Source organism: Manis javanica, chromosome 8, assembly GCF_040802235.1.
Source record: "Manis javanica isolate MJ-LG chromosome 8, MJ_LKY, whole genome shotgun sequence".
In the NCBI taxonomy this organism is placed as follows: Eukaryota; Metazoa; Chordata; class Mammalia; order Pholidota; family Manidae; genus Manis; species Manis javanica.
Genome location: NC_133163.1, coordinates 121,726,353 through 121,850,737, shown reverse-complemented (window position 1 = coordinate 121,850,737; position 124,385 = coordinate 121,726,353). Strand labels below are relative to the sequence as shown.

General features: G+C 49.0%; 3 protein-coding genes across 14 annotated transcripts; 1 reads left to right on the top strand and 2 right to left on the bottom strand.

Moving 5' to 3' along the window:
* Positions 1 to 24,068: 24,068 nt before the first annotated feature.
* Positions 24,069 to 32,240, bottom strand: ISLR2 (immunoglobulin superfamily containing leucine rich repeat 2). 3 transcript variants are annotated; one of them, XM_037010244.2, is made up of 3 exons: positions 31,870 to 32,235; positions 28,900 to 29,007; positions 24,069 to 27,527 (listed from the first exon to the last, which is right to left on the bottom strand). In XM_037010244.2, the coding sequence occupies exon 3, from the start codon at positions 27,517 to 27,519 to the stop codon at positions 25,285 to 25,287; it is 2,235 nt and encodes a 744-aa protein (XP_036866139.2). In that variant the 5' UTR covers positions 27,520 to 27,527; positions 28,900 to 29,007; positions 31,870 to 32,235; the 3' UTR covers positions 24,069 to 25,284. The 3 variants fall into 3 exon arrangements, with proteins under 3 accessions (XP_036866139.2, XP_036866138.2, XP_036866140.2); XM_037010243.2 differs by lacking the exon at positions 31,870 to 32,235 and adding an exon at positions 29,595 to 29,983; XM_037010245.2 differs by lacking the exon at positions 28,900 to 29,007 and having other exon boundaries at positions 31,870 to 32,240.
* Positions 32,241 to 42,105: 9,865 nt separating this feature from the next.
* On the bottom strand, positions 42,106 to 87,246 carry PML (PML nuclear body scaffold). 9 transcript variants are annotated; one of them, XM_073212167.1, is made up of 9 exons: positions 87,011 to 87,245; positions 84,986 to 85,452; positions 62,659 to 63,239; positions 61,082 to 61,152; positions 55,726 to 55,863; positions 55,065 to 55,323; positions 54,409 to 54,461; positions 46,796 to 46,946; positions 42,112 to 45,728 (listed from the first exon to the last, which is right to left on the bottom strand). In XM_073212167.1, the coding sequence occupies exons 1-9, from the start codon at positions 87,206 to 87,208 to the stop codon at positions 44,935 to 44,937; spliced, it is 2,712 nt and encodes a 903-aa protein (XP_073068268.1). In that variant the 5' UTR covers positions 87,209 to 87,245; the 3' UTR covers positions 42,112 to 44,934. The 9 variants fall into 9 exon arrangements, with proteins under 9 accessions (XP_073068274.1, XP_073068270.1, XP_073068269.1 ...); XM_073212166.1 differs by having other exon boundaries at positions 42,113 to 45,728; positions 54,334 to 54,461; XM_073212173.1 differs by lacking the exons at positions 84,986 to 85,452; positions 87,011 to 87,245 and adding an exon at positions 75,937 to 78,463 and having other exon boundaries at positions 42,106 to 45,728; positions 54,334 to 54,461.
* A 1,674-nt stretch (positions 87,247 to 88,920) lies between these two features.
* On the top strand, positions 88,921 to 98,099 carry STOML1 (stomatin like 1). Of its 2 annotated transcripts, none has more exons than XM_017649623.3 (7): positions 88,921 to 89,615; positions 91,170 to 91,276; positions 92,343 to 92,492; positions 92,811 to 93,014; positions 95,921 to 96,119; positions 96,514 to 96,726; positions 97,255 to 98,099. In XM_017649623.3, exons 1-7 carry the CDS (start codon positions 89,483 to 89,485, stop codon positions 97,446 to 97,448), a joined length of 1,200 nt encoding a protein of 399 aa, XP_017505112.3. In that variant the 5' UTR covers positions 88,921 to 89,482; the 3' UTR covers positions 97,449 to 98,099. The 2 variants fall into 2 exon arrangements, with proteins under 2 accessions (XP_017505112.3, XP_017505113.3); XM_017649624.3 differs by having other exon boundaries at positions 88,924 to 89,615; positions 96,517 to 96,726.
* Positions 98,100 to 124,385: the final 26,286 nt, after the last annotated feature.

The window sequence follows — 124,385 nt, the reverse complement described above, 5'->3', positions numbered from 1 at the left end:
CTTTTCCTTTTGTCTGTGTATCAGGCTGAATTCTGCTCAGGACTCAACTTACCCTTTTGGCAGGGCAAAGGACAAACAGGTGTTGTCTCTGGCTGAAACTATCCCAGAGGTGTCCCCCTCCCAGCTTGTCCCATTCTCACCTCTCTGTCACCAAGCCAGGCTGCAGAAATCCAGGGAAGCCCAGTGTGTTTCCTGCACTACACCCCCATCTGATGCTGAGGATATTCTTATAATCTGAGTTCTCTCCCACTGCAGGTGAAGCCCTGTCTGGCATCATTATTATTGTGCTGGAGAATTTTAGGGAAGTCCTGAATTTGGTGGGTCAACCAGAGGCTGGAAGGCCGCACATCCAGAATTCAAAAAACCAGAGGGGAGAATTTGTGACCTCAATGCCAGTCAAGGAGGGCTTCCTGGTAGAGGGGGCTTCACTGTGCTTTTGTACACCATACACCACCTCACACACACAAGGGCCATACCACCTCCAAGTTGCTCTGAGGAGCTCACTGTCTCTACCCTGTCCTCCTCCTCCAAGTCACACAAGGGTCAGAGAGCACAGATCCTCCCCAGCCCTCAGACCCTCCTGCTGTGGCTGGGTCCTTCTGCCGTTTCAGGCTTCCATTAACCATCACCTCATCAAAGAAGCTTCTGAGATGACCAAGGCTAACGTAGGTTCCCCTGTTAACTGCCCTCACAGGCCTCCCTATTTTCCCTTCAGAGTTCTTACTATTGTGTTTCTTGACAACTTTTGTTTTTCCTGCAGTTAATAATGACCTTTTTCTTGGTGTCAGGGAGAGGAGCATAGGTTTTCATTTTTGTTTTTAATGTTATCAATAATTTAATTCCCAACTCTCCCCAAGTTGGGTAAATTTCCTCTCTTCGTAAGTAAACATATAAAGTACTTGATCAATTTTCTCTTCCTGAAGAAATCTCTCCCTGAGCCTTCTGACCTGCTCCAACTCTGTATTTAGATGCCTTCTTTGTCGCAGGCACATGGAGATGGGCCACCTCTGTTATGTGGAGTCCCCTTTCACCGCTCTTGTGTTGAGTCTCTTGCTTTCTGGACCCCACATGTTTTCCTTCTCGGTTTACACTCTTATTTTGGCAGAACCCATCCTGCCATCGCTTCCAGAAAAGGTGCATGGGAGGCACCTGTTTTGAGACTTTGCATGTTTGAAAACTTCATGCTGTCGCTAATCTTGATTGATAGTCTGACTGGGTATAGAATTCCAGATGCAAATCTTTTTCCCTCAATTTTGAAGGGGGCCTTCCCTTTAAAGTTGTTGCTTTAATGTTGCTTACAATGCTGGTGTTAAGGGTCTGCAGTTGTTCTGACATCAATTCTAGGCATGCTACTTGGGATTTTTCTCTCTGAAAGCCTATATGACCTTCTCTTTCCATGTTTTGCTAATTCACTATGCTGTGCCTTGGTGAGGGTCTGTCCTTTCATATCAGAAATTCATGTTCTTCGGCTTTGGAGAACTTTTGATTTACTCCTTTATGATTTCCTGACCTTCATTTTCTCTGTTCTTTCTGGAACCACAGTTAACCAGATATTATGCATCCTGGAGGCACCCTAACTTCCATTCCTTTTTCCTCCTTTGCCACATCTCTTTAACTCTCCCTATTTTTCTAGGTGATCTCCCTATTGTTATCATCCTATACTTCTAATAGAGTCCTGATTTCTGCTTTATACATTTTAAAGTTTAAAGATTCCTTTTTAATTTGCTGAATGTTCTCTTCAAAATATATTGCCTAGTCCCAGGAGCTCTCCGGGCCACTGTCTGCCCTCTCCTGGCCTCCTCTGAACCGGGTTCTGGCCTGGAGATGGGGGTCCTTGGTGAGTATGTGAATTCCCTGACTGTGCCCATATCACAGAGGCCCAGGACTAGAGAGCCCTTCTCAGAACCTCAAACCTCTCTCCTATCCCTGACTCCTCAGCAGCCCCAAAACCATGGAAGTGGAAGGGTGATGGGGAGCAGAGGGAAAGGGGCCAGGCTTGGGAGCCCCTCCTGCCAGCTCCAGCCTGGCTCCTGTGGGCCTCAGGGTAGCTCGGTTTGCCTAGAATCTAACGGTTTTCCAGGACAAGAGACTTTCAGCGCTAAAGTCCGGACAGTCCCAGGCAAACCGAGGTGGCTGGCCACCCCAGGAGGGAAGGTGGCGCCCCTGCTTCCCACAGCGTTTTTCTTTCCTGCTGCCTCCTCCCAGCCTTCCTACAGAGGCCAGCCCTTTCTCCTCCCTTTCCTCCCACCTCCCCCGTGGGCACCATCCCTCCGCAGCTGCGGCTGCTCAGCTGAGACTCCCACAGCCCAGAGAGGCCTCACTCCCGCGGACTAGGGGGCTGCTGGCAAAGCCATGTCAGCTTTTCCCGGAAAGCAGGAAAAAAAAAATCCCAGAGAGAGAGAGAGAGAGAGAGAGAGAGAGAGAGAGAGAGAGAGAAAAGAGTGGGAGGGACAAAACCCAGCAGAAATAGAAAGACAAAGAAATAGGAGAGAGAGATGGGGAGAGAAAGAAGCCAGAGAATCGCCCACAGCAGGACAAGACGTGAAGGCAGAGAAAGGACAGGAGAGATGGAGAAAGAGGGGCCCCTGGATCCTGAGATGGGCTCTGAGAGGAAAGAGGCGGGGTGCTCAGATGTGAGGCCCGCCGTGCCCGTGGGGCTGTGGCCTACACGCAGAGAAGGGCAGGCCTGTCTGGGCCCCGGCCCCACCTTCTGTCCACACGATTTGTTGGAATATCCAGGCGAAAGCCCAGTCGCTCTCCCTGGGACTTGTTTAAGCCTGTGGGTTTCCCAGGAGGGAGAGGCCAGCTGGGGCCCTGGAGAAGATGGGGCCATGGAAGCGACCCTGTGCTGGTGCTTGTGAGCCCCTGTGTGTGTGTGCGTGTGCACCTGGGGGGTGGGTCCTGAGATCTGCCCGGACCACCAAGTCATGGGGTTCTCAGTTTCTCTATCCCGTGTGGGAGCTGGATGAGGTGGTCTAATGTCCTTCCGCCCTGCTGTTCTGCCGTTTCAGCATTTCTGATGCAGGTCCACTGGGAGGAGCAGCCTGCACGCATGCATGAGTCCACATGCCACCATTGCCACTTGTTTGCACAGGAGACTGTGCTGGTGTTCCATGGGTTTGTGGGTGTGTGCACACCTGGGTGTATGTGGGGTGGTGAGAGCGTGAGCTCACAGTGTGTGCGCCTGAGGCTGTGGGTGGGGCACAGGGCAGGCCCCAGGCCTCCCTGCATCAGCCTCACCTGCCAGCCCCCCAGGCTGACCCACGGCAGGTGCCTGCACTCCCAGTCCTTTCCCGCTGCCCACCTTCCTCTCCACACACCCCTCCTGTCACCCAGAGTCTGGGTTCCTGGGTGATCTGCCCCTGCCCCTCCTCTGGGCTCGTCCCCACCCTGCTCTACCTGTGTCAGCTGTACACGTCGCCAGCTCCCACCTTAAGGGCACTGCCTGCCCTTTTCTCAAACTGTGCTCTGTCCCCTGTATTTGCAGGGCTTGGTTCCTCTTGGCTTTGGAGACTTTGTTCAAATGCCAGCTCCACAGAAGGGCCCTCCTAGACCACCTTGAAGAAATGGCCTTTGGCACGCTCTCTCCTCACACCGCTTTACTTGTCCCTCTTCCTAAACTTGCCCAGACACACCTGTCAGTCTCCCCAGGCTGACTGTGAGCCCCACACCAGCAGGCTCAGGGTTCTGTCACTGCTTGACCTGCATGGTGCCTGCCAGAGGGCAGCCATTTAGCAGGTACTAGACAAAGAGTTGTTGAACTAATGAATGAAAAGCTGCCTCTGGGCTTCCAGCAGGAAGCCTCTGCCCCCTCCCGCCTCTGCTGCCTCCTTCTGTGTGGCATGGCCTCCCTCCCACTGGCCTCTCTCAGGCCAGCATTTCTGGTGCCCCCCCAACCCCCGACCCCACCACCGACCCCCAGCAACACCATTCTTGCTGCCAGTCTTCTTAGCTTCTCTTTAGTCTGCAGGGCCATTGTCAGCAGCAGGACTAACTGGGGCAGATTTCATGGGAATGATTTTTCTCCTTCCCCAGGCTGATCCCACAGCTTCCAGGAACCTAGCCTTGGCCACACACCCAGGGCACATAGCAGGTCCCTAGTTTTCAGCCCCAGCCCCCCACCCCGGCCCCACCAAAGGCTGAGGGTGGGACTGGGGAGTATTCTGAATGAGACTGAGTGTTAGAAGTAAGATTCTAGACTGGGGCAGAGTTACATGGTCAGGATCTAAGGCTCTGTGTTAGCTGTGGGCACTAGGCACCGGCCAAAGGCCATTTGCTGGGATCAGCTTAAGAGGCCAGGCCTAGATGTAGGTGCAGGTTGAGGGGGTCAAAGCAGGTGTGGTTTAACCCTGCGGGTGAAGCAAGGTCCGGGGTCTGGGATGGGACAGAAGCAACGGTCCCCCCTGGAGGGAAGGTGGGATGGAGGCGATCTGCCGAGGACTACGAGTAATGCAAAGAGAGACAGAAGGAGAACTGAGCTGGGGCTGAGAGAGGAGCAGGCAGAGACTGGGGCAGGAGGGCCGGTGATAGGAAAGGCCGGGGACAGCCAGGAGGAAGGGGGCACATTGGCTGACAGCACAAAGTCACGTGGCATGGCAGACACCTGCCTTCCCCTGCAGGTGAGACCGCAGTGCAGATTCCATGCAGCGCTGCTCCACACCAACCCCCAGACGGGGCCTTCCCAGACCACCTTAAAGAAATGGCCTGCAGACAGGGCGCCTGGCTTCTCCCCACCCAAGGGGTGGAAAGAGTAGATGTGGGAACATCCTCTGGAGATGGAGGGAGGAGAAGAGTTCCAGCAGAGGCCGCGGACCAGGGGGAGCAGGGCACCAGGAGGAGGGCAGGGCACTGGGCAGGGCTGTCGTCAGCCCAAGGCAACCTTTCTGGGAGACCAGAAGAGGAGACCCAGGCCACACCAGTCTGCCAGGGGGGGTGGCCCTGGCTCGGAGGCCTCTGGGAGAGTGGTCTCCAGCAGGATGGAACGCTCACAGCCACTGAGGGTTGGAGAAGCTCCAAGAAGGGAAGTGAGAGCTGGGGATCAGGAAGATGGGGGAGGGGCTGGGAACTTGAATACTTCTCATAACAAAGTAAAGAATGCAAATAGTGAAAGAGAAAATCAAATGCACAGAGAGGTTTCTAACAAAGTGCCCCAGGTCTGTCTGAGTTTTTCCCTTCCCTCATCCATTCTCCAATGGCAGCAACTTGGGATGGTTTGTTTTTAGTTCTGCTGTGATTACATACATCAAGCCTCCTGGTAACATGTGTGGGCCTGGGGCAAGGGGACATGGAGGCACGCATACCATATGGCTGAATACTTTAAAGTTATAAATCCTACAAACTACATAATATGTTCTATTCTCCTACCTTGACAAATGTACCTTTATAATCACCTGAAGGCCAAGTTCAAATTTAGAATTCTTGGGCTCTTCAGAGTCCCTCATCAGAACTAGACAGGCATATAGAACCAGCCCGCAGCCCCTGGCCCCCAGCCTGCAGCTGTCCTAGTTTTCTTCCCATTCCCAGGCTCCATGCGGCCCCACGAGAGGCCTGTGTATGCTTGGGCAGACACCCCAGCTCTCACATCCAGGCTCTGTCCACACCCCCACCTCACCCAAGCTGACTCTGGCATAGTTCTCCCTGGAGAAGAGAGGGCAAGGAGAAAAGCCTTGCACAGGCCCTGGGAGCCGACTTCAGCCATTTCCTTTGGGCAGAGGATTCCAGGGTCCTCAGGTCCTCAAAGCTTGGCCCAGAAGTGGGGGTGCAGCTCAAGGTGGGAAGATCCCCTTGGAAAGGCGTGGCCAGGGTAGGATTAACAGATAAGATACAGGACATCCAGTTAAATTTTAATTTCAGATAAACAACAAAGTATTTTTTAGTGTAAATATGTCTGCTAAAAAAAAAAAAGACCGATTCATTATTTATCTGAAATTCTACTAAATTTGGCAACTCTAGGCCAGAGGAGGGTCAGAGCAGAGCCCCCTAAAGCATGGGACTCAGGGCAGGGGCCCCTCACTGTGCTGGAGTGATCCTTGTGCGTTTAAGTCTAAATTACACGCACAGAACACCACGTCTTAATATAGAAGCATCAGACAGTATCTAACGACTCTCTGTTATGGGTTGAATTGTATTCCTTCTAAAAAGGTAAATTGGAGTCTTAATCCCCAGTATTTCAGAAAGTGACCGCATTTGGAAATAGAGCCTTAAAGAGGTAATTTAGTTAAGATGAACTCTTAGGCTCGCAATGACTCTACAGCATCTTACTACGCTGATGGGCAGTGACTGCAATGGGGTTGGGGAGGGACTTGATAATATGGGTGAATGTTGTAACCGCAATGTTGCTCATGTGAAACCTTCATAAGATTATATATCAATGATACCTTAATTTTAAAACATGAAGTCTTAGGGCGTGCCCTAATCCAGTATCATTGGTGTCTTTACAAAAAAGGAACACAGAGGAAACAGAAGGTAAAGACACAGGGGAGGACAGTTTGTGAAGATGCAGACAGACACAGGAGTGATGAATCTACAAGCCCAGAAACACCAGAGATTGGCAGCAAACCACCAGGAACTAGGAGAGACATGAAACAGACTCTCCCACAGAAGGAGCTATCCCTGCTGACGCCTTGATTTCATACTTTAGCCTCCACAAATGTGAATAAATTTTTGTGTAAGCCACCCAGTTTCTTGGCAGTTCATTATGGCAGCCCTAGGAAATGAATATCCTCTTCTTTAAAGTAAGGTTTTAGCTCACTTATTTTCTCCTGTTCTTCCCTCCCCTACTCCTGGTTTTTGCTAGTTAAAATATTCCAGGTTTTCTACTGGTTTCTTTTGTGCTCTAAACAATGCGCCTTCCCCTACCGCAGAGTGGAGACCCAGCCGAATGGCTTCCCCCTGTGTAAACTGGGAAACTTACCCTTCTTGTCTCTCCTCTTCCCCTCCTTCTTGCTCTCAGCATGTCTGAAACAGTCTTACTTGTACATTGTACAAGATGATATTTAAATACTGTTTTGAAGCCATAATGACAACAGTTGCATTTTGTCCACAGATTGACTTTAAAGGTTAAAAAACACAACACTCACCCCCACCACCCCTCCCCCGCCAATATTACATTCTCCTGCCTGTGTGAGTGTAGTTCACTACTGGGCCAAGGAATATGTACCCAAAGATGACATTTCCTCCCCTTCCTGATGCCCTGGCCACTTGGAAGGTGACTAAGAATGCACCAAGGTCAAATGTATTCAGTTTTCTTATGCTCCATCAGTCACTCAAAAGCATGCCCATTTTGTTTGCTTTATGTTTGGATGATGGCTTCTTTGTACAGCTGTTGATTTTCCTGGCGTTTCTAATTGCTTTCTTTGTTCTTTTTGTCAAAAGAATAATGTGCCTTCACCAAATACTAAAAACGACCCAGCTTGGCATACACCTCCTGGTGGCTGACATTGCCTGCTATTAAAAGCCCTTACTTTCCTTAATTATGTGCTTTATTGACATATGAGCATTTTCTATTTTTGCTTTTGAGGCAGCTTGAAGCCCTTTGAAACCCCGAAGGCTCCTCAGTTGTAGGGCCCAGAATGAGGCCAGGCTTCGGAGGACACGTCGTCAAAGAGCCCACTGGGAATGTCTTGCTCCTCCCCAGCCCGTGATCATAACGTCCCTTCTAGAATACCGGCAATGCTGGGGGGCTTTCTACTTCAAGGAGGCCCATTGCTTTGGAGAAGTTTCGAAGGCCCCTTTTTGGAAGAACTCCTTGGGCCCAGTCCTGGCCTAGTGCCTGCCCTCAGGGTGCTCCCCCCATGGGCACCGTACCCTGCGGTTTGTCTTTCTCTGCTTCCTACGGGAGGTCCCAGTGCAGTGACCCTCCTGGGTCACCCTAGGGGATGGCAGTCCCCACGTGACCGCTCACCCTACTGCTTCCCACTTGCACTTGGTCTTTCAGTCCATGCGGCCTTACCCTGGGGGGACGGCTGGCTGGGGGTAGAGAAGGGGTAGAGGAGAGTTGGGGGAGCACCTTGACTGGCTTCTCCAGGATGTGTGAGCCATTACGCTAGGGGACCCCAAACGCTAGGGGGAGGGCAGCCGCAGGGCCTGCACCTGAAACCCTTTCTCTTCCAAGTGGTTCCTCTGATGTTTTAAGGCCATGTTTTGGCTAGGAGGAGGGGATTAGAAAAAAAGAATTAATTATATTCCTATATTTTTTCTTTTTTACTCAAGGCAGGAATTACCAAAAATCACACCTACCGTTCTTTCAATACCTACCATTGCCAGACCCTTTATACATATCATCTCCTTCAACCACGTGAAAGGTAGATCTTTTTATTGCCCATTCTAGAGAAGGGAACAGTAAAGCTCAGGATAAGGAACTTGTCAAACACCCCCTTCATTAGGACATCAGGGGACCAGAGTTCAAACCCATATATGAGTCTGAAGCCCTAGTTCTTCCGTTCATTGAGGAGCCTTGCGGGCTGGATAGGATATGGCTCTGGCAGGAGAGGGCAGGGTAAAAGACTGGAAGGGGGGATTTGACCAATAGCCGGAGGACATTGGGAGGGCCAGTGGGAACTGTGACCCAGAGACGGTGCCAGGGGCAGGCTGCCCATTGGCTTTTCTCTTGTGGGCACCTGGGCACCAGTGCAGGGGCCTGGACGTGAGTGCCGTGGGATCAGAGCTACGCTTCAGAGATCCAGCATCTGAGACAAGTAAGATAGACTAGAAGGCAGGGAGAGAAGGGGGCTGGGGGCACACGGAGGGTTTTAGGAGGCTGTGTCAGTCGCCCAGAGGAGAAGCAGTGGGGGGACAGTGGGATGGGTGTGAGGATCTGGACCAGGCCACAAACTGGGCGTGTGGGGATGAAAGGGGCTGGCCCAGGCTGGCGGAAAGAGTGCCACGGCCGCTGCTGGGCGGTGCTCACCCAGGGAAGGTGAGAGGGGGCAGCTCCAGCAGCCTGGAGGCGCTTGCTCATTCATTTCGCAGAATGTCGGGGGCTCCTTCAGGCGACAGGCAGTGAGCCAGGTTCTGGGGATGGAGCAGGGGACAAGATTGACAGCAGACTGACAGTTCCCGGACAGCACAGGGGTGTCAACCTGAGAATGAACCTTTGAGCAAGAGTTCTCCCTTCCCCTCGCCCATCCTTCTTTCCTCTTGGGAACTTTCTGGGCTCCGAGTGGGGACTCTGGGGGAGGAGAGAGTGTGGCTGAGCCCCCTGCTCCTACACTTCCTCAGCCTAAAGCTGATTCTTTACTAGGAATGTGCTCAGTATCACACACATTCCCCAGGAGCCTTCCCACACCTGCCCCATTCTCCAGTTTCACGGGAGGAATTTTCTTTCTTTGTTTTCTTTTTGTCCCAGTTCCATTTGAGGCAGTTGCGGATGTCCATCAAAATAGCTGCTGTGAAATTCTAAAATAAAGCAATACTACTAAAGGTCTATTGGAATGGCTGAAAAAGAGAAAAAATTAAAACTCTGAAAATATCAAATACTTGCTAGAATGCAGAGCAACTCATACATTGCTAAGGAAGGAGAGAGGATACAACATGGTCCAGCTGCCCTGGAAAATGATCTGGGAGTTTCTCACAAGTGAAACACACATTTACCATATACTCAATTGCACTCTTACTCAGTTACTCAAGAAAAATTACAGTGTATGTTCATACAAAAACCTGTAGGCACGTGTTTTAATAGCATTGTTCAAAATCACCAAAAACTGGAAACAACACAAATATACATCAGCCAGTGAACAGATTAAAATAACAACAGTGGTATATCCGTACTGTGGAATACTGCTTAACAATTAAAGGATTGATCTGATCTGCTGATACACACAACGTGGATGGATCTCAGAAGCATTATAGTGCGTGACAAATAGGACGACCAGCTTTTAAAAAGAGAACCCAAAATACAGCCATGTCATGCTAGACCAAAAAAAAAAAAATCCATAAAAATAGGTGTTTATTTGAAATTATGTATTGTGCAGTATTATTTTCTTTCTGCGACATAAATTCTATTCTTTAAACAAAACAATAATTAATGGTGACAATTAGTACTAATTAAGAGCAGGACTAATTAAATATGTAATATGTGTGAGGAAAATATAACAATATTTTTATGCTCTTTTCTGTCCTCCAGTACAGCAATTTCTTTTAATTATTTAAACTTTATTGGAAATTTAAATTTTATACACCGATATTGTATATTCTTAGGATACACGAATGTGAGACTTCTAAAAAGGAAAATGTAAATATAATAGAATAAATTAGACAGACAATACCTATACTTAATAAGAAATGACAATGACATCCTCTGTCCCATGCCACAGTAGGGTATTTACACTCTTTGAGCCTCCTTTTCCAGTAAGGCCCCTGGGAGTTGCCTACGGTCTTCGGAACATCTTTCTTCTCTTTTATGTAGTGGTGAAACTGAGTCAAGACAAACGTAAAATTCACTTTGACTTGCAGCTAGCTCTCTTCCAGTCAAGCCCACATGCCACTGGTTCCTAGAGTCAGGAACCCGTGATGACACCGCCACACTAAATACCCTTGTGACACAAGTATTTGGCATAGAATAGTAAGAATTTTACTCACCAGCAGTAGTAGGTTTTTAAACTTCCTAGGAATTAATTTCCACCTCTCCAAAAACGTCCATCCTCTTTGTACCGACAGGCTTGTTTGGGTAGGTCAACTATTTACACACATCAATCAGGTCCTTTACATCCATAAGCTCCTCATAGAAGCTATCCGTGTCTAAAATGTCCATCATTTAAAAACATCCTGAAGCACATGGAACGTCGTCAAAAGTTACGTCTCTTTTCTGAGGAAAAAGCAGAGAGGTAATTCCAACTTGTGAAATTGAAGTTGGATTTCCAGTAAGTCGCTGCTTTAAGTAGGGTAATTCAGAAGGTCCTGTTGAACTTGGCCGTCGCTTACTGCTGATAATGTTGTGGAGCTTTGAAGCAGTCTTCTTTCAAAGAAGTGAGTCATTTTTTCACCGAGTGAGTTGTTGTCACAACCTAAACCGAAATGGAGTAATTCAGGAGCGCTTGGCTCATCCTCTCCTATGGCCTCCAAAGATCACGTGCGTTTGGAGAATCAGCACACACACATCCATTTTATCATAGCCCTTTTCCCCATTCTCATCCTCAATGTATTTCCAGATCAGAGAAATATCCACACTTTGAAATATGATTTTATAGTTTTCATGGCTCTCTGCAAGACACCGTGCCGGCATTTACCTAAGGAGGCTATTTCTTTTTGCTTCTATAAATAAAAAAAATCTCACTGAGTGCTTCCGCCTGCTTTGAGGAAAAGTGACCCAAAATTTCATTATGAAAGTCTCACTATCACAGGGATGCAAATCACACCTCTTCCCAGCGGTGTATGTAGAAGGTGTGCAGGACATTCAGCAGGTAAGATTTAAAATTTTTTCTTTGTTAAGAAGTTCACAGACAGAATGTAATTTTCCCAAAACTTACGTTTGTGCCGTTTGCCCAATGTGCAGTATAGGAGTGAAGTCTAGTTTGCATTTGGACGAGAGAGCGACAGTCTTTTGCTTCTTACATTCTACAATTTCCTTAAGATCTTCATAGAAATCAGGAAAACAATTTGAAACTCCATTTTTCAAATCAAAATCCCTGAGAGTTAGGGAGACCATGTTTCTGTTGCCACGTTCACCACACTGCTTGATAAGCTGTAGAGCATATGCTTGCGGGAGTAGCTCACACAGTCAGCTCTGCACTGTAAAGTACTCGTCTCTTAGCAAAATGTCCCCTTTTGTTCCCCGAGAGGCTGTATTAGTTACAACCTCTGAATCAAGAAACATAACTTCACTTAGTTTCATAAAGAAGTCAAGGCAACAATACAATAATAAGAGTTTGTTTGTGGGATATGCTCAGGACAATTCCGTGGCTGCTGTGTCCAACTGTGCCTGTGGGGGAGCATTAGTGCCTTTTGGGGAGAGGAAACATTTTGATTGACTTGGAAGTAGCTATCTCATCCCAGACTGTGAGATTCAGCCTCCATATGCGGTGAGCAGATTCCTCCCTCCCCAGCCAGGCTGCTGCACACAGCCCGGGGGTACCCCCCTGACTGCAAAGAAGAGAGCCAAAGAAGAGTGTGTCACCCCTCCAAGCTAGAGCTGGTTTTCAGGGCGACTTTTCTAGTCTAATGCCTGGCTCTTCAACTGTGTAGACAGAAAGGCAGGAGGTGACGCTGATTATCATCCTGATTGTTTCTAGGCCTCATCTGTGACTGAGAGAAGTGGGGGGTGTTCAGCAGTGTGAACGATGGGAGAATCTCACTGACATGATATCCCCAGTTCTCTGTGTTGGGGAAGGGCAGGGACAGAGAGCTATGGCCCCATGGGTGAGGAAGCTCAGTGGGTCCACAGATCAAATGGACCTTTGCCACCAGTTATCTGTGGCCGGGACTCTGCTCCATTCAGCCCCCAGGAACGAGAAGGTGCTCTGGCAGGATGGGATGAACCAAGCAGGGGTCAGCTGGTGGAAAGAGTCCTGGAAGACAGACTAGGCCACCAGTCTACAAGTTAGCCACGGGAGAGGCCAGGGTGGGGAGGTCAGGTGGGCGGGGCCTGCAGCCTGAGCACGGAGTGCGCTCTCCACGGGGGTGGGCAGTGCCTCTTACAATTGGACAGTTGTTCTGTTTCTAGCTTGCCACTATTAGGAACGAACAGCTACAAATGGATTGACATTATTATTTTTTAAGTAAAGAAGAGAAAGAAGAATTGGCCACAGTTAAAATGAAGCCATAAAAATTCTTAAAATATTTGCAAAATCTCTCCATGGGGAAAACCAGTGATTAGGGATGTTGGGTGACAGAGGACATCCATGTGTGCCCGAGTCGCTTTTGACCAGTCTATTTTTTGCTGCAGTAGGACGCTGGTTCTGTTGGATAATATCATTTTCCCATGCCTCTCAGAGTCATAAGAAGCTGGCGATTTGTCCGAGGACAGATATGGGGTCCAAAAATAGCCCAGAGCCTGTCAAGAGTGAAAAGATAAACAAGGCCTGGCAAAGTCACCAGAAGGTGGGGACGGAGCTTAGCAGCAGCTTCAGAGGAAAGCGACCAGATCTGAGTGGACCAGCTTTGGCAAGAGCACCCAGGACTAACAGATCGAATTCCAGCCTGTCACCAGGGAGGGCCCGGCTGCTGCTGAGCCACATGTGTACATCCAGTTACAAGATGCTGGAGAAAGTAGATGCGGAGAAAGCAAGGCAAGGGCTGGCAGGGAACTCCAGTGACTGGCAAAAACTTTTGTCTTTACAACCAGCTTTATCTTCATATGAGACTGTCATAGTTAACCACGTGAATTCCATTATTTATTGTCACCCTGTCACTGATTCCTGCAGGAGCAGGGCTTTTAGAGATCTGCTTCTAAATGATACAACTCTTTTAGAAAAGTAACTTTAAATTTCCCACTCTGTGACTGCACCTATTTCCAAAGCAGAAAGATAAGTTTCCAGAATCCCTGGAAGCTAGGGCTGTGAATGGGAGAACCTAGCTCCTGGGCAAAGAGGGGCCAGGCACCACGTCTCCCAGCTTCTTTCTCTTTCTCCTGAGTTGAGTAACTGGTCATTCATTCATTTATTCAGAAAACACATATTTAGCACCTGTTATGCTTCAAGAACAGTCTAAATTCTAGGAAAGAGAGTCAGTCTTCCTCTAGCCTATAAGGAGTCAGCTCTCTGGGTTTCTGATGTTATCCAAGTTTTCATTCCCAGCAAGTGATGACTACATCTTGTCAAATAAACACAAATCCAGACTTAGGGAGAGACTTGAGTTAGAAAGGAAAACAAAAAAAATGTTTTCTTTTAGGGAGTAAAGGAGAAATAAATAGACTCTTTGGCGGGAAAGTTGAACACACAGGGGGAAATACCAGTGAGGTCTGACAGGATCAGTGAGCCACGTGCTCAGCCAATTCCCAACAGAGGCTGAAAAGGGGACACGTTCCGCTTCTTTGTGTTACTTGGGCTTGGGGGAGAGCAGAGTTTAGGGGCCCGTAGGAAAGACAGAAATCTGCCTGAAGTGTGGTCAAGGCAAAGCAGAGACTAAGCAATTGGCAATTGTAGACACTAGGTCAACCTCCAGAAACTGATGCGTCTGATAAGTGTCAGATGGGTGGCCGGAAAGTATGAGAGCACTGCTGATGAGTTGTATTCCTCAGCCATTTTCCAATAAACATTCACTCACATGCCTGCATATAGACAGACCCATAGGGTTCCTGTCCTGTGGTGATTTTGATTGCTTTATTCTATATTTTATATGTTTCCAGGACACAAGCAGTAGCTTCCCTTCTGATGGGTAAAATCCAACCTAATTACACCCAAAGCACACCCTATAGCCAAAGAAAAATGAGGAAACAGGTTTAGATATATCTCTTTATTTCCTGAATAGAAAAGCCAGACGAATGTGTAACTTCCAGACTGTGAGAGGAAAAATACAATAAGTAAGACTTGACATATATAACAAAAGGCAATAAATAGGAGGGGGAACAAAAATTAAAAAAGCATGGTAGGTAGGAAACTCAAAATAAGGTGTTAGGAAGAGATCTGAACATATCCTTAAATGCAATAAACTGTAAATAAGTTATCAATGAAAAGAAAAGCATTCAGACTGGGTTTTTGAAAATCCAGTAATATGTAATGTACAAGTGTTCAGTTATCTTTTGTTCCATGACAAACCACTCCAAAATGTAAAGAAAAAAAATGATTTATTGCTTCTCACAGCCTTGTGGGTTGATGAGCTGAGCGGCTCTGCCGGTCTTACCTTGGATCACTCATGTGGTTGCTGTCAGCTGATGGCTTGACTGGGGCTGGAGTGTCCAGGATGTCCTCAATACTTGCTTAGCAGTTGGTAATGGCTATTGGCTGGGGCTCCTCTGTTCCCTTCCGTGTGGCCTCTCATCCTATAGGAGGCTAGATGGGGCTTCTTCAAAGTATGATGATCGGGGGGGGTTCTGAGAAGGTGGAAGAGGGAGCTGCAAGGCCTGTTAAGACTCATTTCAGACGTCACATGTCATTTTTGCCACATTCTATTCATCAAAGCAGTTACCGTCTAGCTCAGGTGGTAGTAGAGGAACTGCAGGCATATTTGGGGTCAGAATAAGAATATAGTGAGCTGGGGATACATTTAGTTTGCGTTCAGTAATATGTTTATGTGGCTTTCAGTCACCTCCTTACATAGTTGTCATTACTAGTCACCTGATTATAAAAATGGCATTTGGGGACTCCCCCATTGCCCCCTGGGTTGACTTACCTGGCACTCTGATTCAAAGAGGCAAGGCCAAATGTTGTTTCATAATATGAATTTGTTCTATGGTATCTCACAATTACATATGAGCATCGTGGGGGAAAAAACCAAGGTTTGAGATGTAAGGAGTCAACACATAGTCTGTGGAAAACTCTTCCTATTATCAGGTGTACAAAATTGTAAGAAGTGCTCAGTTCTCACTGAAGCTTGGTCAATGTCAACAGTCTCTTCCATCAGGAATATATTCAATGTTGCAAAATGCTTTTAAATTCCAAGGGAAAATAGTCTCAAACCTAGAATTCTATACCCAGCCAAATTATTAGTTAAATGTGAAGGCACATTTATTTTTCTGAGTGGGAATCACATGAAATAGATTTATCAGAATCACTGTGTCTGTGGGACACAAAACTATAATAGCATCATAAGCATCAAGTCCACTTGTGTGAATTACATGACTCAACATAGTAAAAATGTTTATTAAGTTCAATGCAATTCCTATAAAAATCCCAGCAAGGTTTTTGTAAACATAGACAAGCTTATTCTAAAATTTGTGGGAAGAAACAGCCCAGAGAATAGCTAAAACAGTCTTGAGAAGGAAAGGTAAACTGGGAGAGGTCACTCTGCTTGACTTAAGTCCTACTAATGTTGCAATAATCCATACAGTGTGGTATTGGTGGAGGGATAGATACATAGATCAATGGAAGAGAATGGAGAACCTGGAAACAGACCCATTCAAATGTGCCCAACTGATTTTTAACAAAGGTGCAAAGGCAATTCAATGGAGGAAGAACAGCCTTTCAACAAAAGATGTTGGAGCAATTTCACATCCACAGGCAATGGGTTCTTGACCCCACCTTGAATCATGACCCCACCTTACTTCATAGAAAAAAATAACTTACAGGTGTCTTATAGATCTAAATGTAATGTAAAAGGTAAAATAATAATGCTTTTAGAAGAAAATATAAGACAATATTTTCATGATCTTGAGATAGGCAAAGATTTCTTAAACATTCTAAAAATGTTTTAACCACAGAGAAAAAAGTCAGTAAATTGGAATGCATTAAAATTAAGAGCAGATTTTCATGAAAGAGTGAAAAGAGAAGCCATAGAGAAGGAGAAGACATTTTAAATACAAAGAACCCATATCCACTATATATAAAGAACCCCTGCAAATTAAAAAGAAAAGGACAGACAACCCAATAGAATAATGAATAAAAGACACATTAAAGAGGATATCCAAATATACAATAAACCACAGTGCTCATATTAATTATCAGTGAAATGACAATTATAATCACAGTGCAATGCTGCTACATACCCAACAGAATGTCTAAAACCTAAAGCAGATAATTCTGAGCGTTGGTGAAGACTACTGAGGTATTGATGAGCATGTGCAAGAATCAACTGATATATATAGAAAAACTGTTGGTATTTACCATTGTTAAGCGCATGCATACTGTTTTGTTGCAATTCCATTCCAACAAAAATGTGTAAATTCCCTAAAAGACATATATGGGAATGTTTATAACAGCATTATTTCTAACAGTCCCAAACTAGAAACAGCGTACATGTCTGTCAGTAGTAGTATGAGTAAATGAATTGTGGTATATTCACACAATGGAACATTATACAACAGTGAGAATTAGCAAACTATGTGCAATAACATGGATGAGTCTCACAAACATAATCTCAGTACAGGCAAAGCTGATCTTGGATGTTAGAAGTCCGGAGAGTTAGGACAGGGGAGTGACTGGACCAGAGCATAAGAAGGTGCTGGGGGCTCCACATTTTCTTTTTGTTGGTCTGAGTACTGGTTACACAGGTTTTCTCTTAGTGAAAATATTTTTCTGTATATATGTTATGCTTCAATAAAAATGTAACTGAAAAAGAATATACCTTATGACATTGCCTCAAAAATATACAATGCAAAATGAGCAAAATTACAAGGAAAAATGAGTAAATCTCCAGTCATGGAAGGAGAACTTAACACGCCATTGTCAGAAATGAATACAGCAAGTAGACCAAAACTTGATGAGAAAATAGAAGATACAAACAATAAAACTAACAAACTTCAGCTAATGAGCATATAATCACCAACACAACACTTTAAGAATGCACTTTCTTTTCAAACATATATAAGCATTCACAAAAATTAATTATATATGATTCCTCCAAACAAGTTTTAATAGTCAAATAGCCCTCATCACACAGTCCGTATTCTCTGCAACTGAATTAGTATCAAAACTAAAACCAAAGTTGCAGGAAAAAACACATTTAGAAATTTAAAAGCACATGTCTAAATAATTCATGAGTTGAAGAACAAATCTCATGGAAATAAAATATTTAAAAGTAAATGACAATGCAAACACTAGCTATCAAAACTTGGGACATGCTATTAAAGTGGTTCTTAGGAGGACATTAATAGCTATAAAGGCATATATGAAAATGAAGAAAGTTGAAAAATTAATGAATTAGGAACTTAACTCAAAAAGTAAATACTGACAGTTACATAGGTTTCAGTTAGAGGGAGCCTGTGCCATATGTCCCTGCAGGGCTACTCAGAGAGAGAAAATAATTATGCTATACCAACAGGATCCTGGACAGCCTCACGAAAGAATCCGTGCTCCGCTGTGGCGTGAAAGCAGCCAGAGACCTTTGTGAGAGGCCCCAGTTAGTGCTGAGTCATGCCTGCAGACCTGCCAGACTTCACCCACCAAGTACGGCCACTGGGGCTGGCTCTGGCCACAGGCCAGTCCTTCACATAGTCAGTACAGAGCCACGAGTCCACTGACTGACAGTTAAAATCTTGCTCCGGCAACACTGAGACTGTGCTTAGTCCTTCATCTGACTGCCCCAGGTGACATTTATTCTTACATTATCCCAGGATCACAGTAGTTCAAGATGAGGAGGGGGTAGAGCCCTAGGTCCCTGGCGTGTGGATGGTGGAGATAACACCCTTGCGACGCACTGGGGGAATGAACTGAACAGATGGGAGTTCCCTGAGCTGGGGTGGTATTAATGACACTGCTTATATTTCCATACAGATACATGCATTTCTAGAAATGCATGCAAAAAATGGTCTGAAAAGATACATGTTGCTCTGGAAAGAGTGGTTTCCACTGGGGAGAGCTCTGGGTAGATGGTCAAGGGGAATTTCAGTGAATCAGTATTTAATTATTTTAGGATAAGAATGCATTTATATGTTACTCATGCAATTTAATCAAAATTCTTTTAGAAAGAGACTGGAGGAAATGTAACATGTGAAGTATGGCTTTCATTGGATGGAGGTATTATAAGTAAGAAATTATTTTTTCTATACTTCCATATTTTTCAATTTCCTGTAAGAGCTCTACCAATAGAACTTTCCCTAATGATGGAAATGTTCTTTATCTCTGCTTCCCAATATACAGTAGCCACTAGCAATGTGTGGCTATTGAGCACTTGAAATGTGGCTAGTGTGATTAAGGAAATACATTTTTTATTTTATTTTATTTTAATTACTCTAAATGTAAATATAAATAACCATGTGTGGCTAGTGGCTACAGTATGAAAGAGTGCTGTTCTATAACGAGTACATACCATTTTGTCACCTTATTTCCAAGGGTTATTTTTCCATTTTTAAAAATCAAGGTATAATAAATACAACAAACTGCACAAATGTCAAGTATATAGCTTGATGGCTTTTTACATACGTACACACTCGTGCCGTGAAAACACTACCCAGGTCAAGATACAGAACATTTCCAGCATCTCAGGACACTCCGTTGAGCTCCCTCCCAATCCTAGTCAGTATCTTCCAACATTATTCTGACTTGTATCACCAAAAAAAGTTAGTTGTGCCTATGTTTGAACTTCATATAATTGAAATCATGCGTTACATGTTCTTTAGTGTCTGGCTTCCTTCACTCAACATTGTGACATCCATGCTATGAATATGTAGTTGCAATATGTTCTTTTCCATTGTCGTGTGGTATTCCATTGTATGACTATACCGCGGTGTTTTCTCCCATTCTACTTTTGGTGAATATTTGGTTTATTTCCAGTTTGGGTTTATCACAAATAAAGTCACTATGAACATTCTGGTGCTTGTGTCCTCTGAAAGACATTTGCCTTTTGGTGGACATAAGTGCTCATTTTCATTGGGTATATGCTCCAAAATGAAATTGCTGAATCATAAGCCATATGTATCTTTAACCTTAGTATATGGTTAAAGATTGTTCCAATATAGCTATACCCATTTACATTTAAGCATGCGTAACTTTTATAATCAGGGAAAACAGGCCACTTTGAGAAGCAAGAAAGACAGTGAGAGAAACCTTTTTTCTAGACAAACTCCACAATTAGCAGCAAAATGAACAATGTATAAAATATAGTATCCTTCACTTAAAAACTGATTTATAGAGATGTCAGGAGGAGGTTTGGCTTGGTGGCCAAGAACCCTGTGTCAGTCAGACAACAAAAATTCAAATCTCAATCCTGCAAATCACTGGCTGTGTGACCTTTGGCAAATTACTAATCTTCTCTGCTCTTTGGTTTCTCTGCCTATAAATTGAAATAACAATATTAACCCCTCACAGGATTATTGTAAGGATTAATAAAATAACGCTTATAAATTCCACAAAATATGTGCCTGGAATATGGTAAGAGTTCAGTGAACATGAACTACTTTTTCATTTAATTATTTTTAGTCTTTTGTTTAATTAGTTTTAATTAAATGTTTATTATTAATATTTATTAGGTGACCATTAGCATTTTTATCCAACCTAACACATATAAGCCATTTTTATTAAAAAGCATTGATAATTAATTCTCCATTTCCATTCTTTTCCCATTTCAACATTGAGCAATTCTTGTGAAGTTCCTCTCTGATCTCTGTGATGCTGGCAGTTTTTCTCTCAAATGGCTCAATGCTTTGAATGGCTTTTAGACTCAATTTAAGGACCAGCTTGCTAGAGTGTTGCTAAGAGAAAATGCATGTAACTCGCCAAAACCAAATTAACTCCTAATACACAAGGGGACATGTTCAAACAGTTGATAAAAATATAAACACTTTTATTCTCCTTATTCCATGTGGGCTTAAATTTAATTATTAAACCTACATTCACATGTCCAGACAAAGCATATGCAATTAGCACAATTTAAAAAATCATGCCTTCTTCAAATTACCTAAATTACTTATTCAACCAAAGGATGATACAAAGGTTTTCCAACTAATTTAACTCAACAAGTTAGCTTTATTTTCTACCGATCATGGGGTCTTTGAATGGCTTTTTAAAAAAGTCCATATCAAGTTTCATTAGAAACACTGACCATATTTTGAATCAAACACTGATGTTGCAAGACATTTTGTAATTCAATCTCTTTTCTATGTCCGTCACAACAGATCTTTCATTTTCAATGTAATGTTACTCTCTATTGAGTCCTGAGGCAAAATCTTTTCAACGAACACATACGTGTAGATTGGTAAGTTGCAAATGCAATCAATTAATTGACATATTACAATCAAAATGGCTCTGCTTGCTCCATCCCCATTTTTCCAGCAGAATTGCTCTTGTCAATATTTTATTATGGAGATTTACAAGGTAAAAGGTATTTGTTAGGCCAGATGTGGCATTTTATGGCTTCTAAAAGGGCCTTTCTTGTGTCCTAGTACCTGGGCTTGGCTTTGGGACAGAGAAAGCACCGTGTACCTGACAAGCTCCCCCAGTTTCTCGCGCTCAGATCTCGCGCAGCCGTGCTTTTTTTCTCTACAGGCGATGCCTCCTGTTGTGCAGACAGAAGGCCCCTCTTTTCCTCTGAAGTGTCTCATGACCCGGGACTTGATATTAACAAATCTGGGGCAAGGCAGTCATTATCAAGACTTCTTCCTCCCACTTTCCTTTACCTACCAAAATGGATTTATGGTCAACCAAGAGTAGTATCACCACCAGGGAGTGACAGTCGGGACATTTACTGACTCAAGTGTTCTTTAGAGATGTGAACTTTAGCGTGGTTGTTATTCAGCGTAATGGGGGGAGAGCTACAGTCCGATACAAGACCAAGAGGCAGAGGACCCTGCACCAGCTGCTTCTTTCTCAAAGAAGCCCTGCGTCCCTTTGTCCTTTCATATTAACGGACTTTCTCTAATGACCTAAACATGGCTCTCATTCTAGCTCATCTTTAGGAGACACTGTGGGATTGGGGGGCATTCCTTTCAAATCACCTTTCTGCAGGAAGGTTTCCAATCTGATTCAAGGCCACATCCTGGGTATCTGGTTTCTACTGCTGTCATACTGCATTCTCCGACCATTTTCCAGGTCCTCCCAATACACACACGTACACACATTCTTTCTCTCTCTCCCCTCAACCTATCAGACTCCATTCCCATGTAACATCCAAGTAAGTTTTATAACAAAATACACTGCTAAGCTAGTTCATTTCAGCACCTGAAGCACATAGTAGATGCTCAAACAGAGGCGGGGGGTTGGCATTGAATGAAAAGCTTTGGACCCCTGGAATGAGAGATAGAGGTGGGCATTACACCTCCAAATCTCTGCAGCGTCTCACAGAGCACATGCCAGTGGCAGTCAGGCCTGAGGGAGTCAAGTGAGGGAGAGAGACACTTGAAACTGCTCAATAATTGGTTTCTTGGGACAGGGAATGAGTAGTGAGCTCCCCATCTCTGGGTAAGTACAAGCTGAGGCTGTACAACACCTGATGGAGACTTTAGAAAAGTATTAAACCTCAAATGGGTAGTTGATTTAGCGAATCTTTACAGTCCATTCTAAGCCTGAGATTTCTTAAAGAATAAAAAAGGGAGAGGCAGAAAGAAAGAGAAAAAAAAAGTAAAGATGGGTAGTTAATGACAGAATAAGATTTAGAAGGAGACTGGAAGGAAGGCCAGAGGCTGGGAACCATTCTGTGCATATGCCAAATACTTGGCCAGAAGCTGTAGAGTCCCTGAGGGGCCTGGTGTCTCGGTGGGCAGGCAGGGGAGCGTTGCAGCGCCCTCCTGTCCCTGTCCTGTGGGCAGAACCTTTGGGCCTGCCCTGACCACAGAACATGAGGCCTGGCTGAGTGGTGTGTGCTCATCTGGTGGGAAGCTTGGCTCAGAGACTGAACTCTCATTGACTCTGCACATTCCCCTGGGGGCACTCAGGACCCAGGGGGGCCCCAGGAGGGCCCCTAATCCTTAGGACAGGGAGATCAGGAAGTATCTCTTCTTCTCCTCTCCCGCCATATATGTTACCAGAGGACTGGGTTAGACTGAAACCACTAAGCCCTCATGGGCCCAGCCAGGCCTGTGCCCAAATGCAATCAAGTGGGTGGATTCCTGAGCCAGTTTTGGGAACTGGGCCAGTCTCTGTCCCCTGCTCAAAGGCTATGTTTGCAGGTAGAACAAAGCTTTTATAATAAGAGATTATATTTCTGAGTTGTGTCTCTGACAGTGGAGTGGGCTGCTGTGGCTGGGCACAGGCCGCAACTCTCAGAGGGCTTTTTACTCTAAGACAGCTTTGCTGGTCTGGGCAGGGAAACTGGGCTCTGGCCCTGGGCAGCGTCCCAGCCACTGCTCCTGCCAGTAGACAGGCTAGGATAGGATGCTGGGTGTCTGGTCCCCAGCCTGGCTGGCCCAACTGGGCAAACCTGATATCCACAGAGAAGGGGAGGGATGAGAAGAGATTAGAAGCAGGAAGAAGGGAGAGTAGGGATGGAATCTTAATCTGCTCCCCTGATTTCTATTCCCTTCCTCTGCCACCTCCCTTCCTGGTCACTCCCTGTCCAGTGAGGAATTCAGCTGAGGCTTGACGCTGGTCAGGAGCACAGCAGCCCCTCTCTTGTCCTCTCTGCCTTTCCTGCTGCCTACCCAAGAAGCCCTATTTCTAAGACTATTAAATCAGTATGCTTTGAACCCTGATCCCGTATGTGCACCCACCTTAGCCTACCCCAACAGTTGCCCTGTCAGTTGCCCATGTATCACTCAATGAGCACCCTTCTCCCCCTCCCACACACACCTGGCTCCTGATCCAAGGCACCAGCTTGCTCTGTGGAATCATCCCAGCCAGGTGTCCTCTTCTCTGCTTTCGATCATTTGCTTTCTCTGCGGTTTGTGTTATTTGTGACTTTGTTGTGCAATCCACAGCAGACTTGCCCCTAATGAACCCCCCCACTGGCTTTTCAGGGAACTCAGAGGCAGTCCCCACACACACACAACCATACCCCATCATAGGGACAGTGTCAGCCAAAGAGGATTGTGCACGCACAACACACTCCCACACCCAACACCCAACACCAGAGGTCCCATGTTCGGTCAGCAGCGTCCCACCTCTCCCTCCCTGCAGGCCCTCCTGACTCTCGCTCTGGCCTCCCCATCACACATGGGTTCACCCCTCCATCCAGGAGTTGGAGGCACCAAGAGCAGGCATTGCTTGTAAACACCTGGCAAAATCACAGGCAAAAACAAACACAAAATCACACAAAGGATCCCAGTGGGAAGATCCTAGGGGCTCCTTTCTTCTGTGGTTTCCTCCTGCATCCCCTACAAATTCCTTCTGTACCCCTACAAAGAGTCACCAAGCCCAGTTCAAATCCATTGTTTTATTGACTGTTTACATACAGACGCCTTGAGAAAAGGGCGCGGGCTCCGAGGGCCTCCTCTGCCCGGCCCGCCCGCATTTGTGCTGCGCTTCTCAGACAGGGCTTGTCCCGACGTCGGAAAACGCCCACCCCAACCCCGACCCTTTCCTTCAAGACGAGGAAAGGACCCCCGCCCGAGCAGCCCACCTCTCCCTGCCCTCCCCCCCGGCCCACCTGCCTGCCCGCCCGCCCCCCTACACTACACGGTCATACTTTACAGGACACAGACTTTTCTCCTACAGAGCACGCTAGTCTAGGACTTCGCGCCAGGCAAATATTATTCTGACGGAAGGAGGGGCGGGGCTGGGCGGGGCGGGGAGCCCCGAGGACTCGGGGGCGTCCGGATCCCGCCGCTGGGTCACACTCAGGCTTTGTGCGAACTAGGGCGCAAGCCTCCACGAGAGACTGGGCCTGGGAGGCCGCAGCTGGCTTCCTGCGCCCCGGGCGCCTTCCCAGCCGAGGTCTGGGTCATTTGCAGCAGCGGAAGCGGAGCTGCCAGGTGCACGGATCTCCGGAAACCCCAACTCATCCGCAGCGAAATTGGCCGGGGACCAAGTCCGCACCCTCGGCAGAAAAAGGGCGCGCGGTTCCGCGGCGCCTTAAGTTAGGAGAGAGGGAAAGAGAAAATGGATTCGCCTCGCCTCTTCCCGCCACACCCAGTTTTCCCAGAGGCTGGGAAGGGTGTGTTAGCACCAGACCCAGAGTGTCGCTGCCTTTGAAAACAACGAAAATATGAAAACCGGAGCGCGGGGCGGCTGACCGGAGCCGCAGGCACCGGGCTCTGCTCCAGCGGGTCAGAGCGGAGCAGGGGGGTGGGGGTCGGGGGACAAAAGGGCTTTGGTTCCCAGTGGTAAGGAGGCTGTGAAACTAAAAACTAGACAGTTGCTGCTGATTCCTGGCTTTGGGGACTTGCACCCAGGAAAAGGCGGAGTAGGGGTCGAAGCGGAACCCCAGGGCTCTCCACGGTAGGGACACCTGCTGCAGGTCCCGGGCTGACCCCCGAGCCACAGCATTACCACCGTATGTTTACAACGTCCCCCATTTGCTTTGGCTCCAGAGCCTGTGGCGGGCTGTGGGGCGGATTTTGCAAACAACAATAAAGATGGGATGCAGATGGGAGGGGAGCCGCAAGGATTCCGATTCACGGTCCGCGCGAGGTGTCTTATAGGGAAGGGAGAAGCGGTAACTGTGCTTTCCGTGGAGGGGGACTCAGAACAATAGCCGTCGTGGGTGGCAGGGGAACTGGTGAAACCGTCCCACTCGCACTAGAAACCCCCGGTAGTCAGATTGCGGTGTGATAAGGAGGCGGAGTGAGCGGCAGTTGGGAGGGGCGTGAGTCCTGCCAGCCCTGGGCTTCTGGTCCCTGGCACCCAAGGTGGGGGATGGGAAGGGGCGGGCCGAGCCGCCCCGGGCTCAGCCGGCCGTCTGCCTGTAGTTGCCGTTAATCTCCTGCGCGATGTTGACCGCCTCGGCGCCCAGGGGCAGCCGGTCACTGTACTCGGAGCCCGCCTCGAACTCCTCTTGGTTGGCCTTGGACTGGGACTCCACCAGCGAGCAGGCCGCCAGGCTCTCCTCCCTCTGCAGGCCCCCGCTTGGGTCACCCTGCTCTGCGTCTTCGTCAGGGTCCTCCCCGGGGGTCTCCTCTGGCCCCTCGCCGCCCGCCTCGCCGCCTGCGGGGTAGCTTTTCTCTGACTCTAGGTAGGAGGCTCGCGGGTCGAAGTCGGCGGCGATGCGTTTCTCCATGGGGTCGGGAGCCTGCGGCCGCAGGATAAGACGATAGGGCTTGCCCGGGTGCTTGGCCAGCAGGTGGCAGCAGGCGGCGCCCAGCAGGGGCACGGTGGCGAGCAACAGGAGGAACACGCTGACAGCCACGATAACCAGCAGCGAGGGCAGCTCCTTCTTGGTGGCGAACACCACTTGCACGTGGCAGGCCTCGCCGGCCAGCGCCAGGCACACGGAGTAATTAGTGCCGGGCCGCAGGCCGCGAAACCAGTAGGCGTTAACGCCCTCCTCCACGCGGGACCACTGCACCGCTGCGCCGCCCCCCGCCGGGCAAAGATAGAGCAGGCGGAGCGGCCGCCGCCGCCCGCCCCCCCCAGCCCCGTCCGGCGCCGAGCCCCAGCGCGCCGCCAGCGGCGTCAGCTGCACCCGCGCCTCGCGCTCCGCGACGTCCAGGGCGATGACCCCCAGCTCGAAGGCGTGCGGCTTAAGCTCCGCGCTCTGGTTGAACGCGTGGTTGGACACGTACCGCGCGGGGTCCCCGTGGCCACAGCGCTTCTCCGCCACGGGATCCTCTGTGACCTGGTCTTCCACCACCTCTGCCTCACCTGCCTCCTCCTCCTCCTCGGGCACTTCCTCCGTCTCCCCGAGGATGCTAACCCGGGCCAGCCCTTGGCCTTTTATTTTGCCCTGGGGCTTGGAGGGTAGGACGCTGTTGCCGCGGCCTTTGGCAGTGGACTTGCGGTCGGAGGTTGGGGCCTGCGCATCGGGGTCTCCCCCTGCTCCTGGAGCATGCTTTGGAGGCCCGGCCGCCGCCACTGCCACCCGTATTGACGTGGAGTTGGCGCCCAGCTCGTTGTGGGCACGGCATGTGTAGACGCCAGCCTCTTTGGCACTCAGGAAGGGCACCAGCAGGGAGCCGTTTGTGAGGGCCAGGAAACGCGGGGTGGCTGGGGGCGCGGGCCAAGCCGGTGCCGGAGTGGGGGTTGGGGCTTCCGTCGGCGTCGGCCCGTCCCCATCTCCTTCCTCCTCTCCTGTCGTATCGTCCCTGTCGTCCTCCCCGCTCAGGACTGGCGGCTCTAAGACTATGGTACCACCCGGAATCTGAAGTTGCCATTGCAGGCGGGGTGTGGGGTGTCCTTCCGCGACGCAGTGTAGCATGAGCGCCAGGCCAGAGGGCAGGGGGCTGCCGGGCGCCTCAGGCGGCGGCTCCACACTCAGACGCACGCTGGGCGGTGCACAGGACAGGGCGGGCAGGCGGTGCACCGGTACCCCCTGCAGCGCGGGAGGCGAGGCGCACGCGATGGAGTCGGGCTCCGGTAAGGAGACCCGGGTGCTCGCGGCCCAGGCCTGCAGCCACAGAAGGCTGCAACCGCAGTGGAAGGGGTTGTGATACAGTTGCAGGTGTGACAGTGCGCTGAGCGCGTCGAAGGTACCGGCAGCCAGTGTGCGCAGCCGATTGTTGTTGATTCGCAGGGAGCGCAGGTCTGGCAGCGCACCGAGTGCGTCCCGGGGCAGCGAGCCCAGGCGGTTGTGGTTCATTTTGAGCAGCTGCAGAGCGCTCAGGTTTCGCAGGTCATTCCATGGGAAGTTGGATATGAGGTTGTGGCTCAGGTCGAGGTTCTTGAGCTGGCTCAGCACAGCTAGCGCGCCCGGCTCCACCGTGCGCACCTCGTTGTGAGCCAGCCACAGCGACGTGACCTGCGTTACATCGGTGAAGGCCCCGCGCCGTAGCACCGTGATCTTGTTGGCCGACAGACTAAGCGTGGTCACGTTGGCCGGCAGCCCTTCCGGCACCTCTCGCAGCTCCTTGTAGGCGCAGTCGGCAAACTGGTGGGCGTACTTGTCCACGCAGGCACACGGCTCTGGGCACGCGCCGGCCACTCCTAGCAGTGCCCAGACCAGCCACAGGGACCGCAAGGGCATCATCGCGGATCCTGCAGATGAAAGCGGGGAGTGGGGGGTGGGGGTGGAGGGAGAAGGTGACTCACGGAGCCTCACTTCTCTTCCCAAGCTCTGCCTCCTCAAACCCGTCTAAGCCAGGCCTCAACATTTCTCCCTGTGCCCTTGAGCCTCTCTTGGGCACGAATGGAGCTCAATAAAACTCTCGGATTCAATGCACTACCCCTTTCAGGGTACTGGCTTCCTTTTCCTGCGGCCTTGTACCTCACTCTTTTTTCCATACCTACATCCTCACCAGGGTCTGGCCACTCCACAGGCTTGGCCTCTCGCCGGTGTGCCCTTGGCTCTCTTTACACGATCTCTGTGTTTCTAAGCCTTTGGTTAACTCCGTGAAAGGTATACACAGAAAGGATATTTTTGTTCCCGACCAGCTGTCCTCCCTCGAACTCTTTGTCCCACTCCCGGCATTCGCACACATGCCCATACAGACGCACAATACAGACACATGCTCTGGCACCGCCATCAAACTGCCAACTTCTGCAGGGGATAAGAGGTTCACAACACATTTCGTAGATACACAAGCACAAAGACACCCAGACACGGATACGATATACCCTGGAGACCTCATTGTTCACACAGCTGAACCCAGTATTTGTTCTGCCTTTTCCACCATGTGCGAAGTGCTTTCCTGTTCATTGTGACAATTGACAGATACAAGGACACAAGTCTTCATAGGAACCGATCCACACAGAGGCACACAGGCGTGCTTTTGCGCGTGCACAAAACCCTCCGCTGAGATTTAAATCCCAGCGGAGCAGCAATGCCGAGAACTTGGGGTGGAAATCAAGAGGTTTGGGACCTGGTGAAACAGATTCGCAGGACCGCCTCCAGAGGCCCCCGGAAGCCTCCTGGTCTGGGCTGCAACTCCCGAGACTGAAGAGCCAGTTAGTCAATCTTCCGTCTGAGGAAGGAGGTCCTCCCCATACATGGACCAGGAGCACTGGGGGGATATCACTAAAGATCCCCCCTCCGCTCCTGATGAGCCCAAGGGACTCCTGGGGGCCAGAGTGGTCCCCAGCCGAGGGGTCATGGGGGCTGCCACTAGCTAAGGAATCAGGAGAAGGTTCAAGATTCCACCCCTTTTCTGCCGCTCCACGATGCTTGAGGGCCCTCCCCCCAATAAAACCTTCTTTTCCTCAGCTGCACAAACGGACGTACACACAGACTGCCCGCTTTTACTAGGGATCCTGGCAGGTTGGCGAGAGCCCCTCCCACATTACAGTCTCCGGGGATGCGGTTCTGCAAGCCGCCTTTGCTCCAGGGAGAGGGCCCTGCGAGCCCCGGCACCCTAGACGGGATCTACCTCAAACTGGGTCGAGGTCTGTGGGGTTGGTCCCAACGGCTTACCCGCTGCTCGCTGGTTCTCGGCGCGCTGCCCTCAGGCTACAACCCCTTCTCCACACTCGCGGAGCCAGGACGACAGCCCAAGGGCCCTTCCCACATCTGTTGGAGCTTCTGTGGGGAAGACGGGGGAGGGGAGAGGGGCAGAGAAGGGGACAGGTAATTCTGGGGACTCCCCTGGCTCTGAGGTCCCACTTCAGGCTTTCCTTTTGCGCCTGTTCTCCTCACTTCTTGCCGGCTGCAGATTGAAGAGTCCCCGCGCGCTCCCGGGCTCGGCAGGGACGCGCACAGCCTCTCCCACCTCCCGCAACGCCGACATTTGTTAAAGCCATAGAGGCTCTTCCCCGGGCCGAGACACATTGGTCTCACGGGGACCCCCATGCCCATTGTCCTCAGTTCAGCCCCTCCCAGGTCACGCACCCCCATAACCCACATACCCCCATATTTACACATCTGCAGACATTGTCACTATCCCCTAATCACGCCGACCTACCACGTTTAAACACATTTGCACACTCACACACGCTCACACCCTCCACACAGTCGACCTTCACATGTTAGAATTACCCATCATCGTGTAATAGTCGCGCCAATGTGTTGAGCTCACGATACGTTTGCACATTTCCAAAAGCACACTTTCACCTGGGACACTCACCTTCTCCCTCTCCCTGCCGCACGCACACACATTCACGCGCACTCACCCTCACGCGTGGGTCCTGCCAGGGCCGGTGAGCTTCGCCGCTAATTGAATGCGAGCCGCTTTTACGTCCCGCAACACGTGAGACAAACCGTCTTTGAGGAATTTGGGGAAGGACAGGCGCACGACGGAAGGGGTGGGGGCGTGTCTTTGCCTTTACACTCTTTTTGCTTCCCCAGACTGTGGCACAGGCAGGCCTGGAGTGGGGCCGGCTGGGCAGCGCGCGGCCCGGCTCCCGCGGACCCTTCCTTCCTGCACACCCTCTACCAGCCGCCTCCTCCCCGAAGCTACGTTCAACACGATGCATAATTGATGGTGTTAGCAGAGCGCCTCACCCTCCCTGCCATTTTTGCCTGGATCTGAGTAGATACAAGCCCTGGTCTCCCCGCCCCTCCCGCCTGTCCAACGCGAAGACAGAACGCTTGGCCCTGCAGGGCGCGCAGGGAAGCGCCCCCTCCCCAGCCCACTGCCGTTCCTGCCTGCCTCTTAAGGCGGATTCTTCATCTCGTCTTTTGTGGGTAAACCAGCGCTTGAAGCCCATAGTCCGGCGCCAGGTGGGGCGGGGCGAACGGGTCTCAGCCTACTCTCCCAGGAATCCGGCCTGAGCGCACCCAGGCGTGCACCCTGAGTTCTTGCCAGCTAGAGCAGAATGGGGCAACTGGGCTGCAGCAGACCGAGGCATCGAAAGGGGTGGTTGCAAATCGGCTGCACCTCTTGCACACTGTGCTGGGAATTTAAATGTAAGAGTCTCTCTCCCTCCCGCACCCCCGGCCAATACATTCACAGCCTCCCAAGCAAACACACCTGTCAACACCACACACTGCCCCCCCAAGCCTCCGCGGCTGCCACCGCCCTACTGTCTCACACCATTATCACACAACAGCCGTCCCCAGCGGACTCGAAACACCCGCTGTTCCCGGCTCTCCCTTTCTGGCTCTGCTGAAACCTCGGTATTTCATTTAAGGACAGGAAGGTGGAGGCGCAGGGATGTCAAGGCATTTGGGCTGAAACTCGATTTCTATCTCCCTGCTCTGCCCACGGCGGTCCTGTGCGTAGACACTGAGCTCTCCGGGCGCACGTGGCCCCGAGACCTCCCACCCGGCCGCAGGGTCCTCGGGCAGTGGGCTGTTGGCGCGGGTTTAGCGTCTCTGAGGAGAACAGTCTCCCGACTTGAGTGTGGAGCATTCTGATGAGCTGGGGAAGTGGGGGAGGGAGGTGGGCCAGGAGCGCTGCGTCTAAAGAGACCACCCGACTCGGATTCTGAAGATCCTTTGTAAACTAAATACGAACAGACTGGTGCGCGCACGCTCCGCATTCCCCGCCCCGCTCCCCTTTCCTGCCCCAGCGGTCTCTGCAGGCACCCCAGCGGGCTGGGACCAGCGTATCTAGTTCGGACCAGAACTCAGAACCCAGAACTTCACTTCTTCTGCTTGGGCCTGTAGTCCCCAAGGCCGGCTCTGGGGGGCGGCTCGGGGGCGTCGGGAGGGAGAGGGTGTCTTCAAGCACGGTGGAGGGGCGGGAGCACCTTGACCCTGAGGTGGGATAGAGGGGAGTGGGTCCCTAGGCCAGGCAGCGAGTCCCTGCGGTTTGGGCCTGGCCGGGCAGGGAATGGCACGGCCGGCCGGCCTGACACAGACTCTTTTAGGAGCAAAGGGTCGTTTTGGAAACGCTGAGGGGGCGGTTTCAAGAGCCTTGGTCCGGGAAGAGGGAAATGGGAGGCGCAGGCCCAGCAGCTAGGATGGAGAGTCCAGTCCGGATGTCGGGTCCAGGAAACTCCTGGGTGGGGGCGCCTGGCGTAGAGGGCGGGACCGAGGCCCCGGCGTGAAGGCGCACAGCCCGTGAACCCCCCACCCAGTATTTAGCTCTTCTCTAGTTCTTTTTGCCCTTTGTCAAGGAGGCCGGTGAGTAGGCTGGCGGTCAGGGGACAATTTGGAAGGGCTGATGGACTGGAGGACAGAGGCTGGGGAGTGGAAGGGAGCATGGGCGCACTCATTTTCTGCGGAGAGCTTCCCTGACCGCGGGGTCTCGCCCCGCCAGCTTCTCTGGAACCTCCAGGGTCCACGCGCCAAGAAAGATCCCTTTTCCTTGCTCTCTTGCCAGGGGTGCAGCAGCTAGGGAATTCAGCAGTAAGACAGCGCTCCAGGCGCCAGGAGGGAGCCTATAGTTAGGTGGCCACCCAGTCGGGGGGCGCAGACTCCCGGGGGCCCCTGCGGCTTCTGCCCACATTGTAACCTGCGCTTTTGTTCCCCGAATCTGCCCTGGGGGAAAGCAACCCTTACCCCCGCCTTCGACCCGGAGAGTCCAGTGCCCGCCTTGGCAGGGCGGAAGCAGGTGTTGCACCGGACAGAGTGCGCCCAGGCTTGGGGTGGGAGCCTCCGAGCTCAGCTAGCAGAAGACAACGCATTTCGCCCGGCGCCGCCAAGCGCGCAGAGGCAGTTCTGATGTCTATAATGTTAATAATGGTACACTTACTGAAGAGCTGGGGAACCGGGAGCGAACACGCCACCCCCGCCGCCGCCTACGTCTTTGATCGTTAAAGAAACAGGCACCTAATCAGGTGCGTGGAAGTGGTGCTGGGAAGAGGGGAGATTCACGGTTCTAAGCAGCCACGGGGGATGGCCCACAGTCAGAATCTGTAGAATCCGGGCCGCGGCTTTTTGACCAGTCTGGGGTCTCCACCCTAGACAGACCCAGGGGACGAGACCTGGAGCTGCAGTAGTTTTTTGCGGGTTGACATCTGATTTAGACCTCGCGGACTGGACAGCCCAGAGGGTGGGGCGGGGCGAAATCCAGTGGATCCCGGCACTGGCTCCTGCCGCTGGTGGGTCTAAGGTCTCGGGCACAGACAGGTCTGGTCCGCGCGCGCCCCCTGCTGGACGCCGTCTGCAGGGCTCAGAGGCCGGGGCAATGGCTGCTGCGGTTAGGGTGCACTGGGCTGTGTCTCGAGCTCCCCACTAAGGCGTGCGCAGCCCTGGGCTCTATACTCCTCCGGCGCAATGCTCCGAGGTGCAGGACGTTTAGCCAAGGCACTGAAGCTTTCTCTCCTTCCCACGCTCATCCAGCCTGCGGCCCAGGAATCTACAACGTCCTCTCATCCTGCACTGGCGCAGCCCCGGCTTCACATCCTTCTGTGTTGCCGGCTCCTGGGCTCCGCAGGCACTCTCTGAATACTCGCTGAACGTATAGTCTTTGGCACCAACCATTGAACTTGGGGCAGAAGCTCCTGGGACAAAAGCTTCCTCCTCCTTCTCCCCCGTGCAACGTGAGCACTTTCTCTTGGAGTCCTGTAAGGACTGTCCTGTTCTTAAAAGGCAGTCCTTAAGTTTTAAGCCTTTGTTGGGAACATAAAATGCCCCGATCTGAAAAAGAAAATCTGTTGTCTCTAAGAGGGGAAAAGAAAACTGCAAAACTGGAACGAACAGATGTTTGATTAAATGTTTAGGACCATAACATTATGCAAGCTATTCCATTGGAACTGCACCCAAAATTGTACATGCCCCTGTTGTCAATGTAGCAGGTGAGTGATTTGCTGGAAGTGGGAAAGGCCAGTAAGAAAGTAAGAAAGCCAGGGCCCAGAAAGGCATCCAGTATCTCCCGAGAGCAACCTGCTCAGGAGAATCTCCCCACAGCTGCTGGCCAGCCAGCTTCTCTTAAACACTCACGGCTTCCCACCTTCCAGCTTCTGCAGTCCTGTCTCCACCCAGCCCCTCGCATGCGGTGTTCCCACCACTACCCCCAAGAAGCTGCTTTCCTTTTTTAATTCCCAGCAGAAAACCCTCCCTCAGTTAGCCAGTCCCCGTTTACAGAGCCCTCTCCCACCTTCCAGCCCCCCCTTCCCCTCATGCACACTCGACCTAGTGGTTAGGAGGAAAAGTCCCAGTAACAGACTCTATCATGTAACTTGGCCAAGTTACTTAACCTCTCTGTGCCTCATAAAAAAGGGTATAGATAAGAATACCTGTTTTATTGGATTAAATGGGTTAATGCATGTAAACCACCTAATTTATTGCTCAGAAATGGGTTATTTTTTTCAACAATAGCTGGAATTAGCCATCCTTCCTGCCTTACACAGCTGGGTACTGGAATGACAAGTTCTGCTGCTCACACCCCTACATGCTGGTGTCCTGCCTCCCTCACAAGCCCTGGCTCTGTCCCCAAATGCCCCTCCTCATCTCCCTCCTGCCCACCACACATACACACACCATCACATAGGTAAAAGAATTACTATCACTGTATGTAAAGACTTCTAGTCTCAGATACTTAAATGAAGATCCTGAGGCTTGTGGCTGTCAGCAGTGCACCTGTTTGGGAAGAGAGACCTGCAGCTGCAGCCTTGGTGAACGGTTTTTAATTAAAACCACAATCTGTTTAAGTATTTATTGGGTCTGTAACTTTAATTATTTCTAGGGAAAAACAAAAAATTCACATTTGCATATGGGAAGATTGATGATTTCAGAGGAGAGTAGCAACCTGTGGCAGTTTGCTGGAGGCAACTGGGAGGAATTTCCTGAATGGCTCAAAGGAAGCTCAACATTATTAATAATCTGGGATCCAGTCCACGACCTCCCTCTTAGTGCTTTCATAAAATTAGTTTAATGTGCTGGCAAGACTGTTTATTACCATCAAAATTAACGACGGCTCTTCCAGCGGCATCTCATGTAATTATCTGGGTCTGTGCTTGTCTCGCTGAAGATGGGGAACTGCTGCCTGGAAGGGGCAGCATTTCTGCCCACAAAGAGCAACACGTTTAGCTGTTCTACTCAGTCCAGGCAAGCCTGGTTCTCCCTGGAGTGGGATTCTCCATAGCCCGCCCCTTTTCAGCAGGGGGAAGCAGGGGAAGAGAGGGCAAGGAATCATTTATGTTGCTTCCATCTGCAGTTTAAAAAATTCTCATCTAAAAGTGTTTTAAACTATTAAGTGTATCATCTTACATGTGGGAAGCATACCTGGCTTCAGGGCTGGTGGATTCAGTGCCTCAGTGACATCGCCAGGTTCTCTCTCTCCTCTGCCACCCTGAAGAGGGCTTCAGCCCGAGACCCCTGTTTCTTGGTGCCTGGACGGCTTCAGCAGCAGCGGGGGTAATATGCTTTTTGCTAATAGATGAGTGAAACTGGATTCCCTTTCCAGAAGCCATAGCCTCTCCTTAAGTTTTAATTGACCATATTGGCTTAGGATCCCCCCTCTTTGAACCATCACTGGCAAAAGGGATGGAATCAATTGGCTTAGAGTAATCATCCAGCCCTGAAATGGATGTTGAGGAGTCAATCCAAGATTCACTGTAAGCAAGAAATCTCCTTTAAGTAGAAGTATTGGGGAATTACATGATCAGAATAATCCAATATTGTGTCAAAATGAATTAAGATGAGACTGACCACAATCACCATGAACCACATTAGACACCCCCTCATCTGAAGATTACATCGGCCTCTGTTCACAGTCTGTGACCAGGATCAGGGAGCACTCTTGGGTGGGAACACATACAGAGTGGACGATTCTCTGCTTTCACAGAATTCTTGAAAGGAAAAGAATTTGTTCTTGGAAATGCCGGTGCTGGGATCCAAAGCTATTTTGGGAGCAGTGGAAGCTTCAGTCTTCAGTTGGATATTTATGAAACGAACAGGAGATGTTTATGAAGTTACAGATGTTCCTGCATGACTTCACATCCTGAACACATCGCCCTGCCACCTGGCAGAGGAGAGAGACACTCGATCGTCGAGGTGAAACATAGGAGGGAGGATTCTACCCAGAACTGTGGAGAATGCAGAGACAGCAAAAAGCTGCCTGCTTCACAAGCAGCTGTGTGATCTCAGGCGGCTCCTTGCTCTTTCTCCTTCTAGACCTCCACCCTTGTGACAGTAAAGGAATGGACTAGGTGTGCTCTGAGACCCTTCCGGTGTTGCTGTTTTCTGACACCCTCGTTCTTGGGTGCTGTGGCTTCAGGAGAAGCCAGTTTGCAGGTTGAGTTGGGCCTCTGCCTGGGCTTCCTGCAGGAGGATGTCTTTGGAAAGTCTGAGGACCACTGCTTGCCCTTCTCTTCATGTCCCCAGGCAGTTTCTTTGTTTTCCCACCATCACCACCTCATCCCTTGAGGTCATGAGCACACACTGGCCAGGGAGCTGACTCCCTTCCCCACACTGCTGCTCATTGCTCTGTGGGCAGGGGGAGGCCTCCCACTACAACACACTTCATGAAGGCCCTTCACTTAGAAGGATTCAGGGGCATCTCAGTTTCTCGCTGTCAACAGGCTCTCCATTTGTTTTTGGAAATGGTTTCCCAGAAGCAGAGATGAGACAAGGATTCATGAGGAAGTGGTTGACTGAGGAAATGTCTCAGCAGAAAGCAGCAAGGGAAAAGGTGAGCAGGAGAGGAGGGGAAGAGGCCAAGCCAGGGTGTGATTTCAGGAGGTCTCAGTCAGCCTCAGTCCCAGGGGCTTTAGGCATAAGTCACACCTCAGAGCCAACCCTTAGGCAGGGAAGCTCAGCATCCATAGATTCAGGGCAGTCAGACCTTGGCTAGGGACCGCCCCTCGGGATGGAAACGTCCAGGCCCTTACCTCTCACTGCCTGTGGGGAATCTGCTCCAGTAGCCCAAAGGCAGGCCTCGGAAGAAAGTCAAAGGTGCGTGCTGTCAGAAGCAAAGCGCTGTCAGAAGCAAAGCATGCAGAACTTGAGGAGTGAGCCCACAGAAGCAGGTCTGCTGTGTCATTCATTCCCAAATAGTAACCGAGTCTCCTCCATGTTGCCAGGTGCTGTGCTTGGCGTGGGTGCATCTGTGAACCAGGCAGACATCATCTCTGCCCTAGAAGATCTTACAAACTCCTGCACCCCCTAGGATGCTCAGGTCTCCTAGGTGTGAACCTTGGGGCTTCTAGAAGGCTAGCATCCAAGGATAGGCTCCAATTGCTCCATCAGGTCACCTGGGGCCCATGCTGGAAAGGTTTGCCTTGGAAGGACAGACTGGGAACTGACCAGAGTCATGGATCATTAGCTCTCAGGGCCTGGAGGTCCCCGATCCCTACTCTTTCTCTTTATTGGCTAGAAGACAGGCCACAGAGCCGGAGGGATCAGAAATGCCCCCACAGTGTAGCTTCTCTGAGAAGTCCTCCCAGGACAGTCTGGTCAAGGACAGGTTGAGCTTGGTGGCCATTGCTTACCTTGCTGGTTAAGGGATCCTTGGCATTCTCGGGGCAGATGTAGCCTCTTTGATTGCTGTTTCTGGGTGGGGCAGGTGCCCCCACTTCAAATCTCCTGTGTTGGCCCCCAGGCCCCCCCTGCAGTGCTCCTGGACACACCAGAAGCACAGTCGTGCCATGTTTGGGGGAGACTGAGGCTGTGCTCTTGACTGGAACAGCTCTAATAACAGCGTGCTGCCCCCCATCCAGTCCCCACAGAGGCATCTGGTTGGGCAGAGATTTGGAAGAAGATGGGTCTTGGCATATTGCAGGGGTAGCTCCAAGTCTGTGCCCAGGGAAGGCCAATTCCAATGGTCACATCTTGGGGACTATCAGGTGCAATTCAGTGTAAGCAGGTCCATAGCAGGAGACTGAGGGTTAGGGAGTGGTACCTCCTTTTCCACTGACTTTCTGTGAACCTGGAAAAGTTTCTCTCCCTTCTTGGCCCCAGTTTCCCTTCGTGTGCCACGGGGCTACATGTCCCTCCCCACCCACCTACCTCAGCTGGGACAGTAGCTTGGATCTGTCACATCCTCACTCTTTAGGCCTGTCCCTACCAAATCCAAAATGGGAAAGTGTCCCTCTGCGCGGCACCCTCCCAGGAGGGGCAGCCCCCAGGTGCGGTTCTCTGCAACACCCTCTTTGAAGTGCCTCAAACAGGCTTTCACAGCCAAGCCAGGGAACGCCCTCAGCTCCTCTCCCTGAGCGCTTATCTCCAGACCCAGCTGGGAACCTGATGTATTTATTTGCTTCTCCCAAGACCTCCTCTATCCAACCCACGTCTCTGCCAGGGCAACGGGAAAGTGACCTTCCTGCAGATGGCTGTCTGGTAGCCAGGCAGGGGCTGAGGAAGGAGGGGTCTGCTGGAAATCCCTGCAGCGGGCAGGGCGGCCCTGTCGGGGTCAAGGAGACTGTCAAGGAGGCTTGGAGAAATGACGACAGAGATACTGGGAGAAACAGCTGGGGACACAGTCACCCAGATCCTAAACCCAGATGCTAAAAGGAAGAGAAGAGAGGGAAGTGAGGGGGAAGGGAGAAGAGGAGAGGGGAGGGGTAGGGAAGGAAAAGCCCACAGTGCTTCGCATGATGCGGCGCAATGCCTTCTCCCTCTAGGGCGCTGGATGTGTAGTTACTCTTTATTGAGCATTTCCAATTCCCAAAGTGTAGTGCTTTATGTACAATTTTTGAAGTACACATTATCGCCCCCAATTTGTGTAGGAGAACCACAGGGTCTAAGTAGTCTGTCCAGGGTCCCCAGCATAGCTGGGATTATGAGTCAGATTCTTCCAAAGCCCATGGTCTGACTACCGCACAGCAGCCTTTCCCACTTCCAGGTAAACTAAGCAAGGGCACCACTGCGGGACCCGCCTTGCACACCCTCTGCCTTTTGTCTGATGCTGTACAGAGGTCCTCCCTGCTGCCAGCCAGGGTTTTCTGGTCGTAGAACTTCAGGAGAGAGTCAGCCTTTGGGCGCATTGTATCCCCAAGCTCTCTGCATGCAGTCTGGTCAAACAACACAGTTTTAGACAATTAGACAAAAGGCACTGGATTTCACATTATCTCCTACCACACTTGTTTGGCTGGCTAGCTTTGTGGAAAATTTCTGTGGTCAACTAGCCGACTGGATTTTGTAATCTGCTTGGTTATCAAGTTTGGGATTTTATACTTACAAACTGACTTTAGCGTAGTCCAGGCAGTTGGTCTTTAAAGAATTCCTCTGGGCTAAGTTTAAGAAAGTTCCTTGAGCCAAGAATGAAGAATTTTCCCTTCACTTGTCATCAAGTGCATTTTGTAAGGAAGGGTGGAGACTTCCAAACTTTTTGTTTTGTTTTCTGAAGAGGGGACTCAGTTGAAATTCTAGACCCTTCTCTCAGTAATCACCCAAGGCATCAATTTTATTCAAATCCAGATGGTCTGGATCTGACAATTGGATTTAAACCCCAAAATAAATGATAGCACGCTCCGGCCCCAGGCTCAGGCCCCAGGATCAGTCCAGGACCAAGGCCACTCCAGGAAAGCGTGTCCTTAGACACCTCTGCCCACGTTCCCATCTATCTCCCTGCAGCCCATTCCCACCTCATCCCCACCTGTGAACTGAGCCACCTGACGCTTCTCACTTGCATTGTAACTGGGGTTGGCACCTTACCCTAAATAATGTATTCTCAGTAGGGTCAATACTACACAACACAGGATGAAAATTGGTTCAGTGGGGGCCACTAACAATCTTAGATTTTCCAGTGGTTTTTGACTCTCCAAAGGACCACAGTACATAAGCAGATACCCAATACGTCTGTGTAAGCAAGAAGTAAAATTATGTCTATTTGCAGATGACATGATCTTGTATGTAGAACATCCTAAGGAATCTACAGTGTGTCTATTGTATTAAAATTTTATTGGGAGGAAACATGACCAGGGAAAAAAGTCTAAAAAGCCTCCTTATGGCTTTTTTCCAGGGAAAAAAGTGGAAAACAAAAAGGTTTGTGAAGTCCTGCTTTAAAAGAAAGAATTAGAATTAGAACAAATTCAAGAGCTGGGACTAGAAGGTTGGGGTGCGAGCTTTCTGGAGCCTGAATTTCACATCTTGTGAGACCAACAGACCAGGAGGGCATGAGAGGAAGAGAGCAGAAAACTAGCTCCCCCTGCAGCCCAGCAATGCATACAGCAGGTGGGCCACAGGGGGCTCCAGTCTGCATGCAGGCTCCTGGCGGGGCAAATCCCAAGGCGCGAATCCCAAGTCTGTCGAATACAAGTTTAATGACCTTGATCTAGGTACTTAACCTTCCTGCCTTACCACCCCCAAACCCCCAGTTCTTTTTTTCAGAGTAAACATAATATATTCAAAAAAGTAAATGTTTTCCAAACAGCCTTCCCCAGCCCCTCCCTGCAACCCCCATCCCTGGTCTCTCTCCTCAGTACCCTCTGTTAGCAGATGCCAGTGGATCCTTCCAGACATTTTCTGAAGATGCGCTTGTCCTTTTATCGCTTTTTATATTTATACAGATAGAGGTGTGCTGTCGGCTATACCCCAGCTTGTTTTTTCACTTGCTAACAGCGCAGCCACCTTTCTGTTTGAGACCAGCTACCTCATTCTGCAGAGCATTTAGAATACACTATAGTTTGACTAATTTTCTGTTGGTGAAATTTTTGGTAGCTGTGTTTGCTCTGTAAACTATGCTGCATTAAATGTCTTTGTAGCCACCTTAATTATCTTTTACGGAGCTGTAAGAATATATCTGTTGTATAAATTCCCAGAAAAGGAATTTCTGAGCCAAAGGGCATGTTGTGTTAAAAGTGCTGATAGATATTGCAACATTGCCCTGCAAAAAGGACGCATCAATTTACATTCCTACCGATGGACACACTGGTCCTCCGTCCCCTCCCTCCCTTCTGTTCTACTTTCTTTCTTCCTTATACCTAACAGAGAACAAAACCTTTACTTTTTCCATAGTAACATAACAGGAGTAAAATTAAAATGTATGTTACAGTTTCTCAGAAATAATAAGCCGGTTCTCTGGCATCCAACTACTGGATATATTCATCATTTTACTTTGTCACATCACCTTGCTACACCAGCATTTTGTATGTTTATATGGCTTAAATAATGTTGGACTGTTTGGGTCTTATGCATGCTTCTTGTCTCGTCAATACTTAGTTAAAAATACATCTTTCATTCTAAGGGTGACTGTTGTGCCCAGGGTATAATTTTGTTTTTGGTTGTAATCACACTTTCTTCATATGATAATTTCCCTGACCTACCCGTTCTTGTGTGGAATGAGGAGGAGGATCTAATCCCACAGGGACGTCAGGAAGAGGACATAAGGTCAGTCGCACTAGGTGAGAAAATAGCGTCCAGCGAAGTCACCTTTCAGTGGTGTCCGCTGGGAGGTTCACCTGGTTGTCCTGGAAGCTCTCACTCCTGGACTCGGTGCATCACTGTGCTCCCTGGGGTTCAGCCAGCTTAGGCGGAATCCCTGCAGGGTGCTTCTAGAAGAGGATGCTCTGGGGGGAGGCCAACTGCCCTTGGGGTGCCCTGTGAGCGTTCCTCCTCAAAACCTCCTGCCTGTCTATCCGGATTCATGGACTTTTCAGTTGCTAAAGTGACAAATACCTGTAACCTAAAGAGTGTCTCTAACTCCATTTCTAATTAAATTCTTAACTCCATTCCTGACCTTAACCACCAAAGGTGACCCTAAATTTGACCTAACTTCAAATTGTAACCTTAGGCCTCACCCTAAATCCTGACCTACCTCATCCTCACCTCAATTTAACCTGGGCCCTAAGCTTAGCTCTCCCCCTCATCTGCAACTCTCACCCTGCTCCCAATGGTATTTCCCCAAAAAAATCACTCACTTCCACAGTCACACATTTTGGATCCCTGTGTTTCTTCTGAGCCCGTGGTTTGTCCTTAAATTAGACCTTTAAGGAATCTCACTTTAGTGTCTCTAACTCTATTCCAGAACTCACTTTTTTGATATGCTGGCTATAATTTTTTCTAATAGATGTTTAAATAAACACAAAAGTTAACATTTAAAAAGTGTTTCTCCATGCACCAGCTATGTAAAGAAACCTCGCATACCGCCGGGAGCATGCGTGGCGCTTTGGAAAAGCCTGGCCTACCTTAGCCTAAGCCCTTCAGGATCATCATTCCGCCCTCAGTGGAGCCACAGGCTCTCCACCAGGCCCAGCGGGGCTGCAGCGCCCTCTGCTGGCCAAGTCTGGGAGCGGCTCTAGCTGAGCTGCACTTCCCTCTGGGCAGGTCTGTAATGCACCACCCTCTCTGGCTTGACATTTGGTGTCGCCAGCTGTGGAGTTCCCTTAATTGTGAGAAGTGAAGAAATGTGAGAAAGGTCTCTAAGCCCCTGGGGTGGCGGGGGTGGTGTTAAGGCTGAGGTCAGAGGAGGAGATAGGAGCAGAGCAGGGGCTGGGCCTGCTGTGGGGTGGAGGGTGGAGGGTAAATACTGAGATGTGGGGAATTGTCAGGGTTGGGACTCATGGTCAGAGTGAGCCAAGGTGTAGGAGTAGAGATGGATGTGGGGCTGGATGAGGGGAGGTGCCATGGGGAAGCACAGCAGGGCAGGCACCAGGGGGCAGCTGGGTGCGGTGCAGGGAGAAGAGCAGGCTGGGGTTAAAGCCGATGCTTAAGTGACCTCCCTGGGGGTGTGAGGAGGCGGCCAGAACTGAGCTGAGCTTTTGCAGGAAGGCTGTTCTCTGCTCCTGGTCTGCGTGGCCATCTCCCATCTGGGTGTGTGGGGGACACAGAGCCCCTTGCTGCTCAGCCTCTCCCAGGTGGACTCCCCCATTCGCCTTCCCAGCTCCTGTAGGCCCCAGAACACCCACAGCAGCCTGCTTTGTCCCAGATCTTGATCTTGTTCTTTATTCCCCTGAAGACAAGCCCATGTGCTTTTTTGCTAAGGTCCAATATCTGTGTTTCTATAGCACTTATAAAACAATAATGCTGTCATCTTGGTTGTCTATAAAATAAGATCTTACATTTGCGATGTTCTTTGTATATTGAAAGGCTTTTTCCACAGACATTTTCTAATTGGTACACACAAGATACTGTGAGGGAAAATGACCCACATTTTCCCAGTTTAGAGAGTCAGTGCCTGGGCATCCACAAATGCGACCCGCTGTGTCAGAGGTTAAGTGAGGGCTGAACTCAGGGTCCTAACTTCTGATGCAGCGAGCTCACTGAGCTTGCTGGGCCAGAGATAAAATTCAAGGATGAATAGAAGGTGACATATTTATGTACTTGCTCTTAGAGACTAAAATTCCAGGACTGGAATTTGGGCATCTGGGACAGGAGGTGGGGTTAAAGCAGTTACACTGATCAAATGACACCAGTGGTCTGTGCACCCAGGCCAGAGGAGGGCTAATTCCTGCACTGCCTGTGCCATGGGAATATTTGCAGGTACCGACGAGAACTCCACCTGTGGCATCCAAGACAGCAGCACATGAATTACACGTTGCTAAGGTCTTGGGCCTCCCCCACTTCCCTCGGTAGGGGCTTAACCCCCTGTGACTCGGGGACAGAGGTACAACATTGCCCAGCAGGGGGCGAGGTAAACCCCTACAGACCCTGGTCTATGGCTCCCGACTCCCTCTAGCAGGCGATTCTTGCAGCTGGTACTTTTGTCCCTAGCGTGGCTCTCCGTTTGGGAGATGGTCCCTGGCAGGCCCACTCTGGGTGTTGGATTAGGGTGTTCACATCTGTGAAGCCCTCAGCATGGGGAAACAAGGGACTGTCAGATCTGCTAAGTCCTGAAAGGTCCCCACAGCAAACAGCTCTCCCAGGCCCAGTGCCCCCTCTTCACCAGCCAAGAAGCTGCTCAGTGGCTCCAGGGGTGGGCCAGGCAGAGTTTGGTACATCAGGCTTTGAAGATTCACATATTTATTAAGGCCATGAAAGTGCAGAGAGGGCAGAACAGCCCTTAATTATAAAACCCGTGATCAGCTACTTCTGAAGATAGCAAGCATTGTGGGGCTGGACTTGGCGCTGGAGGTCAGTGGGTGCTGCTCGGTCCAGGGTGAGGCTGAGGGGAGAAGATCTGGGCCAATCGCTGGCCTCCAGCTGCCAGATGGTCATCACAGCCCCGCCTTCCCTCCACCCGTCAGCCCGTTCACACAGGAGCTTCAGAGCCAGTGCCTGCTTCAAATCAGAACCCTACTAGAAGCACACCGGGGTTCACTGCTAGAGGCAGCACTCGCACCAGGGTGGCAAGTTCATGTAACTCCTTAGTGGATCTTCAGGGAACCCACTGGATGGCACTGAGGTGTGGGCACATGGACTTTACCCCCGTGAGAGCTGAGGCCAGAGAGGCTGGAAACCTGGGCTGCACCCTACTGGTGAGGAGCCAAAGAGGGACGGTGGGGCAGAGGACAGCGCTCTGCTAGTCAGGGGGATGGCCCTGACCTGCTTATGTTCTGGTGATCGCTGCTGTGACCTTAAGGCTGGTGGCCTTGGCTTAGGGCCGGGAGCTAGGGTTCAAGAATAAAAAGCATCTTGTCCACTATCCCAGTGGCCTGCTGCCCATTCCTGAAGCTCAGAATGGCTGAGCTGCATGGGAGCTCTGAGACCATCGGAGCCAAGCAGCCTGCTTTATAGGCGGGGACACTCAGGAGGAGCCCTTCCCCGCATCACACTTGATATGCACAGTCTGGTCAGGGCCAGCAATTTCTCTCCCGCTCCACACTGTCTTTCCTTTGAGGAGCAGTCTGTCAGAGCAACGGTTCTGAAACTAACAGACCTCTGAATTATCTGGAGAATCTGCTAGAAAAGCTTGCTGGGTCCCACCCCAAAGATTTGGATTCTGAGGTCTGGAGTAGAGGCTCCCAGGGGCTGCCAATGCTGTGGGCTGCTGGACTATGTGGTGAGCAGCTGGGTTGGGGGCTTCCTCCATGGGGCTGAGGGGCAGCACAGACAGAGCGACGGGCCAAGCTGAGAGTGTTTGGTGGCCTGAGGACCAAAGATCAAAGTCCCACTAAGGGCAGGGGCTCGTGTGGCCAGAAGGAAGCAAGCAAGCAAGCTTAGAAGGGTCAGACTTTGGAAGCAGGGTTGGCCATGAAGCAGCAGCCCCTGTCTCTGCAGCTATGAGGCCCTTTGGGGATGAAAATGCCCTGAAGGGAAAGCAAACAGGAAGCTGGCCTTCAGACATGCAGGCACTGGGAGAACCCAGACTCTGTGTGTGGGCCAGTTTGGTCTGAAAGGCACTTTGGGTACTGGTGGGGCACAGCAACACTGCAGGCAGTGTCCCTGGGAGCGTCAGCAGGTGCTCTGCGGCAGTGGCTGCGGGTCAGGGAGGGGCAGCAAGGACACCCCTGGAAGTGGTCATCAGGTGGCAAGGGCAAGAAGGGGGCTGCTGAGAGCCTAGAGGCCATGGCTTCTTCACCCCAAACCTCCCCAGTTGGGGCTCCTGGAAGGGAGGAGTCGGAAGTCTGGAGAACTAGCCCACTGGTGCCCCCGGGGTCTACATGCAGCGCTGGTGGCCCTCCAGGGGTAGCTGCTTGGGCTCGGAAATTTCTCTGTGGGAATTTTAGAGAAGGGGAACTTGGTCCCAGAGGAGACCTGATTCTAGAGCAAATGACAACTGAGTCCTGGGACCAGGGTGGGGCTTGGCTCAGAGATCCCATCCCTTTCTGCCCCATGAGATTACCAGGCAGCCAGTGCCTCCTCTCAGCTCTGCTGAGAGGCCGCTTCTGACAAGCTGTGACCAGCGAGAGGGGTAGAGATGTCTTCTGCCTGTGCCAAGGCTGGCCCCTCCAACAGGCCTACGAAGTAGGTGCTCAGGGCCTGCAGGTTGGAAGCAGGCCAGGCAAGGGGCGAGGAGGTGGTCAGCAGGCTCAGGTAGCGGCTGTACTTCTTCAAGCCCTGCTGCGGGTCACGGCGGTGTGCGGTCAGCAGCTCCATGAAGCTCACGTTGTGGAGGGCCAGGAGGCGGGCCAAGGCCCGGGGCAGGATGGCGGCCTGTACCAGGGGCTGTAGGGATGCAAAGCAGTGCAGGCTGCTGAAGGAGTAGACGTGCTGCCCCAGCCTGGGGCCCGGGGAGACTTCCAGAAGGCGGCACAGGTCGCGCATGGCCAGCACAGCAGCCAGGGCGCTGCGGTCACTCATGTTTCTCGCCAGGTAGGTCTTGGCCAGACTCTTGAGTTTGAAGCTGCTGGCCCTGGGCACGCAGTCCCGGATGAGAGGCAGAGCAGCCAGGAAGCCCGAGATGGCCTCCTGGAACTCCCAGAGCCTGTTCATGTCTGCCAGGGCCTGGAAGAAGTTGGGGAGACCGGGCCCCCAGAGCTTATAGCAGACCAAAACGGGGCGGTGCATGGAGCTCAGGAAGCCAAGGAAGTGCTGCAGCCCCGCCTCCAGTGAGACAGCCTCAGCCTTGGAGCAGGAGCCGAAGAGGGCCTGTGGCTGTGTGAGTGCACCGAACTCGCTTTCCTGGTTCACAGCGGCCAGCTGGCTAATCTTCTGGGCTGGGAAGGAGAGAAGGGCAGGGTGAGGTCCCAGGGGCCCAGGAGGCCAGCGCAGGGGCAGGGGACCTCTAGAGCTGCCTACCCACCACCTAGAGACCCCACCTTAGGACCTACTGGCAGGAACCAAACATCGGTCTCCAACACTGCTCTGATCCTGGCGCTGATGGGGACAGGGTCAGAAGGGGAGGTTGGGCTCCCCTCCAAACACCCCTTGCTCGTCTGCTGGGAGTCCAGCTTCCCCTGCCCCAGAGTTCACCAAACCCTTTGGATCCAGGCCCTCCTGTCTTCTATCAAGCTCACCAGCCCATACTTGAGACCCCTTGCTGTGTCCACCAAGCCCTGCACTCCCTGCCCCTGGCCTCGAGATCCATCAGGCACTGGCTAAGGCTCCCAGTCAGTCAGAATCCTGGGACGGACAGCACACCTGCCTCTTCTACTCCACGCAGGTGTGCCCCACAGCCTCCTGTGAGGTCCGCAAGAGACTCCACGTCCTGTGGGAACACCTGCTGCTTCTGGCTGGCCGGGTGAGCTCCGTGCTGCTCCCAGGCCTTCCGGCTCAGAGAAGGGCATGGCAGGGCCAGGGCAAGCACCGCGGGGAGCAGAGGGGCCTCTGGGAGCAGAGGGTCCTCTCTCCGTGTGACCTTGGTTCTGCTGGCCTCCCTGTACGGCCACCTGTGGCGCAGGCCGTGTGCTCAGAACCAAGTGTAGTCGCGGCCTAGGGCCTTACTTGGATTGCTGGTGTCATAGCAGCGACCTGCCACATTGTGCTTTTCTGTTTACAAGCGTGTTCTCGGGCCTCTCTAAGAGCAGTTGCTGGTCAGAGGCCAACTCGAGGACGTGCTTGCCTCGTGCTTTCAGGACTGGCCAAGGCAGAAGTTCTTATTCAATCAAGCAAGTTGTACACCTGGGAGTCCCAGGGGGATGCAGGGCTCTGTCCACTCTCTGGCTACAGTCACTGGTCAGAGCTCAGGGCTCTCCCGGGCCTTGCAGATGGCTCTGCATGCACTTATTCTGGGGACTCAGAGACTAAGCTAGAAAGGGGTGGGGGTAGCTATTGAAGAACCCACTTTCACTGTCAATCTTGAGGTCAAAGAAAACCAGGGGCCTGTCTTCTGCTTGGGGGTCGGCGAGGCTGTTGTCCAGGACCCTGAGGGGTCTGGGGCCCTCCAGCTGGAGGTCACTGGACTCGCTGCTGCTGTCATCCAGCTCTTGGGAAGACTGCAACACAGAAAAACCGACAGGTCAGGGGTCCAGAGGGCGAGAGGGAGTGTATTGGCAATGCGAGCACGTGCCTGTGAGCCGGTGTCTGTGGTTGTGTGTGCATGAATGTGGTGTGTGCGGGGACGGAGCAAGCTGGAATGGCTGGGCATCTGCATGCACATGAGGGAGGGCATGTCATTGAGAAAGGGAAGGTGTGTGTTCAAGTATACAGCGTTAGCGAGTAGGGGTGAGAGAAGGAAGGTCATGCAGGCAAGTGGGTGTGCATGAAAACTCAAGTGCAGGACTGAATGCAAAGGTGTGTGTGTGTGTGTGTGTGTGTGCAGCTGGCTATGTAGGAGGTATGAATTTGTGAACCTGTGGTGACATAAGTGTATGTGAAAGTGTGAGAATATGTGAGTGAGAGTGTGGGGGTGAGCAGTGCTGGGTGAGGAGGCTCAGGGGAGGGACGGATGCTATGGTGGGCTTTGCCTCTCTGAGCAAAGTCAGAAGAAACATCATCAACTTGGAAAAGGAGGAAGGAGCCGCATCTCAAACCCCAGATGCTTCTCTGGAAGGGTCTTCTTGTTCCCAAAGCCTGCCAAGGCCCCAGCGTCCTACACAGAGGGGGAGGATTGTCACCACACCTGGGTGGATGTAGAGCCTGGCAGGGAGGGCAGTGGAGGAGGCGGGTTCAGAGCCTGGAGGTGCTCTGTCCCTCGGCAGCCAGGAGCTGGCTGCTGAGGGAAGCCCGCAGCCCACGCCTCCACCAGGCTGGGCACCTGAGCCTCTCTTCTCTCTGGCACCAAGGCAAAATCACTTGGAGAGGCATCAGGGGTTAGGGAAGGGCTCTGGCTCTGATGGTCTTCCAAGGCACTGTGGCTACAGAGGGAATCGGAGCCTCTTTTAATAAATATACAGTTAACTGCTCATCATGTGCCAAACCCAGACATTCAGTCTTTGGGAGCCTGCTCAGAACCTCCTGTGTCTGCCACCTGCGGACATTGGCCAGAGACCAGGAAAAATGGACATGACTAATGTCACAGGGCCAGCTGGGGACCTGCTGGGACAGAGCCCAGCGTGGGCCTCACCTGGGGCTATCAGAGGTCTCCGTGAACTCTGGCTTCTGGCTAATATCCCTGGCCTGGGAGATCATTAGCAAATTCTCTTAGGCCCTTTGACTCTCCAGGTGAAACATTTGTTCTAACAAAACTGTAGCCAAGAGTGGCGTCGTTACCAACCATGGTGAAATGTGCTAGATTTTCCTAGGAGTGGCTATTTTTACCTTATGTGCATTTCATAACCCTACCCCAGGCCCACCAACTTCCTCCCAGTCACTGATAGAAACAGACATTCACTATGAATCCATCTAGAGCTAGTTTTCCTTAGAGAAGCCTGGGAGTCCTGCACATAAGGCCTAATAAAAGACTTTGTCAGATGCCTTGCGTATTGTATCCTTGATTCACCCACGCAACCAAGGCTGCTTTGCATGTCTAGCTCTGAGTCTCTGTCCCAATGTCCCAGCCCCCTTTGCTCCCTGCAAGGAGCCTTCAACAGGTGTCTTGCTTAAAGTTGCTCTGTCTTCTTCCCTAGTTGGAAAAGCTAGTTGTTTTCATCTCCAGACTTCCAGTGCCTGCTCGCACACACGGGCTGGTGGAAAGGGCTGGACTCCCCCTGCTATGCCCTTTCCCCGGGCCTTGGCTCCCTCTTGCCAGTGGCTGAAGAGCCATCCTTAGGCTGAGTCCTCTTTGTTACCCACCGACAAGGCAACACTGGATTTCTCTTCTCCCACTTTCTTTTTGCTCCCAACATAACCACTAAAGCCCCACAGTGGCTGAGTGCCTCCAACTCTCTCCTTCCTACTAGGACTGTCTCTTCAGGCCTTAGAGCCATGGAATTCTCTTCAGAATCGCTTCCAGGACTTGAGCTCCCTGGAGAGCACACCTTTGGGCCAGCTCCCATCTTTATACCTGGCTCATTTATGTGGCCATCAGAATCTTATTTTTAGGGCCTTCCATTGTCTTGGGGTCATTTTCTCTTTTATAGTCACAGAAATGTCCTTTGTCTTGCTGACACCCTGAATAAAAGGGCACCCCTTCCTGCTGAGCTTGTCAATGGAAGGAAGCCTGGATCACTCAGCCCTCATAGATTCCTCTCACCTTAGGGGGCTTCAAGAAAGTATGGCTACTGCGTGGGGCTGGTCTCTCTGGAATGCCTTCCACTGAACCCAGCCAGCTGTAAACTGGATTCCCCCTCGTAGCCTTAAATCCCAGCAACACAGCTGGGAAGTACCAGCTCACTGAAAAGACAGACTTTTCTAAAGACCCAGGTTTAACGGAAGGGCAGGCAGCACACAGAGGCTCTGAGGCAGGGTGTCTTCCCACCCCCTGCCCCCACCCCCAGCTAAAGGAGATGTCTTGTGCCAACCCCTGTGCTCCCATATTTTGAGTGGGTGGGTAGGGAGCATGGAGAGGGAGGGACAGAGGTAGAGACCAGGCCCAGGCCAAGAAAGGGCCTTTCATTGGAAAGGGAAGGGCAGCACAAGGCAATGGAAGGTGGAAGAGGAGAACCCCCCTGGGAGGAAGGGAAAGGGGAAGGTGGGGGTGGGGAAGGCAGGCACTAAAGGCGAAAGGGAAGAGGGACTTCAGAAGTGGTGCTGTGAGTTAAGAACTGAACCACTTTAATGGTCTTTCAAGGATGCAAGTAACTATGGGAATTTGTTTCTCTTTTATACTTGGCTAATGTACAGGTGTTTTTGACTGCAAAACGAGGCTTGGACTGAGCCACGAGGGACCCAGGATTTTTTCACGATACACATGCAGTCTGATTCATGAGCTTAGCTTTCACTTATCTTCATCACAGGCTAACTTAGCAGGCCAGCCGCATTCCAACTCAACCCAGCAAGTCTAATGGCCGTAGCAAGGGTGCTTCTAGGAAGCAGCTAGGTGGACATTGTAATCACCTTCCAAAAGTCTAGGTTCATCTGGAAAGAGCCAACATCTCTCTACCCTGCTGGGTCATATCCCAGCATGTGCATGTCACCTCTGTTCAAGGATGATCATACACAGATGAGCAGCATTTCTCTGATGGGCATCTGAATCCTCCAATTCAGTGGCTCTCTGCTTTGGCTGTGCATTGAAGCTTAAAAAAAAAGTCCTGATGCCTAGGCTGTCCCCTGACCCCTCCACGTGATTACAGTGTGCAGCCAGAGTTGAGGCTGATCTTCCTAATGACCGAGTCCTTCCATGTTTGGTCGCTGGCCAATCAGGAGGGGCCGCAGCATCCAGCCACCTGAACACATCTATCAAGTGTTTGAAATTAATTTTTATCAAGGGACTCTCAAGCTCCTGAGGAATTTTCTCAGCATTCAAGCTTAAGCAACAGCCGGGATCAGTTTAATAAGACACAAACATTACTATTTTGTGCAGACACAGAACTCCCGGCTCTTGCCGTGTGGAAGACCCCAAACATACCTCACATGGATCTATGAACTGGGCCATCCCATTAGCCAGCCTGTGGCCCTGACTGCCCTCTGCCCACTACCCTGGCCCCTCTGCAAGCTGCTGCTGCCCTCAAGGGACAAGGCTCCCATCTCCTCGGCCGACCGTCTGTTTTGTTTTTTTCTGATACACACACTCATCAGCATCCCGGCCCCTCCCTGGACCAGCTGGACCTCGCGGGCCTCCCTGTCCCTGCCGTTCACCACTGCTGCTCTGGGAGGGGCTGCCCACTTGGCTAGGCCCCCTCCTGCTTCCACTTGGTCCTGTTGCTGCCAGGGACTGGGGCCAGTCATCTGTCAAAGACTAGGGGAGGACAGCCATCTCTGCCTTGGATCCTATGTCCAGGAGACCCACTGCTGACCCACCCTGGTTTTTTAAGCACAGTCCCCTCTCCAGGTTCCACCATCGGGCCCAGCCTTGCCCCTCCACTTGACTACAGCTCTATTGCCCCTTCCTGCAGGGCTGAGGGCGCTTACAGATGGCCCTTCCTGCTCAAGCAGAGCCTCCCTGCCCCTGCCCACCGTGCCAGGCCTGCCCCACAGCCCCCAGACGTGTCTAGCCAGACCCCAGCCACTCACCCAGCTGCGGCCTGAGGAGGGACAGTGGCAGGTGGTGGGAGGGGCCACACGCCCTGGTATCCTGAAAATGTGCTGAGCAGTCCGTGCTCTGTAACTCTCACACATACACACACACACACAAGCCTGATAAAGGCCACGGAGAGGGGTCTCGGGACGTGGGAGCCTGGAGCGCCTGCCCCCTCCCTCTTAAGATGCTGCAGGCACGCTAGCATCCCCAGGAGCCTGGAAGGGGCCATGCAAGATGGGCAAGAAATATATGAGGGGAACCTAATTTCTTTTTAAAAGTTTTCTTCAGTAAGTTTGGAACTCTTATTATGTTTAATTTACAAAACATGTCTGAAGAATCCCTGCATAAAAGCAGAGGGCCTTTGGCTCTCACCTCCAGACCTGGTGTCCAGAGGCGAGCAGCTGCTTCTGTTTAGTTCTTCTTAACCTGAAATGCGCTTCTCCTTCCTTCCTTGATTAACTGCACAGACCACCTAGCAACTCCTTGCTGACAGCTGAGGATCAGACTGACCCCCGCGCCCCCCCACGACCAATGTTGCTGGTTTTAGCTCCTCACTGACTCTCACAACGTCTGGAGAGACCACTGGCATCCCAGTCCTTTCCTCCATCTTTCCTTCCCAGGTTTCTACCTCCACCCAGCGTCAGTTTTGCTTTAATCTTACCAAGATTATGGGGTGGAACGAAGCGCCCAGATCTCAGAGGATTTTAGAACATGGAAAAATAAGCCTCAAAGATTGTTTGGCTGTGAGAATAATAAAAGCGGGGGTGTCCAGGGTGGCTCTGGGGTCTTAGCTTCTGTAGTTGGGAAGATGGATTTGCTGAGAGGAAGAGAGACGAATGTGCAGTATGTACAGGGCATCTAGTTGGAGCTGGATGGCACCGGTCTGGAAGGCGAGAGGGAGCACTGGGCATCAGCAGCTGGTGGGCAGTAACTGAAGTCACGGGTGTCGCCGAGATCGCAGGATAGTACAGACTGAGAGAAGGGGGCCTAGAATGAGGGCCAGAGGGACAGCCCGGGAGAGAACAGGGGGCCCCCAAGGAGAGGGAGGAGCAGCCAGAGCTTTAGGAAGAGCCCGAGGACAGTGGTCCTGGAAGTGACCGACTGAGCGCCCAAGGGGCAGGAGGCTGAGGCCAGTTCCCGGGGACGGTGAGGTCCAGGGGGTGGCCACGGGGCTAGCAGCTGCAGTGGAACGGGGTGAAGACCCCTGAGAGGTGAAGGAGCAGAGAGGCCAGGCCGGTGGATTTTAAAGTCCTCCAGGAACAAGGCGGGGCCTGGGTGGGACGAGGAAGCCAAGGAGGCAGGAGCCGCAGTCTTGCCTAGAAGGGGGAGGCAGGACAATGTCTGAGATGAGCCAGGGGAAGTGGGGTTCACCTGGAGACCTGCAACTTCAAAGGCAAAGGGGATCCAGACGGTAGGACCAAAACCGTCCAGAAAGCACAGAGGGACTGACCACATCCTCCACTTCTGATGCTCATAGGATGTGGGAGAAAGAGAAGACACGGTGAGCCAACAGGAGAACAAGTTCAGCGCAAGGAGGACTGAGCCCCCTGCGGGCAAGAGCCAAGTTCAGCAGGGGATGTGGTGGTCGTGGAAGAAGGGTTTGCGAGGGTGATCTTTCAACAATTATTTATTGAGCAGCCGCATCTGCCAGTCCTGGGATTGACACAGTCCCTGCCCTCACAGGCTTAGATCCTGGCAGAGGCCTGGTGGGAAGGCCTGGCATGGGGGATGCGACAGTGGAAGGTGCAAAGGGCAAGAGACGCTTCCTCTTCTTGGGCAAAGACACCCAGGGATGTGGGGACTGTGGCCTGAATCTTAGCCACGTCCTCTCAGCTGACGAGGACTTAAGTCACTCTGCCAGGGTCCATGTAGCCATTCATGCCTTGGTTCATTCTTCGACCACAATGTACTGCATGCCCACTGTGCGTAGGCTGGGCACACAGTGGGACAGAGGCAGCTCAGGGAGCAGGGCATGGTGTCTGGTGCAAAGGTCGCAAGGACGGTGGCCAGTCACTACAGGGGAGGGAGGCACTAGGGACTCTCAGAGGCTTCTCTGAGGGGTGCTGGCCTGGTGGGGGGCCCCTGGAGATGGGGTGGTCGGAATGCAATTGGAGGGACTCCCAGTGGGACCTGGACTTGGGGATTATCTGTGGGGGCTCTGTCAGAATCCTGGGGGGAGATCCCTGCCCTGAGAGCCAGGGGCGCTCCGCTTCCCCCCACTGCCCCCTGGAGAGAGGGATCAAGCTGGGGAGCCACAGAGGAGAGAGGAAGGGCAAAGAACCTGTTAAGCCACTGGACTACACGGTGGGAGCCCCGGAGGGAAAGGCCATGGGATCGCACTGCCCCTCGTGCCTGGTGGGGTTGGCGGATGGCCCTTTGGAGGTGGGCAGGACAGTCCTGGGGACTGGCAGGGGTGGTGGCTTGGACTGTGGAGGGAGGACAGTCCCACACAGGGGCACCATATGGTTTGAAGGGCAGCTGGAAGATGTGATGGCAAGTGCGTCTTTGTGTTCTGTATGACAGGAAGCTGCGGCCACGGTGGATGGCAGTGTCCTCCTGGTGACCGGCAGGCTGGCTGGGATACTCGGCATCAGTGACGGCAGCGTGCTCGGAGGGATGGTGGGACGGCCAGGCCAGGGGGCGGCATGTGCCGCGGGGCAGACAGGAGGCCTGGCAAGGGTGGGGGGCTCCTCGGGCTCCCAGCAGGGGGTGGGCTGACGCAGACTGTGGCTCTTCCGTCTCCGTGGGCTCCGCAGGCTTTCCAATACAGAACCTCAGACTGAGGGCCGGGAGGGACCTCAGGGGCCACCCCGTCCCACCTTTCACTCGGTTCAGATCCCCTTTTCCCCTGAACAAAGACAGCCCAGCCTCTATTAAATCTCTAGGGACAGAAGGGTCATGACCCACAAGGCACTTGTTTCAGTGTGGGGCGGCTTTAAATAGGTTTTCTTCTCACATGGAGTGGAAATTTGCTTGCCTGGACCCTGTGTGGTGCTGCCCGTGCCCTCACAGCCCTGCACTGGCCCTGGCTGGCCCTCACTGAACCAGGGAAGGGGGTTTTGGATGTGGTCCTCATTGAGGACATAAGAGGCCAGAAAATACATAAGGAAGCTGCAGCAGAGGTGCTGGCTAGTCCAGGAGAGACAGGGCCCCGGCAGGCAGCACCGCCCGCATTTTGGAGGAGTACGTGCGGTTACGGTACAGAAAGCTCCTGCCCTGGTGTGGAGGCCGGCAGCTGGCACTGGGAGACTGTCCTCAGGACAGCTCAGGACTCACTGCCTCGCTGGAAAATCCCCCAGGTGCAAAGCGAGTCTGAGAGTCACCTGCTGTGGCTGTGCCCCCTGGGACCTGGAACCGGGGGAGGCAGGAGTCCTGGGCCGAACTTCTGGGCCACTCACCGAGTCTTCGGCATCAGAGTCTTCTGAGCTGCTGATCACGACAATGCGTTCCTCTGAAACGGGGCAGGAGAGACAGCATTAGGCGCCGCCGGGGATGCCTGCTGGGTGGGGCCTGGGATGTTCCCCCGTGCGCCCTACAATGCGGGGTGGGAACACCCACCACGTGCCAGCGTGGATCTGTTCGTTCAAAGTGGCCTTCCATCACGGCCTGCTGGGCCTTGTCTCTGAGTGCTTAATTTAGCTGCTGGCCCTGAATTCAGAATTTGTTCCCCAGAGAGGAGGCTGGATAACCACCACCTGGATTAGCACCCACCAACAAACAGTTCTTGGGAGACCCTCCCCGTGCAGAGACAGAGGGCTAGCTGGGCACTGTGCGCGAGCCAGAGGCAGGAGCTACGGAACACGGGTTCAGCCCCTCACGTTCCCCATACTGGAGTCCCAGCAAAGCACACGGGGAACCACATCCATTTTCCTCTCCTGGGCCAACAGCAGGCTCTCCCTGCCCCATGTGGTGGCAGCTGAAAGCAGGACACATGGTGAATGATGTTGGCTTTGGGGTCCTGAGTGGGGTCAGGATGAGGAAGAGGGCAGGGCCCCACCAGCACCTGGGGGACAGCGTACAGGCCTCAGCCTCTGCTGCCCATCCACCTCCCTACCTGCCTCCCTGGGGTCACTGGTCGCATGGTTGCTGTTTGGCAGGAAGTCCTCACTCCCTGTGGTGGGGCTCTCAGGGCTGGGACGCCCGTCCAGGTGGGGTGGCGAGACTGCCTTGGAGGTGCTAGGTCTGGGCTGCTCAGGGGACCTCTGGGCCAACCTCGCCTCCTTCTCGTCCTCAGACTCCATCTTGATGGCCTTCCTGGGACCCTCGGTCTGGCAGGACTTTCTCTTCTGTGGTATGACTGTGTCGGAGACCTCCTGCGTAGTGGGGAGTCACAGGACCAGGTCAAGAGCCTCCAGGGGCCCTGGGGTGGTGGGCAGAGGCCCAGACCTGGGAGGCAGGGGCCTGCGGTACCCCCACCTCCCACCTTTGCTCCTGCTGCCCCTCTGCTCTCTGCCATGCAGATCATGCCTCTCTCCACGTAGGCAGCTGCCCAGGCCCCCACGCACACTATGGCCCTGCCTGCAGATTGCCAACCTCTACTTGCCGGGGAGCGGCTCCTGCTTAGAGGGGGACTGCCTGACAGGGCAGCTGGGAGCAAGGCAGAGAACAGAGAAGGTGCTGAGTAAGGACTGGTTGGTTTTTCACCCAGCTCTGCTCCTCCCGCCCGGTGGGATCAGGCCCTTGAGGAAGTGAGGCCAGGGCTGAGAGAGCCTTACCTCTCTAAAGGAGGAGTCTCTGATGGAGTAGGCATATACTGGCACAGGGTGTGCCCCGGGCACCGACTGCACCATAGCCACAGGCTGGGTCTCAGCCAGCCCTGGGACCTGTGCCTGAGCCCTCTGCACCTTCTCTGTCTGCAAAGTCAGGAAACCAGAGAGTCAGAAATGACCAGGAAGTAGGCCCAGGGCTGGGCCCCCAGGCCTGGGGTCAGCCCAGCTCTCAGGACCTCTCCCAGCCACAGGTGCAAGCCGGCTGTGGTCTACAGCCCAGAGCCCAGAACCCACTGGGGGCCAGGAGTCCTGCCCGTACCCTTCATGACTTTACCTCCTTCTCACCCTGAGGTGCTGGCATCCAGGGACCCCTTCAGTTCCTGTCAGTGTGTTCCAACAGGGTCACAAGACGGCCTTGGGATCACACTGCCCAGCAACTCCTCAAGGCCCCCTAGACAGCTAGCCCCAGCCGACACGCCTCCAGGGACAAGCGCTCACTACCGACGGAGAGAGTGCCTCCACCGCGGCGAAGTCTTAGCCGTGAAGACACTGCCCCACTGAGCTGAAACTGGCCGCTCAGTAACCTTCTCTCCGCCCCCTGGGCCTTAATTCCACCTGAGTCAGAACAGATTTACACACTTAGAACTCTCAGCGCCTCACTCATCCTGTATAAAATGGGAATAATAATACAGCTGACCCTGACCAACACAGGTTTGAAGTGCACGGGTCCACTTAGGTGCAGATTTTTTCAATGAATAAATTGGGAAATTACGGAGATTTATGCTAATTTGAAAAAACATTTCTTTCCCTGTAGTTTACTTTATTGTAAGTATACAGTATATCACACATATAACACACAAAATATGTGTTCATTGACTATGTTATCCATAAGGCTTCTGGTCAACAGTAGGCTATCAGTCATTACATTTTTGGGAGTTAGAAGTTAAACACAGATTTTCAACTGCACAGCAGGGGTTGGTGCCCCTAATGCTTGCATTGCTCAAGAGTCAGCTGTACCATCTGCCTTTGAGAGTAAAGTGGATGAAATGTGTCACTACAGGTAAAATGCTTAGAAGAGTATCTGGCACTTTGTAAGCACCACTAATGATGACGATGATAAATACTGTTTTTACTACCACTTCATGCCAGCCACAGTACTGAGTGCTTCACATACCTGCTCCTAAATGAGGCAGGGGCAATTCCTTAAAAAGTTAAATATAGAATTTCCAATACAACAATTCTACTCTTAGGCATACACCCAAAGAACTGAAAACAGATGTTTAAGTAGAACCTTGCACACAAATGTTCACAGCAGCATTATTCACAAAAGCCAAAGGGTGGAAACAACCCAGATGTCTATCAACTGATGAATGAATAAACCACATGTGGGACAGCCATATAGTGGAACATTATTCAGCCGTAAAAAAGAATGAAGTTCTGACACATGCGACACAGATAAACCTTGAACACATTAGGCTAAATGAAAAAAGCCAGCCACAAAAGAACAACTATTGCATGATTCCATTTATATAAAATATCCAGAAAAGCTAAATGCATGTAGACAGAAAGCCAACTGGTGGTTGCCAGGAGGAGAAAATAAAAAGTGAGTTCTTCAAGGGTACCAGATTTCCTTGTGGGGTCATGAAAATATTCTGGAACCAGATAGGTGGGATGGCTGAACAAGATTGTGAGTGTACTACATGTCACTCAATTGTACACTTGAAAATGGTGAATTTTCTTATGTGAATTTTACCACACAAGGAAAATATACTTAGAAAAAAATGTAGGTGCCCTACTATGATTCTTGCCAATCTAGAGAGAAGGAAACCGAGGCACCAGAGACATGAAATGATTTCCTAAGGTCACATACCTAATCAGCCACTGAGAAAAGCTGTACTGGAAGAGCCAGGGCTGGACTGTGAGATCATGAGGCCAGGGATATGCTTCCTTCAGGGGGACAAGCTCTGTCCCACCTGTGTGGCAGAGGGCATGGTCAGGTCCACCCTCACAGGGGAACACCAGGAGCTACCTGGCCAAGCGTTGGGCACATGCTGGGCAACGGAACCCAAGGTAAGGCTCTTCCTGGTATCAGCGCTTTGATGGGGGATGTGGGCTCTGCATGCCTTGCTGTGACAGACTGACTTCCTTCTTTCTGAGCCCCCTTTCCAGGTTTTTTTCCTTCACATCTTTACAAAAAGGGAGGAGAGTTGTCTCTGTGGATCAGAGGGGAGCCTGCCTAGGGGAGGGGAGAGGACAGATGACGTCCCAGGCCTCTAGGAAAGTACACAGTCTCCACTGAGCACTCCACACCAATGGTTTTCAAACTATAGTCCGTGTCCCACTAGTGGACCATGAAAGCAGTCAAGTGGGTATACCAGCATTTCGTTTTTATATTACGTAGAACAGTGCAAAATAGAAAATACTAGAGTTCATTCCATGTAATAAGTGTAATTTGTTTTGCAAAACTTGTTCTGGCTACAGATATGTGTGTGCATTTGTATATACTGGAGACTAGTTGTGAGCTATATTTCTTACAATGGGTGAGGTCAAAAAAGTTTAAACCACCCTATATCCATTAGAATGGCTACTATTGAAAAAAGTGTGGGTGAAAATGTGAGGTAACTGGAATCTCTGTGCACTGTTGGTGGGAATGTAGAATGCTGTAACCGCTATGGAATACTGCATGGCAGTTCCTCAAAAAATTAAAAATAGAAATTAAAAATCAAAAATGATCTAGCAATCCTTCTAGGGAAATCTTATGTTACACGTATTTTAACGCCATTAAAATAAAATAAAAAAATTGAAAGTGCCGTGCTCTATTTGTGTCTGGGTCTACAAACTGCTGGTATGTAACAGACCCTGTTAACTTTAGAAATAAAACTGTAAGTTATTTTACCAGCAAAAATGGGTTTATTAGGGAACAGCAGAGAATTACAATTAACAACAGGCAAGCTATGGTACAAGCTGGATAACAAAGCTGAGGAAAGTTCTTTTACAGAGGAAAAGGTGGGTGGGTTCGGAGAGCTGTTACAAAAAAGTCCATTGGAGTAAACTGAGTTGGAAGTATAGTGGATTTTCATTGGCCGAGTTGTGACAGTTCTCATTGGCTGAGCTGTTGCAGGGGAGGAGAAAAAACTTTCTCCTGCTGGGGTGGTGCAGTAGCAGCCAAAGCAGCAAGGACTTGTAAGGTCTCTCTCTTCCCCTTGGGTCTGCAACTGACTACGAGTGGTAGTAGTCACCCTACGCGGGTGACTCTTTTTTCTTAATTTTCACAACCCTCTTTCCATGTGGGCAGTGAACTCCTGTAATGCAGGGCTGAGCCTCTGCCTCTGCCTCAGTCCTACCCACCCCAGACAACCCCTGCCCCTGGCCATGTTAACAAAGCAGGAGACACACCTGAGAGTAAAGACAAAAAATCATGATGCCTGCCTCACTCTAGCTGCCGCACCTACCTTCTGCATCCACATCCTTCCCCTAGCTCCACCAGCCAGACTGCCAGCCCCTCCTCCAGCCTATTAACAAAGTGAAAGCAAGAGACTTTTGCAAAAAGAGCCTGTTTCTGATGCTTCAAGTTCAAACTGGTTAGCAGATAGTAAGAGGTCACATCAAGACAAAGACCCAGCAAAATACCTAGACCTTACACAATTCAGTACGGGCTCTCTTGCTGTCCATTATTCAGCATCTGGCACCTGGAAGACAGCCAAGATCTGTGGACCAGGGCACTTTCCACTATCATTCATATGATTTCTTTGGGGACATTATTCATTCTAGCATTGTTTGTAATACCAAAACAACCTAAATATGCATCGACAGGGAATTGGCTACATACAGCATGCTCCATCCATTCAACAGAACACCGTGCAGATGCAAAAAGGCACCAGGAAGCTCCCTACCTATTGGTAGGGCAAGAATTTTGGAATACGTGATTGGGTGAAAAAGCCTGGGGCACACTACTATGAATATATGGTATTATGCCACCTTTGTGCAAAAATAGAATAGAAAAAGCAAATATTTATAATCATATCTGCTTATAATTACATAAAAAAATTCTGGAAGGATCTGTACGAAATTGATAAAGATAGGTATATAGAGTGTAAGAAGTGGAAAGATAGAGGAGGTGTGAGGTATTATCACTTTTATGTTTTTATTTCTGAACTATGTGGCTGACTAAAAATAAAATAAAATGTCATTTTTTACTTTTGAAGCTGTGTATATGGGGATGCAGTACCCAAGGCAGTTAGGAATTGGCTTCTAGTCCTGCCCCTAACTTGTGTGGCCTCTAGTTAAGTCACATCCTTTCTCTGGGCCTTAGCTTCAGCCGCTGTAAAAGAGTGGGGTTAGACTACTTATGTTCTCTTAGCTCTAAAACTCTCAGATCCTAAATCCTGCCTCCTCCAGGAAGCCTCTCCTGATTGCCTCAGCCTTCGGCAATCTCTCTCCTAGGAAAGGTTTACCACCTTGACTACCCCCACTAGAAGACCTGCTTTCCATGGAGTCTGATCAGTCCTGGGCCCAGATCCTTGGCAGGCACATGCAAAGCTGGATGACCAGGAAGGGAAAGACACCAGACGCCTGGTCCAGGAAGGAACTGAGGAAGCTTATCCTGGAGGAGAGGAGTCATGCACGCAAGCACCCAAGAGGGCAAGTTAAAGGGACGCCATCACACTTCCACCCAGAGAAGTACTCCAAGAGCAGTCCAGAGACAGGAGTGGCTGCCTCCAGAAAAAGCAAGGTTCCTGTCCTTGGAGGTATGTGTGTTAAAACTGGACAGCCACAGGCGAGGGGCGTTGCAGAGGGAATGTCAATATTAGAGGGGGTATGGGTGCCTTCCAACCCCGAGAAACTATGGTTCTTGGATATACACTGACCCTGAAATCCACTAGTGTAATCCAGGCTTCTGGGATCAGGTCTGACTCCTGGCCCCACTCTCCATTCCTCTCCAAGAACCACAAATGAGGGAAGAGGAGGGGAGGCCTTCGTGTCAACCTCAGGAAAAGGCTCACCCATCTGGGGTGGGGTGCAAGGAAGGTAAAGGTGATCTGCCACATCTCTCAGGGTTCCCTTCTGGAGGACCACCTCCTTCCCCTCCTGTCACCTTCTGGGTCCAAACCCTCCTAAACCCATCAAGAGCTACTTTGGCACGTAGGAGCCCAGAGCCAGCCAGCCAGCCTTCCCTTTACTCCCTGCCACCGAAAGCTCCAGTGCAGCCCCTTGTTGTCCCTCTCAGGCACTCTCCTCCTCTACTGTCTGCACCACAGGGACAACAAGTCTCAGCTGTTTCCTTTCTGACACAAGGGAACCCCAAATCCACTTGACCTGCTAAACCATAGTGCCTCCCCTTCAGACCTCAAACCCATCTCACCAGGTCACTGTCAGTAGGATCGCTGGACGTGCTGGCAGCCTCTGGGCTGGCTGTCCTGGGTAGAGCTGCATCTGAAGAACACAGAGAAGGTCACAAGCAGGTCAGGGACATCGCAGGTGAGAGGCATCCTGGCCTGGGACAGTGACAGATGGAATGTCCCTGTTATTTTTCCTGGAGACCCATTCTCCAGGGCCTCTTCCAGCACTGGGGCAGCTCTATAGCAGGGCTGGTAGGAAGACTGTCTGACTGCAATGGGCATGAACCCAGCCAGAAGGGAGAAAGGGGTGGCACTAGAAAGTGCTTGCCTTAGGCTCCAAACCCCACATGCACCTCTACCTCTGGGCCACCACCAAGGCAGAGTGTGAGCAGTCCTAAAGTTGTGACTGCTCACTGACTTTTCTGAACACAGTGAGAACTCCATGACGCTCTTCTGACCTGAAGCCTGATTTTTATTCAGTTTATTCTAAATTTCTCACGCTTTAGAATAAAACTCTTTTCTCTGCCACTGCCTGGTTACAACAACCAAGGCAAGCTGTTTAGACTCAGTGGGGTCACTTCCTGTATATGGGGAACGTTCACTGCCTAGGGGAAGGCACAAGTCCATGCCCACTCTAGGTTTATACTTTGATGAGCCTATGTCCACCATCAGCTCAAAGGTCAGGAGTGAGGGAGGGAGCCCTCTATCATTGGCACCTGCCCCGGTGTCTTCAGATTCTGTATCCTCTCTCCCCTCTCTCAGTAGGGCATCCTCACACCAGCTGTCCAGAGCTCAGGTCCCAGCCTAGAGATTCTGTCTAAAAGCCATTAAGGCCTCCTCCCCTTGGAGGCCCTGTTGTGTACCTCCCACCCCATGTCTCTTGAAAGCCCATCTGATGTCTCCAGCATAAACAAAGCTACTACAACTCCTGAATTTGGACTGCACAGCCACATGCTGTCTCACTCTCCAGCTATGTGATGTGCCCCCAGCCCGTCGCCCGGATGACTGGACAACTTGAGGTCAGGAACTGGTCTGCTGTGTCCCTACTTCTCAAGTGCATAGTACCAGGCAGGGCCCACGAAGGTCGGCAGCTGGTTCTGATGGCAGGCTATTATGATGGGGGCAAAGGAACTCCTCCACCGAGTCACAGTGTGGTTTTGGGTAAGCACCCAAAAACCCCAGGGAGTTTCCTCAGCCCCCTTCTGCCCGCACTTCACATTCTAGCTTACTTCTCTGTTGCTGGGCATGGGGCTCTAGAGAACCTTCCGGAGTGGTTGGTCCCTCTGGGGCTAAAATGATCCTGGGTCTGGTTCTCAGCTTTATACTTTCTTGACTTCCCCAAGAGTTTTCAAGATCACAGCTAATCTAAAGTATTGTAAATTAGTGAAACATAACCCTTTAGGGTGGCTGCAGCCCCATGTTAGGGCCTCCTCTTCCCGTTCCCCTGCATCCTGGAACATATGATGTGCTCAAACCAAGAGACTCGATAAAAACCCCAGTTTCCTTTTCTGTCACGTGATGACGAAATGATCTTTTCTGCCTTGCTTTATCCAGGGAGCAGCAGCAAGGCACTGGCCATCAGAGTGGCTGCGGTGCTCACCTGTCTCCTGGGTGATGCAGGCGGTGAGGTTCTGCAGGCGCACCTTGAATTCGTCGAAGCTGTCGGGGCGCACAGAGACCTGCTGGCTCTGGGGCTCCTCCTGGCGCAGACGGCAGAGCGCCTCGCGCAGGAAACCGTACATGTCCAGCACCTCCTGGTCTGAGGCGTAGAGCTTCATTCTCTGCACGAGCGCGCCACCCATGCGGATGCGCTGCAGCACAGCGTCCAGGCGGCTAAGCTGGCCTGCCATCTCTTCGTACTCGTGCTGGTACCGCGCATTCACCTCTTCTAGCAGCTGGTGCTCCTGCGCCATCAGGTGCGCTACCACCTGGCGCACGCGCGCCCGGATCTGCTCCTCGGTGTCTGCGCGCGCGCGGCCCAGCTGGCTGACAGCCGAGCGCATCTGCGCGTGCGCCGCACCAAAGGTGCGGTCCTGCTCCCGCAGATCCTGTATCATGGTGTCCAGCTCCTCCTGCCGCTGCTGGATCTCCGCGTTGATGTCGCACTTGAGCTCGCTGTGACCGCTATCCAGGAGTGCACACGAGCAGCAGAGCGGCTTGGAGCAGCCTCGACAGTAGATGCTGCGGACACACAAGACTGGCCTGATTTAGGGGGTCTCCTGCTCCCCCCGCCCTTTAAATTTTCGTTATTAAATTCCTCTTCAAAACTACAGTACTTTGAATCACGGTATATTTCTAGGTTCATGCTTTTTCCAGTTCAGTGTTTGTGGTTATGGTGATAGTAACCAAACTACCAATAAAACATTAGAACTTCAAAAAGTGACTAAAGTAACGATAGCCTCCATCCTGAAACAATGCAAAGACATACGCATAAATGTTAACCATCTCTTCCCACCACTGCTGAATTTCCTTTCCATACCTCCAAGGCAACGGGGTGAGCACTTGGATCCATCCTTGCGCATCCCTCTCTACTCAAACCACTACATACTCATTCTATGAAGCCAGCATCACCCTAATACCAAAACCAGGCAAAGACCCCACCAAAAAAGAAAATTACAGACCAATATCCCTGATGAACGTAGATGCAAAAATACTTAATAAAACATTAGCAAACTGAATTCAAAAGTATATCAAAAGGATCATACACCATGACCAAGTGGGATTCATCCCAGGGATGCAAGGATGGTACAACATTCGAAAATCCATCAACATCATCCACCACATCAACAAAAAGAAAGACACAAACCACATGATCATCTCCATAGATGCTGAAAAAGCATTTGACAAAATTTAACATCCATTCATGATAAAAACTCTCAGCAAAATGGGAATAGAGGGCAAGTACCTCAACATAATAAAGGCCATATATCATAAACCCACAGCCAACATTATACTGAACAAGAAGCTGAAAGCTTTTCCTCTGAGATTGGGAACTAGACAGGGATGCCCACTCTCCCCTCTGCTATTTAACATAGTACTGGAGGTCCTAGCCACGGCAATCAGACAAAACAAAGAAATACAAGGAATCCAGATTGGTAAAGAAGAAGTTAAACTGTCACTATTTGCAGATGACATGATATTGTACTTAAAAAACTCTAAAGAATCCACCCCAAAACTACTAGAACTGATATCGGAATACAGCAAAGTTGCAGGATACAAAATTAACACACAGAAATCTGTAGCTTTCCTATACACTAACAATGAACCAATAGAAAGAGAAATCAGGAAAACAATTCCATTCACAATTGCATCAAAAAGAATAAAATACCTAAGAATAAATCTAACCAAAGAAGTGAATGACCTATACTCTGAAAACTACAAGTTACTCTTAAGAGAAATTAAAGGGGACACTAACAGATGGAAACTCATCCCATGCTCGTGGATAGGAAGAATCAATATCGTCAAAATGGCCATCCTGCCCAAAGCAATATACAGATTTGATGCAATCCCTCTCAAATTACCAGCAACATTCTTCAATGAACTGGAACAAATAATTCAAAAATTCATATGGAAACACCAAAGACCCTGAATAGCCAAAGCAATCCTATGAAAGAAGAATAAAGTAGGGGGGATCTCACTCCCCAACTTCAAGCTCTACTATAAAGCCATAGTAATCAAGACAATTTGGCACTGGCACAAGAACAGAGCCACAGACCAGTGGAACAGACTAGAGACTCCAGACATTAACCCAAACATATATGGTCAATTAATATTTGACAAAGGAGCCATGGACATACAATGGCGAAATGACAGTCTCTTCAACAGATGGTGCTGGCAAAACTGGACAGCTACATGTAGGAGAATGAAACTGGACCATTGTCTAACCCCATATACAAAAGTAAATTCAAAATGGACCAAAGACCTGAATGTAAGTCATGAAACCATTAAACTCGTGGGAAAAAACATAGGCAAAAACCTCTTAGACATAAACATGAGTGACCTCTTCTTGAACATATCTCCCCGGGCAAGGAAAACAACAGCAAAAATGAACAAGTGGGACTATATTAAGCTGAAAAGCTTCTGTACAGCAAAAGACAACATCAATAGAACAAAAAGGAACCCTACAGTATGGGAGAATATATTTGTAAATGACAGATCTGATAAAGGCTTGACGTCCAAAATATATAAAGAGCTCACATGCCTCAACAAACAAAAATCAAATAATCCAATTAAAAAATGGGCAGAAGAACTGAACAGACAGTTCTTCAAAAAAGAAATACAGATGGCCAACAGACACATGAAAAGATGCTCCACATCAGTAATTATCAGAGAAATGCAAATTAAAACTACAATGAGATATCACCTCACACCAGTAAGGATGGCTGCCATCCAAAAGACAAACAACAACAAATGCTGGCAAGGATGTGGAGAAAGGGAAACCCTCCTACACTGCTGGTGGGAATGTAAAGTAGTTCAACCATTGTGGAAAGCAGTATGGAGGTTCATCAAAATGCTCAAAACAGACTTACCATTTGACCCAGGAATTCCACTCCTAGGAATTTACCCTAAGAACGCAGCAATCAAGTTTGAGAAAGACAGATGCACCCCTATGTTTATCGCAGCACTGTTTACAATAGCCAAGAATTGGAAGCAACCTAAATGTCCATCGGTAGATGAATGGATAAAGAAGATGTGGTACATATACACAATGGAATACTACTCAGCCATAAGAAGAGGGCAAATCCTACCATTTGCAGCAACATGGATGGAGCTGGAGGGTATTATGCTCAGTGAAATAAGCCAAGCAGAGAAAGAGAAATACCAAATGATTTCACTCATCTGTGGAGTATAAGAACAAAGGAAAAACTGAAGGAACAAAACAGCAGCGGAATCACAGAACCCAAGAATGAACTAACAGGTACCAAAGGGAAAGGAACTGGGGAGGATGGGTGGGTAGGGAGGGATAAGGTGGGGGAAGAGGAAGGGGGGTATTAAGATTAGCATGCATAGGAGGGGGTGGGAGAAAGGGGAGGGCTGTACAACACAGAGAAGACAAGTAGTGATTCTATGGTATTTTGCTATGCTGATGGACAGTGACTGTAAAGGGGTTTATAGGGGGGACCTGGTATAGGGGAGAGCCTAGTAAACATAATATTCTTCATGTAAGTGTAGATTAAAGATAACAAAAAAAAAAGAAAGAAAGAAAAGGGGGATTACTCCCTGATAGGATAAAACTAACTGTAAATCAACGATTAATGCATGCTTTAAATATCCTTAATTTTGATCACTTAAAGGGTGTCAGATGATCAGCTATGGAGGTACACTTTTCTGATAATATTCCTTTCTCTTAAAAAAAAAAAAAGCAGTTCCTGGGTGGTGACCTCCAATGAGTTCTACACAATGGTATAAAGGGCATATCAAAGTGTGGGCAAAGGGTCTGTTTGTGTTTATACAGAGGATCAAAGCCTAATTTGGCTACCCAGAAAATAAACTAAGATACGATAGGAAGAAGAACTTCCAACATCAGCACTCTCTGGAAGAGTCATACCAGAAGATGATCATCAAAAAACCTCAACAAAGATCCAGGCGATGCTGCAGTTGTAGCTGCATTCATCCCACCGGTTCCTGGACTTGCCATGGGAATGAAGAAGGAGATGACTAAGCTGGCCTGTGCATACAGTGAAACAACAAATTTGACTGGATCTATACTGTTGGAACTCAACCAAGAATTAGGAGAAGTGCAAGTTGTAGCGCGCCAAAATCTTACAACTACAGACTTTCTACTGTTAAAAGAACATATGGGATGTGAACAGTTCCCAGGACTGGGTTGTTTTAATTTGTCTGATTTCTCTCAGACTGTTCAAGTACAGTTGGACAATATCCATTATATCAGAGACAAATTTTCACAAATGCCTAGGGTGCCTAACTGATTTTCTTGGCTTCACTGGAGATGGCTGGTAATTATAAATCTGCTTTGGTTATGTAACTGTATTCCTATTATGTTAATGTCTGTGCACAATTTAATTAGTAGCTTAAAACCTATACATGCTTAAGTTACTCTACAAGAAGATATGTCAAAGAAATAATCAATCTTCCCATGTTTTCTTCCATCTGCTACCTCCATAGCTTTTCTTCTTCCTTCCTAATTATAACCATTAAATAGAATTCGTGCCTCATATCGAATTCACCGAGTATCATAATTCTTCCAAGTGGTAAAGATACCTCAAGACAAATGCTGGGCATAGAAGCCACAGGGCATAAATCTGCAAAGAAGTAAAAAGCTAACCTTTTCAAACAATAAGGCTTCTCTCTCACTTACCAACTTTACATTTCCCTGTATGGCCCCGGAAGATGACTGGTTAGCCAGAGACGGGTAAGATTCCTCAAGGGAGGAACAACCTAAGACAGGCACAGTTGCAGGGGGGCCATCAGGTGAGAAATTGGGGATCAATAGAGGTGAGGCTTAGAACCTCACCCCCCCTGTTTTGAGAGAAATCTTCTGCATCCGTGGATGTTTTATTGCCCTTGTCTAGCTCAGATTAGCACATAGTCTACAGGCACACACCTGATCATCTACATTTGCTCTCTTACAACACTAAACTATGTTTTCTACCTTTATCTCGCATCTACCTACCACTTCAGCATTTTATTAAAAATAATAATAATAATAATAAAGGAAGAAATGTGGGATTCACATATAAATCAAGTATAAAAATCAAACGAATATTTATATTTGACCTGATTGTTTATAGTTCATAATGCGTGATCAAAACCAAAAGTTTCTGTGATGACTGCCCTTGTACTGTTCACCATGTAAGAACTTATTCACTATGTAAGAATTTGTTCACCATGTAAGAACTTGTTCGTTATGCTTCAGAAGATTGGAGACTGAAGAGAATTAGGCTTGGGGTGGATTAATGATTGTGCATTGAGCATTGACTCCCCTATACAGAATTTTATTGTTGTTAACAACCATTTGATCAATAAATATGAGAGATGCCCTCTCAAAAAAAAAAACAAAAAAAACCACTACATAAATATCCGTGCTAACCAGCTGCTTGCAGGATTCTAAGGATTTATACATTTGATCCCATTTATCCTCACTAGAGTTTCATAAGGTAGAACTGGTGTCAGCCTCATTTCATAAATGAAGAAACCAGTACATTCTGAGGTTAAATAATTGGCTAAAATATAAACAACAATTCTGGGGAGTTGATGTTTGTTCTTTAAAAAAAAAAGACATCATGCTACACCATTTATTTTGTAGCTTCCTCCCCTAATTTAACTTTTGTCAGGACATTCCTTTACATCTTTAAGTATAGATCTAATGTATTCTCTTTAATACCTCCATTATATTCCAGATGCGCCACAACTGATTCAGTTATTCTCTGTTAATGGACATGCCAGTGATTTCCTGTTTGGGCTTTTTCCCCCAATATAGACATTGCTTTATGTAGCCTAATATGTGGATGATTTTGTTTCTATAAAAACATTACAAATAATTACAAATAATAGGATTGCTAGATCAAAGAGCATGTATATTTTTATTGATTAATACATTTAGCAAGCAGCATTTACTACATGCTAGACATTATTATAAGCATTTGGTAAATATCAACCAAGAGTAGGAATTCTTACTATCCCCATTTTAAAGATGGAAAAACCGAAGAGGTACAATGACTTGTCCAAGGTCACACAGTAAGCGGAAGAGTCCAGATGCAAACTGTGTAGGCAGAATAATGGCTCTTGTCCATGTACTAATTCCTAAAACCTGAGTATGTCACCCTATATGGCAAAAAGGAATTTGCAATGTGATTAAATTAAGGGTCTTGAGGTGGGGAGATTATCCAGGATTCACTGGGTGGATGCAATGTAATCACAAGAGTCCTTATAAAGACAAGAGGGGCAGGTAGGAGGGGAGAGAGGGGAGACGTGATGATGAAAGCAGAGGCTTTGAAGATAGAAGGGGGTCACAAACCAAGCAAAGCAGGCAGTCTCTAGAAGCTGGAAAAGGCAAGAAAATGGAGTCTCCCCAGGAGGCTCCAGAAGGAACACAGCCCTACTGACATCCTGACTTTATCTCAGTGAGACCCCTGCAGACTTCTGACCTCCAGAGGCACATCATAATTAACTATAACATTTTTAATCCCTAATTTTGTGGTACTTTGTTACAGCAGCAATAAAACGAATATAAACCTGGGTAGTCTGGCTCAGAGTTCATGCTCTGAAATAATGTAATGCTGTCTCTTCAATTATTACCAGGAAAAATATTGTTAGTTACTTCCCCAGAAATACCGTAATTGATTCTCACCAGCAATGGTAATAAGTCAGCCCACCTGAGGCCAAGAGAAAGGATCTTAGCTGGGGCCATCTTGGTCTCAGTTACTCCGATCAGCTTGTCCTGAAACTGCCAAAAGGGTGTCTGTTGGCCAACCCGACTCCAGAATTGTGGTACTGGGCACTAGTCCTCAGCTTTGCCAGCTTTCAGCCTTTCCAAGTCACCCAGAAAGATAAGGTCTCAGGGCTTGATCCTCCTATCAGGCTAGCAGAGGTTTCCTGGAGAGCCCAGAGTGTGGGAAAGGAGAATAAGGGTTACCAGTGGGTCAGAAGGATTCAGCTCTTTCAGCCCCAGGAAATCCAATCTAAGTAATACATGCCCATTGCCAAGAGGCATGGCGGTGCCTGAGGTAAGTGGCAGGTGGAACAGAGAAAAGAGCTGGGCAGATGGGGCTCCAGTCTCAGCTCTGTGTCCTTGCCAGGTCACTTAACCTCTCTGCACCTCAGTTTTCTTATCTGTAAAACAGTGATAGTTCCCACCTCATATGGGAGTGCTGTAGACTATGATTACTATAATTGGCTGACATACTAGTGCTCACCAATGACACTACTAATGAGAAATGCTAAACAATTATGAAATGAACTGATAACTGTTTATAGAGAGCTGTTTGACAATATCCATCAAGATTACACATGTGTCCTTTGACCTAGCAGTCCCCCTTCTAGGTATCCATCCTGCAGATGTATCTCCATATGTACAAAGTAACATCTGTACAATGCAACAGAGCCCATGGCAGCAATAAACAGAACCTAAGTCTCCAACACTAGGCAACGAGTTACATAAATTACGTACTGTAATACTATGTAATATGTATGTAAACACTGGAATACTAGGTATCTGTACAAATTGAGGAAGCTTTTTATATGGAAAAATCTCCATGGCAAAATCAGGATAATAATAGGACCATTAGAAAGATTAAATGAGCTAATACATAAAATGTTAAAATTATAACCAGCATATAATATTTTATATTTACATTTTATGATGTATATTTTAAGTAAAAAAAACTCAAAGTGTCTAAGTGTATGCTACTTTTTGTGTAAGAATGGAGACAAATAAGAATATATTCATATTCAATTACATCTGAATAAGGAAATCTTAAAAGGACACACAAATTAACTATAGTCGTTATAGATGGACAAGGCAGAGATGGAGTAAGGCCTTTCTCTTTATGCCTTTAGATTGCTTTCATGTTGAACCTTGTTAGAGTATTACATATGTGCTAAATTAAAGAACAGAATACTAATAAATGTGGGCAACTACGTAGGGTGTGGGGGAAAAAGGGAAGAGAATTAGAACCAGTTGTTATTGTCCCTGCTTTGGGCCAGTGGGAGAGGTGCTGAGCCTGAAGCTGGGCCCCCTTCCTCAGAGAGCGCTGCAGGCCTGACAGGGGCCTCGCGAGTGTGGCCTGGCTGGAGGGGGAGCGAGACTTCCTGGGGTGACCAGAGCCTCTGCTGGGTCCTATTCATAAACCCTCTCTGCCCAAATTTCTCTAGGGAAATCGGCCACCCTCACCCTCTCTAGATGGACATGGACAAATGAAAGCAGATCCCTGGGATCTAGTCAGCCTGAATCAGACCCTTTGGGTCTGAAAGCCCCCAGCTTTCTGAGAAGATTAAGGTGCAGACCCTGAATCTGAAATAACCCATTAAGGGGCTGACACCCAGGACCAGTTATGATCTCCTTGGCCTACAATGCCAATCGATAACAGAGTTAAATGTGAAAAGTAACACTGTGGACATACTATAGTTGACTATAAACTCTTATACCCACTGAAGAAAAGAAAAAAAAAACATCATACAATCAACAGATGACACTACCTAAAAATACAGAACTATATATATTTTTGGAAAGACATTTGGAACTTCCTAATGATAAGAAAAGCAAGTTATGGAACACTAAGTGTGGTCCATTTTATTTTAGATGATTATAGAGACAGCAGCAAGAAAAGGGGAAAGTTTACATTGACAGGAGTTAATTAACCTCTTTCTCTTTCTTCCTCTCCTCTTTCACCTACTTAGATTTTCCAAACGTTTTAATTCTAAGCAAAGGCATTTGGATTTTAAATAGAAGGCAATAGGAAACCCTCAAAGAACATCCCTTCTGGGAATTACCACACAGCTCTTTCTTTCTCCTCTCTGAGTATATTGTTTTGCTTATCCCTTCACGACTGTTCAGTAAGTTGACTACGTTGTTAATATTTTAATGGAAGCCCCAGTGAGTTTCCTGGGTTCTCAATCTGCCCACCCTAAGGCTGCCTGTGTTTAAATTGCCGTGCCAGAGGCCACCTGACAGCAGAAAGGTTACGGGCTCTGGAGGTGGACACACTTGGGCCTGTCTAAGCTCTTTAGGTTCCTGGCCCCGAGGCCTTGAGATGGGCAGGTGTACGTGAAGGAGCCTGCACAGTGCCAGGTACACACGGCACATTCTCGAGTCATAAAAGTAGAGGGGCATTAATTACACAAGTATTGGCAGAGGATAGTGGAGGAGGAACTTCTCAACCTCAGAAAATAAGGACATGTCACCACTGAGTGTGGTCTCCGGGCTCCCCCCTTCCCAGTATGCACAGGCCACCCCAGTCCAGCCATACCTCCTGCGAGGATCAAAGCAGCATGCCACTTCTGCTATTCTAGGAAACAGGGTAGCTCAGAAAAGCAGGAAGTAAAAGTCCTAGAAAATGGGCCCAGTGGAGGAGAGCTGTCCCCAGGCCAGGACAGGCCCCTGAAGTAGGCCTCTAGGCAGAGCCTGGCTTGCCTGAATGGGAACTGGAACACCCTCCACTCCACCTCCCTCATCTCCATAACAGCAACTGGGAGCTTTCACTTTGGTGGAGCAGCCCAAGGAGTGCCTCCTTTGGAAACTCAAATAATTAGCTAGAGGGTAATTAAAGGGACCCATCGGTCATTTACACAGTAGTACTGGTGCATTTAATAGGACTGTTTTCCTGCTACATGCTGAGCTGACATAGTTGAGGAAACAAGCTTTCTAAACCAGGACAGGAGATGATTAAGTGTAGAGCCTGGGATATTTAATGAGCAAAAGCATTATTCTTACTGACCTCCCCTCCTCCAACTAGTCATTGGTTGAGAAGGTGGTTGCAGAGACGGGAGGATCTGAGGGCTCAGAGAGGAAGATCCTAGACGTTGAGAGAAGCATCAAGAAAAGATGAGAGGAGGAAGCCTAGCGTGTTCCACACTATTGTCTCAGGCTGGCCCCGCACCCAAGAAGGGTTTCCCCTTCTTGTGTCCTTCCCCACTCCTTTCAGGGCAGGTCCTTGCTTGCAAGACACAGAGCTGGCATGTCCACGGTGGGCAGCGTTCTGTTGGGCCACATCCCCCACTGAGTAGGCGGCAGATGCTTTGCTGCACGGGTCCTCTGCCCCTCCCGGCAATCTGCTCAGCAGTGAATGGCACTACCATTCAAAAGGCACTCAAGCCAGAGACCGAGGGGAATTCCAGTTCCCTCCCCGCCTTCTTCCACTTCAACATTAATTCATCATTCAGTCTTGTTGATTCTACCTTCATCTACTTAAGGAAATCGACTGAGTACCAACTACGCGCAGGCATAGGGGTAGGATGTAAAGATGATTAAGGCAGAATCTTGGTTCCTAGATGTGCCACCTCAGTTCCCACCACTACTGTTTTTGTTCCTGTGCCAGTCATGGCTTACCTCCTTCAGCACACTGTCCCTTAATGGGCCTCCCTGCCTCTGGTCTCTCCAATCAACTCTTCCCAGTGCCACCAACATGGTATTCCTAAACTGTTATATGCTAAGGTGATTGCAATGATGCCCCTCAGAAGTATGGTTGGAATAGTACCAAGTGCAAAAAAATTTTGAAAGCACCACATGAATTATATGCTGATGAAGGAGTTTTTGAAACAAAGGTAACTTGAGGACAGTCACTGATTTTTATAATAATGTGGTACCGTTACACAGCATTGAATAGTGGTGAACATTAATGCAGTATGATTTTACATGACAGCAAATGTTCCAAGGCCATAAGACAAAGTTTATCACACAGATGAGTAAACTGACCATCAAGCTTTGTAAACCCAATCTAATTTCAGTAAATGAAATGGCAAAAGAGATGGACATAGCTAAAATAATCAGTTAATTAGCCATGAATAAGAGAACAACATTTGACGATTAAAGTTAACAGTAAGTTAACACTGTATTAGTTAAGTAGCACATGGTATAAGCAGGCAGGTTTTCTATTTAGTTATACCAATCTCAAAATCCTTCACCAATTCTAACAGCTTTGGCAGAACAAATCTAAACTGTAGATTATGCCAGAGCAGGAATTGGTTACAAAATTCAGTGCCTAATGTTAATCATTAAATGTTAATAGAATCTGGTAAAATAGAAAACAGGCAGTAACGTCTCATGTGACAGTTTTGATTTTCTCAACTTTTATAAAAATATGTACAAAATGATTTTATACCGCTTTGAACGTAGGCTGTGATTCTAATCTTTGTTATTCATTCAATAGCCATTAAATATATCCCCCCAAATTATAGTAATTCTGCTAAGATTACTAATCTGAAAAAAACTTTAAGAAATAATAAATTAAAAAGGAAAATGAGGAAGAGGCGGAGCAAGAAATCTCACTGAAGCGAACTGGCCTTTAGATTGAAGGAGCACGCCAGGTTCCAGAATAATCCGATACGAACTACTCAATGCCAAGCTGTCTTGGTTAAATTAATAAACTCGAAGAATGAAAAATATCTTTAAGCATCCGGACAGAAGAGGCAGATGAATCTGGCCTCGGCCCTCTCCTTGTGAACATTCGATGCTGGAAGACAATGCTGCAAAGTCTACAAAGTTCTAAAGGAAAGAGTGTGGCCCAGGGGTATTATGCCCAGCCAAGATGTCATTCAAATATAAGAGCAACAAGTAGGCATTCCCATCACCAAGAGACTCGAGGCATTGAAAAACAAAAAAACCTTATTGACAACATCCATCCAATTAGAGCTGAATCAAAATAAAGAATCTGTGATAAGTGATGTGAAAGTAAAAGGACCAATGCTGTGCATCAGAGCTATTTCGACATAGAATCAAGACTCAACATATGAAAGTGAACCATCCTGGTCTTTTCTAGCCACAGCCTCGGTTACTACTGTCTAAAATGGAAGTGTTTCACTAAAAACAGACTATCATGACTCCAACCGTATAATGTTTTGGTAATTTTTTCCCTTAATCTTACATTTTTTTAGGAAGTATTTTAGGATGAAGAAACACTTCTTTGAAGCTCAGCAAGCCCCATGTTACTTCAGTGTCTTCTGTTACAGTCAAGGAAAATTAAATTTAACATTGCTTAAATAGCATGCTTCCTTTTAATAATCTAATTCTAAGGGACAATATACTGAGTTCTAAGCAAGCAGCTTTCAGAATCCTTTTTCGCACTGCCTGGCCGTAGAGGCCAGAGGTATCAGAAGAGGTTGTACGTATCGATAGTCGGGAACCTCTGAGGCCTGTTCTGGCCCTGACTGGGATAAGAACTCCTATTTGGGGGTTAGCTCCCATTAATGCTCTGGCCTCTCACCCCATTTATAAAGGGGAACAGATCTCTCTTCCTCAATAATCTTCCAAAAGGGTGTGGGAATCAAGATAACAGCCCAGGAATAACATCTCAAAAGACAGGAAAGTGCCCTTTAACGCAGTGTTACCAAGGTAAAATCCAACGGAACAGCTCATTCTCTGACCATATGGAAAGGGGAAAGCATCTTATTGAAAAGGGGCTGCCCAGCTACCAAGGGGTTGGGAAGCTTCACTTGAGGCTGGCTTCAAACCTGTCCCCTGCACTTTGGTTTCTGCTCCACTACAAGCCACACCCTTGGATCTTTTCTCTTCTTTGCTTTTATTTGCAGTGCTGGCCAGACATTCTTCCAAGATGTATTAAGGGCACCTTCTTCTTTCCCTTTGTACCATATGGAATTATACTTCCCCTGAAGGGAGCCACACACTCCCCAATCTCAGCCCCTGGGCTTTGCTGAACTAAGTCACATGTGAGCCCATGTGACTCAGGCTTAAGACATCCGAGTATCCCCCCTGCAGCCTCGGGGAGCCTTTCATGGACAGGAACCTGATCCAGTCAGAGATGCACTGAGACTTGGTTTAGGATTTGAGGAAGAGAAGCTTGCTGTTCCCTCTGGGTTTGAAGATGAGTGTGTATAAGCTCTGGAGCTTCTGCAATCATCTGGCAACCAAGAGGGAGATACCCTTCTGTGAATGGAGCTGACTTGGAGGAAAGCCAGGCCACGAGAGATACAAAGTAGGTCATCGTGATACAATTCGAATATCTAATCGGGTCAGGTCAGAAGCCAGCCACAACCCTATTCACTTACATAAGCTGTTCACCCATTGTTTTTTGCTTAAGCCACTTAACTAAAAATTTGTTTCCAATTTATAGATTTGTTTTAGTTACAACTCATAAAGACAAACCTCTTCAAGGAACAGCTCAAATGTCAGCTCTTTCAAGTTTTCCCTGATCCCCCCAATTAAACACGACTCCTCCTCCTTAAAACTGGCGCAGTCCTTTACCTGAACATGTCTTCTGATGTGTCCCTGCCGTGGGACACAGGGCTGTTCATACTGGCAACTTATCTGCAGAAAGAAACCCTGTGCAGATTCAGATTTCAAAGAGAGGGATTGTATTCCCCTGGCAGCAGTGATCACGACGCGAAGCAGCCCTGTGAGGCTCCTCCCAGGCCAGCATTCAACCCCAGTAAGATCACCAATCCCCGGTAAGATGCAACTTCCTGATACCTACATGGAGGGTACCAAGAGGGCACCAGGCGGGGCCAGGGTGAGGCCAGCCAGACATCTAGGGTACAGACTTTCAGGAGGCACTCAGTTCATGAGGGCAAGGGGGCTCCTTAGTTTAACCCTTGACATCTGGCTTCCTCCCACAAGCCCCAGACCTAAGCTGGCCCATAGGGATCTGCCTTTTCCACTTCCTCTTTAGTTAGCAGCCCTTCCCTTCTTTGCCACCAGCTTTGCCACTGCATGCTGCCTGCCTCTGCCTTGAGAACCCTCCTCTGGACCCTCCTCTGTCCAGCACGCCTGTCCCCTACATGTTGCCAATCATTCCTACTTCTGGTCTTGGGAACTCTTTTCCCAGTGATGACCTCATCACATGCCTCAAACTTGATTATTAGGTTTTTTGTTTTCTCTGCTCAACTGTCATTCAAGCTCTTCTGGCTACAAGTTTTGATGATCCTGCATGAATCCCCCCACTCCGTTTGGCCAAGCTTGGTGACCACCCAGACATGGGTCTCAGCTCCACGGGCAGTCCTAGACCCATATCACTCCGGGCAGAAGGCATTCCCCAGCACTCCTGAACACATACAATAGTAAGGCTGGCATCCACCTTGACCTCCAGATCAGGCGGGCCCTGGCGGTGTGAGACTCTGGCCCTCTCCCCACCCCTCCGTCTCTACATTCCTGCAGGTCTCATTCCCATCTGTATCCTGGCCTCAGGCTCCTAATGGATCTCCTCTTCCCTGGTCCAGATTCTTTGCTTCAGTTTCTGTTGGGTACCTATACGCAACAGTATGGTGGTAAATCTCCTCAAATTCTTTATGGAATGGGGTGAAATATAAGTAAGCATGCAGCCAAAGAAACAATACTGGTCTCCCTGCTCCCCAACTTGCTCACTGCAATCAAAGAATCACAATACAGAGAGAGCATCTGATCATTTCCCTTTCTGCCTTAATACAGTGGGTTTCCAACAGAGCCCCACATAGCGTCCAAACTGAGAACGTTCTGTCCTGGAAATAGGATAAAGTCCTACTTCCTCCAAGCCCCCACGTCTGAGCCTGGCTCACCCTTCTAGCCCCTCCCTCAGGCACATCCTCTCGCGGCAGTTCCTGAAGTGCAGCAGGCTCCCGAGTGCCTCTCCCTGTGCACATGCAGCCCCCTCAATGCCATTTCTCTTTCTCTAGTGGCAGGCTCAGTGGCACCACTTGGAGGCTGCCTTCCCCAGCCAATGCAGACTGTGCAGGTGGCCTGTTCTGAGATCACTCTCCTTCGTACCTGCCTTCCTTCTTTTCACTGCCCTTGAACAGACTGACTGAGCGCACACATTGCCAGACAGGACCACGGGCAAAGGGCAGAGAAGAGTGTGGTATGGGCAACTATCAAAGCACGCTGTGGGCAGGTTTCCTCAAAGCACTTCACAGCTTTAACTGTTAATGCAGACCTGGTTCCTCCACCAGACTGTGACCTCATGGAGGGCCAGAGCTCTATCAGTTTATATTTACACCCTAGCACCTAACACAAAGCCCACCAAACAGTAGGAAAGGGGCCTGAAAGAATGGGCTCCTTCGACATGACGATCAAATGCCAATGGGCCCAAGGCAGACACAGTCCCAGGGAGAATCACAGCTTAAAGCCCCTCCTGGCGCCGCACCCCAGCATGAGTCCTAAATCAGCTCGACGACGTCAAGGATGGAGTGGTTTATTACTGATTTGTGACCTGAAGAAATTGTGGGATACTTATGGCCCTGAGATTTTGTGCAGAAAAACAACACTGAGCTTTTCCAGAGACCACTGGTTAATGGTGAAACAATGTGAATTATTGAGTGTGTTTATATGAATTTGTAAGTAAAACTGTGGGTTTCTAAAGCCATCCACGTGCTCAAGGGACTGGGATCCTGCCCTCTTGCTGACTGGACCAGCCTTGCCCAATGTACCCAAGGGGAAATCCATCCCTGACCCCCCATTAGAGGTGGGACCACTTTTAAGTTACCATCATTTGAGGCTCTCAGAAGAGGCCCTGTTCTTACTGGGAGGTTTACATGATTGTTGCCAGCTCCTATCAGCTACTAAAACTGTTCAATCTGGGTGTCAACATTTACCTGTGAGCAGACAACACAGAACCACAGGACCTATAAAGACAATCAGCAGCCAAAACGGGGACCAAACTGATTCCTGTTCCACACTGAAAAAGAGTAATATAGGAAACAAAACTTCTAAAAATTCTAAGTTTGTTTTTCAGGGAGATTTATGAACATACTACATTGAAAAAACAAAAACAGGCTAACAAGAAAAAGCATCCTGAGACCATTGTCTTTTTTTGGCGACTAAAAAACATTGCTAGGAAAACACACACACACACACACACACATACAACACTCCCCCACCCCTCACCCCCACAAAAATCCCACTACTCCACATAGCGAGTAAACAGTAGAAAGGAGTCTCCTAAAAACAAAAAAAGGGTGTTGGTGATTTAGAAAATCAATTCAAGGAACTCTGAGAATCTGGAAGAAAAAAGGCAAAGTAACAGAATTAATAAAAATAATATTAAAGATGTAAAAAATGAATTTGGAGCTCCAATCTCAATATATCAATAGTTACAAAAAGAAAAGCAAATGAAGGGAAATCAATACATAAAAATGTAGAAGAAATTTCTTTGAGCTGAAGAAAGACTTGAATTTTCAGATCAACAATGTTATGGAGGATTATTTTAAAAAAGCAAAAAGACCTATACATAGATATAGCTTGATCACTCATTCCTAAGAATAAAGAAAAACTGTATTAAAATCCTTAGCAAACAAAAACAGATTACACATAAAGGAAAAATATAACTAAATTTCTCATGAGCAACACTGGAGGCCAGAAACTTATGCAGCAATGTTTACATATTCCAGGATCAAAGAACTGTGATGGTGACCTGAGAATCTGACACCTAGCTAAACTTGCCTTTATGTGTAGGACATGCAAGATAAGAAACTTAAGGTCTAAAAAGAAAACTCTTTCTGAAAAACAAACAAAAAATTTACTTAAATTATGCCAGCCTTATGGGAAATTAATCACATTAAATAATTCAAGAAAGTAGAAGATACGCTAAAGGAAAAAGTTATTGTGAGCAATGAAACCAATTAAAATCCAAGATTATGGATAACAAGTTGGTTATGATTATTACACAATAACTTAAGAAAAGATTCTTAGACTAGGAAAGGCATAAGAATTTGGTAGTAATCTAGAACTGAAATTTCATGTTATTTCAAACTAAATCTGAAAATGGGAAGGGAATGAGTGGGGGAGAAGAAAAAGTATGCTAAATCAGTTTTCTCTAAATAGATAAGATTAGATAAAACTAATTAGTGTTTTAGGCAAAAAGACAGAAATGAGCAGGTGGAGAGAGAGTAAGGCCAGTAAAGCCGACTAAAAGGGACTCAAAAGAGTTAACCAGATAAAACCAAAGAGCCAGAAAGGGCTCAGACTTAATTAGTTAATCCGTTGAAGTTCCAAAGATCAGGGAAATGGGACAAGGATGTGCCACTGTAAAATCTTAGCCTGCAGAAAATGCCCACCTTATTCTTTAACTGAATCTATATGCTATTCTTCCACTTCTTTCAGCCCCTTAATTAAGTAACTTTGTAACCATGACAGGAAATAGACCTCCTAAGTGTAAATAAACCTATGTGGATAAAGAATGCTGAGATCGGGATCAACACAGTCACCTAAATAAACACCATTCTTAGGACAAAACTTCAAAGGAATTATGAATCACCTGCATACGTCATGCTTTATGCTGACCCCTACTCAAAAGGCCCTATAGAACCCCAGACCCTAAACCCCCTCCACTCCAACACTACGCGTTCCTCCACTCTGAGGTTGCCTGCTCCCCTTTCTTCAAGTGCATCACTCTCTATGTTCTATTCCAGGTAAGCAGGGATGGGCTATTGAGCTCTGATTTGGGCTTGCAAGTTCCCCTTGCCTTGGGGACCCAGACAGGGCTGTAGCTGTACACTCGGGCTCTCTCTAGTACCCCGCCTGAATATCTCCTTTTTTTTGCTTTTGGAAAGTTCTCAGAACATAACCTCACTCCATCCAGTCCTCTACTCCATGCAGTAGACACTTAGTTCCCACGCTGTGCAGACCCAAGCGGACATTGGACACCAGGTGACCCTGGCTTTAGCAGTCGGCGAGGGACCTGCCCTGGGCCGAGCAGGGGTTCAGTGAGCTTCCCTCTCCTCCCTCGGTTCTTCCTTGCTCTCTGCTGCCTGCAAGGCAGCTGCCATTCCCTGCTATTCTTGCTTTGATGAATTCCTTCCTCACCTTTCACTCTGACTTCCCTGCACCTCCAAACTGAAATTTCTTCCCAACAGTTTTATCTTATCTGTGTATATATATATATATATATATATATATACACACATACACATGTTTCAATATATTTATTAAAACACATATATATGCACACACATGTTTTAATGTGTTTATTAACAATTAAAAGATAAGTGTAGAAAGAAGAGCTATATATGTGTGTATGTGTGTGTTTGTGTGTGTGTGTGTATACACAAAGAATACACATTTTTTTTAAGTCTTAAGAATATGTTAGGCCCCAAAGAAAATCTCAATATAATCTCAGATGTATAACTCTTATATTTTGACTGACCATATTGTGGAAATTAATATCAAATATAGAAACCAAACATCACAAGCACTTGAAATTTTACAAACACATTTTCTCAAAACTCTCCCATCAAAGAGAACATTTTTTAAAAGAGAGAAGACTGAAATTACAGGTATTTGAGAACTGATTGACTATGAGAACTCTTCTTATTAAAGTTATGGGATATAGCCAAAGTCATACTCAGGAGTACTCAAATTAAATAATAATGACCACAAATAAATGAAGTTGGATACTGAATAATGACAGGAAAGTAGAAGAAAGAAAATAATGATAAAAACAAAGTGACTAATTAGAAAAAAGGAAAACATTAATATCAGTAAGCAATATAAGGAAAGATCCGAAGTTACTATGTTGAAAAGATCATGTATAGAGAATATATTCATAAATGACTCATCTGATAAGGGGTTAACATCCAAAATATATAAAGAACTCATACACCTCAACACCTAAAACACAAATAACCCAATCAAAAAATGGTTGGAGGACCTGAACAGACACTTCTCCAAAGAAGAAATACAAATGGCCAAGAGGCACATGAAAAGATGCTGCACATCATTAATCACCAGGAAAATGCAAATTAAAACCACAATGAGACATTTCCTCACACCAGTTAGAATGGCCACTATCCAAAAGACAAGAAACAACAAATGCTGGCCAGGATGTGGAGAAATAAAAACCCTCCTGTGCTATTGGTGGGACTGTAAATTGGTGCAACTGCTGTGAAAAGCAATATGGAGGTTCCTCAAAAAACTTGAAATAGAAATACCATTTGACCCAGTAATTCCTCTCCTAGGAATTTACACGAAGAAAAAAAAAAAAACCCTGATTGAAACAGACATGCATCCATATATTTATTGTTGCACTGTTTGCAATAGCCAAGATATGGAAGCAACCAGTGTCCATCAATAGATGAATGGATAAAGAAGATGTGGTACATATATACAATGGAATATTATTCAGCCATAAAAGGCAAAGAAATCCTGCCATTTGCAACAACATGGATGGACCTAGAGGGTATTATGCTCAGTGAAATAAGCCAGGCGGAAAAAGACAGACACCATATGATTTCACTTATTTGTGGAATAAAAAAACAAAGAAAAACAGAAGGAACAAAACAGCATTAATTCATAGACACTGAGAAGGGACTAGTGATTGCCAAGGGGGAGGGGGAGCGGGACTGTTGAACCACTGTGATGTATGTTTGATAATAAAAAAAGAAAAGATCACTAGGATAGCCACAAATACACAACATTAAAAATAAGAAAGGGAATATAATTACAGGTATAGAAAGTTTTATATTATGAATGATAACTCAGGATGAACTGGAAACTTTTCCAGAAAATCTAACTCAAGATCCAAACCAGATTAAGCAGCAAAAAAAAATCCACTGTTCAAAAAAGGCACCAGCCTCGGACAGTTTTTCAAGAAATTTCCATAAGCCTGAATTGCTTATGTTCTTTAAACTGTTCTAGAACAGGGAAATTATAAAATGATTTTAACACTTCATGAGTACTTAATACTGTGTCAGACACCATGACAAGCAATTTGTATTTATTATCATGTCCAAAAAAGCTTACAAATTCACTGAAAGAGATTAGTATAAGATGGGTACAAAATGACAAAGAAATCACAAATACTCAGAAAAAATAATCGCATTTTTAAATATAGATAATGGCCTAAGGAAAACAGTACTAAATGGAATCTAGCTGTGAATTAAAATAGTAGTGTCACAACCAGTTAGAGCTTTTCCCTCCTGGGAACTGAAAGAAGGTTCAACAGAAAGAAGCCTATTGTTGTAATTCATCATACTAAAAGGTGAAAGGATTTCCCCAAAAGAATACCCATTCCTGAGTTAAAAGCAAAATAACACCAACAAAACTGTCAACTAGAAATAGAAGGAAAGTTTCTTCATGTGATTTTTAAAGTCACCCAAGGAACTCAATAATAAACATCACACTAAACAGGAAAACATAAGAAGGTTTTCTCACGAAAGACAGGAACAAGATAAAATTGCCTTTTCCAACCACATCTTTACATTATTCAATATTGTTCAGGTGGTTCTGGCCAGCGAAACAAAGCAGCAGAGACAGGACACACTGGAAAGAAGAAGGTTTCATTGCTTGCAGATGACATGATCGCTTTCCTGGAAAATCCGAAAGAATCAACTGGAGAATTTATAAGAATAAAAGAGCTCAAAGACAGCTAGATGCATTAGCATACAAAAGCGTTCGTGAACGTTAATGATAACCGGATGGAAATTGTAAGGGAAAAAGATTCCATTCACGACACTCTCAGATATTATAAATTTAACTATAATTTAAAAGTTCAACATTTGTGTGAATAAAACTGTAAAACCCAAAAGATGTAACCAGCGACTAAGCCAATTCTCTCCAGAGACTAATGCAATTTCAGTCATAATCCTAGTGAATACGTAAGTTCTGAAACTGCATAAATAGTAAGCAAAAGAAAAGCAGAATTACTTTTGGAGAATGGAAATTTGCCCTATTAAATAGAAAGCTACAGAATTCCTTAAAGCAGTAAGGATTAGCAGAGGAACAGCCGATCGTTGGCACATAACAGAAATTCAGAAACATACCCATGACTATATGGGCACTTAGTACATGATTAAATAGGGCATTTTGGGTGAAGGCAAGAGTGGATTACTAATAAAAGTTGTTGAGAGAACTGGATTTCCGTTGAACAGAAAAGAAAGTAAGGACTCCTAGCTTATACTATGCACAAAAATAAATCCCATAGGAATTCAAGATTTAATTATAAAAACAAAGCCATCAAATTACCAAGATAGAATATAAGAAAATATTTTTAACATTGGCATGGGAAAATTTTTTCCTGGGATGATCAAAGCCAAGTACCATAAAGGAAGAGATTGATAGATTTGGACTTTATAAAACTAAAAACTTAAACACAATACATATTAAAAGAAATATGAACTTGACTTTCTCAATTTAGAACGTCAACGTGAGAAAAACATTCGCACTCTAACAGGCTGTTAGAATCGGAGACTAATTCCTGCAACAAACAAACAGGCGAAGGACCGAAACAGGCAATTCACAAATGAAAACACAAACACAGTAGTCAATAAACACGCGGAAGCCACTGGCTCTCAACCTTCACGATGAGCAAAGAAATCCAAATTCAAGCTATAAAATTCGTTGTTGAGGAATCTGGGGGAAAGCATTCTGGTAGTGCTAGTGGTAAATTTCCAAGCAGGAAGCAAATCACACTCAGTTAAACAGGAATGTAGTTCTGAGTATGTCAGCAATGGGTAGAGGATGCCTTCACTTTGCAAGCGGACTCGCCCCAGAAAAAGTACACATAGGAATCTTATACAAGTAGTCTATTTGGGTCGCGGGGGTGGCAGAAGTTCAGGTGGGTATGTTACTGTCATTGGATAAAAGGGGGAAAATAAGACCTTATGAGGCTATACACTCCTAACTGCATATATATTCACAAAGAAACTGCAAGCATTAAAAACTGGTAACAATGCCTAACTGTGGGTGGGGGAGGGAGAAGTGCAGATGGGGACACAGAATGGAGACTTTGCCCCCTAGTCTTTATAAACTGTAATTTTTTGAACTGTATAACTGTATTATAAGAAATATTTAAAATCCTGTGCTGTTTAATAAAAATAATTATAACCGCATTTGAAAATTTTTTTCATATATTCCCAGATAGCACAGTGTTGTGGTTTTGACTTTTCAGACAGAAACTACCTACCTGCATCAGCATCCTAAAATTCAGTTTATGGAGATAACCCATGTAAGCTTTTATGGAAAATTCCACTGTCAGACTTTCTAAAGGGCATTTGTAAAATTTTCATACCCCTTCACCCAGCAATGGCATTTCTAAAAATTTATTCTGAAGAAATTACTGGAAAAGTGTGCAAAAATGCTGCTGCAACATTACTTATTACAGGGGTAACGTGGAAACTATTATTACCTACTCACATGGGATTGCATACATTTTTTTGTTGTGGTCATCGCTACAGATGCTGCTGGTCTGCGGACCACCTTTTTGAGTTGCAAGACCCTCCCTAGAAGGGACTTGTCCCACGTTTGCAGCTGTGTTACTCCTTAGATCTGCTCCTCGCACCTTCGGTCTGGCTCTTGGATGCGGCGCCCCACCCTGGGCCGGCCCACTCACCTGGTCAGCGTAGGGGTGCGGTGGTTGGGGTTGGAGCAGAAGATGTTGTTGGACTTGCGCGTGCCGTCCAGGAACTCGCGCACCGACTGGCTGCGGAGCTCTGACAGCGGCTGCGACTCGTGCTTGAGGAACCACTGATGCGCCTCGAAGCATTTGGCGCAGAGAAGCTGCTCGCACTCGAAGCACCAGAAGTCGGCAGGCTCTTGGCAACGGGTGCAAACTGCCTGCGCGTCTACAATCTGCCGGTGCACCGACAGGCGTCGCTGGAGACTCTCGAAGAAGACGTTATCCAGGGCAGGCGCCTCAGCACCTGACGGCCAGGGCACCTGGCAGATGCGGCACTGCATTCCCGGTGCCTCCAGGCATCCTGAGCACAGCGTGTGCAGACAAGGCAGCAGCTTCGGGCACTTGGCTTCTATCTGGCAGCTCTGGCATCGTAGGAACTGGAACTCCTCCTCCGTGGCTTGCTGCAGACCAGAGAGGGAGGTAATGTGTAAAGTCCCAGGAGTCTCCACCCTACTGGATATTGGTCCCTATGGCTGGAAGCTGGAGTGGGATTTCTTATTCCATTCCAGGCAGTCACTGGATGACGCAAAACCCAGGCTTATCAATACCACAATCCCCCGTTTACTCAGGCTTTCCCACTCTCATCCACAGTTTATTGAGCATCTACTTCCTCTAAGACACAGACAGTACTAGGACCTGACAAACAAGGATGCGTAGGACGTATCTCTGTCTTCAAGGAACTCAATTTAGAAAGGAGATGCATTAAATGCTCATCATATAACCTCATGTAGAATGCTTATAACAGTTTGGTAGTGTCTCAAAAAGTTAAATATAGAACTACCCCTGTTCATAGCATTACATAAGTACAATACCCAAAAGGTGGATACAGCCCACGTGTCCATCAACAGATGGATAAATAAAATGTGTCTACACACATAATGGAATAGTATTCAGCTTTAAAAAGAGGAAATTTTGCTGCAGGCTACATGTAAGAACCTTGAAGACATTAGGCTAAGTGAAAAACACAAAGGGACAAATGCTGTGTGGTCCCACTTACATGAACTATCAAGGATAGGCAAATTCAGAGAAAGTAGATTAGAGGTTACCAGGGGCTGGGGGGAGCGGGAATAACGAGCTTTGCTTACAGAGTTTGGAGTGATGAAAAAATTCTGGAAATAGAGGGAGGTGATGGCTACACAACATTGTGAATGTACTAAATGCCACTGAATTGTACACTCAGACAAGGTTAAAGTGGTTAATTGTATGTTACATATATTTCACCACACACACAAAATATGGTGTTCTTTGTACTTCCATGAAGGGGAGCAAAAGGGTCTGGAAGAACATATAGCAAGTGATCCAAGTCCTGTAGTTCCTGTGCTGGCGGAAGGCTGGGGCGTGTGCCCAGGAGCAGAGGAAAGCGCAAGCTTGCAGGAGGAGGACCTAATAAACCCCTTACGGACGGCGGTTGAGCAGACAGGGTGTTTCAAGAAAAGGATCCAGAAGGCTTCCTAGAGGAGAAACCAACACAGGAGCTGTGTGGTCTTCTTAGCCAAGCCACTTCTCTTCTCCAGGACACAGTTGCCCACTATCTGATCTGAGAACATGGGTTTTGTTTTTTCCCACACCTGGGACATGCCCCAGCTCCAGGCTGGCACAATAGGGCTCGCACCATTCTCCCTAATTTGTGCTCCCTCATCTGAGCCAGGGGCTAAGAAGCAAGTAGCCAGAGTGGGCAGGACAGTCCAGTCCCCAGTGTCACTGACCTGCAGCCTCTTGCACTCCACGCACTCTCTGCTTGTGCAGCATCAGCCCAGAGAGGCTCCTCTAACTCATCTGTCCCCTTTTTACTCTCCCCACCCCTACCCCGGCCAGGAAGGTCAGAACCACAGTGTCCAGTTTTCCCTTTCTGTGCCCCTGTTTAAGGCACTTGACCAAGGTTCCCTCTCTCTTCGCACCTCTCCCCGACCCTAGCAAATCAACAAAGCCTAAACCCCATCTCCCCAAACCCAGTAGTACCTCTGTGGGGCTGTGGCTGGGGTTGGGCTGGTGGCCTTCGGAGAGAGACTCCGGGGGAGGCATGGTGGGCGTGTGGGGCAGTGCGGGGTCCTGTTGGGGACCCGGAGATCCGGCGGGTGCAGGTTCCTGCTGCATGGGCACTATGCAGTTTCGATTCCCAGTTTCGATCTTTGAGAGCAGAAGAGCAATGAGAGGCATGCGCCAAAAGGAGGGTTCAGAGCTGTCCGAGGGGGAGGTGCCCTCTCAGGGCCCGCCTCTGGAGAGGAAGTGAGACAGGAGCTGGGGCGGTTCTAGGGGCGGAGAGGCGGACTGTGGTTTGAGTGCAAGTCCAGAGCCCGGGCTAGGGAGAGGGAGGAGAGGAGTAGACGCACAGCTGACCCGCGGGGTAAAGGGACAGTGTGGCAGAGCTGACCAGGAGGCAGGCAGAGCTCTACCCTCGGCTTTAAGCCATTCATTGGGCCTTCACTGGCACGGCTTTGTGCCAGTCCCAGCAGGGAGCTGGGGGCAAAGGGATTAGCCACAGTGCCTCCTGCTTTCAAAGAACCCCAGATCTAGTGGGAGAGCAGGCTCTAAAAACAGAGATTTTCACATAATATTGGAACTGGCTGGAAAGGAGATCCTTCAGCTGGAACTTAAAGGAACGGTGGGAATTTACCAGTGATTCAGGAATTGGGGGACTGCTTAGGTCAGCACATGCAAAGGCATGGAGATTTGAAACAGGAGAGCCTGTTTAGAAATTAGTTTTGGTTATTTTCAGGGTTAAAGGGGGCCCCATGAGCAGTGTCAGCCCAGGTGTGGGCTGGGGAAAGATCATAAGGAAATGAACCAGTTCTATGGGGGAGAGAGAATTGGTTTGGAAGCCCAGGAACAACACGATGTGTTGCGCATGTTGCAACAGACCCTCTCACAACCTGGGGACGGGTGACCGTCTAGGACAGTGGCTGTGGGATGCAGAAGAGGTTCCTGAGTCACAGACACTGGGAGGATGCTGAGTGGAAATGAGGGGAACAGGGTGATGCCTTGGGTGATAGTTGGAAAGGCTGGTGAAGTTGAGGCAGCAGTGGAGGTGGGAGGGAAGGGGCCGAGCTGATGAGCAGGTATGAATAGAGTGAGGGAGCATGTTAGCTCTTGGCCAAAGGAAAAACATGCCACCTCCAGCTGGTGTGTGGAGAGAGCACAGCTCCAGGGCACCTCACTGTGCCAATGTCCCTGGCTTCAAACTTCATCCTAACCACTGTCCTGACGCCTGTCTACCCAATCTGCGCTCAGCTCCAGCTTGGAACAGACTTGAAGGAATGTTCACAGGACATTGCTCTTGCAAAGCCTACAGTCTGGAGTGTGTGTAGAGGGTGATGGGAGGAGAACTCAACTTCCCAGGGACTGTGTGAGGCCTCAGGACCCTACCCTCCCTTCCAGCCTAATCAGTACCCCCAGGTCTTTACAATCAGGCCTTCAAACTAGGAAAAGCCAAAGATGGTGACCAGCTATCTGCAGAAGAGACCTGGAAGTGGGCTATGGCTGGGGGTGCTGAGGAAGCTGAGGAGGCAGGACGGGCACATGGTTAAGACAGGGAAAGCTTTATTAATTTCTTTGCTTACTTTGGAAGACAACCTGTCCAACATATCCTGCAGAAAATTAATGCTTCTCAGAGTAAACTTGCCATTTGCATTTGGGTTTTCCCAAGCTATTGACAGGAAGTTACCTCTGGGTACCTGGATCAAGGGGTATGCTGCTTCTGGACCTGCAGGGCTGAGGGTCTCACCTCTGTGATGCCCTGGAGGGCCTGCCCCGGGACAGCTCTGCACTCTCCCCTCCTTCCTTACACAGCTGTGGTCCCTGAGTTTTGCACATGAAATTTCTCTCTTCTTGTGGCAAAGTTCAGGATGCCTAACCCCACCTTGACCACAGTGACCTGGCTATGCCTCCATTCAACAGTAAGTACTGAGATCAATTCTGTGTCAGGCCCTCCTTGCTGCCTGTGGGGACATAAAGAGGAATAATTTGCTAACCATGACCTGGAGAAACCCTAATTCTAGATAAGGACAACCTTCCAGACTCCTACCCCAGAATGTGACTTTGGAGAGGGAGTACTAAGAAGGCTGGTAGCAATGCCTTGCTTCTGGGATTTGGCTCCTTGAAAACCCCCTTACCAAGCCCAACTTCACTTCCTGATCCTTTTTTTTTTTTTTTTTAGCCAATTGGGAGCGGGGAGGAGGAATCCCGAGAATTCAGACAACCTTCCCTGCCCGCCCGGCGGCCGCAGTTAGGTCCTCCCACCGCAGGGGGCGCCGTGCGACTGCGGGAGCTGGCCCGGCCTGCTTCCTCCTGCGCCCAGGCCGCCGCCGCTGGCCGCGCAGGTGAACCCGGAAGCGGCGGCCGGCAGGGGCGGGGCGGTGTCGGGGGCGGTGTCGGGGCCTGCTGGGCAGGCCGGGAACCGCGCGGGGGCGCGGGGCGTGTCCCTTGTCAAGAGCCATGCTCGGCAGGTCCGGGTACCGGGCCCTGCCTTTGGGGGACTTTGACCGTTTCCAGCAGTCGAGCTTCGGCTACTTGGGCTCCCAGAAGGGCTGCTTGTCCCCGGAGCGGGGCGGCGTGGGGCCGGGGGCCGGTGAGTGGCCGCCCAGCACCGCGGACTGGGGTGGGGACCGGCCCGCAGCCACGGCCTGGAACGCTCTGTCTCTCTGGAGTCAGCCGTCCGGCGCCCTCGCGTTCTAAGAGGAGAAACAGAGTGCACACGATGTGGAGAAAGGCCTGAACGGGCGCTGGGATGCCAGCGCTGCTCCGCCCTTACTAGGGCTGAGGGTACAGCCCCGGAGCTTTCGTTTTCCAAAAGATGAATTCCGCCTCATTTGTCCTCGGCTCTCATCAGCTCGTTAGGCCTGGGCCGGGGTTTCATGTTCCCATTTTGCCTATAAAGAAACCAAGGTTTAGCCATAGGAGGACCCCATCATGCTAAGAGCACTTGGCTGCAGAGAAATGGCAGAATCTTACCCCCTGGGGGGAGGGGGCACCTCTAGACCCCGAGCTTGAGCATCTTCCTGTTTCCTGGTGGAGATGCACAGGCCAAAAAGGCAGGCTCTCAGCTGCCTGCTGTGTCTGCCGTGGCCCTGTCTTGCTCCAAAGTCTTGAGTGGTTCCTTTGGCTCATAGGCCAGATCCCGCATACCTCAGCCTACCACCAAACCCCAGAGGATTTGGTCCCTCCCTCATACTCCTGTAATGACCGCTGCCCCTGGCAAGGGTTTACTTCCTGCAGAGGTAATATGGGTTAGAGCGAGGCAGGAAAGGGGACTTCATATCCTGGGGCTGGGAGAGTCCAGAGGGTATGGGGTTCCTGGGAGGATGGAACAGATTCTTATGTCTGCCTCTGGCCCAGGATTGGAGGGGAGGGAGAGCAGAGGATAACTTCGTCCCAGATTTTGGGGCTCTCTCAGCTCCACTCCCATCCTGTGTTCTTGCTTCTCCAGGGGCCAGGATCTGTGGTTCAGATCTTCCTAGTTCTTCCCTCCCCTCCCTCCCACTTGAGTGAAGCGTTTGATAGTGCTTAGGGCATTGAAGTGGGGTGAAGAATTGTGAGATAGTAAGGAACAGCGCCCAACTCTGACTCCTGTTGGTGAGCTAGTAAAAAACAGCTTAGCCTCAGCTGTGGCTCCTATCGATGAGCCATTAATGCTTAACCCTTTTAGGCTAGGGAATTATCAAAAGGACTTGAAAGCACACTTCTGGGGCTCATGGTAAAGGAGGAATATGTTATGCCAGCATCATTTAACTTAACCCAGCACATGTTTACAGATGCCCAGATGCTCCTGGCTCTGTGCTGGGTATGGGAAACAGTATCGGTCAGACAAGGGTTGACTCCTGCTCAGCCCAGAGAGCATTACATGGACTGGCTTTTTAGATCCAATGGCTGTTGCCCAGCAGAGAATAAGCCTGTGAGAGCGGGACTTGAGATTGTTGATGTGTAGGAGGAGGAAATAGTCCTCAACTAGCACCTGCTCAAAGATAGGGGAGTATTAGGCAAGGAGGCAGCTGAGAGCCTGAGAAAGAAGGAGCCACTCAAGGGGTAGATGGGCCTAAGATATGTTTGACCAAGTTACTCAGCCTGCAGCTCTCCTTCCAAGCTCAGGTGGTGTTCCTTGACTGCCTCCGCTCATTGTCCCCAGATGCACCTCAGAGCTGGCCCTCCTGCCTCTGCCATGGCCTCATCAGTTTCCTGGGGTTCTTGCTGCTGCTGATCACCTTCCCCATTTCCGGCTGGTTTGCCCTGAAGGTAAGGTTGGCTGGGTCACAGTGAGAGCTGTGGCATTGATAGACGAACTCTCCGTCCACTGCCCACTTCCCCTAAGGACTATATTATCACATCTCTGTGAAATGGGCTGCACAAGGATTATTCATTCCCACCTTTCAGATGGGGAAACTGAGCGTCAGACTTGTACAAGGTCATACTGGGAGCCGGGAAGTGGTAGAAAGGAGTTCCAAGTCCGAACTTGCAAGTCTCAAAGTCTGGACCCTGGCTTTAAAGTGCACACGGGTATCTTTTCCACATCTCCCTCCCTTTAGGTTAGGCTAAATTAGAAATGAAAAACACTAAACTCGGCCTAGCAGGTAATGAGTAATAAGAATTTAGGCCTCATATTCAGGAAGGGGCGGTGCAGATGGGAAAAGGATAAACTGTAGTTGAGGATCTCACCTGAAAGCCGCAGTGCAGGTAGAAGCCCCGGTGGGCCTTGCCCTGTGTGTGGCCCTCAGCAGCAGTTAACTTCTCTAGGAAGCCTTTGGGTTTGGTGTGGTCTGGAAGGGAGTCCTCAGAAGGTCCCAAATCCTAGCCTAACGCTGCCACTGAACAAATGACTGTGTGACCTTGGACAAGTCACTTTGCCTCTCTGGGCCATTTTTTCTTAATTTGAACATATTTGCTGCTTTCAGGACTCCAGGGATCTAAAGTTGGGAACCCCTTTGCCCAGGGTTGCTGTTAAATCATCCCAGCCTGTTCCCCTAATTAAGCCAAGGGCAGACAGTTTCAGGTTTAAGTCCGGTCTAGCCTCAGGCCACACACATGAAAAGTTTCTGTGAAGAACAGCAGTGTGGTAGTTGAGAGGATGGCCTTTGGAGTCATTCAGAACTGCATGTGAATCTTGTCTGTTTCCCTTAGGGGCCATGTGATTTTTGAGTAAATCACTCAACCTCTCAGAGCCTTGGTTTTCTCATCTGAAAACAGAGCTAAAGATACCTGACACTGAATAAAACAAGCGGGGGAGAGGTGAAGGAGGGGCCTGAGCAGATGGCATTGCCACCCTAGGCTCACTACTGTCAACCCTTTCCCTTGTCTTGGACAGATTGTGCCCACCTATGAGCGGATGATCGTGTTTCGACTGGGCAGGATCCGTACCCCTCAGGGGCCTGGCATGGTTCTGCTCCTGCCCTTCATTGACTCCTTTCAGAGGGTGGATCTGAGGACCCGAGCCTTCAATGTCCCTCCCTGCAAGGTGGGGGGTTTCTTAGCTCCCGTGGAGAGAGGGAGTGGGGGCTTGTGCAGAGAATACTGTGCATGCTGGTACCATGGCCTGTGAGGGGGCCCTCAGGGGTGGCAGGGGTGAGGGGGTGACGGGAAACCAGGAAATTGAGGTTGGAGGCTGAGAGAACATTTTTGCTCCATTTACCTAACCCCAGGCCCTTGGGGACATCATTTTGCCCTTGCGGAGCTGGCAACCAGGTGGGTGGGTCAAACTGGGTGGTCCCAGTGGGCCTGATCTCCCTGTAGCACCAGCCCCTTGAGTGTCTCCTCTTCCATGGTGTCCCCCCAGCTGGCCTCTAAGGATGGGGCTGTGCTCTCTGTGGGGGCCGACGTCCAGTTCCGCATCTGGGACCCAGTACTGTCAGTGATGACTGTGAAGGACCTGAACACGGCCACGCGCATGACGGCCCAGAATGCCATGACCAAGGCCCTGCTCAGGAGGCCCCTGCGGGAGATCCAGATGGAGAAGCTCAAGATCAGCGACCAGCTCCTGGTAGGCGGCTCCTCACAGGGCCGAGCTGGGCAGCTGCCTGCGGGGCCTGGCTCCGCCTGCCAGGGCACTTTGAGCCAAACTCCAGATCACTCTGGGCCTCAGGGTACCAAATGTCCAGTGTAACAGCCTTTGAACAGCCAGTGGGCTGGACGGGACTGTGAGTTGAGGACAGGAAGATGGGCAGAGACCATAGTGATCTTGGGCAAACCTGTCCTTGAGGGGTGGGTGAAGGGGCTCTGACAGGAGCGCCCAACACAAATTCCTGGGCCCTGCCTCTGACTGCTGAGGTTTACCCTTTACTGCTCTGAAGGCATCGCTGCCACACTGGGGCTCAGGCCCTCACGGGGCCAGCAGGGTGAAAGGAGTGGGAGCTTCCTGGCCCAGTCCCCTTTGGGGAATTCTGTGCTCCACAGGGCAGCTTGCACATTTGTGTGGTTTTGTGTTCCTTGTTTTGAATAGAACAAAGGGACATGAGGACATTGGGACCTTTTTCCTGCTTTTCCATGTGTGAGCAATTACCTACACAGAATTCACCTCAAGCCCCCTCTGTGACAAGATGGGGTAGACGTGAATACATACATGGTAGCATGCCCCCTGCTCCCCACACTTGCCGTGTGCTTTCTCCCATGTTCTGATGGCAACTTGGATGAAGTTCCTCTTCATTCCCCTTAGCTCTGCTTTCCCCAGGGGAACGGGGTTAGAGGACAGCTTGGGGGGTGAAATTCCCAGGAAAATATGATTTGTGATAGTAACAATAGCTCTCATGTGCATAGCTTTTATAGCTTAGGAAGTCCTATTGCCCGCCCCCGTGTGTCTTGGCCTTACATTTTGCTGTAACAGGGCTGGTATTGTTTTATTTTGTAGAGAGGAAGCTAAGGCTCAAAAATTGTACGATTTGCCTATAAGAGCCAAGGTGAAGGGCAGAGGCAGCCAGAGGCAGCCCACCCCCAGCCTTCCAATCCAGTGTTCAGTCTTCTGCACCTCAGAATGCTAATTAACAATCTTCATTTGTGAAACCACATTGCATTTTAATTTGCTTTAGGAAGAGAAAATTGTTCTCAGCCTTGTACACTGCTTTGGTGCAACAAAGCTGAGAGGGGCAGTTTGGGGGAAGTCAGTCCCGTGCTAGGATGTTGGAGTCATTCGGGGCCCATTGACCAGCCTGGTTTGATGCCTGGTAGAGTGGCGTCAGTGCCTGTAGTTAAAATAACATCTCAGGAAACTCACCACACCTCCCGTAAGTCCTGGTTCCGGCATGTTCTTCTCATTCTCTCTCCCCTTTCCACTCGCTATTCATCTGGAGGGATCGCCCACTCCCCATCTCTCACTTGCTAGACCCTCCTTTCCTGTTTCCCCCACTTACTTACTTTGACTCGAGGCCGGCGGCTTCACCCTTCACTGCCCTGTCCAGCGGCTGCCCACCCTGCACACTGGCCCCCCTCACCTCCCTCCCCCCACCCTGCCCGCAGGCCTTGCCTCTTGCTGCTATAGAGTAAAGAACTCTCGGACAGGAGCTCTTTCAGCCTCCTCCGGCACCATCCCTTCAAACTCCCCCACCTGTGTGATTTTTCCTGTTCAGCGGAAGTGGCATCCTCCAGTGAGGCTCCTCCCGCCTTCAGCCAGTGCTCTGGGCCCCGGACCCGGCTCGCTCCCTCCTTCGGTCTCTCTCTCCTCTCCTTTTTGCACATACCTGTTCTCTCCCTTTACACCCGTCCCTCTCGGACTCTTACCCCTCTCTCTCCTCTCTTTCCTCCCCTCCTATCCTTAGTCTTGGCATCCCCCAGACTCCTAGCCCACTGTCATGGTCACCTCTCTTGGGGGCGCAGGGCCACTCTTAATTTAACCCTTCTCTTACTGGACTCTGTGGACCCTCCTCCTCTCTCTCTGACGGGTCCTATGCTTCCCTTCACTTTCATTATTCCACACACCTGCTTTTCCTTCTTCCTCCCTGGTAACTCCGGGTTACTCCTCCCGCCCTGCAGTTTCCAGGTTTTTGGCAATGGCCTCTTCTCATCAGCTTCTGGAGAGAGCTCATCCACCTGGGCTTTTGTTATCTCCATTACTTACACGATTTATTTACAACATTCTGCTCCTGTTGGACTCTCTCCTGCACCCTGGGCCCCATTTATCTGAGTGCCCATTGGACATTTGGCTGTTCCATGAACACCTCAAGTTTATTGTGTAAGAAAAGCTATCACCCTCCTCTCCCTCCCTCAAGTGTGCGTCTCTCTCTGTGTGTGCTTTCTTGGTGTCCTCCCAGGCTCAAAGTCCCTGCAGGAGCCCACACCAGAAGCCCGACATCATCGCCTCCCCTTCACCCCCTCTGTCATTGCACATGCGTGCTGCTGGCCAGCCTGGCGGTTCTCCTTCTCTAGGGTCCTACTGCAGGTAGCTTAATGCGGAGTCATGCCCCTCCCTCACGGGGTCATGACTTCACAGCTGCCTGTCTGCCTGCCTCCAGATCTGCATCATTTCTGCCCAGGACTTGAAATAGTGCCCTGTGTGGTCTCTATGCCTCTACCCTCAGCACTCCAGTCCAGTGTCCACATAGACAGGAGAATCTTTCCAAAAAGCAAGTCCTCCCTCCCCCCTCCCTGGGGCTGTGTGCCTCAGAATAAATCCAAGTGAACAGCACCAGCCCACCTCCATCTTGTCTCCCAGCCCACACTTAGCTAAGTGGAAGTACGGTTACTTATAGTTTCCCGAACATTCCGGTTCTCTTGTCTGGGCTTTCGCACAGGCTGTTTCCATTGCCTAGAAGGGTCCTCCTTCCCCTTACACTCTTCACCTGGGCAATCCCCTCCTCCTGGAGGTGTGTCCGTGTGTGGCCATGTCACCCTGTCCAGGGAAGGTGCCTCAGAATGTCTTGCTGAAGGAAGTCCATCTCTCCCCGTGCCCTCCTCCAGTTGGAGATCAATGATGTGACCAGGGCCTGGGGGCTAGAGGTGGACCGCGTGGAGCTGGCCGTGGAGGCTGTGCTCCAGCCACCCCAGGACAACCCGGCTGGGCCCAGCTTGGACAGCACCCTCCAGCAGCTGGCCCTCCACCTTCTGGGAGGAGGAGGCTTGTCCTCAGTGGCAGGAGGGGCCCCAGCCCTGGAGCCAGGTGAGGAGCCTTGGGGAAGAGGGCGGACGGGCTCGCCAGGGCACTCAGCTTGGTGCCCAGCACAGACTGAGCTTTGCTGCTTGTGCCCTTAATCAGGCCCCTTTGCGCAGTTCACACCCTGCCCAGCTGTTCAGGCCGCCCTGATTCCAGAGCAGACCAGAGCTACGGCGGTGAAAAGGGCACAGGTGTCCGTGAGTGTGTGCAGGCATTTGGGAGCCTCCGTGGGAGGATGAGACAGTAGCCAGCAAGGGCAGTTTCTTAGCAGAGGAGGAAATTGAACACAGGCCTTCACGGGGAGCCGCTGTGAGAAGCCTGGCGGCTCCAGTGTCCTGACCTCAGCAGCACACTGACCGCCTTCCCTCAGCTCCCCTTCTCACCCCTGTGCTACCCCCAGCAGACACCTTGGAGATGGTGAGTGAAGTTGGGCCTCCTGCCTCTCACGGCGGTGCTGGGCCCAGTCCAAAGCAGCCTGTGGCCGAGGGACTATTGACTGCTCTGCAGCCCTTCCTGTCTGAGGCCCTGGTCAGCCAAGTTGGGGCCTGCTACCAGTTCAATGTCATCCTGTCCAGCGGCACCCAGAGCATCTACTTCCTGGACCTCACCACAGGTGCAGTGCCCTTCCTGCCCCTCCTTCTCACTCTGGTTGCTTACAGCCCCTTCCACCCACCCTGTGGGCCCTTTACAGACTGCCCCCTGCTCCTGCCAACAGTTAAGGGTGAACCTATAGCAGTTAGGGGCTCAGACACCATTTGCAGACAGTGATTATTCAGGCCTTGTCTCCCTGCACTGTCCTCGTCAGCAGGACTTAGATAACCAAGCTCCCTCTACCAAGTGGCCTGCACACATTACTGGCTTTGTGCATGCCAGGTTCTGTGCTGAGTACTTTTTGTGCATTATCTCACCCACTTCTCACCCTGAGCCTGTGACCTAGGGATTATCATCACCCCCATTTACCAGTTGGGAAACTGAGGCTCTGAGGGGCCACATAGCCCAGAGGACTTGAACCCAGGGTCTTTAAATCTGGACTCTTTAACTACTGCTTTCCACTCCTCCCAGTAGGACATGCTAATAACCCCTTTTTCCCCCTGCGGCATAGCTGTCCACTACTAATGCTAAATTTTCTTTTCCCTCACAGGACAAGGGAGGGTGGGGCGTGGGGTTCCTGACAGCATCCCTGATGTGGTGGTGGAGATGGCTGAGGCGGATCTGCAGGCCCTGCTATGCAGGGAGCTGCGGCCCCTGGGGGCCTATATGAGTGGGCGTCTGAAAGTGAAGGGCGACCTGGCTGTGGCCATGAAGTTGGAAGCTGTCCTCAGGGCTCTGAAGTAGCAGCTGTGACTGACAGTCCATAGCTCAGCCCTCAGTCTGACACCAAGCCAGGGGGCCATCTTGGAGGAGGAGGCACTGACGCTGCATCTTGGATTATTGAGGTTTAAGGAGTTTCCGGCCCATCTGGGAGCTGATGAATGGAGGCTGGGAGAGGCTGAGTCAGCCGCCCTGCCCTTCTTATCTACAGTGGTACTCTGGCTAAGCTTTTTGCCATTCTAGGCCCCTGCTGAGTGCCCAGCCCTGAAGTGGGTAGACAGTGCAGTGACAGGAGAGCCAGGCCAGCTCTGCTCTGCTGGCTACCTGACTGGAGAGGCAAGGCCTCCAGAGACAATCTATAGCAGCTGGTTGGTCCCAGTATGAAAGAGCAAAGCATGCGGCTCAGGTTCCCAGCTCCAGAGGTGGGGAGCAGAGAGGCCGGGTGGGGGAGAGGGGGGGCGGCCACCTGGCCAGGCGAGTGGGGGGTGGGGATGGCCGAGAGTGGGCCTGCCCCTCCCCTGGCCCTGGTCCTGAAGATGTCTGACTCATCTACCAGCTCCAGCTTGCATGCCTGCTGGGCTGGGGCCCAGGGCAGCATGAAGGAGAGGCCCTGCCATTCCTGTGCTTTTTACCAGAGGTTTGGAAATCTCAAATAAATGTGGTGTTTACAGTGTATTGGAGAGAAGCAGAGTCATGGGGATGGGCTGGGGGGGACTCTGAGGCGATGCCCTTACTGCCCCCCTGGCAGGGACCAGTGCCCTGGAGGCTGACACAGGCCCTCATGACGCTCTTGAATTAGCCAATTGTCCTTCCTGCAGAGGTCTCAGGGCCCCAGGGGCAGGAGCAGGGCACCCTGTTCCTCTTTATAGTTGAGGTAGAAGTTTGCCAGAAAAGGGGGGGTTCGGGTGTATCAGAGCTGGTTCCACAAACTAACCCAGGGAGGGGCAGGCTGGGAGGCCCGAATCATATCCAGGAGAGGAGCTGGGGCTGCTGTCAGCTCTCCCTGCACTGCCCTCCGTCACTGCTTCTCCTCTGCCCAAAGGGAAGGAACGGCAAGGAGCCAGGCCTGGAGGCCTGGAGGCCTGGCCAGGTGCAGCCTGGTTTTCTGCCCCAGTGCTCCAGCCCGAGCTCCGGGGACCCTGAGAGGCCGGGGACCCTGAGGGGAGGCCCTTAGACTTCACTGGTCCAAAGAAATGAGTCACTTCTGGGAAAGGCTGTGAAAAAAAGAACAAAAATCCACAGGTATCTGAGTTTCCTCTTTAACAAGCAGCCTCGGGCTTGTCCCGGCAACAGGCCCTTCCGCCCAGGCCCTCTCCAGCCCCCTTGGCACCGGCCCGCTTCAGGCTGCCCTCGTCGTCCCTGCCGCGCCCCTCTTATCCCTCCTGTAGGTCCTTTCAGCGCGCACGTCGAGGCTGTCAGGTTGCGAGCCTTCTGTGCGGGACCAGAGCCCCGACCTCTGCCGCCCTGCTCGCCTGGAGGCTGTCCAGCCGGGGCTGTCTGTCCTACAGTCTTGGCTCCAGTCCCCAGCGGACACACTCTAAGGCCCGGCAGGCACGGGCCTCTGCTCACTGGGCGTCCGACTGGGCCGGTGTCCCTGCGTAAGTGCCCGCCCTCCCTGCGGCCCTGAGCTTCATCTCTGTCCCCACCGGGAGTTCTTGGCGAGCCCCGGACAGCCCCTCCCGAGCCTTTGCTTCAGGGAAACTGAGACTCTTCAGATTTTCTGTGTGGGCGATGAAGGGTCAACGGAACACTTAGGGGAAACTGAGACTCCCGCGGAGAGCAAGGCCTGCCGCCAGCCGTGACACCCCCATCCTGTTGAGGAAGCGCATTCCACGGGGAGGCCCGCATTCCAGGAAAGGGAGCCCACGGGTTCAAGGACCCTGGGGCTCCTATGGCCGGGAAAGGTGCGGGAGGGGAGAGGCTGTCAATCAGAGGTGGCTCCCCTGAGGAGGAGGCGCCTGAGACTTGTGGCTTTTCATGGGCAACGAAGAGAGGAAAAGCGGTGGGTAAAGATGCCCAGCAGAGGGGGAGGACCCTTTGACAGATGGAATTTTGAGAACTGGAACCTAAAGTATGAGGGGAGATGGGATTTTGGGGGGAGGTTAAAAATAGTAGCACTGTTAGTATTTGTAGGATGGCCCAATACTGGACTAGACACTTCCTGTATAAAAGGAAAAGGGATGCAAAGTCCACAGTCCAGGCAGGTTCATTACTAAACCTGAGAGAGACCTGTCTGCTCTGGAGAGCAGGACGGAGAAGGCCTCCCTTAGAGGCTAAGAGGCTTTTTATAGCATCTTTTTTGGCAGGGGTTTTGGCGGCTTTTGAGGGGGTGGGGTGGGGAAGGGGCGAGCTTGTGGCCTGCTGACGTGTCCTTGGGAAAATGCTTGTGGCCTAAGTAAAATGAAACCTCAGCTTTCTGAGATGGCACTTGGGCTTATTCAAAATGGCGGTACTCCTGTCTGGGCTCTGTCACTGCATATTAGTTTTTTTTCTTCAAGATAACCTGGTGAATAATGATAATTAAAATAGTGATATTATACTATGTTGATATATTAATATTTTGATGTCGTTTTTGAAGTAAGTATTTAAATTTTGAATACCTAGTATAGTGACATGGTTCAAAAATTTTTTAAGATTAAAAAGGCATACTATTAAAATTGTCCTTCATACTTCTGACTCTTTCCACACATTTCCCACACCTTTCTCCAGTTATCCCTTGATATTAGTTTCTAGGTAAATCTTCCAGAATTTTTTTAATGCATATAGAAGTGTAACTCGGGGTGGGGTGGGGGGAATATTTTCCCAGCCCGGGGCAAATTACCTTTGAAAGTGAAATCAGTCAAAGGGGGCAATAAAGTGGAAGAAACCCATTTATTGCTTACAAGCAGTCATCCTCTTCTGCCCAGGTGTGTGTCTCCCACCAAACCTCCCTGGTCCAGATATACACTTGCTCGCCCCACCCTTGTAACCAGCTATTGATGTGGAGATGGACTACTTCTCTCCACCCCTTGGAAGCGCCTATTGACATGGATGTTTCCATATCAACATAGGCCAGGCGTGAGATTCTGGAAACACTGCCATCTCACCCACAGCTGTCCACTCCGGAAGTCCCGCCTCACAATCTGCTCGCTCCCCATCGTCTGCAAATGGCCCCTGTGCAAGAAAACTGGAGCTCTGTGACCAGACCAATAACATAAATGACAAACAGCAATAAAGTCATGAAAATCCTCAAACTGGAGGATTTAGTTAAATTCAAAGTCCCGTGCAGATTCAGACCATAGCTCGCCTATTCCATAGCTGAACAGGTAGGGAGTTCAGAGCCATCATCATGGCAGCTGCAGCCAGGGGCTGTTATATCCAGGCCACAGGACTGTAGGAGAAAATAACCTTAAAAGCAATAAAATACATATTTTAATGACAGCAGCATAGGCAAATCTTGTCCATCAGGTAGGATACATGCAAGACAGTGGTCCTGTGACTGGACAGTGGCAGAAATGGGACCTCGTGCTGCTCTAGTACACCAGACCTTCACCCACCTCCCTGTGGGAGTTACAAATGGGTCAGTACATAGGGCTACGGGAGGTACATGCACTGGCCGTAAAGATAAAACAAAACTCTCTGGTAAGATATTCTTACCTTCTGGCCTTTTTGGTTATACTACTGTCATCCTTGGGGGCCACTCTGCTGTTACTCCAGAAACACACGGGAGGCCAGCTTCCAGGCCTTGTCCCTAAGGTGCCAGAAGGGCCAGCCATCATTGGTCCATGTGTCAAAATGTCCAAGGCCATGAAGTCTCCAGGTTGCCATGGGACTCAGTCACACGGTGCACTTCTGATGGGGCTCTGCTGACCTCTTCAAAGGTCAGAGGCAGGCTCCACTGACAGGCTACCGCCTACATTGTCTTCTGCCTGAGGCAGGCTGCGCTGCTAGCCAACGCACCTGGGCTTCCAGGCACTGCCGAGGCCCCAGCCACAGCCGCCTTCCGTCACATGGACACCCAGCTCCCAGGGTCCTGGAGGAGCACATCCAGCGCACGTCCTTCCCTGATGGATCTGCCTCACTCAAGACTTTTCATGGCCTTAACTGTGTATTTTGCAACAGTGGAGGTAAATGCACATGTATCATGCCAGCCAAACCTGATGCCCTCTCTTAACAAGTGGCATAAGGGCTTCAGAATTTGTGCTACGTGCAGAATAAACACTCTCTAGTAGCATACAAGACCCAAAACTTCTTGCGAAAATGCCACATTTATCTGTAAGGTAATCAGATATGAGCATAACATCACACATAAGTATGGTAAGTCACCCTGGTTAGGCCAACTGCCCTGATGGCCGCTGTCAGCCAATCCAGAAGCGCCCGATTCCCTGGGGGGTGACAGTCTGGTCAGTGAAGATTGCATGTAGGTGTAGTTCTTTTAGTCATTCAGTTGTTTGTTGCTTTTAAAGACTTGGATTTCCAGCGTTAGTAGAAGCACAACTTTACTATCTTCCTCCAGTATTAGATGCCCTATTCCCTAGGGATTTGGGCTTATTCCATGCAGCCCTTCCCTGCAGACAGTAGTGTGTGGGAGGGGGGGTCCCTGGAAAACTCTGGGTTGCAATAATCATGGCAGTAGGGCACACTGCACATTAACTGGGGACTAGTAAATCATTTGGCCTCTGGTCCCCACCTCATCCCCCAAGATGGGGGTCTTGACCCTCCCCTCAGTTGAACTTCAATGCCCAATTGTCATCCTGTGGGGGTGAAGGCCTAGGCAGAGCTTGAGGACTGTCTCTCAGGGAGTCTTGAGGGACACAGGCTGACATGGGGCTTTGCCTCTGGCTTCTGTGTCCTGGACCTCAGCAGCTGGAACTGCTGCCCTGGCTTTAATTGGTGCCAAAGTTCTAATAAGATCCTACCGAGCTGCCCATCAAGTTTTCCTTTCACTATCCTGGCTTTTATCAAATCAACCCACATCTGAGTCCTCGAGACCTTCATGGGGCCCTTTGCACCTCTCCTTTCAGTCGTGGCCCATACTTCCTTCCAGCCTGTTATTATTTCAACCTCCCCCAGATCTGCTAAAGTACAAGTAGCCTCACTTATGGGTTGCCCTGTGTGGGGGGCAAGAATAGTCACTAGGGACCCAAAGAAGATGGGGGAGCTGTATGAAGCACCAGATTTCTCATTCCTATTATGAGCAACTCCTCCTCAGGGCCTTGGGGGTCCATATTATAGATGATATTTTTCATGCCCAATTCTCACAATACCTGTTGGAGCTCTCTCTATATGTTTTCCAGCTAGTTGGTAAGTATGGTAAGTTACCCTGGTTAGGCCAACTGCCCTGATGGCCACTGTCAGCCAATCCAGAAGCGCCCGATTCCCTGGGGGGTGACAGTCTGGTAAGTGAATATTGCATGTAGGTGTAGTTCTTTTAGTCATTCAGTTGTTTGTTGCTTTTAAAGACTTGGATTTCCAGCGTTAGTAGAAGCACAACTTTACTATCTTCCTCCAGCATTTTTTTTTAAAAAGTAAAAGCTAGCACAGTAAAATGCACCCATTTTAAAGGTAGTGCTTGATGTGTTTTGACAAATGTGAACACTCTAACTGTTGAGGGGAAGTCAGTTCAGAGATGCAGGGAAGTCAGAGTACCAGGTGAGGAACGAATTTATTAAAGCGAGAGTGTCAGGGAATGACAGAACAGAATGAAAAAGGAAGTTCATTGAACTGCTACTCAGCATGGGACACATCCCTGCCAACTCCTTAAACCAGTGTCACCTGGCTCCCAGTGTCCACTTGGATCTCTACAGCATGGGAACTGAGTCCCTCCTGGATTTGGGGGAGTCTTAGAGCACTGGATGGAGTGAGATTATGTTCTGGGAACTTCCTGGAGACAAAGAAAGGAGACTTTCAGGCAGGCTGCTAACGAGCATGACATAATCTGCAATTCTGTATGGGTCACCCAGGCAATGGTAATTTGCAAGCCCAGATTTGAGCTCTCAGCAGCCCCTCTCCACTTATCTGAAACAGGACAGAGGGAGTGAAGGTTTGAGTTTAAATCTGGAGGATTATAATGACAAAGCAAAGTAACAAAGACACCACTGGAAAAGTGTAGAGACAAAACATTATAAATTGAGCAGTGACAGTGAAATAAGCCAAGTGGAGAAAGAGAAATACCAAATGATTTCACTCATCTGTGGAGTATAAGAACAAAGGAAAAACTGAAGGAATAAAACAGCAGCAGAATCACAGAACCCAAGAATGGACTAACAGTTCCTGTGTGGTGATCTCCAATAAGTTCTTCACAATGGTATAAAGGGCATATCAAAGTGTGGGCAAAGGGTTTGTTTGTGTTTATACAGAGGATCAAAGCCTAATTTGGCTACCCAGAAAACGAATTAAGATACAATATGAAGAAGAACTTCCAACAACAACATTCTCTGGAAGAGTCATTCCAGAAGATGATCATCAAAAAACTTCAACAAAGATCCTGGCGCTGTTGCAGTTGTAGCTGCATTCATCCCACCGGTTCCTGGACTTGCCATTGGAATGAAGAAGGAGATATCTAAGCTGGCCTGTGCATACAGTAAAACAACAAATTTGACTGGATATATACTGTCGGAACTCAACCAAGAATTAGGAGAAGTGCAAGTTGCAGTGCTCCAAAATCTTGTGACTATAGACTATCTACTGTTAAAAGAACATATGGGATGGGAACAGTTCCCAGGAATGTATTGTTTTAATTTGTCTGATTTTTCTCAAACTATTCAAATTCAGTTAGACGATATCCATCATATCATTGATAAGTTTTCACAAATGCCTAAGGTGCCTAACTGGTTTTCTTGGTTTCACTGGAGATGGCTGGTAATTGTAGGTCTGCTTTGGTAATGTAGCTGTATTCCTATTATGTTAATGTGTGTATGCAATTTAATTAGTAGTTTAAAACCTATACATACTTAAGGTACTCTACAAGAAGATATGTCAAAGAAATAATCAATCTTCCCATGTTTTCTTCCATCAGCTACTTCTATAGCTTTTCTTCTTCCTTCCTAATTACAACGCTTAAGTAGAATTCGTGCCTCATATCGAAATTACCGAGTATCATAATTCCTCCAGGTGGTAAAGATATCTCAAGACAAATGCTGGGCATAGAAGCCACAGGGCATAAATCTGCAAAGAAGTAAAAAGCTAACCTTTTCAAACAATATTGCTTCTCTCTCACTTACCAACTTTACATTTCCCTGTATGGCCCCGGAAGATGACTGGTTAGCCAGAGATGGGTAAGATTCCTCAAGGGAGGAACAACCTAAGACAGGCACAGCCGCAGGGGGGCCATCAGGTGAGAAATCGGGGATCAACAGAGGTGAGGCTTAGAACCTCAGCCTCCCTGTTTTGAGAGAAATCTTCTGCATCCGTGGATGTTTTATTGCCCTTCTCTAGCTTGGATTAACACTTATTCTACAGGCACACACCTGATCATCTACATTTGCTCTCTTACAACACTAAACTATGTTTTCTACCTTTATCTTGCATCTACCTACCACTTCAACATTTTATTTAAAAAAATAATAATAAGGGAGAAATGTGGGATTCACATATAAATCAAGTATAAAAATCAAATGAATATTCATATTTGACCTGATTGTTTATAGTTCATGATGCGTGATCAAAACCAAAAGTTTCTGTGATGACTGCCCTTGTACTGTTCACCATGTAAGAACTTATTCACTATGTAAGAACTCGTTCACCATGTAAGAACTTGTTTGTTATGCTTCAGAAGATTGGAGACTGTTGAGAATTAGGCTTGGGGTTGATTAATGATTGTGCATTGAGTGCCCTATACAGAATTTTATTGTTGTTAACAACCATTTGATCAATAAATATGAGAGATGCCCTCTCAAAAAAAAATAAATAAAATTAAAAAAAAATAAATTGAGCAGTGAGTTTATTTAAGGCAAAAAGGTGCACACTTAAAGAAAGGAGAGCATGGACTACCTCAGAGAAGAGGCACACTGAAAGATTGGGAAAAGGCTATGCACTTAGAAAGTGCAGGCAACCTCAGAGAGAGATGTGCCTGAAAGGTTAGGGGTTCCTTCTTTTAAGGATTTTTCAGGAATATGACAAGGGGCTAGGGATGTAGACTTGTTAAGTGGCCCCAAAATGTTCATCTTTGATGAGACATCGTCTCTTGTCTTATCAGTACTCCAGGTAATTGCAAAATTAACTTAACACAAGAAATTTACTGCTCTGATTCCTTCCCAGGATAGTAGCTTCCATCTGTGAGCATATCAATCATGACAGCCTGCCCTATCCCCAAGGTGGGCTGAGTTTGCTTCAGAGTATGTTAAGGCCCTTACTTCTTAACTTCCTGGGATTTAAAATGCAATCTTATATTTAAGGTGAAGTCTTCCTGTTTTTACTGTGCTGTTTGTGTCTGGGCTTGTTTGCTAAATTAATCATGATGCTTATCTTTTGCCCAGGTTACAGATTACTTGATTAGGGCTGGAGGAGGAAAAGCAGCATATATCTTAAGTTAAAGACTAATTGTGCCATTTAGCATGCTAAAGTAAATATTACAATGGTATGATCTAATTGACAAAATGAAGACATGGGCTGTGCTCAGATACTTTTCTTTATATGGGGAATATTTGAATATTCCAGGCCAAGTTGCTCCTGGCCTTTTGAGCTTTAACTGATTAACTCATTAACTCTATGAGTTTTTTCTGGGTCTCTTGTGACTGGTTAACTCTTTGTGTCCCTTCTAGTGGGTTTTACTGGCTTTATTCTTTCCACCCCTCTCAGATTGTGGTAGGAAGCCAAGGAAGCCAAAGAGACAAAGCTCCTGTTGAACCTTCAGGAATGTAGAGGAATCACCAGTGCTTGGAGACTTGAAATTGAAACAATGTATCAGTGTATTTCCCCCCACCAGGACTCAGTGGTATGGAACAGCTTGTTGATCATAGTCATGGAAGCCCATTAGTTTATAATATGGTATCTAGGTAACCTTTACAGAGACAGATTAAAATATAACTAGCATCCTGAATACACCTATAGTGACCTCACAAGGGTTCCTGGGTGCTGACTCCCTCCTAATCTTGTAGTGAATGTATAAAGTGGTCTTGCTGCCCTAGGGGGCTCAGCATTTGGATAGAAATCTGCTGAGCCAGTGCTGGCACTAAATAAATGCTGCTTCTCACCAAACATCTGTGTTCCGACTCCTTGTTCGTAGTTCCAGCGGTTCCTGTGACAATACCTATTTTCCTGCCTAACATGACTGTAAGATAAATTCTAACAAAAATGAACAGGTGACGAGAGGCAACAAAAGGCCAGGCAGTTTATTTGAGTGCAATCCCTGGCGAGGTTTACCGGTATGCACAGACACAGGCCGGAGAAGTCACGCCCAACCAGACAGGCGGGGAGTTTTTAAAAGCACAGGGAAGGGAGGGGGAAATGGGCTGCCAGGGGTATGTGGGGAATTTTTATTGGCTCAGGGTCGGGTGATGGACAGCCAGAGGTCTCCTCCTCCGAATGGAGGGGGTCTGCATCCGGGGTTTGTCTGCTCGTCAGGGGACTGGAATCCCGGAAGAGCTGTCCATTCCTTCCTTATATGGCGCAGATCTATTTGGTGCTGTCTTCGTTCCATTTGCACTGTCCTCACTTTCCTCCCTCCGGTACCTCCAGCCTTACATTCCAGCCTTTTGGTCATAATGGGTGACGACTCGACCTGGCAACTTCCCATTGACAAGGGGCATTGTAAGGGGTTTTAAGGCTGGTTGATGGCCAGAGGAGGCTCAGTCGGGAGGGGCAAATACTTATGCAGCAACAGTTGATTGACCTTTATGAGTGATACTTCCGCTATGTGCTGTTGAAGGAACCTGAGAACACCTGGGCCAATAAGGAGTATAAAACAGATTGCTGCAACAGGGCCCAGGAGAGGCACCAACCAAGCCATAATAGGGGATTGAAACCAGCTGTACGGATTACTATCTGATATGCCCTGGAGTTCCTTTTTCAGTTCTTGTAGTTTTTTAACATTTTGCTCTACGAGTCCCGACTCATTGATATAGTAACAACATTGTTCCCAGAGGAATAGACAGGTCCCTCCCTTCTCTGCAGTAAGGAGGTCTAAAGCCCAGTGGTTTTGGAGAGTTACCTGGGCCAAGGAGGTGGATTGCCTCTGGAGGGATGCCAGAGAGGCCGCAGACGCCTGGACGGCTGCCTCAAGCCACCATTCCAGTTTTTCTAGGGCCATAATACTGTAACCCAGGGCACCAGCGCTCACTCCCATGGCTAAAATGGAGGAAGTGAGGGAGATCCCCGCCACCAAAGGCAGGAGGACTGCTCTCTTGTGATGGGAATCTAAGGCCCAGGAGTTGGCGAACTCAGCTCCCCCGTACAGAGTCAGCCTAGGGATCAGGGTGACGAGCAGGCAAGAAGTGTTTGCAAAGTTGGTTTTATATAAGGTTCCATTGCACCACAGGAAGGTGCCTTGTGGAGAGCAGAGAAGGGAAGGCTGCTTATAGTGATGTCTCAAGGTCACATTTGCTTCAGGTGTCTCAAATAATGGTACCTCCCTGATAAGTTTGGGTTTTGAGGGAGGGCCTGGAGGGCAAGATAGGTTCTCTCTTGGCGGTGCCTGAACTGCCACCACAGGGGCTTCTATAAGGGAAGTGCAGAGGAAGCATTGAGTCAAGGAAATATTGGAGAGGGTGTGCTAGAACAAATCCAGCCCCTCCTGTAGGAGACTTAACCAAGAAAAGGGAAGGGTCCTAGCGTTTTGTTGTATGTGAGACTGTAGGTGGGTGTCCTGGGTTTTAATGGCCCATTGTACTTCTTCAAGATGTTCGGGGTGCTTACCTCCAGGTATCCACGAATCATAATGGTCTGGCAGGGGTCTGCTTGAAAATTATTTAAGTAGACACCCCCTGTAATGCACTCATTCCAGCGATTATGTAAGGGGTCCTTGATGTTTAAATACCTCTTTGCCCAGGGTGCCCAGCATTGAAAAATAAGCCTATGGCAGCTATCATCCAGGCAGCCCTCTACTGACACAGGAGGCCCAGGGGCACCCAAAATTTTCCTTGACCCACTGTGTTTTGCACTTTCCTGTTTGTTGAAAGGTGAAGCAGAGGACCATGTGGGTAGGTGTCTCCCCATCAGGGCACCAAACTCAGCTAAGAGGAGAGCAATTATGGACTGACAATTGTGAACCTCACAGAAGGCTGTCCCAATCATCTCCTCCACCTGTCCATTTTTTATGGTGTATCTTTGGGTGGCCTCAAATCGAGACCTGATGGGAGGAGGTGAGGCCACTCCACCATGTAGGAGGAGGAGGAGGACGAGGAGTCCACTGGAGTTGGATCCATAGAGGTCCAGCTTGTTCTGTTTGCCTAACATCATTGGGGGGAGGGGCTCTTTTTAGTTTAGTTGGGAAATATGGTACCACGCAGGGTGTCCCGATAGTTTGGCAGCAGTGGGGGTTGTGAGGATTACAGTGTATGGTCCTGTCCAGCGAGGCTGGAGCGATCAAGGCTGGAGTTCTCTTAGGAGTACCTCGTCTCCTGGCTGAAGGATTGCTGCGTCTCCTGGGTTGTTGGGTGATGTAGGTTGGGGTAGGAGCTGGTCTGCATGTTTCCTGAGAAGATATCTCAACAGTGAAAAATAAGGAAGGTAGGAGGCCAAAGGAGGAGAGGTGGCGGGCAGGCCTGTGTTCAGTAAGAAGGGCCTGCCATACATTGGCTCCAATGTGCTTAGTCCAGCCAGTCCCTGGGGGGCAGCACGCAGCCAAGCGAGAGCGATGGGGAGATCGGACCACGAGAGCTTTACCTCCAGAGACAGCTTAGGTAGTTGGTTCTTTAGGAGGTTGTTAGCCCTTTTGACTTTACCCGATGATTGGGGGTGATAGGGTGTATGGAGGTTCCAGGTGATATTGAGAGCCTTGGCTGTTAGCTGAGTGACCCAGGAGATGAAACAGGTCCGTTATCAGATTGGAGTGAAGTAGGGAGCCTGAAATGTGGAACGATGTGTTCCACCAGCACCTGTGCCACCACTGATGCAATCTCCCGGTAGGTGGGGAAGTCCTCGATCCACCCTGAAAAGGTATCAACCAGAACTGGTAAATACCGGAGCTTTTTATGCCTAGGCATATGGGTGAAATTGACCTGCCAGTCCTGTCTAGGGATCGTTCCCCTCATCTGGTGGAGGGCAATCCGGGTCTTCAGAGCACCTTGAGACGAGACATGATGACAAGTAGTGCAGGTCTGGTGCACCTGATCTATGGCCTGCGGAAACTATAAGGGGCAAATATGGGGGAGAGAAACCGGTGCATGGCCTCTGGCCCAATGTGTAGAAACTGATGAATTTTGGATATGATATCTCTGCCTTGGGCTCAGGGGAGGGCAATTCATCCCCTGAGGTATATCCATCCCTGATCTCCCAACGTCCCCCCTTGATGTAGAAGCAGTCGCCATTCGTCATCGGGGTATTGGGGCAGTAGAGAGGGGGAAAGAAACAGCACAGAGGGTTGACTAGGCCTGGATGTTAACTGTCAGGCCATGGCGTCTGCCAATGCATTACCCCTGGTTACTGGATCATTTCCAGTCTGATGTCCCTTACAATGCACGATGGCCACCTCCTTGGGTTCCTGTAGGGCCTGTAGCAGGTGGCTGATAGCCCTGCCATTGATGATCGGGGTTCCCTTAGTGGTAAGGAAGCCCCTTTCCTTCCAAATTGCAGCATGAGTGTGTGTAATCAGGAAGGCATATTTAGAGTCAGTATAAATTGTGGCCCTCTTCCCGGCTGCCAGCTGTAACGCCTGGGTAACAGCCACTAATGCAGCTTTCTGGGAGGTGGTCCCAGATGGGAGTAGGTTTGCTTCTATCACCTGCAACAGAGTCACCACTGCATAGGCCGCCCTTTGCACCCCGTCACTCTCTTTCACTGAGCCTCAGTCCATGAAAAAAGTCAAGTCAGGGTCCTCAAGGGGCACGTCTTGTAGGCCCTCTCTAGGTTTTCTAAGAGCCTCTACAATCTCTACACAGGAGTGAGTGGGCTGATCCACCTGATCGCTGACGGGAAGCAAGGAGGCTAGGTTAAGGGGTGGAGAGACTTGTAGGGTTACCTGTGGATGTTCAATAAAGAGGAGGTGGAATTCTTGTACCCTTGAAGGACTCAAGGAGGCCAGGGATTTATGACTCAAAAGATCTTGTAACCAGTGTGGGGAATACACAGTAATGGGCTGTTGGGGAGTTAATTTTAGGGCTTCTTGGGCCAGACTTCCCGCAGCTGCCAGGGCTCAGAGGCAAGGCTGCCACCCCCTGGCGGTGGTATCCAGCTGTTTGGAGAGAAAGGCAATGGGACAGCACCCTGGCCCCACTGGCTGTACCAGCACCCTGGTTGCCACCCCTGCCCTCTCTGCTGTATATAGGGTAAAGGGCTTGGTTAAGTCAGGGAGCATCAACGGGGGGGATGAGAGCAATGCATCCCACAACTGATTGAAATCAGAAGCTACTTCGGTGGGTGAAGCTAGCAACCCAGTAGGAGTCTCTGCGGCAGCCACATAAAGTGGTCTGGCCAGAAGGGCAAAGTTAGGCACCCAGTGTCTGTAAAACCCTACTAATCCTAGAAAGGATAATATCTCAGCTCCTGAAGTAGGTGCAAGAGAGCTTTAATTGCAGCCACTTGGTCCACCGTCAGGGCTTTAGTGGTGGGAGCTAGAGCCAGCCCAAGGTATGTAACCTGGGGTAGAGACAGCTGTGCTTTGGCAGGGGATACCCTGTATCCCATGTCTGCCAGGAAATTAAGAAGGGATGTGGTGTCTAGAACCGAGGCCTCCTTTGAGGGGCTGCAAAGCAAAAGATCATCCATGTATTGAAGGAGAGTGCTCTCGCCCATTGAGTGTCGCGAGAGGTCCTCTGCCAGGGCCTGTCCAAAGAGATGGGGGCTATCTCTAAAACCTTGTGGTAGAACTGTCCAGGTCAATTGTGTAGATCAACAGGTGTCAGGGTCTTCCCACGTGAAGGCAAATAGCAGCTGCGAGTCTGAGTGGAGAGGTACAGGGGTGGAGATGTCCCACACGACCAGATTGACAGCAGTCCAGGGAGTTGGGAGACTCAGGTCCCCGTCGCCCAAACTCCCTTCGCCGACCAAAGCAATGAGGGAACTTCTGGCATCCTGTAAGCATTCGAAAGGTGGGAGGGAAATAGAGGCTCTTAACTTATAGAGCAAATCCCGTCCTAACAGAGGGTAGGACAGGAAGGCATGACTAGAAAGGAATGGGTAAACAGGATGGTTTGAAAGGTGCAGGCTACTGGGCCCATCTCTAAAGGCCTGGAGAGGGTTCCATGACCCCAACTACAGAGACTCTGGCAGGATATAAAGGCCCTTTAAAGGAGGGGAGAACAGAGTAGGTAGCCCCCATGTCCACCAAGAAGGAGATGGGCTTACTGCCACCCACAGCTTGGCTGTGGGCTAGGCGAGGGTGATCAGGGTGTCCGAGTCCAGGCATCTTCAATCTTCGAGGATGCCCAGCAGGTCTGAAGGGTAGTCTTTCAAGGGCATCTGCCCCCTGCGGGGCTCTGCTGCCGGAGGAGGACCACCCCCTAGTGGACAGTCTACTTTCCAATGACCTCGCTTATCGCAGCTGGGGCACTGTCTGGTCGGTCTGCAGGGTTCGTTGGGGCACTTCCGTGCCCAGTGCCCTTCATCGCTGCACTGAAAGCAAGGGCCCAGAGGTTCGAGTCGATCTTCAGGGACACCTCGACGACCTCCATGAGCTGGTCGCAGAGCAGCTGTTATGGCGCGAGTCTGTTCCGCCATTCGGGCAGCTGACCTCCTCTCGCTCTCATCCTCTCGGGCATGAAAAACCTTAAATGCCATACCTACCAGGTCTCCTAGAGGGGTCTGGGGACCTTCCTCGGCCTTTTTAAGCTTGTGCCTGATGTCAGGAGCTGACTGAGTTATAAAATGCATGGCCAGGAGAGAGGAACCTAACACTGAGGCTGGGTCAATCTTAGTAAAAGCCCCTAGGGTTTCCTTTAGGCGCTTGAGGAATTCTGACGGGTTTTCATCAGGCCTCTGGGTAATCTCTCTAAGCTGATCGTAATTGATGGCCTTTTGGGCGGTTGAGTTCATACCCGCCAACAAGTAGTGAACCATGCGATCCTGGCAAGCTTCACCCTCGGGAGAATTATAATCCCACAGGAGTTCCTGTAGAGGAACAGCCTCTCTGCCCATAGGTTCCTGTTCATCTGTGGCATGGGCCTCATTGGCACAGTGCTGTGCCACCGCCATGACATGGTCATATTCCTCCTGGGTTAGAGTGGATTGGAGGACTACATGTACATCGTGCCAGGTGAGCTTGTAAGCTAGAGTGACATATTTAAACTGTTTAGCAAACATTATGGAGTTGGAGGAGAAGGACCCCAATCGCTGTTCCACTTGGGACAAGTCTGCCAGGGAAAAGGGAGCATGAACTTGCACCACCCCTTCAGCCCCTGCCACCTCCCTCAGAGGAGCCATCACATGAGCTTGAGACTGTTGTGACTTAGAGCAGGTTACGGGAGGGCTAGACCATTTGGGTGCTAGCCACAGCGAGTAGGACAGCAGTGGGTTTGAAGGAGGGGATGGAGGAGGCGACACTGGCAGTGGGGGATACAACCTGGGGATCAATGTGGAACTTGAAGGCTGGGGACCAGGATATGGGGGAGTTTTATCTGTTTTTTCCTAAGTGGAGTCCAGCACCTGTGGAGCAAGATGGCAGTGCGACCAGAAGAGAAGGGGAACAAGGTGGACACTGAGGAAGGGAGCTGCCCCCCGTGGTGGGCCTGGAGGAGCGGGAAGGGGGGTAGCCAAGATCCCCCTCCAAGTCCGTCAGAGAAGAGCTTCCCAGTAATAGGAGGGGTAGGGGTTGGCGGTCCTTGGTGGAGGCCTGGGCCAACAAAACTTGGGAAGGAGTACACTTAACACACAGATCTGGGTGGGCGCACAAAGTCCAAAACGCCTGCACATATGGGATTTCACCCCACTTTCCGCTCCGGTGGCAATAATTAGTCAAGTTGGTGAGGAGGCCAAAATTGAAAGTTCCCTCAGGGGGCCAGCGAGATTGATTGTCCAAGGGATACTGAGGCCAGGCCTGAGAGCAAAGGAAGACCAGCTTCCGTTTGTGAACTTCCCGGGACAAATATAGAGTAGCCATTTGAGGGCTGGTTCCCCATATCTGCATTACCCCCCCCCCCCAACTAATCCCACTGAGAGGAGCGCCCAGCGTCCCAAGCGCACCAAGTCAGGGGAGACATCCTGGGAGCCTGGGTGAGGGCCGTCTCCCACACCACAGGGCCAGGGCCGGGCTGGATGCCCACAGAGGGTGGGCTGGATGCCCAGGGGCCGGATGCCCCAACCTGGACTTAGCTATGATTTCAAACTGACCAGGTGAAAAGGAGTTAGGAAGGGAAAAAGACCGGGGGAAACTGAGGGACTCACCAGAAAATAGCCCACGCAGCAGAGAGCAGGCTGAGGTCCCATGTCGGGGAAGGAGGGGGCAGGGCCACCGATGGCTGGTCGGGGCCCTGCGCTCATGCTCCTTCCCGGGTTAAGGCACCAAATCTAATATAAATTCTAACCGAAATGAACAGGCAATGAGAGGCCACAAAAGGGCAGGCAGTTTATTTGAGCGCAATCCCAGGAGATGTTCACCAGTCTGCACAGACACAGGCTGGAGAAGTTGCGCCCAACCAGACAGGTAGGGAGTTTTTTATAAGCACAGGGAAGGGAGGGGGAAGTGGGCTGTGCCAGGGGTATGTGGGGAATTTTTATTGGCTCAGGGTCGGGTGATGGACAGCCAGAGGTCTCCTCCTTCCGGATGGAGGGGGTCTGCATCCGGGGTTTGTCTGCTCGTCAGGGGACTGGAATCCCGGAAGAGCTGTCCATTCCTTCCTTATATGGCACAGAGCTATCTGGTGCTGTCTTCGCTCCGTTTGCACTATCCTGGCTTTCCTCCCTCTTGTACCTCCAGCCTTACAATGACCACCAGCCAACACCGTGAAGATACAGAACATTTCCATCAACTCACAAGTTTCCTCCTTATCCCTTCCCAACCCTCACTGCCCCCACCCCCAGCCCCAGACCATCACTCTGCTTTTCCGTAACTATTGATTAAATTTCACTGACAGCATATAGTATGTACTCTTTTGTGTGGAGCTTTTCTCTCTCTCAGTAGTGTTTCTGAGAGTAATCCGTGTTATCATGTGTATCCCTAGTTTGTTCCCTTCTACTGTAGAATGCTTCCTTACTTGGATAGATATACAATTTATTCATTCATCTTGTTGGACCTTTAAATCATTTTCAGTTTTTGATTATCAAATAAAGCTCCTTTGAACATCTATGTGCAAGTCTTTGTATGGACATATGTTTCATTTGAGAATGTAGTTTGGGACGGTGGGGGGTGGGGGTGGGAAGTGTGTTCCCAGCCCAGGAGCAATTAATCGGTGTGACCAAAATCAGTGAAGAGAAAGACTAGATTGGGAGAAGCCCTTTTAGTGCTCACAGTGAGGCCCGGCTCTGCTTGTGTTGCCCTCTCTCCTTTCTCCCCTGTCCACCGCTAGCAAAACCCCGCCCACTGCTCTCCAGTCTTCCGTCCTCACCCAAGTCAGGGCGCGCACTCGCTTCCCGACCCTCCCCTTCTGGGAGGAGCTCTGTGGGCGGGTCCCCAGTGACTGACAGGTGCTAGACCAGTAACGCAGAGGAGGAGAGGGGCGACCGGCCTCTCTCCACCTCTTGCCCGGGAGGCGGAGGGAAGCTGCCGCATGTAAATGCGCTACTGCCAGCGGGAGAAGAAATCTTGTGCTTTACGACACAAAGAAGAATTTGTTAATAAAGCAAGTGCCAAACCAATTCCAAAGTGTTGTGTCTACACTTGATGGTGTCAGTCTTTAATTTCAGCCACTCTTGGGAGTGTGACTCATGATGTTGAGGCTGTTTTAATGTGCTTATTGAGCATATGTTTTCTTTTTGCGATGTGTCTGTTTAAATGTTTTTCCCATCTTAAAACTGAGTTATTTTATTGGTATATTAGTATCAGCTTGAAGGGTTCTTAGTATATTCTGGGTACACGGCTTTGTATAGATACGTGTATTTGGAAAATTTTCTCCCAGCATGTAGCTTGCCTTTCTAACTTCTTATGCTTGAAGAGACACAGTTTTTGATTTTGATAAAGTCCAATTTATCTTTTAATGGGTAAGGTTTTGTGTCCTGTCTCACCCCAAGGTCTTGAAGATTTTCTTCATTTTTTTTTTAAGAGTTTACACTTTCAGCTATCACTTTTAGGTGTGTGATCCATTTTTTTGTTAAGGTGGGAAATAAAGGTTGAGGTTCTTTTTTTTCTCCCATTTGGATGTCCAGTTGTTCCAGCACTTTTTGCTGAAAAGCTGTTTTCCCCAATGAATTACTTTGGAATCTTCCAATTGTCATTTATTTTTAGGGAAATTGAACATTTTGCAGTGTGTAAGAGCCATAGCGTTTCCTGTTCTATGAACTATCCTTTCAATCTACTTTGTCCATTTTTCTAGTGTCAGTTGGTGGTTTTTGTTTAACATCTAGGAGCTCTTTTAAATATGAGGGAGATTAGCTGTTTTTTGATATGAGTTGTAAATATGTGTGTGCTTTTTGTTTTTACTCAATTTATTGTTTGTACTTTGACTCTGATATGCAAGTCCGAAGGCTGAGGATAAAAGAGACTTGCTCGCCACAGGCCCCTTCTGGGAGCTTCTCCCCCGGGCCTGGGACCCCCACTTGCTTTCGTTGGCTTTGCAGAGCCTGCCTCAGTGTCCACTTCATAATGGGCACCAGCACCTGGTTTTTAAAACTAACTTGTTGAATGAGATCAAAGAGTATTAGAGAGGAAGATGCAGGAGGAAAAACCGCATATATGATAAGTTAAAAAATAAGAGAGATGGGGGAGAGAGACAGAGACAGAGACGGAAGGAGAAGGGAGGAGACTGGAAGATAAACAAGGAGAGCAAAGCAACTGGGCGACCGGGACGGAGAAGAGGCGGAGGAGCCAAGCTGCCACGCCTACCACGGTGGGGAAAAAAGCCACGAGGGTCACTCTGGAGGGGCCGGCATCACCCCTGAGGAGGAGAAGCCTGGGGAGGGCACCCAGGGGCCTCCTGGTCGTCGTGGCCCCTGGTGTGTGTTTCCTGTGTACCTGGAGGGAATCCAGGAAGCCCAGTCATGAGTTTGTGGCGCCATCTTGCGGCTATTTGGGGGATCGCTGATTTTCTCATTCCACGTGCAGCTTTCAAGAGCCAGGAAGCATCTTGGGGGGCAGTGAAGCTCCTGTAGTGGAGAGCAAGTGAGGAGCAGAACCAGAGCCTGGGAAATGTTTACCTCGCCTGACGCCTGACTGTACACACACACACACACACACACACACACACACACACACACACACACACACACACACACACACACACACACACCAGGAAATTGTAGATCATGGGGTTAGAGCTGTGAAATGGTGCTAATTGTAACAAACTCCATTTTAAGACCTTCCTAGGATGAGGTGCCATTACTTTTGGAGATTCCTCCCCTAATCAGTTATTAAAATGCACAGACTTGCTACATGAAATGCGACATATTACAGTAAAATAATCCAAAGTGATTTTTGTAACTTTTCCTTGGAAATTGTTTGGCTAAGATTAATTCACTTACAGTATAATTAACCACCACTTCTTAGCAGTCCTCATACATTCATTTGCATTCTTAAAGAACTCACAGTTTTAAAAAAGTCTAACCCTCAAATTATTTCCAAACACAGTGAAATTCTTATGAACACTACATCATTTGATAATTAGAGAAGTTGACACAGAATTAATAACATAAATTAACAATTGATGCTTTGTAGACATTTGATTAAATCTTTGTTAATTTGGGTTCTTTCACAGTTTTTGTTTTTTGGAGGCAAGACTTCTCTCAGGTTTAAGGTTGCATGTAGGTCTCTGAGAAACTCAAGTCACTGGGCACTGTCCCCTGGGATAACCTTACCTGAAAAATAAATGGCCCTAATACTCCCACCCTTTAGGAGAGCTATAAAAAGAGGGTCATATATTAGCACACTTAGCACAGTGCCCAGTAAATCTCAAGTCCTTAATAAAAACTAGTAGATATTATGAAGTATATCTACACACACATATTAACATATTCATTCAAAAATACTGTACTGGGCACTTTGTGCTAGGCAAGGCAATGTTCTAGGTGCCAGGATAGTAGTGAACCAAGACTCCTATCCTTGTGGAATTTACATTCTAGTTGGGAGAGCTAGACATAAACAATAAGCGCCAAAAATGGTTAAGTCCTATGGTATGCAAGAAGGCTGTAAGCCTGGGGAGAGGGCCTAGCATGTTCTAGAACAGCAAGGAAGCCAGCATGGCCAGAGTGGGCAGCAGGAAGAATAGGAGGAGATGAGGCTAGAGGGCAAATGGGGTCAGTTCATGCAGGGCCTTTAGGCCTTTGTAAGGGCTCTCTGTGCAACGGGGAGCCACTGAGAGTTCTAGCAGAGCAATGTGAGCGACATGGAAAATGATCAGATTACAAACACAAACAGAACTCTCTACAAAGGCTCATGGCACACCTGAAGCCAAAATCGAGGTGGATTCCCTTCTAGAGCAAGCTTTGAATAAATAGCCTTTGCTTTTCTCATTTGTCATCCTTCTTGTATTTCCACAAATGATAGAAAACCGCTTTACATTTTAAAAGCTGTTCTGTTGAGAACAGACTGTATGTAAAAGCAGGGAGACCCTTTAAAAGGCTGTTGCAATGATCCAGACAAGAGGTGATAATAGCTTGGACCAGGCTAGTAGCAGGGTGGGTGATTAGAAAGGGCTAGATTCTGGTTATATGAATTTAAATATTTTCATTTTAAAATAATTATAGATTCATAGGAGGTTGCAAAGAAATGCACAGAGAAGCCCCCCCAACCCCCCAACATCTCCTATAGCCACAGAACAATATCAAAGCCAAGAAATTGACACTGGTACAATCTACAGAGTTTACTCAGATATCACCAGTCACTTGTGTGCAGCTCTATGCAATTTTGTCACATATGACATCTGAAGTAACCACTACAACAACATAGGTACTCAAACGTGCCATCACCATGAGATCCCTCAGGCCACCTCTTTATAGCCACACCCCTCATCTCCCATTCCTGACCCCTGATAGTCGCCCATCTTTACTTTATCCCTATAATCATGTTATTCATAATTGTTACATAAGTGGAGTCAGGCAGTATGTATCTTTTTGAGGCTGGCCTTTTCACTCAGTGTAATCCCCTGGAGACCCATCCAGTTGTTGCTCATATCAACAGTGAATTCCTTTTCACTGCCCAGGAGTATGGATATACCACAGTTTGTCTAACCATTCACCTTTTGAAGGATATCTGTGTAATTTTCAGGTTTGAGTTACTTACAAGTAAAGCTGCTATAAACATTGTGTACAAGTTCCTCCATGAAAATAAGTTTTCAGTTCTCTGGGATAAATGTAATTGCTGGGCCCTTGGTAAATCCATTTTTAGTTTTGAAAGGAACTGGTTATATTTTGACCATGGAGTCAAAGGATCACTTGCTATGATGCATGTGGGTGTGAGAGAAAAGAGGAGTCAAGGATGTTTTAAAATGAGCTAATACACTTAGAACAGTGCTACAACGTAGTAAGGGCTCAGTACATGCCAGCTCCCAAGTAACAGCAAACACAATGCAAACGCTGGGGAAATGAGACATTGTAAGCCACCGACATCAGCTTAGAAGGCATTAGGAGTCACTCAGAAGGCATTCAGTGCATGGAAACCCCTTTGATTCCTTTTCTTTTTTTTTGGTATAATTAATTTACAGTTACATGAGGAACATTATGTTTACTAGGCTTCCCCCATCACCAAGTCCCCCCCACAAACCCCATTACAGTCACTGTCATCAGTGTAGTAAGATGCTGCAGAATCACTACTTGTCTTCTCTGTGTTGCACAGCCCTCCCTGTGCCGCCCCCTGACATTATACATGCTAATCATAAGGTCCCCTTTCTTCCCCCCGCTTCTCCCTCCTTTCCCACCCATTCTCCCCAGTCCCTTTCCCTTTGGTAACTGTTAGTCCATTCTTGGGTTCTGTGATTCTGCTGCTGTTTTGTTCCTTCAGTTTTCCTTTGTTCTTATACTCCACATATGAGTGAAATCACTTGGTACTTGTCTTTCTCTGCCTGGCTTATTTCACTGAGCATAATACCCTCTAGCTCCATCCATGTTGTGGCAAATGGTAGGATTTGTTTTCTTCTTATGGCTGAATAGTATTCCATTGTGTATATGTACCACATCTTCTTTATCCATTCATCTACTGACGGACACTTGGGTTGCTTCCATTTCTTGCCTATTGTAAATAGTGCTGCAATAAACATAGGCATGCATGTCTTTTTCAAACTGGGCTGCTGCATTCTTAGGGTAAATTCCTAGAAGTGGAATTCCTGGGTCAAATGGTATTTCTATTTGGAGCTTTTTGAGGAACCTCCATACTGCTTTCCACAGTGGTTGAACTAGTTTACATTCCCACCAGCAGTGTAGGAGGGCTCCCCTTTCTCCACAACCTCACCAACATTTGTTGTTGTTTGTTTTTTGGATGGTGGCCATCCTTCCTGGTCTGAGGTGATACGTCATTGTGGTTTTAATTTGCATTTCTCTATTGACTAGTGATGTGGAGGATCTTTTCATGTGCCTGTTGGCCATCTGAATTTCTTCCCTTTGATTCTTTGCAAGTATTAAAAGAAAGAGAGGAGTTCCACTTCCTCTCAGGATGGAGAGAGCCACACGAGAACGTCCTCTCATTCTAACAAGAACGCCAGACGATCTGCAGAACCGTAATGTTTAAGACCATGAGAGCTGGGGTCGTGGTAGGCAGCTAAGAGAACTGAATTTATAAAGAGTGACAAGTGCCTCCAAGGAAAGGCAGGCGAAGGGTTTTGCCTTTAGGAGCGCTGGTGCGCGGCGGGAGGGAGTCTGCCCTTCACCCCTCCCGGCTCTTTCCCGGGAGGACGGTCGGAAGGGTCGGGAACACTGCCCGGGTCCCCCTTCTGAGTCCGGGGTGCAGGGGCTCTGTGAGGCTGGGCCCGAAGATCGGAGCAACAGTAACAGCGGCCTATCACTAGAGGGAGAGCGAGAGCACGCGGAGGGGCCCGGGGGGCGGAGGCGGAGGCTGAGCGTGGAACCGCGGGCTGGCTGCGAGAAAGCCACTTCAAATTCAAAGACCTAGGGAGGTTCCAGGTGGATACAATGAAAAAAAGACAAGTCAGGCAAACATTAATCCTAAGGCTGCTCAAGTATCTGTATTAACACGAGACAAAGACTTTGGAATAGAATATTTCCAGGAATAAAGAGGGACAATTCATAAGGATAAAGAGGTCGAGTTCACCAAGAGGAAGATAATTTCAGTGGGGAGAAGAGACCCTCAGGATACAGTTAAAACTGATAGAACCGAAAAGAGGAATAGACAAATCCACTTCTCTCTCACTACTCCATAGTGAGTGAGGAGACAGCAGATCGGTCCGGGTATGGACAACCTGAATAGCGCTGCTAACCAACTTAACCCGGCTGACATTTAACGGACACTGTACCCAACAACAGGAGAATACACATTCTTTCCCAGGCACTTGGCATTGCACCAAGATAGACCATATTCTGAGCCATAAAACAAATCTCAACAAATTAAAAATAATTAAAATCACATGACTCAAAGGAGAAATCATGAGAATAATTAGAAATATTTTAATTAAATGAAAATAAAAACACAACATGTCAAAATTTGTGGGACACAATTTAAAGCAGTGCTTAGAGGGAAATTATAGCATTACATTTTTATATTAGAAAACATGAGAGGTTATCTTTGTGCCTGTTTAGCTAGAGCTTTCTTAGATAGAACAAACAGTATAATCCATAAAAGAAAAACATGACAATCTTGGCCCTTACCAAAATAAAAAACTGCTTTTCCAAAGGTACTGTTAAGAAAATGAAAATACAAGCCACAGATTGGGAGAAAATATTTTCAAAACACACATCTGACAAAGGACTTGCATCCAGAGTAGATAAAGAAGTCTTCCAACTCAATAATAAGACAGACAAGCCAATTAAAAATGGGCAAAGGATTTGAAGAGAAACTTCATCAAAGATGAGACATGATGGAAAGTATGTACATCAACAAATGCTTGACATTATTAGTCATTAGGGAAATGAAAATTGAAACCATGAGGAAATACCACTACCTCCCTAGTAGGATGGCTTTTAAAAAAAAAGACAATATGAAGTGCTGGCAATAGCCACTTTGGAAAACAGTTTGGCAGTTTCTCTTACAGTTAAACATGCACATATCATATGACTCAGCACCCTCATTCCTAGACATTTACTCAAGGAAAGGGAAGATGCATGTCTACTCAAGGACTTATCTGTGAATGTTTACAGCAGTTTTCTTCATAATGGCCCCAAATTGGAAAAAAAACAAAAACATACTTGTCACAACTCACCAAACTACACCTAAAATGGGTGAATATAACTGTATGCAAATTATTTCTTACTATTCATGAATTATACTTAAAAAGTAAAAGAGACAATATCTGTGATTTGGAAATGGCATAGCCTTTGATCCTGGTAATAGGATCCTGCACCTTCCAGGGACTGACAGTGTTTCCTGGCTGAGACCTCCCAGGCTGCACGGGGACCCCAGACTGAGGCCAAGCCCTCTCTCTCTTGTCTGGCATGAGTACACTGGCAGCTCAGGCCCAGGAGTTGGTTGACCAGGACACCACAGACACTGTCCTCAAGTTTTGGGGGGTATGCAAATTGATACAGCAAAGAGGGAATTTCATCAGGATTTGATTATTTAATCAGATGTCACCAAGCCCAGAAGGGAGAAGGCAGAGAATGAAACCTATTTAAAAACAAACGCTTAAGAGCTTCTCAAAAAGAAAAAGAAATGGCAGTTAATAACCTGCCAGGGTGTTCCTGCTGACCACAGGCTTCCAGCAAGCAGCAGTGATTCAAGCTGTAGCCCTTTTATATTTTTGCAGGCTTCGCACACCTACTACTCCATTTCACTACCTCTGCTTTCTGAGAGAGGCGCTTGGGACTGTACAAAGGGAACATTGGGCCCAAACTGCTGGGACCCAGATAGCAGGCTCCAGTTTTGCCCCGGTCCAGATCGGGGGTATGGGAAAGCATGCCAGACACAGGGTGTTGGGCAACTGTGAGCAACAATGACTGCATCAGACAGGGCTCCATTCCTTGGCTTTTTGTCCAGGACTTCTGTGTCCAATGCCAAGAGAGCGTCGGTGTGCTGTTATCACTGTGGAGGCGGGTGCGGTTGGATGGCCATCTTTGTCAAATTTAATGGTCAGGATCATGTTAGCTTCACAGAATCAGTTTTTATGAAGCATAAAATCAATTCATCATTTCCCCCATATGCTCTGGAATCATTTAAATAATGTAGAAATGACCTGTTCCTCCTGTTTGAAGGAATTCAAGCTAAAACTCTATATCTGGTGTCTTTTTTAGAGATGACAACTTTTAAAATTTCTTCTGTAAGAAGACAAGTAATGATTCTATAACATCTTACTACACTGATGGACAGTGACTGTAATGGGGCATGTGGGGGGGACTTGATAATGGGGGGAGTCTAGTAACCATAATGTTCAAGTAATTGTACATTAATGTTATTAAAATAAAAAAATTAAAAAAAACTTATTCTGTAGTTATTGGTTTTTCACTCATTGAGTCAATTTTGGCAATTTACAGAATATTCCTGGATATTATTATTTATTGTGGAAACACCCCATTTATAAGTATGGAATTGTACGTATTATTCTCTTAAATTTTCAAAAGTCATCTCCATGGCTGTGTTAATATCCCCTTTCTAATCTCATATTTTGTATTTTTTCTTTTTTCTGGACCAGACTAGGTAATGGGGTCGATTTTAATTTGCCCCACCTTCCCCTGCTTGTAAAGAACAATCTAAGTACAAATCACACTGCTTCTGGGAGGAATCATGCTTCTTGTTGCTCAGCCGCTGTGTGAGCTGCTGTTTCCAGGAGCCGTGATTCTAGAGAGCGGCGGAGGGACGAGATGGAGGTTGGAACAGCGCTCTGGCTATGCTTCAAAGCACAAGCGCACGGCCTTTTGTCTGGTCCCAGATGCCTTTGAGGATCTGGTGGAAGCCAGGCCTCCGTCTCCAGTACTGTGCCTGCGCTTGAATCCCACCTCTCCTGTTTACTAGCGGAGGGAACTGGGGCCAGTCTCATGACCTCTTATGCCTCAGGGTCTTCATCTGCAAAGCGGAAATAATAGCAGCGCTTCCTTGTGTTGTCATCCTGAGCTCGCTGTGGTCAGATGAAATCACAGGGGCCGACCTCTGTATAGCGTTAGGGCGCAGACTGCGCAGGGCTGAGTGTTCCAGAGGGTAGCTATCCTCCTCCACATCACAGCGGCTCTCCTGGCTCCTCTCCCCCAACCCCCAGGAAGTGCAGGTGCTCACACTCCAGCTGTCAGTCAAGCCTGCATACAGTGACTGGAGGGCGCTGCCCCAGATCTGCATCCATGGGCTTCCACGAAGCTTCTGAGCTGTGGGCAGTGTCTCTCATTATTCCTGGCCAGCTGGTGCCAACTCTGCCCATCAGCGCCATCTGCAGGATGGCAGGAGGGTTTGTGGGGAGGGGTGTGGTGCCTTCCAACTAATGCTGTGGTTGTAGTGTGTACCCCAATGCAGCCATCGTGAGGGGCAGCTGGGGAGCGCCTGTCACTGTGAGTGACCAGCAGGGCTCACAGACTGTGCTGGGCAGCCAAGGGCCTTGGCCTCTCATCCTGACCATGAAGCAGGGAGATGCCTGGTGGGAGCTGGGAACTGGGCCCCCAGTGCAGGCCAGAGGGTGGCCGTTGTCACCCTCACTCAGTCTGGAACCACAGGGCAAG

Coding starts and splice junctions, on each gene's coding strand:
- ISLR2 (XM_037010245.2), bottom strand. CDS start 27,519: ATGATGCCCTTGCGGTCCCTGTGGCTGGTCTGGGCACTGCTAGGAGTG.
- PML (XM_073212166.1), bottom strand. CDS start 87,208: ATGCCTCTCATTGCTCTTCTGCTCTCAAAGATCGAAACTGGGAATCGA. Junction 55,324..55,725: donor GAGACTCCTCCTTTAGAGAG/GTAAGGCTCTCT, acceptor CCCACTACGCAG/GAGGTCTCCGACACAGTCAT. Junction 45,729..46,795: donor CCTCAAGATTGACAGTGAAA/GTGGGTTCTTCA, acceptor TCTCCTTCCCAG/CCCAGAAGATTAGCCAGCTG.
- STOML1 (XM_017649623.3), top strand. CDS start 89,483: ATGCTCGGCAGGTCCGGGTACCGGGCCCTGCCTTTGGGGGACTTTGAC. Junction 91,277..92,342: donor CCGGCTGGTTTGCCCTGAAG/GTAAGGTTGGCT, acceptor TGTCTTGGACAG/ATTGTGCCCACCTATGAGCG. Junction 93,015..95,920: donor AGATCAGCGACCAGCTCCTG/GTAGGCGGCTCC, acceptor GCCCTCCTCCAG/TTGGAGATCAATGATGTGAC.